The following is a 140,871-nucleotide window of genomic DNA, read 5'->3' on the forward strand; positions in this document are numbered from 1 at the left end:
TAAATGTGAACATTTTCAGAATGTGCTTTTTTTTGCGCTAAAACAAAGGAAAGATTTGGAGTTATGGTGATTTATAGGCTATTATGTTATGATTTTACTGGTCCAGCTCACTTGAGTTCAAATTGGGCTACATGGGGCCCCTGAACTAAAATGAATTTGACACCCCTGCTGTAAAATGATGAGTGAATAAATGAAAACGGTGCCTGTGGGGTCGCTGACAGCCGATAGGTGGCGCTGAACCGCAGCTCCTCTGGTGTGTTGCAGGAAGTGGTGCAGGTAGACTATCTGGCTACAATGGCGCCTCTGGATTTGGATAAATATGCGGAGATTGCAAAACAGTGTAAATACCTTCCAGAAAATGACCTCAAGGTAAATACGGCTTCATAGAAATATTTACGAGAAATTCAGACACTAAGTTCATAATGACAACGTTAGCTCATCGCTGTTTTAACGGCCTGATTAGCTTACGTTAGCTTCAGCTAGCTAGTGGTGCTATCCTGCTGACTTCATCTCTTCCCCAGAAGTCTAAAGCTTGAGATTAATAGTTTAGCTTAGCTGCTGCAGCACAACACAAGTCCAGCTGTCTTATCGAAGGATTTGGAAGAAGGGTTGAGAATCAATTGCTTTGAAAAGTTACGATCTGACGACGTCCAAACAGTAACCTGGTGATGCTAGCTGTTTGGTCCTGTTTGACAGTTGTTTGTTTGTTTGTTTGTAACCAGTGTGGCCCAAAAAAAGTGGTCATGAGGTCCCCGGTAGACCCTGTTGGGCCAAAAAGTGATCGTTTGTCAGAACCTGATTTCCATTCGTGAGTGCGGTTATCAATATGCATCTGCATTATTCTACCTGATATGTGTCCTACATTATCGTTTGTAACTGCTGTAGTTGCTTCTACAGCAGTTGTAAGGACCATTCAGCTCATATAAGTTATTTTTCACTTGTAAAAAAGTGATCACATGCCATTTATTGTGACTGAAATGTTGTTAGAGTTTCAAAATGTTTTGATCTCAGTTATAAGGGTTATGCTTTTATACAATTTGTAGCCCAAAGGACAATTGCAAAACAGGTTATTTCTTTATTTATGTATAAAAGCCATCCATATATCTGAGCAAGGGCATTGGACACACCTAGCACATATAACCTAAACCTTGTAAACAATACTGTAATAGTGTCTGTAATCATTCTAAATGTAATGCCTAGTTACATCATGAACTGGAAACCTTTCTTTCAATGTCAGTCACTTTTTTGCTCATCGCCTGCTAAATAAGGTCATTTTTAAATAACACAAAAAATGTATGGCTAGTACTGATTTATGAAGGCGAATCAATTTACTGATCACAGTTAAAAATTTTGCTCAGTTGTGGACTAATATTCTGTTTTTCTAGGTAAATGCTTCAGTTAATATATTTATTCTAGTCAGTAAGCTTTTGGTCTTGTTAATTTATTTAGACAAGTTTTTGCATAGAGTTTGGTGCTGTGTTTTCTCCTTGCAAGAGGCAATATTCAGAATTATTCAGCTGAATTTAAGATAAGAAAAGGTGCCTGTATTATCAGCATACATGAAAATAGTTGCAGGAACAGTCCAGCCACCATGGAGTCAGTGCTTGTTGTGAACCACTGTCCGATTAGAATATGTAACCAGATATCAAGAGGACTGTGATAAAGTTCATTTGGCGTAACTGCAACGATACACTGTGCATCGAAAGTGAGTAAGATGGAAGATGTCAGTTTCAGTTTGAGTAGTTTATGCTCATGTTGTTACACGGGCCACCATATGAGTCCTTCGTTTCATTTAAAAGCACTGAATGCTTAATTGCTGAAGCCCTTTCGCTTATGTCTCTGTGCTACTGTTTTAATCTATACAGAGGTTATGTGACTATGTCTGTGATCTTCTGCTGGAGGAGTCCAATGTTCAGCCTGTTTCTACTCCTGTAACAGTGTGTGGAGACATACATGGACAGGTAAAAGCAGTATCTAAAAACATCCTTATATTTCTAAGCAGTACCATTAATGTAACTGTCATCACGTCATTTAAGATCTTTATATGCAATTAGTTTTCAGTTGTACAAAAGAAAATATTTCTACACTAAATTTTTATCTCTTTGTGTTGTAGTTTTATGATCTTTGTGAACTCTTCCGAACTGGTGGGCAGGTTCCAGACACAAATTACATCTTCATGGTGAGTTTATTTATATGAGTGTGAACTTAGGAAGCATCCGTCTTGAAGGTCGCTTTTAATGCATTCTTTTGACACAGCATCTTTATCAACCCTCCATCATCTATAGGGCGACTTTGTTGACCGAGGATATTACAGCTTGGAGACCTTCACCTACCTGCTGGTTCTAAAAGCCAAATGGCCCGACCGCATCACACTTCTCCGTGGAAACCATGAGAGCAGGCAGATCACCCAAGTTTATGGCTTTTATGGTGAGGTGTGGTTTATATAATTTGATCATCTGCAGCTGCAAAACTCCCAGTTTCACTGATCTCCCTTTGTTGCTTTGTCTTACAGATGAGTGCCAGACCAAATATGGGAATGCAAATGCCTGGCGGTATTGCACAAAAGTGTTCGATATGTTAACAGTTGCTGCTGTAAGTAATTACAGTTATTTACTTTTAATTCAAATTATATGTCTTATAAGTGATAGCCACTTGTGATTTGAATGCCTGGAATAAGGCTGGTGTTTAGTTTTTGGTTTTGTTTTTTTAGTACAGACCACTGACTGCCCGTAAAGGGACACATGACAGCTTAAGTCATTGACTCTACTCCTTCCATTATAGCAGATAGGACATGAATTAAAAAAATAAAGTACATCTTCTAAATTTTTGCCTAAATATGCTTTCTGTCATATGAAGTGCATCCCATCATGTTGATGTTTGTTGCAGTGTTTTTTTTTCTGATACCATCATTATTGACTCACTTCACGGCATTACAGACATTTGTCTGATTACAACTAGCAAATCTTTCTTCACCAAAATTCTGCTTAAACACAACCAATTTGTTCTTGTATTGCAAACCACATCTGTATCTTAAAAATACAAATTTCATTCAACACAACAGGTTGCAGATTATGGTGTGAATGTTTCAGTCGTACAAATGAAGTTATCTTCAACATCATGTTTGTTGTCCCCCTAGATGACAGGTTGGACCCCACCACATCACGCTTTCCCAGCTTCCATCAAAAATGCAATGTGTGTGTGATTTACTAACAGTTGTGTTTTTTGTTGTCTTCTGTCAGCTGATGGATGAGCAGATCTTGTGTGTCCACGGAGGCCTCTCTCCAGACATAAAGACCCTAGACCAAATCCGAACCATTGAGCGCAACCAAGAGATCCCCCACAAAGGAGCGTTTTGTGACCTGGTGTGGTCAGACCCTGAAGACGTGGATACCTGGGCCATAAGCCCCAGAGGAGCTGGCTGGCTCTTTGGTGCAAAAGTCACCAATGAGGTAATTCTAAATTAAATTTTTTTTTTGCTTACTTACTTTATAACGTTTACTCGTGTACATTAAAATTACATTTGTTAGATCATAGGATTGTAAAGACACCCTTGCATTGTATTTATAATCTTTTGTGATGGAAACATGATGCACAAAAGAAAGTATCCAGCACTTCAAAATATTTCTGGGAATCTGCATAGATAAAAACAAAAAACATGGTATGTAATACATAATCATATGAAATAATTGTGAAAATACATAACTGAAACAGTAATTTGTGAGTTTAAAATGTCTTTTGGAGTTCCATATTACTGAGTGCAATGTTGCTTTACTTAAGCATTAAAAAAATATATACTATTTGCACTTTGCACCCGGTTAGCAGTAAACTAAAATAAAAGAGTAGATGTTTAGAGGCTACAAAGCACCACAGACCACCCTTGGTTTATGTCTGCTTTCACAAAGAAAACAAAAAACAGTCATTGATTTGCTGCAGCCTTTGTCTCAAGATTTCAAAAAATGTTTCTACACCTAGTTGTGCAATAATCAAAGCAAAATGTGGCGTACTGCAGTGGAGAAAGAATTGGTAGATCCATTCAGACGTACATGAAGCTTGTGACTCAGTCACTGAAGATTCCACTCCACCACAGAGACGAAACAGAGTGGCTGATGAATCTGTTTGATCTGAGCGAAGTAATGAGGAAAATCTAACCTTCCACATACTTAGACATGAAACACAGAAAAGTCACATTTCCATCAACGTGAGGTTTGACTGGAGAGTTGTTCAATTGCATATTTTTTCTCATCTTCTCTTTTGGTTTTTTTGTACCAACCAGGAGAAAAAAAAACAGCGGTTGTTAAATTTTCTAATGTTTGAAAAGTAGTGGAGAGAAATATGCACTTTCACTTTTTTTGTTGTTGATTTTTGGTAAAAATAGTCAATACCCACTTTATGATTGTAGACTACATTAATTCTAGCACTCAGCCTGGATTAATTCCCTTCCTGTTCAATGTGTTACTAAAATTATTAAAACCTCATTTCTGTGTCCTACTCCAATAACTCTACACTGGTGCTTCTAGAATGTACAGATCTATGAAGTCCCTGTCTTACTAAAACACTCTCTAGTATTTCTCTACCTCAAGTTATTGTTTGATTTGTTTGTCCAACTACTGCCGTATCTTTAATATTTGTTTATTGTTAATTCAGGGTCAGCCAAAGTGTCATTCTTGTTGTATGTGGTGTTTCAAAGCATGTCCCACTAGCCTGGTCTTACAATCACAACTCCATCTGGAGACAAATATGCCAGCATCCAGTGGCACTTCAGTGTAATCACTCAGTGTCTGTACATAATAAATGAGCAATATGTGCTGCATGCGGATGTCAATAATAATATTGAACATAAAAATCCATCTGTGATTTGTGAAGATAGTGTGCAAGTAAAAAGGGTGGATTCAGGCTATGGAGAAAAGCATGTGTGTTTTTATGCTGGGCGTGTTTTGGAGTCTTAACAGTTTTTCTCCTTCCTTTTTTTCCTCTCTGTCTTACGAAAACTGAAGTTTGTTCACATAAACAACCTGAAGTTGATCTGCAGGGCGCATCAACTCGTCCACGAAGGCTACAAGTTCATGTTTGACGAGAAGCTGGTCACCGTGTGGTCGGCCCCCAACTACTGCTACCGCTGTGGCAACATTGCCTCCATCATGGTGTTTAAAGATGCTAATACGAGAGAACCAAAGCTCTTCAGAGCAGTGCCTGACTCTGAAAGAGTCATTCCACCCCGAACAACAACACCTTATTTCCTGTAAGTACATTCAAGCTGAAGTAGCACAGCCATTTGTTCAGTGCACGGATAATGACTGGGACAGTGGCATCAGCACTTGTGAACCCATATATATTTTGTATAATACATTTAGAGTATATACAGTGCTTTTTTGGGTGCCAACTGTCAATTGCTGTTCCTGCTCTGTGCATTTAATGCCATTATTCTGAAGCTGAAATCATTATAGCAAAGTAAGTTTGCTGAGCATTGTCACCTTACTGTTGTATTTGAGGAAGGACGAAAATTGACTGACCCTTGTAAAATGTTCGTATTTATAAACTTCCATTTCACTTTATAGTGAAAAGTCACTGCTGAGCAAATTGCACATGCAGTGTTCTAGAGAATGTTCCATTTTAATTTGTTACGGTAATGTATTAAACTGTTTGTAAGTTAAGAAAAGCACTTGCACGAATGCAAAAATTACACCTATTCTGACAAGTTTCAATGAAGTTACACACTTGGTGTTATTATATGATCTTATGAATAAACATGTAAACCTGAGGGTTGATATGTAAAAATGTATTAGTAGTATTGTTAAGACTGTGGTACCGTAAACATTTTCTGTAACTTCCAGGTTTGGAATCAGCTCCTGTAATTATTATTTTTCTGTGTGTCGCCACTCTGTTTTTAAATAAAGAAATCTAAAAACCTGGGTGAGGGAGAAACAATGATTCCATGCTTGATCAGGAAACAACTGATGCTATTTCATAATAAAAATTATAATCTTCAAGCATCAGCCCATTCATGGCATAAAAAACAATATAGAAGTTTGCATTTCTGATATTCCAAACAGATCCTGTCACTTAATGTACTGTGTTGTCAGGGTTTGTTTTGTGATGTAACTGTCAGGATAGCTTTTGTATTGGAGTATCTGCATTTGTTTTGCATAAGTCTACTGTCACAGGGTATGTACAAGTTGAACAGCCTTTAAAAGCATTTAGTTCATTTTCCCTAAATTTCTTCATTAAGTCTTCAATTGCAGTCCATATTTGCTTTAAAATTACAATAATTATCTTGCCGTAGGCTGTGTGGTAACTGTTTATTTAAGTAAAAAGTGGATTTTGAGTTGTTTGCAGCACTAATGAAAATTTGTTTCATTATCTAGCCAGTGTATTAATACAACCCATAGGTCGTTTTAGGAGAAATGAACAGGAATCTGACCCTGTGGTTAATATTAAAGGATTCATTGTAAAATTTTAAAAGTAAATATTTCAAAAATATCGCCACAGTTGTTGACAGGCTGTATATTTCTTATCTGCCACTATTTCCAGAATAGTGGACATTGACATCCTTTTGACAGATCTAAATGGAGTGCATTTCAGTTTCCGGTTTTGAAATTCTCCAAATAAAATCCTCCAAATCATTGATGTGCCAAGTAGGTGTGCTTTCAGGTGTGGTGCTAGAACCGCCTTGAATGTATAAGGAAGTATTTTAAGTCCACAGAAGTCTGTGCTTATTTAAACACAGTTTCAGTTTGTTGTCAAGTCAGAGGAAATATTTAAATGTATCAATGAGTTTAAAGCATTATTTTAACAAGAAAACTGACTTCTTGACAAAGTCAGTTAATATATTTCCTTTTAAAACGGAGGCAGTTTAATCAGTCAAACATGATTGGACCGTAATTGAACATTTAGGGGGAAGTCAAACTAAATTATCTTGTTTAATATTTTGTAGAAAGGGTTTTACAATCTGTGACACTCTGATGTCTTGAAACCACAGACACCTGCAGACTCTTTGTGTCTTCCCTGGTGATGCTTTCCCAGCCTTTACTCTGCTTGCTGTGGGTTTTTCTGGTTTTCTTTAGCTGCTGTCAGCAGATGGAAGGCAGCTCAGCTGAGCGTACGTCAGCTGACTGACTCAGCCAGTTGAGAATATTCTACCCTTTATCCCTAAAACACTTCTTTGGTTGCTGTATGTTTAGGACCATTGTTTTGTGAAATGATAGCATGTATTTTTGATGCATCTATTTGATTGCACAGAGAATTCTCCTGTAAACCTCGTAATTCATTTTCTTTTTTGCTGACATTAGCAGTAAAATTGTCAATAAATGGCAGTAGATCAGTTGCATTAGCAGCCACACATGCCCAAAACATGACAAGCACCACCATATTTCACAGATATACTGGTGTCTGGGTCAGACACCAGTATATCTTCTGGAATATGTATAAATTTTCTTCTTTCCATCATTTTGACAGAGTTTTTGTGGTTTCAGTCCACATTAGTCTACTGTTCTACTGATTTTAAGGCTGATCATGGGTTTTCACCTTGTTGGAAATGCTCTTTTGAATTGGTCCTTCACATACAAAAACATCCAAGAATTATCCACCAAACAACTGATTTTCTGCAAATTCACTAGATATGTGCTACTTGGCCTAGATTTGTTGTCAGTTACTAAATTGCATCATGTTAGTTCAAGTCATCCGAGCTCCTCAAACTACACTGAAATGACCACTGTTGGAAATACTGCTTCATAAGCATAGCTTTGCAAGCCACCAGTTACTTCTTACTAGAAGAAGTAACAATGCTACCCGAGATGTTTTACTTTGCTAAAGCTCCACATAAGTAGTTCAATCTGTTTTGTAAAAAACTAGCAAACTGACAATGTACATATGACATGAAAAAAAATACATTATAGATATACATTATATACAAAAACTGATGGTTTTTGTAACTGCACTTGGGGATACATTCAAAATTTTTGCAATTTTTCAGACTGACTGACCTCCAGTTCTTAAAGTAATGATGGACTGTCGTTTCTCTTAACTGATTGGTTCTTGCCATAATACCGATTCTAACAGTCGTCAAATAGGGCTGTCAACTGTGTACAAACCTGACTTCTGCACAACACAGCTAATGGTCCCAACCCCATTAAGAAGACAAGAAATTCCACAAATGAACCTTGACAAGGTACACCTGTGAAGTGGAAACCATTTCAGGAGACGACCTCATGAAGCTCATCCAGAAAATGCCAAGAGTGTTCAAAGCAGTAATCAAAGCAAAGAATCTAAAATATAAAACATATTTTGACTTATTTCACACTTTTTTGTTTACTCCATAATTCCATATGAGTTCATTCATAGTTTTGATGCCTTCAGCGAGAATCTTCAATACAAATAATCATGAAAATAAAGAAAAAGCATTAAACGAGAAGGTGTGTCCAAACTTGTGACTGGTAGTGTACGTCAGCTGATCTGACAGTCAAGCATGAGACATCGTGTCCTAACCTAAACTAGCCTACCTGGGCTTTTCACAAGGAAAAAATTGGGTAGCAACTTTAATGTGTTCTTAGGTTTGCATTTGACTTCTTTGCAAGAGAGTGCAATTATTCTGACTTTGCAGGTGGATGTATGGTCATGATGATTATTTCTGAGGCTGAGATGCAGGAAGGAAGGAAGGGAGGAAGGAAGGTAGGTCAAAGGACGTTCAATTACAGTAGAAAAGAAATGGTAAAATAACAATTGTGTGAGGAAGAAAATGAGATTGTAAACTGTGATTGAAAAGCAGGAAAAGCCACAAAGTCAAACTTGAGTTGTGATTATTTTGTCAGTTATTCATCCCCACTTCCAGAATGAATGTCCATGTGTAGTAAACTGTTAATGTTTCCACATATGTCACACGCTTATTATTAAAACACTCAGTGGACATGCATTCAGACACCGTGCTTATTTTTTTTTTTTTTTTATTTTGTAAAAATTATATTAGGCTCGCATCAATGGGCTTTTATTTCGGAAGTCTCGGTAACGGAAGTGTGATTGTTATTCCCGGGAAATTTACAGCAGTCGTGGTTCAGCTCAGTTTGGTGTAGTGCGGTGGACGCATACTGGAGGAATCATCATGGCACCAATGGGACTAAAAGCCATTGTTGGAGAAAGTAAGAACACCTTTTTTTCCACTCATGATTTTTTCCTTCTTTTCATAATGCAACTATATCAACCACATCTGATTAAATTATTATTTGCATTAGTCTACAGTCAGGCCAAGTACTACAGGCTTCAACTGCGATTATCTTATTATTAGATTTTTAGTAGGGCATTTGAGCAATATTGTTTTCTCTTTTTTTATTATTCCGTTTTCTTATTATTAGTGGCTACAAGTGACAAAGCTTCTCTTTCGGAACTTGAGACGCACATACTTACTGCAGGCGGCTCACCTGTTGGCTGTTACTACAGATTTTATTGCCATAATTTGTCAAGAAATGCATAAACAACTACAAAGTAATTTATCATCATTTTGTCCGACTCTGTCCTTGACGGAACCGTTATTGTGTGGTGTATAAAGCATGGAGTCCTGGGCCGTAAATCCCGTCTGCTAATCTTTGTGCGGATTAAGTGATTTGACATCATTCTCAGTGGAGACGTGCAGATGGAAAGATCCGACTCCCACAGCCTCAGCGACAGCGAAACAATCCGTTTTTTCTCTTCTGTTTAACAGGAAGAACCATCAGCCCAACATTTAACATTATTATTAGTAAGGAGACAGACTACAGATACTCAAGAAACGAGAACTTTACTTTGAAGGCGTCTAAAAAAATCCTGGAAGAGTCAGACCTGCGCACTAAAGTGAAAAACTCAGAAATTTTTTTACTTGGTAGTCTCAGTGTGAGATCAAATACCGCCTATTTCTACTAAACCACTCTTTTATTAAGATGGTCATTGGAGACTTAGAAGACATTTTATGTCCCGCCCATCAAATCTCCAATAATCCACATACAAAATATTAAAACATGCAGTTGTTACGGAAATTTTCTTGTCCTGAGATCAAATCTAAAAAAAAAAAACCTAGGAGAAAAGAATGTTTGAAAATATTTTTAAAATATCAAGTCTGGAGTTCCCCCTAAAATGTAATTTTTCTCTTGTCCCACCCCCCTGATGACCAAACTGAATCTCAAATAAAACAGTTAAAATGAAATTTAAATCTCCTTTTTGGTTTTATTTTTTTCATTGATGTCTCTTGTAATTGTGGAAACATTTTTTTTAGTAAGCCTAATATTTTCAATAATAATTATTACACATGGAACGTGTCCCACAACATGTTAATATAACCTGTTGATGACGTTTTTGTCGTTTACGCTTCGTTTTTTCTGTCTTGTTTTTGTCATTTTGGGTCTTGTTTTTGTTGTTTTATGTCTTGTTATTGTCATTTTGTGTCTCGTTTTATGTCTTTTGTGTTTTATTTCTCGTTTAATGTCTTTTTTGTCGTTTTGTGCCTTGCTTTTGTCTTTTGTGTCTTGCTTTCATCGTTTTGTGTCCTTTCTGTTGTTTTCTGTCTTGTTTTTATCATTTACATCATCAAACAGTTTTCCTAAAAAATGGGTAGAGCAAAGCTATGTCCTCTCTTCTATTTTTCATCTTTTCATAACATTGTCAGCCTTGATTGAATGTCTCATTCTACCTCATATTATCAGGATCAGACTAATTCTTTTGACTGTTTTCCATCAGTCAGTTTGTCCTCTTGGTCAGCAGTAACAGCAGCTAAATATCTAGCTTCTACTGCTGAGAAAAAGATCACATTAGCATGGATTAGCAACCCTGTTACTGTGATTAGAGTAGGGTTAGCAAACAACACATAAAACATGGAATAAAAATGCTACCATTGATGTGGAAGCTGAGCCAATCAATACCTATTATTGATCAATATGGAGCAGAAAACTGGAAAAGAGAAGGTTTATTTTTCAAACATTTTGAATCCCAAATGTCCTCCAATTCTGGAATGACCCAAGAGTTAATGTATTATAATAACGACTCATAAGGATTATTAAATCCAATACCTCAAACATCCATGCAACAAGTTTTATTATCGATGTTGTGAGCTGCATTAGCTTTCCTAAACAGCCACAGAACCCACTTGGTAAAAGAGACTTTTTGTAGTGTGGCAGCACAGCTTATGAGCTAATGGCTACACAGCTTCAATAAATGATTTATTAACTATGAATAAGGCTGGTTTCCCCTTTTAAGGCCCTGAAGATGATAGATGGTACAGTTTATGGAAACAAAAAAAAAAAACAATAGTGTTTTCCATCACATGGCAAGATGACAAACTAGATGTAGATTTTATTTCTGGGTCATTCCAGATTTGGATGCTAATGTGATCTTTTTCTCAGCAGTAGAAGCTAGATATTTAGCTGCTGTTACTGCTGAGCAAGAGGACAAACTGACTGATGGAAAACAGTCAAAAGAATTAGTCTGATCCTGATAATATGAGGTAGAGTGAGACATTCAATCAAGGCTGACAATGTTATGAAAATATTAAAAATAGAAGAGAGGACATAGCTTTTCTCAACCCATGCTTTAGAAAAAACTGCTTGATGATGTTAATTCCAGCATTTCATGTGATTCACTGTTTTCTTCTTCTTCTCTTAACTAAAAAGGTTATGCTAACGTGTTGTGGGATGCACGTTCCATGCATGATAATTATTATTTAAAATATTATGTTGATTAAAAAATGTTCCCATAATTCCAAGAGACCTCAATGAAAAAATAAAACCTGAGAAAGGAGATTTAGATTTCATTTTATTTGCGATTCAATTTGGTCATCAGTGGGGTGGGACAAGAAAAAAAATGACATTTTAGGGGGACTCTAGACTTATTTGGTATTTAAGAAAAATATTTTCACACCATTTTGTCTCCTAGTTTTTTTTTTTTATAGATTTGGTCTCAGGACAAGAACATTTACACAACAACAGCATGTTTTAGTATTTTGCACATGGATTATTGGAAATTTGATGGGTGGAGCATAAAATGTCCTCCGGTTCTGAAATGACCCTTCTACACTTGCCAAAATTATTTCAGGATAACAAGATCTCTCTACAGATGGTTTCTGATTTCAGTATTTGCTGGTTGAAATTTTATAAATGTAGATTAAAAAAATTACCTGTCATGTGAAAGTGATTAGTGTAATAATTTTTACAGTCCCATTTGTATGAAAAATCAAAACAATGCACGCAAGAATGTGAAGACTCAGAGTTTTGGTGTCTCAAAATAGTTAGTAGCATTATAAGATAGTTTTGCAAACTTAAATTTAAAGGTACAGTGGCATTCATCCAGCTGTTTATCTGGTAGTAAACTGTGACTGACAGCTACGCAGCTCTATATCATAGTTAGATAAAATGAAAGGTGTGCTTGGAGTATTTTTTAAGCTCATTTGCATCATTTGAGTGGTCTACAGTCAGTTAAACTTTCTCGGGCCCTCTGTCTGTGTGGTGTCATTTGGTTAAAGACAAGTGAAACATAGAACATGTAGGATCATGTACACTGTAACTATGTATAAAATTTTAAACTCCGGGACCCCAGGAATGTTGCCTATTTTGTCAGCAATTTATATTTGTTGCACATGGCATGTCAATTGAAAAAGCTGCTTGGCAGAAGCAGAAAATAGACAAATGTTTCACCTCCACTAAAGCATCTTGATGAGCTGATGATTTGTCAGATTTGTGTTTCCAGATGGTTTTGCTGCCCTCAAATGGCCCTATGATAAACCAGTGCAGTTTTCAGTCATTAAAAGTGATTCATTAAAAGGTCACCACTATATATAGCATTATGTTAAAGGAAAAACGTTAACATTAAAAAAATCAGCCAAACAGAGCTTTTTTTATAAACCATTTGGTGAATGAATTAAGTGAACGTAAGCAGCCCTGTGACACCACATCAGCGGACTGAGTGAACGCCTCTAAATGAGATGCTGATGTTCAAGTGAAAGCGCCCTTTTACCTGCAGTTACAGTGGCAGGCGTAAAGAAGGAATCAGGTCATGTAGTTGGAGAGCCGCAAACTTTGCATAATAGGAGGTCAGGGTGGTTGGATGGGTTGACGAAACACTGGACATTAAAATGGAAACAGCCTCTCATTCTTCATGTCAAACTGGTCTTTGATCCGAAACATGTGTATTAATGTACCCATGACAACGATGGTCCTCTAACCTTTTCACTAAGTTCTTGTTCTAACTAGGACCTTTATCTTTCCTTCAACCTAACCAAGTTATTAGAGTTAGTTAGTTAGTTTTCAGGGGTGATTTTTAGTAGTTTATATGTGGCATATCTGCCACCACAATTACAGACTGTCATTTAATCCATTGTCAATTTAAAATATTGATTGTTGCAGCATCAAATGATGATGTAAAATGGCCCTCTGACAAGAATTGTAGGTTTGACCTTAAAATGTTTAGTGGCATTTTGTTCTGCATGAAATGTGAGCTCCTGTCTTCATGAATTTAGTTTTCAGTAATTTAGTGTGTAAACTGTCTCGTTATATTGTCAAAGTGCAAATTATAGTGTCCACATTGCCTGTTATTAAGCCATGCACACATGGAAGCAGAAATGGCTGCTGTCAGTTTCATGCTAGTTGGTCTTTTTAATATAATGATTAATATCCCATTGACCTGACTTTAAGACTTACTTCTGTGTAGGACAAGTGGAGCATACCAATGGCAGTGAATTTGTACAATGTTAGAGTCACACTAGGACAGATGATGGTGCTCCTATGATATGAATATTATGATGCTATATGTATCTGAAAAATATTTACTTCTTATTTTTAAAAAAGGACCTTATTACATGTGTAGAGTTGGCCTAGAGTAACTGTACAATTCTCAGCAAACAGCTGATAGGGCTGAATAATTATTTAAAATATTATCAAAATTGCAGTATGGCCAAATCTAATATCCAAATCACTTAAGTAACAATTTTTGGATAAAGTTTAAATGTGTTACAGCATATTATTTTAGATGAAGCATTGTGATACCAAAGAGATGTCCTGGCTGATTGACTGATGTGCGTGTTTGTTATCACAGTGAAAATCACATTGATATATATATATATATACGCTACCGTTCAAAGTTTGGGGTCACCCAGACAACTTCATGTTTTCCATTTTCCATGTCTCCCACTTTTATCCATGTGCTAACAGAACTGCACAAGGGTTTTCTAATCATCAGTGAGCCTTTCAACACCATTAGCTAACACAATGTAGCATTAGAACACAGGAGTGATGGTTGCTGGAAATGTTCCTCTGTACCTCTATGGAGATATTCCATTAAAAATCAGCTGTTTCCAGCTAGAATAGTCATTTACCACAATAACAATGTCTACACTGCATTTATCATTCATTTAATGTTATCTTCACTGAAAAAATGATTTTCTTTCAAAAATAAGGACATAAGTGACCCTAAACTTTTGACTGGTATAATCTACATTACCAGTCAAAAGTTTGGACACACCTTCTCATTAAGTGCTTTTTATTTGTCTGTATTATTTTCTACATTGTAGATTAACACTGAAGAGTAACAATTTTTTGATTACAACATAATTCCATCTGTGTTCTTTAATAGTTTTGATGTCTTCAATAGAAACTTTTGAATGAGAAAGTGTGTCCAAACTTTTGACTGGTAGTGTATATATACTGGGTTTTTTTTTCAGTAGAAAGGTAATACTGGAATTACCATTCCCACAAAAATCAAGAATCCTATAGTAATGCGACTATCTGTCAAAATAATCTAAACAATAATAATAAGTCATGATTTTTTTTTTTTAGATCGTTTATCCATATTGCTGGTTGCACAGGATTTTACATATCTTGGATAGTTACAATATGCTAACTCAAAGCATCCTTCTATCCATTCTCTGTCTGGTGTCGGGGTTGTCGGGGTAACAGATTAAACTAAGTAGTCCAGACATCCATCTTATCAAAGAGTTTTCTAGTTCCTCTTGGGCCCAGATAAAATATCTCTGAAATCTGTCCAGTGTGTTCTGGGTCTTCTACCTCCAATAAATGGCACCGAATTGGTCTGCAATTATAAAGTGTTCTTCTAACTCAGTGTTACTCAGAGCTTTACAGTGTTCCTCATTCACACAACAACCAGCTGTAGCACCTGAGCCACCGCCACTTCTAGAGGGTTGTCTCAGCACCCTGTTGTTTGTCCTGTTGTCTTGTTTATCCCACGTGTGAAAGCTGCTTGTCAGGTACTATCCCATTCTTTCATGGACGCTTCCACCTAATCCTGTTAACTAACTGGATAAACAGGGCCATTCACTTACTTCACTGTACATTTACCACGATTAGTAGCTTTCCTCATGCAGCAGGGTGTAGCTCGCACAGGTGGAGAATATCGTCTTTCTATCTTTATAAAAACGTTTTCTGACAAATTATCTAAACTTTCTTTAAATATGTGACAAATTCAATGATTTATCCACAATGTCATAGAAGGCCATTCACAATTAATGGATTTAGCCACACAGTTTGCTCACAATTGTCACATGGCTTCAGTGATAATGATGATAATGATAATGTTCTCCTGACATTGTCAGAGCAGCTTTTCAATGGAAACGCCAATCTAGTTCTGTGTAGAAACAGGACGTTTTGGGGGATGAATGTTTCGGCGTGTGCGTGTGTGCGGTATTGCTTCATCGTGTTGTCATGTCCGCTGACACAGAAACAGCCCAGAAATAGCGGTTGAGAGTGGTGGATGGGGTAAGAGGATTGGGAGCAGATTAGAGCAGTGATTGCAGTGGGCCTGTCCCTCCCAGCATCTGACACACTGGACAGACGCTTAAAGCTCCAGTGAGGGAAACTGGGACGCTTCTCATCAAGACAAGTAACAGGATGTTGTGAAATATTGAATTCTGTGGAACAAACATCAGTTCTGTGTTATTCTGAGTATGTGGGGTCACTTTACCGCTGTGATTCTGAGGAGTGATGTTATTCCTCTGTCCCTCTGTTTCCCTGTTGTCTCGTTACGCTGCAGCTGTGCAAAGCTCACTCCTTCCCTCGTGGAAAAGGATTTGCACAATCACGGTGTCATGAGGTTGTTTGTGACATTTTTCTGTAAATTTGTTGTTATCAGGCAGTGACAGAGAGCTCATTATTTAGCTCTCAGATGCTATTGTTATAATACTGTATTTTACCAGCATACACATGTATCTTAGCAATATCATTTTGAAACAACACTGAAAGAAAAATACACTACTGTTCAAAAGTTTGGGGTCACTTAGAAATGTCCTTATTTTTGAAAGATAAGCAGTTTTTTTTCAATGAAGATAACAATAAATGAATGATGAATCCAGTCTAGACATTGTTAATGTGGTAAATGACTATTCTAGCTGGAAACAGCTGATTTTTAATGGAATATCTCCATAGAGGTACAGAGGAACATTTCCAGCAACCATCACTCCTGTGTTCTAATGCTACATTGTGTTAGCTAATGGTGTTGAAAGGCTCATTGATGATTAGAAAACCCTTGTGTATTTATGTTAGCACATGAATAAAAAATGTGAGAAAATGGAAAACATGAAATTGTCTGGGTGACCCCAAACTTTTGAACGGTATTGTATGTGATCTGCTTTAACCTTCTTGTTATCTTACTGGTTTAATTGATCCATTTTAAAGTTTAAAAAACTAAAAAAAACATTTTTTTAAAGTATATTTTTGAAATGTAACTTCTTCTGCTTGGGTTAATAAGTGTGTTCAACATTTAAAATGAAAATGGTTCATTTCACATATTTGCAACCCCAGAGTACCCAGAAAAAACTTGTGCACATGGAAAACATGCAAACTCCACACAGAAAGCAGCAGGTCAACTTGACCCTAAACAAAAGAGGTGTCATGTTTATTTATCAACATCGCTCCATAAAAAAAAAAAAACAAAAACTTTCAGAGTGTAAAATAAAATTTTTTAAAAAATCTATGTCATGTAAAACTATCATATATGTAGGTCTTTCCAATGTACATTAAAAAAGTTTGAATATGCATTTTATCTTTTATGAAAAACAAGTGAATTATCCCAACTGAACCATGATCTGTGAGAGGTAAAGAACACCATTGCACTAAATATTGCTAGAAGTGGTTTGTAATGGAGTTAACAATGAGATATAAACAATGTTTATTGGGATTTTTTGGTTTGTGACACTTTTGGACAATTAAATATGCCATTACATTCTGGATTTCACACTTAACTGCTTTATATGAATGTCTTGACAGAACTGTAATTACATTTCTTTTCTTCTTTACAGAGATAATGAACAATGTCATCAAGAAGGCAAGAGAAAAAGGAAAATGGAAGGTAATCCTTCTGCTATTCTGATCAGTTTTGCCATCATTTTTTATATTGACTTTCTTCCTGATTAAGAATATGAATGAAGTCACTAAGTATATCAAAATAAAATTCTTACATGTTCTCCTGCTGTGTGTAACTGTGTTGTAGGTGCTGGTGGTGGACAAACTCAGCATGAGGATGATTTCCTCCTGCTGTAAGATGACAGACATCATGTCAGAAGGAATCACCAGTAAGTACAACCACCCAGGTCTCTTCAGTTGTAGCTGTGAAGTAGGTTTAATCCAATTTAAACACTGCAACTTGAATTCAGTTCAGCTAAAATTATCTATTGACTCCCATAGCACATCAACAATCAGTCTTTGCTTCATGTAAACCTGGAAAACATCAGAACACCCTTTGTACAAAACGTCTCATTTCCTTGAGAAGTGCCCTTCAAGAGTGTAGCACTCATTTTTGAAAACATGCTCCATCCTTTAATTTGCAGCGTTGTCAATCTTAAAGCGTCATATCTTAAAGCTTTGAGCATTCTTCAGGAACTTGCTCCGCACTCGTATTTATAACTTGGTCAAGAAGAATTCATCCTGTAGAAGCAACACATCTCAGAATTTTGAAAGACTAATTGGAGGCCAAAGAGGACCAAGGAGTGTTGATTGTCATGGACTTTCCTCCACAGTCACCTAACCTCAACACCAATGAATATTTATAGAGGCATTTGACGACTATAGCCGGTGTCAGGGGATGATGATCAGGTAGATAAAATGCAGGTAAAGACACGCAGGTTCAGGCAAAAAAAAAAAAAAAAAACTTTTATCAAAACCTGTTAAATAAAAAAAAAATGACAGGTGGACAAACAAATAAAATTTTTTATACCAAACTACAAATAAATGTAAAATAAAATGGTCCTGGACTTTTGGATATTTTCTGTATGTAGTATGTTGCATTACTAGAGAACACACAGTAAAGACAAGGAGACCAGAGACTCGGTGAAGTCAGTTTGCATTAACAATAGTGAAGTACATGATAAAGATTATATAGCTTAGAGCTATAGAGCTATAGAGTAGAGCTATAGCTATAGAGCTTAGACACAGAGCCAAAAATCTATAGGATAGACACTAAATACTGGAGGAGCTACAGGACCGAGTCGGGGATAATAATAAATACATGAGGCTACACACAGAGCACAGAATCTGTAGGAAAACATGAGGCAAGAATTACCAGCAGAGCTAGAGGACAGAACTAGAGCAAACCAAAACCAGGAACTACAAGCCAAGGAGACCTGGAAGAAAAAAACTCTAAAGAGAACACAAGATCTGACTGAAAACCACACAATTCCAGGCTGAAACCAAGGCAAAACTTAGCTGGCAGATCGGGACTGGGACAGGTCTGACCTGAGTTTGCATGAAGGGAGGAATCCAGCAGTGTTGTCGACGATTAGAGCATGCAGGTGAACCAGAGTGGTAGCAGAGGGAGGCATCGGAATCCAGTGTATTTCCCAGGAGGTGACACAAACATACGCTACCATTCAAAAGTTTGGAGTCACTTAGAAATGTCCTTATTTTTGAAAGAAAAGCAGTTTTTTTCAATGAAGAAAAGAAAGTCTAGGCATTGTTAATGTGGTAAATGACTATTCCAGCTGGAAACAGCTGATTTTTAATGGAATATCTCCATAGAGGTACAGAGGAACATTTCCAGCAACCATCACTCCTGTGTTCTAATGCTACATTGTGTTAGCTAATGGTGTTGAAAGGCTCATTGATGATTAGAAAACCCTTGTGCAATTATGTTAGCACATGAAAAAAAGTGGGCGCTTTCATGGAAAACATGAGAATGTCTGGGTGACCCCAAAGTTTTGAACGGTAGTGTATGTATATATGTTTGTATGTCTGTAAATACTCATATACTAGTATGAAAGAGGACCAGAAGTCTCATAGTTGATAAAGATAAGGATAAGGATACACTTTATTGATCCCACAGTGGGGAAAGTTCACCGTTACAGCAGCTCCAAAGAAAAAGTATAAAGGCAGTGCAAGAATAAATAAGAAAAAAACACGGTGCAAAAATTGCAGATAACATTATATACAGATGATTTTTTATTTTTTTTGTTAAATACCATGCAGAAGACTATATACAGGAGGATGAGGTATCAGTGATTGCACATAAGTAGGTGGATGCAGGTGTAAATTGGGGGAAGAAAAATAGTGCAGCAGTAAACAGAACACAGTGGAGTTTATAATGCAGCAGTGTACAGTCTGACAGATGCTGGAATAAACGTTCCTTCTTACACTTAGGGTGTACCAGTCTGTTGCTGAAGGCGCTTCTTAAGGAGTTCAGTCTGATGCAGAGGGTGGGAGGAGTTTCCAAAGATAGACGACAGTTTGGCCAGAGTCCTCCAATCTCCCACCCCCTCAATGGAGTCCAGGGGGCAGGTTGCTGTAGAAAGCAGATTTATTCCTAAACTAAAGGCTGAGGAGGCAGTAGGAAGAGAAGTCTTACTCATCATTTGCTGCATGTCACTACTACTCTGACCTACTCTCGTCCACGTTTCCTGTCTCTCTACACTGTCCAATCTAATCAAGTAGAAATGTCTGAAAAATAAATGTTAAAATCTCAATTTGATATGACATTTGACAGGTAGAATGATTGTAGTCCTCCAGCATTCACTACTCTCAATCGTCCTAAATGCTGTGTTTTTGTCTTTTCACCATTGTTCAACAATGTTATAGTCTAATCAGGCTTGTAGATTAGTACTGAGCCCAGTTGTTTTCCTGTGTGCTCCAGTTGTAGAAGACATAAACAAGCGGCGTGAGCCTCTGCCCAGCATGGAGGCCATCTACCTGATCACACCATCAGATGAGGTAAACCATGCAGCTTCTACACAGGCTGCTTCTTTGTCTATGGTGATTCCCAGATCCTACAGCAGTTTGTCCAACAAATGGGAAATGCCACTTTTATGTCATTTAAACACTTCAAAGCATTAATTCATTTGGTGGGATGGTGAGTTTTTTGTGTTAGGGTCAATAAACACATCAGTTTTAGTTCTTTTAAATGTAATTGAAATAACTCTAGTAACTTTGGAATGCAGTCTTTAATTGTTCAGTTTTCCCACTAGTCCATTTGCTCAGACATTGTTCTCCACTGTTTCAGTCTGTTGAGGGTCTGATTGATGACTTCAGAGACCCACAGGCTCCAAGGTACCGAGGGGCCCACGTCTTCTTCACTGACAGTGAGTAAATCCAGTCGACATCGACACCATATTTAATTCAATTAATTTCAGTTTTCTAGAATTATATAGCAGCAAATCTCAGTGCACAAACAAACACATCTATCATTGAAGCAATGCAAGTTCAATAGTAACAGCTGGGCTTATAGATACCACCTCAGACTGAACCACAGCAGCAGCTACAGTTCAAACAATACCCATACATCCAGCCACAGTGGTACCATTAGAAGTATTTAGAAAACAAAATCAGAATCTGAAAGAGAAGGACAGTCCAACCTAAATAAGCCGAGTGTGACGGTTCGCATTCTGCCTCTAAAACCACATTCTTCTTCTGCCATGATAACAATGGACCACATACATAATCTGAGTCTATAGTGGCTCTGTCCATCTCTACCTATGTATAGTTCGCTTTCATTCTCACTTAAGTCCCACAGTTTCAACATTGAAACTACAGTGTACTGATGTCAGTCTCAAAGCAGAGATTTAGTCTTCCAGGTTTTTTTTTTTTAAACGATAAACTATATTAAAGTTCTGACATGTATGGCTAAATTACTCTAATATTGCAACATCCTGTTGTATAATGTAGAGAACTTTTCTCGTGTTTGAGTCAGAGTCCTAGTTGAGTGGGCAGTTTCAGCTGGTGGGAGACAGAAGCAGTAACTTCATACATGTACACATTTGAGAGGAAACAAAAGAGTTACATCGAATCTTTATAAGGCATGAATGGATTATTTAATGGAGAAATAAGTCCAGATATGTCACTTTAATCCACTTTGACACACAAAGTGGATTTTTTTTAGGGCTTTTAATCAATATCCAGGGAGGGAAAATAAAAATGTACCCCTCAGCCCAGTCATTCTCTATTCTCTATTTTCACTGCTTCTGCACTTTTAAATCAATCGTTACATGTAATTATTTCTCTTTAAGACTTTTCGCACCAGGCACCATTTAAGGCTGACATGACATGAATAATCTTTTATTAGTCAGTCACCATACTTTTCTGTGGTTCCCTGCAGCAATCCCAGACTCCTTGTTTGGATTGTTGACCAAATCCCGCGCCTCCAAAGCCATGAAGGCCTTGACTGAGATCCACATCGCCTTTCTGCCCTATGAATCTCAGGTAAGATCCTGTCTGGGCTGAGATCACACCATGGCAGGCTGCTCAGAGTTGACTTCAACAGGCATGATGGATGTGGTTTGGAGGGATTTTGGTCATGTGTGTAAAACCTGCAGAGTAGTTTTTAAAATAATGTTGAACTGGTTTGCAAAGATGTGACAAGAACAGACTTCTACTCACATTTTGTGTTTGCAGTGCATTCAGCAAACGGTGTACCACGCAGAAAAATAGAAGCTACATATGACTTTATTTAACAACAGATGAAGCAGCTGTGAATTATTGTGTGGCATGTGTGCTGCAAAAGGCTGACAATACTGTGTAGTTGTTAGGAACTATAGTCCCCGTCAAAGCAAGTCTCCATTGAATGAATAGAACCCATTGTAATGTTATGCTGTGTCACCCATTTTCAATTAATATACGGTATAAAAAAGGCAGACTGTTAGACCTGGATCACACCCAGAGCGTCCTGGCACACCTTCAGCAGCAGAGAAAACACTGTGGATATCATATTAATATCATCATTTTTGTTCGATATCCATTTATGTGACTATGATGGATTGGTATTAAGGAAAAATGAAAGTTTCGTACGACTTGAGTCATACAACCATAGTTCTAACCGTCATTCCTTAAAATTATCATAAAAAAAATAAGATGTAAATTTAGTATTTGTGTCCAACTGATGAATTTAAAGCTTCTGTCAGACACTGGACATTGATCATATCGGGGTTCATCAATCCATTAAAGAGACGGCGCTCTAGTCATTCAAGCCCCTTTAACACAGAGGTCACTTTCCCATTAATGTTCCTCACAGCTGCATTCTGCTGTCGGATCCTGGCTCAGACCGATACGCTCTCAATGCTCTCTAGAAAATCATTTATAATATATAAGAACTTAATTAAGCTGCTGTCACTGTTGTTCTGTATGCAAATGTGTGTAACTCTCTTTGGATCCTGCTGCTGTCTGATGCTGCAAGTATTACACAGACTCTGAAGCATTAATTCCAAACAGCTGGAAGAAAAAAAACATCAGCTGTTAGTGTCTGTTTTCATTGCAGTTTGCAGTTTTGCATTTCAATTTGCCTAATAAAAAAAAAATTGAAGAGCAAAGTACATGAAAAATGTGTATTATGAGTTTGACACTCAAACTGTGTATTCAGCGTGTCTGTGATATTTTCCCCTCTGTTGTTGAGGATGGAAAATACGACTGATGATTCTAAACTACTCCAGAAGAGACTGAGTTTTCATGAACTTGGTGACCGATCACAGAATCAGTTACATCAATAATGTAAATGACAGTGAATGGGTCTCAAAGCCAACACAACGATTCATAGCCTTGTAATAATCCATAGTCCAGTCTTTTAAGTTCTTGTCTTTGCACAGCGATTGCCTCCTCCATTTTCAGTTTAGACTTTTGTGTGGCCAGGTTCGCTGCACACTCTCTTACGAACCCGATCAGGTTGAGTAGTGGTTACCAACACTACATTTAGTCATTGTAGATTCAAATATTGACAGAGCATACTGATTACCAAATGAAGCCTTGTGCTTTCTCCTTGAGCATCAAATTCCTCTTGCCCTACTTCACTCATGCAAACCTTTATTAGCACCAGTAAAGCTCTGCAATGCAGGAATCCACCTTCCTTCTTATCTCAGTAGACGATATTTCCATGCTTTCACCTTTTACTTGTGTGGGCTAACTTTCTCTCCACTAAGGAACTCTGAGTTCTATCTAGGAGATGATGGGGGTAGGTTCAACCACTGTTGTTTAAGGTATTTCTATTTTAGCATGAAGCGTCTCTAAATTCTGCTTTTCAACATATTAGTTTGAGATTTTCATTGTTCAATTAACATGTTCCGTTCTTCTTGAAGGGACACAATTTGTTCAAGTAATGTACTACTTTGTAACTTTTCATCAACATCCATGCATGGTCACACTCACATCTATGGCCAATTTAGTATCACCAATTAACCCTGAATGTGATGTTTAATGTGTGTGTTGCCACAAAATTTAAATAAGACAAGTTTGGAATAAGCTGGAATCTCAAACCTCGTCTGAAGCGGCCACTGAAATCAGGGACCAAACTTGCCCTCCATCAAACTCCCAGACAGTAAACGAGCTGATTCCCATGTCAAAGTGATGGAGCGTTACTGGGATTTGTAGCGTGCAACAACTGTCCCCTATCTGTATATAAAAATATACAGGATATATCCCCTTTGCGCCCCACAAGTCGTATCATTTTCCACATTGTAAGCTGATCCGTTCTAACCCAACAGTGTTTGGAATAGCATCCTCATCTTCCAAGCGTGATATCCTGATTTTACTAACTGGAATTCTGAGTGGATGGCTGGTTTTATTCCTTTGGGAATTAAGAGAAAGAAAGACCTGACTGGCTCTACAGGCAGCCAAAAAATGCACTGCAACTGGTCAATGTTCACATCTGTCCTACATTTCTGCCCTCTGATTGGTTCCCTTGTCTCGACCGGCTGTATCCTCTTCTTCCTCCTCGTAATTCTCTTTCTCATTATTGTTCATGCCAAAAAATAAATAAATTATTGTTCATGCCATTTCTGTGATCTTTCTCCTTTCTTGGTCCTTTAAAAACTAAAATCTACTGTGTATCCTGTACCAGTATCATCTGGGATCAGTGCCTTTTAGAGGGTTGGCATACAGTGTTGTAATGAAAGGGCCTGCTTTTATACTGATGAGGAAAAAGCCACCCATTGCTTGTGCTGCTAAGTATCCTTTCCTAAGCAGCATGAGAAAATACATATTTTCCTTGAGTGTAATCCATTGAATGCTGAATATATAACAATATTGCTCTCACCTTGAACTTTAATGCTGATACAGTTCCTCTGAAGAGGGAGGAGCAGTGCTAAAGAGGACCAGACTGACTGGATCCGCTTTAGCCTGCAATCCTCTGCTATCCTGTAGGTTTAATCCTGGGAGGAGGGGACACACCATACTCTGTAGCCAATGGGAGCACAGATAAGAAGTGTGCCGAGAGAAAACACAGGGATTGTTATTATTTGATGGAGTCAGTAACAGATGGGTGCATGTGTTTCTGTGAGTGTGTGTGAAAAAGGGCTTAATTAGTGTCTACTGGTGTCCAATATTGTTTCATTTATTCTTCTACTTTTAATCATTTTCAAGCTAAAATAATTGTTTTCTCCAGAGTTCTTTCTGTGTCGTAGCTGAAAGCTATTGAAACACTATTAAAACACAAAAAGTCCTAATCATTGCTCAGTATAATGATGCATGTCAGCATCCATGCTTTGGATGAATTCACTTCCAGGTCTCCTCATAGGCAAGCATTAGCACTGATCACTGTAAATGTTGGGGACAGGAATAAAGTTGATGTTGGTCCTCATGGTGTGTCTCTGCCGTGTGTTTAGGTCTTCTCCCTAGATAAAGTGGATGCCTTTCAGGACTTCTACAGCCCCTTCAAGTCTGACGTCAAGAATAACATGCTGGAGCGCTGTGCTGAACAGATCGCCACCCTCTGTGCCACACTCAAAGAGTATCCTGGAGTCCGATACAGAGGGTAAGACCAACAAGAACAGCTCATTTCAATAGTCTTCTCTGCGATCATTTTGACTCCCATTACTTGCATTATTGGTGAGACAGAGGAAACCACTCATCGAGTTTTACAACACCATTTTGATTGGTTGCGCCAACTGAGAAATAAAGTAAAATAATATAAAATTTTATTGATTTTTTTTGTTTGTTTGTTACATTTTGACACTCATAATCCTGGTACAGGCTGTTTCTTACTGTAGATCCCATGTAGAGTAGTATACAATCTCAGAATGTGAATGTATGTGGGTGCTGGTTATTAACCTCACCTGCCACGTGATACAGGATTTATAGCGAACAGGCTTGTTTTAGAGTGTATTTAATAACTAATTTAACCTGTTACTTACTTCATTTAACCCTCAATAAGTTCAGCATTTTTTTCAGTGTTTCAGACAAATATAACAGATTATTGGGATATTGAGTCTTGTGTGTGTGTTGGTTCAGGGAGTACAAAGACTGTGCAGTTCTGGCCCAGATGCTTCAGGAGAAGCTGGACGGCTACAAGGCTGATGACCCCACCATGGGAGAGGTAAGGAAGTGAAGCTAGATGACAAATTTCAAATGGGAGCAGCCAGATGCATCATTGGATGTTCACCACACAGGGTTTTTTTGGATATTGGAGGTTTGGGAAGCCCTAAAATAGCAGAAATATACTAAATACTCCTTTCCACATACAGTATGGAAGGGGACACAATCTGGAAAACACATTAGCAATAGTTTCTGATGTGTTGTTCAAATAAATGTATTTCTATTAAAAACCATTAGTCCATTCTTTATGGAAATTCTTCAAACACGAGTACTGAACTCAGATAGATTGAATAAAGTATTAAAATAAATCTTATATAGTACAACTCCAGTTTTGTGGATTTCTGTGCCTTTACTTGAGCAAAATAAGGATTATATGCTACTGTATTGGTTTAATCTCATCTGCAGAGATGAAATGAAGAGTAGAAATGACGAAAGCTGTTAGCTGTTGCACCCTGGAAGTCCCTGCAATGGACTGCGCTGTATCTGTTGTTATTTATAGTATTTTATTTACCTTTATTTAAATCCCCCTATGATTAACAACCTCTTTTTTGAGGGAGTCTCGGCCAAGATAGACAGCAGCAAATACAAAACACAGTTACAAAAGTACACAGTTAAAACATAATTAAAACACATGCAAAAAAGCTAATATAAAGATTCCATTTACATGCAAGTTAAGAAAAACAAGTGCATGTTGTGGAGTTGGCCTCCAGAACTCGCAGTTTGGATTTAAAAGCGCTCAATGAGATGAACTCGGTTAGTTTCCAGTCTTTCTGCAACATGTTCCATGCTAAAGGTGAAGAGCAAACTAAAGCCTTTTTACCCAATTCAGTACGGGCCATATGGAACAGAAAGCAACAAATGATCTTGTGAATGGAGAGAGTGAAGATCAAAACTTTATCTGCTTTTTGAAACATAACCTGCTGCCATTCTTAAAGGTTGCTGAGAATGGTGCATTCAATAGACTGTCCTCATGGTACTATTATGGCTGCAGTGATTTAGCATTTAACTCAGTTTTTATTCAGTAGAGGTGTGGCCCGATTTAGGATTGTAAACTATATTTAAAAAAAGAAACTTGCTAAAATTCTGTATGATCAAGGGAGGAACCAAGAGAGGGAGTCCAGAAATGATGGACCCTTTCTGGTGAATGGCTGGTGAGGGAGTTCCATAGTGCATCATCTGAAGGCTGCTGTGTAGTTTGGTAGGTGGAGAAGCAGGTGCAGCAAAAGTGATGATTGTAACATTGGGTGCATTGAGCTGCAATCTGAAATCAGAATCTGTCTAATAACTAGTTGATCATTTAAATGTTGAAGATTTCATGTTTTCAGTTAACAGCTCTAAAAATATTTTGTTTCCAATATTGGTGAAAGTGTCGATAATGTTTTTAGCAAAGTGATGAGACTACATTTGACTGGATCCTGTGTAATGTAGCAAAATACCCGTCAGTATTCCACCATATGCACAGTGTTTATTGTCTGCTCTAACGCCTCCAGGGTCCAGACAAGTCTCGCACTCAGCTGCTCATCCTGGATCGAGGCTTTGATCCTGTGTCGCCTCTCCTGCACGAGCTCACACTGCAGGCCATGGCGTACGACCTGCTCGGCATCGAGAATGATGTCTACAGGTAAAGACAAAAGAGGTCTTGCAGCTGCCACGTGTTTTAAAATTTTTTTTTACTTTGTTGTTTTCAGTTTTGTAACTGACAGTTTGTCTTACATATTTAAATTTTCATTTCTCACTTGCATATCTTAAGATTTATTTGAACAAATAGAGTGCTGTTTCTTTCAGATGCTCACAGACAGATTGTAAACTTCTCTCACCCTCTTTGTCAGTTTTGAGACCAGTGGTATGGGTGAGACCAGGATGAAGGAAGTATTGCTGGATGAGGACGATGACCTGTGGCTTACTCTGAGACACAAACACATCGCTGAGGTGTCAACGTGAGTTGCTTTGACTTAATGCTTGCAATAGTACTATCATAAAACACTACTCCTCTTAGGGTTCAGGATACAAAGAACGTCTCAAATCACGTTCCCTGACTTTCCCTGACCTTGTCTTTGTTCTGTCTCTGTCTCACTGCACAGGGCTGTGACTCGTTCTCTGAAAGAATTCTCTGCCAGCAAAAAGATGAACACGGGTGAAAAGGTAGAGAACACACTATATTGTTCTCCTCCTTTCAGGATCTGCTGCTGTGTTTCTGCTCGCAACTGTCCTTCGCACAGAAACACAGAGATGGAAGAAACAACTGGGCCTGCAGGCCAGTTCTGGTCTGGGAAGTGTTTGCTACTAGACTACAAAGATGTGATCATGTGATCTGACAACAAAATAATAATTCATCCACTTCTCCACCACCTCCTGCCCGCATGAGCAGGGAAATCCTGATTTGGACTGAGAGTGCATGTAAATACGCATTCAGTTAAGCATCCTCTCATAGTTTCTGTAAGCATCAAAGCTCAACAATGTCAACTAGTCTGATTTGGATTTTCGTTTACAGCAGTGACTCTGCTTACAGCCATTAGAAGATCACAGATATCAATTGTGTCTGATGCTGCATACTGACAAACCACTGTTAGGTGTCAGTTCTGCAGCCATCATGGGAAACAGAGTTTCTAATGTGAAAATCATAGATCATTGTTACAAAACTCAGGTAAAAACTGAATATTTATTTTGGTTTCCCCTAAATCTCTGCAGTTTACACAACTGTTATGTGCAAGCCGGAGACCTCCTTTACTCAAACACAAAATAATACTTGTATGAACACTGAAGACTACAGAATTGTGTCTAAAATTAAGACCAGGCCTTTTAAACTAATGTAGACACATTGGTAATGGATTTGGGTTTTATACACTGAACAATGTGTCTGGTTTTATTAAATCATTTTATAATGTAAATCTGTGATAGAAAAGTACAATGATTACTTTTTAATATACGTTGATTAGAAGAATGAATAATATTACTGAAAAATATATGAAGCATATCATTTGCACCACGCTAATATATTATTATACTGCATCAACATAAGGAGGTAACTGATAGCTTTGACTGCCACTGAAGTGTATCACTGTCTCCTTCAGACCACCATGAAGGAACTGTCTCAGATGCTGAAGAAAATGCCTCAGTATCAGAAAGAACTCAGCAAGGTAGGAACTGAAGTATTACTGTCTGTCTATACAGTTAGACCAAGTCATGCTATGTACTGTATATATTATATATATATTTAGTACAAATTTCATCCCAACCACAGTTATTGATGCATCACTTCCAGTTAAACAGACCAACCTTGGCGAGGGCAGATTTAGCAGTGATGCCCTCACATCATGGTCATTGCCTTACAAGATGATCCCAAAGTGCAATTTCCATACTAAGCCAACAGATTCACATTATGGTCATCATAGACTGTTTATTTTATTTCTTTTATTTAAGACAAGAATATTACACTGTTGTTACATTGTGTGATCATTAACACGGCAGTAAACATGATGAACATGATCAACATGGCAGCAACATAAGGAAAAGTTCAGGAAAGCTATAAGTTGTTGACTTCATTCAGCTGATAGAAATGCATGGTATGTTTAGTATAGTTTGCAGCTGACTGTTTTCTGTAATAACCTCAGTAACAGCATCTCTCCTGTCTGAACTCAGTATTCAACCCATCTCCACCTAGCTGAGGACTGTATGAACCGCTACCAGGGCACTGTGGACAAACTCTGTCGTGTTGAACAGGTAAATGTCTCTATTGTTTTGTTGGACGTGTCTTTAGACCATTTTGTAATGTTCAACTACAGTTAAAGCAGTGGAATTACTTTGGTGTTCTAACATAAGCAAGCATTGGCAGGATTAACGTCTGTCTGGTGCTGGAAATGTGCACATTTGCACAGCAGGACAATTTCAGTCTCCTGCCTGTGTATTAAGTAGCACATTGTTGTTGTTTGTAGAGCACCATGACTGTTGCTGTAGGACCATCACTGAAACTGACCAGTCATGTTGTTGTAATCTCATCATGTAACACAAACCACAGTCTCCTTAATGAAAGTACTGTGCTTGAACTTTTCATCGACCTTAACCTGCTCCCCACCAGGACATGGTCTTTATCCGTCCTCTCCTGACTTAATAAACCCCGTCTGTGAGAAAGGCTTTTTCACAGAAAGCCCTGAACCAAACGTGTCCCACTACTGACTCACTCTTAAGATTTTTACCGTCTTTTCTTCCCCAAGTTACAAAGCTACGACGCCGCACCATGATTACTTGCATTTTATTTAAATAGCACCAATTCACAATTTATCACCTCAAGGCACTCAAAGGGAGAATCGTGGGATAGCAGATGGAAAACAGCTAAACAATACATAAGAAAATTATGAACATGAGTGAGGCCAGCAACTGCAGATCAGAGACGTGTAGCTCCAGATCCAGAGACATCTGCAGAGAGAACAAACACAAACAACAAGGAAGACATAAAGTCAGTGACATGTAATGGAGATGTGTAACTGTATAAAAAAGAGAGAGAGGAGATTAAGGGGCGAGGTAATCAGTGCATCATGAAAAATCCTCCATTGTTTCAGGGCTAGAACAGCATAACTAAGAAATGCGTGACCCTCAGCCATCCATAACTGTCAGCTTTATCAAGGAGAAAGTTCAGAGAGTGTCTCCCTCCTGAACCCAAACTGGGAGCTGATTCCATAACAGAGATGCTGATAAGTGAAGATCTGCCTCCCATTCTGCTTCTGGAAACTGAGAACCAGAAGTAAACCTGCAGTGTGAGAAGGAAGGACTCTATTAGAATAATATGGTTCAGTAAGGTCTTTAAGATACGATGGAGCTGGTCAGTAAGAGTTTTATATGTGAGAGGATAAGACAGGATATTAGAGGGAGCCAATGAAGAGAAGCTAATATGGGAGAAATATCATCTCTCTTACTGGTTCCTGTCAGCATTTTCTATCAGCTGGAGGTTTTTGGAAGAATTATTGGGACATCCCGATAATAGTCCAGCTTAGAAGTTACATATGCATGGACAGGTTTTTCAGCATCACTCTGCGACAGAAGGTTCATCATTTTTACAGTATTACGCAGGTGAAAGAAGGCCGTCCTACAGATGTGTTTTATGTGTAAATTAAATGACATATCCTGATGGAAACTGGGGGAGAACTGGAGGCCAACCCTGCCATCCAGAGGAACTCTTTGGTTAGATTCTGAGGTGCTTAGGGCCAAATACAATAACCTCATTTTTTTTCTGAGTTTAGGAGAAGAAAATTACAAGTCTTTAAGTCCGGAAGACATACCTGAAGTATAACTAGCTGATTGATTTCATCAGGATCTACAGACAGTCAGGTCCATTAATATTTGGACATTGGCACATTTTTCAGCATTTGACAATCAGGAGGGGCTTTAAGTGCAGACTGCTCCAGAATATTAATAATTTACATTAACATTAACAAATAATCCAGTGATAATTGTCTGTACTTTCTTGAGTACACTGAAAATAGGTACTGTTAATAGAATAAAACACAGTCATTATCCTCATTAATAGCTAATTTAGCATGTTTTAATGGTATAGTTTAGCTTCAGTATGAACAAATATAAGCTGAAAAAAGTTCCATTCACTGCATACACCACTGTCTAACTCTCAGAATTGCAGGTGTGTCCATTTTTTATTTCTACACAGGATGTTTCTATCTTGTTACAATAGAGCTTACGTGGAACTCAGGTTGACATTTGGACCCCTCTGCTCTTTGTTGTTGTTAAGGATCTGGCGATGAGCACAGATGCAGAGGGTGAGAAGATCAAGGATCCCATGAGGCTCATTGTTCCCATTTTACTGGATGCCAATGTCAGTGTGTCTGACAAGATCCGCATCATCCTGCTTTATATCTTCCTTAAAAATGGTGAGATATCCACTGTCCTGTTCCTGCTGTCTTTCATATCAGCTAATACAATCTGAAAGGAGAGAGATTCCTGCACTGTGATAAAAAAAAACAAAGCAGAAAAGAACCTGTTCTAGTATTCTGATGTCATGTCATCTGATGGCATTTTGTGTTGTTTTGTTAGCGCTAGCTGATTCTTAGTTTTGTTTTTTTTTAAATAAAAAAAATATTGTTAGTGCATATTTATATTTGCTCATACTTACATGCATGCGTGTGCTGTGTGTATTTTTTGTGTATTAATGTGTGTGTCAGGTGTGACAGAGGAGAATCTGTGTAAACTCCTTCAGCATGCCAGCATCCCACCAGAGGACAGTGACATCATTTCCAACATGGCCCACATGGGCATTCCCATTGTCTCTGAGGTGAGCGGTTCTAGCCTAGAACCTCAATCTCCCAGCATAACTTTAAACATAAGCAAAGAAGCCCCAAGTCCTTAATAATGTTGAAGGTGTCAACTTTGCTTTCATTCCAACTTCCTACTGTCCACAGTACAGCCCGATAGTTAGTTAAAGCCCTGGATATTTACTCCACCAAGGAAGGCGGCCGAGTTATGTGATGATCGGTGTACGGTTGTCTGTCTGTGCACAACATTACTCAAAAATGAAATAACAGATTTGGATGAAATTTTCAGGGAAGGTCAGAAATGACACAAGGACCAAGTGATTAGATTGTGGCTTATAGTCTGGATCCACAGATCTGTTAAGGATTTCTGTATCATTGTAAGATAGTGGCATGCTGTCACTGTAACTATGACAACAGGTGAACTTTACGTCAGCTGCCTGCTGATGATCACATGATTGTGATCCTACTACAAATCGACCGCTGCGGACTTATCGGGACTTATCCATCAGAAATGATACAACGACTGAGTAGCCTTGGCAGAGTACTGCACTCTCTGTGTCCATTTTTGAGTAATGCTGCTTACAGAAAGACAGACGGACAGACAGACAAACCAACACGGATCGTCACATAATAAGAAGCACTGTTTAGATGCTGGCAGAGGCTAAAGTTTCCCAGAAAAGATAAGAAATTATGCTTTCATTTTGTTTGTAAATGACTTTTACTGATTGCTATTTATACACAACAGATCATGTTTTGATGAGAGCGAGATCAAGCCAAAAAGAAAGCTGATGAACAGGAGAGATATAAACCTCTAGTTATTGATTTTGGTCATATGTTCATCTATTTGAAAAGATTTTGCGAATCTAAATTAAATGAGATAAAGTGAACTCACAATTTTGAATTTTAACCCCCATTAATCATGGCCTCTTTCAAGAGACAGGTGTAGTAGAGTTTAATAACTTAATTAAGTAAAGAGAGATTTGTTTTGCACCCGTGTGGTTCTTTGGTGCCAAGCCCAGAGTGCACAGTATTAAATGTAATCCTTGAGCAGAGAAGACCTAAAAATGCCCCACCCCACCCACCAAATGTTGCCTCCCCAGGTATGATGTTCCCTTATGGCAGATGACAGTGCAACACCTTAATTGGAAACAGTTTATTGTATTTGCATGTTTTTTTAAAGTAATTATTAACTTACTTGCACACATTCCTTTCTACATAGCTGATGCAGGTGTAATTATGCTTGGGGTCAGCATTTTTGCCTCAATATAGTAGCACAATATCGGCTTTTTGTCAGAAAATTTGGGATATTGTGCAAATCTAACAGTACTGACAGTACAGAGTCTTAAAAACATTACTCCGTTTACTGTCTGGTTGAGTGATAAAAACAGAACATTATTTCTTTTCAGGGCACTGTCAAGAAAGCCAAAAAGCCTGACCGTAAGGAGCGAGTCAGTGAACAGACCTACCAGCTCTCCAGGTGGACTCCTCTTGTCAAGGATCTCATTGAGGTACATCCCATATGCTGTAACTGCAACTGTTGCTGAGGTTGTGCAATTTAACTACAGGCTAATATTGGGGATTACCAAAGATACTAGACATTTATATTTAGTTCCTCCATACATGCTCTGGCTTTTGGTAAATGGAACGCTTCACTCTGACCACTGACAACTCCACTCATCACCTCACATCTGTAATCTGGGAATCCTTCTTGACAGCAGCCTCACCTTCAACAGCACATCAACCAGATCACCCGGACCGCCTTCTCTCACCTCAAAAACATCGCTAGTCTCCCAACTCACTCTCCTTTCCTGCTGCTGAAACCCTCATTCACACTTTCATCACATCCTCAGTTGATTACAGCAACAGCATTCCTTATGGTTCACCTTCAAAAGTCCTCAGTAAACTTCAGTATATCCAGAGCTCTGTTCCCCACCTCTTCACCGTGAACACCTCACCCCTGTCCTCCAAAACCTCCCTCCCTGTCCCACAACTGACCCACAAAGCCCTCAACAGCCAGGCCCCCCATACCTCAGAGACCTGCTCTACTGCCACACTTCCTCAGAACCAAGCACCGAACCTGGGGGGACAGAGCCTTCTCCATATCTGCCCCCAACCTCTGGTACTCCCTACCCCAACACATCCATGACTGCACTGACCTGACCACTTTCAGATCACTCATCAATTGGCCCACCTGTTCAGAACTGCTTTTAATATAATACAATTTTTTATGTTGTGTTTTATGTCTTGTTTCATGATGTTCCTGTTTTAATGTTTGCTGATTTTATAATGTAACTATGTAAAGTGTCTCTGCGTATTTTGAAATAAAATACAAATAAAATGTATTATTATTATTATTATTATTATTATTATTATTATTATTATTATTATTATTATTATTGTTATTATTATTATTATTATTATTATTATTATTTGTAACTTGTATGTGTTCCCACAGGACGCAATTGAGGACAAACTTGACCCCAAGCTGTACCCATATATTTCCCAGCGACAAGCATCTGCCAAAGCCAGTGCTCCATCAAGGTATGTAGCTTTCAAATCACACTTTAGGTACCACAAATAAAATTAAGTAGATCAGAATCATGACTGTTGTTTCAGTGGAAAAAAAATCTGCTTGGAGTGGAAATACCACCTTTTTGCCATAAATGCTTATCTCTATGTTGTCTCATCATACAGTAGTGCTCGCTATGGCAACTGGCACAAGAATAGGGGCCCAACAGAGATGAAGACTGGGCCCAGGATCATTGTTTTCATCATCGGAGGCATGACGCACAGCGAGATGCGCTGTGTGTATGAGGTCACACAGGCCAATGGCAAGTGGGAGGCCCTGATTGGTGAGTTCACTGGACAAACGGAGAGCTGACTGGGTTACTTAGTACCCAGTGGACCCTGAAGAAGCATTCCACTGATGTTATACTTGTAGATTGGTTTTCTCATCACAGGGTGTACTACTCAGCCAGTGAAAACGGTTGTGTTTTTACAGGCTCGGCAGTACTGTGTGGTTAAAATAGTGAGACTTTTATCAAGTTTGTGAAAATAACCTTTTTGAAATCAGGGATGTCATCAGCTTGGTTTTGCATGGATAAATGGTTGATAAATCCTTCTGAGGGTCTGGATCTTGCTGATGTGTCTTTTTAGAAATCTTAAATTTATGTTTTGTGTCCAGCTGATTCAGCAGAGCTTGGCCTCTGTGTAAAGGCATTAATCACACTATGTGAGAGCTGATATGTTGTTGAATCACAAGGAAAGGATGCTGGAGAAAGAGAACAAGTGAAACCACATTATCGACTGGAGTTCAGAGTTCATGAAAGCCTTTAGAAACCCTGATATCAAAACAGGCTTGATAAATGTGCAGGAAACCTCTGTGAATCATTTTTTAATTTGTTACTGCCAGTCTAGTGTGTATCTTACATAAATAACAATATTTCACCCAGGATTTAGTCCTTGCTGAGCTTTCAGGATTGTGTACCTGTAGGTTCCACCCACATTATCACGCCTCCTAAGTACCTAAAGGAACTACAGCACCCAGACTTCTTGGACCCCAACGCTCCACCAGAGGGCACAGAGGAGCCACCGGCAGAATGAAAAGACATTCGGAAGTAAATTTACAATTCGTGACGTGCGTTTGTGAATCCCCATGTTCCCTCATGTCAACCAGCCCACCCCTCGTCTTACCTGTACACCTTTCAAAGCAGTATTTGTTGGACGTGATTTTCACTGACACTCAGATGCTGCCTTTGTTTCTGTTTGTGGAGTCCTGGTCTTCATGTCGACTTTAGTGTTCCTGATACAGTGTCCTCTTGGAGAAGTGTACCAGTCTTGGGGTACAGTCACTGAAATCACCTCACTTCCTGGCTCCACTGTTTCATGCTAACTCTACATATATATATAGCATCATAAAGATAACTTGTAGGACATATATTTTAGCACATACTGCATTCCCAGTGTATGTGACACATGCAGTATGGTGAAGCTGCATTACATTCAGGTTGTGAATCCACTGGCAAGATTTCACAGCACATTTCACACCCTTTATTTTGAATTGGTAGGTCATCAACAGTTGATATTAAAATATGCAAAAGGTACAAACTATTTTCTCTGTATCTGCATAACAAATAATGACTTTTAAAGATTGGAAAGCAGAAAATGGAGTACAGGAGATGTGAGACATTTCAGGATTAAGAGTGCCAGAACTATTGATGATGATCCAGCAGGACAGTTGATCAGTTGTTTCAGAAGGTTTCAGGATCTCATTCCCCACACACTTTTCAGGCACTCAACTGGGGATTGTTGTGTCTGAGGATTCTGGTAACCTTCCAAAACCAAAAAAAGGGTGATGGGCTTTTCTTCCTCCTTTTCACTGTGGACGTGTTGTCCTACTGTTTAACTACAGTTGAACTAGTCGGTTCCAGACACACTGAACTCTAAACATACCCAGAATCCGCCACAGAGTGGAAGAACAGAACAGAAAACAGGAACGTATTTTGGCCACACAGACTATTTCATATCTGAAATCAGTCTATAAATGATTCCAAACCGCATACATGGATTATAGCGCAACATGCAGGAAAAGGATGCATGAAAGACCCACCACTTGTCCCACATAGGAATATCTTTGTTGTTGGGTTGTTTGTTGTGTCTTCATTTCACCTTCTTGTTGTGGTCATAATGCCTGGTTTGATTGTCATGTTACATCACTTAGAGGCCATTCTGTGAAATTTTATGGCAGTTTTGTAACTATTTTTGGTTGTTTTGCATGTGTTTGTCGCATTTGACATCCATTGGTGTTCTTTTTGCACCTTTATGTGTTTTGTATGCACCTTTGTGACTTAAGTGTGTCTTATTTTGTTAATCTGCCCATCCTTTCAGCCTTTGGCCCCAGGATCCGTTCAGTAATTAATTTGTGCAAGTAATGAAACTTATTGAGAACATTTCAGTATTTAGTAGTCCATCTCTCTGTCCTTCCAGTATCATATAATATTGATGCTAGATGAGGTTTGGAATTGCCAAATATGGATGTAATATGGACTAGGCTGGTTGAAAGTGAGACTGCTCAAGTGTCCTGCCCAGTCAGACATCTTCTGTGTTTTTGTTCCCAGCAGATTATTGGTTACTTAGTAGAGCCACATGTTTATGACACAAGTTTAAAGAAGATGAAATTCACTTTTCAATGAAATTAAATACATTTTTAAAAGGCTACTTTGAATAACAAAACAGCGTTGTTGATACATGAGGCATTTAGAGGCCAAGGATTTTTTACACTTAGCATAAGTCACTGTGTTCATGATAGTGAAACATGTTCATATATTTTCTTTGTCTTTCAGGATCAACTGAAATCTTCACCCCTTCTCGTCTTCTAAAGGTCCTCAAAGACTTGGAGAAAGAAGAGCAGACTAGTTAAGAAGCTCCTGTTGTGCTCCCTACTTAGTCGGCATTGAACAAAAACACCAAACCATGACTCATCCTGTTTCCTCCTCTCTCCTTTCCCACCCAGAATGGCACATCAAATATACATTTGGTGTTGTATACAATTCAGTTGCTGTTAACTCATGACCTACGCTGTGTTTTATTCACCATGTGTTGAGTTTTATGTGTGTTGATCAACATTTTTTGGAAGAGAGTGAATTTGTGTTGAACGTTGTCTACTGTATATCAACTGTGTTTTGTGGGATTTTATTTATTTTGGAAAGTAATGTGGAAAATAATTTAATTAGCTGGATGAGATTGAGGGATTATGGGCTAAAAATGCCTCCCTGTCATAAGAGAAAAAGGTTTTTTTCATGGAACACCTCTGGATTTGACACATCATCTGTGAGTTACTTTAATTGCAGTATCTCCCTACCAATATACAGCCTTCTCTTAATTAGCTGGAGGTTATGGTTATCTTTTATGTAGTGCTTTCCATAGAGTACCAACCATGCCATACTGTAAAAATCCTCTGATTTGCAACGTGTCTGACCTTGGAAATGCCAACATACATACACTCTGATGGTATATTCAGTCGAAGTTGAAGCATATAAAAGATAAATATACATGATAGTAGTTGGATTATTTCTTGTGCATTGTCTTATTGGCTCAGCATCAGCAGTTTTTCAGGCAGTGGAATTCTTCTCCTGTAGCAATTTAGTTTCCTTTTTGTTCCCTGTGTTTGACCATAATGCTGTCATTGGTTATTGTTGTATAGCGTTTCTATATAACTAGTAACTAGTCCACTGTGTATGAACAGAGACACCAGTATGATCAAAAGTCTGTGCTTTTATCTACACATCTATGAACTGTACTTGCTGCAGGATGTGTTCAGTGCATAAAGTGGCTTTCATTCAACTTCTGGTTTAGTTTTTCTTTATTTCTGCTCTCCTCTCTGTGGCGTTAGGTCATGAGCTCCCTGAAGTGAGAACTTTGAGCAAGCAGTATACTGATAATTGCAACTCTTTTTAGTTAAAAATGATTCAAATCTCTACTGAAGTAAATTATGTGATTTTTATTGCATATCCCTAAATTAGAGATTTGGCTTGAAGGACTTTGCAGTATGTTCAGCATGACACGTGCACGAAATAGCTGATGGGACTTAAGTAAAATGATAAAAATGAAAAGTAAAATTATTCATTATACATGACTGTATAACTGTGTTTTCAATCTTGCTAAATAAGCATCAGGGCAGATTGTAAATAGCCCCAAAGGCCTGAAACCTTTAGTGGCCCCTGTGGCAGTGCAACGATTCATCTCTCCATCCATCCCTTTTCTGCTACTAGTGTCCAGCATGTTCTGGCTTTCCCTGGAGTTGGACACAGCCAGATGACCATGAGAGGAAGGCATAGTTTCTAAGAGCTCCTTTCAAAGCAGAAGTTCTATACCAAGCCTATTTAAGATGTTAAAACTCCTCATCAAACCAAAGATTAGTAGGAAGTGGCTCATATTAAATCACAACCACTTGCCTATCAGACCTTCTGGCTTCAGGATTACTGCAGCAGTTTGACTGAGGCTTCAGAACAATAGGCCCATTTCAGATGAGCCAGACCTGTTAAGATTCGATCACTGGTGATTGTCACACAATGACAGCTGGTTAAATTTCTGTCTGACTTTGTCCCAAATTTTTCTGATACCATGCAAATCTGATACACAACTTGGAAGATAGCACCTTATGTTTGAACCCACCCATTTTTCAATATTCAATTAATTTTTCAATTCAATTTTATTTATATAGCACCAATTATAATTCAGATTGTCTCAACGCTTTACAGAACCCACATACCTGAACCCCCAGAGCAGCCCTAAGTGGCACGAAACACATTAGCATATATGCATGGTATGACAAACATAGATGATACATACAAAGTGATGCACAATGAACACAGAGTGACTGGGGATATACAGAACAAGCCAGCATGTAAACTGATTCACAAGTTTACTGTTATGGTGTAAGGCTCTGGCATCAAATATACTATATATATAGTTGGTAGTAAGGTGCTAACAGTGTGGAGATGAACATAACAAGTGACGCAGAGTAGACTGGTGGAAATGGGCAGCTGGAAGCAGTGGACTGGAGGAAGGTCAGCAGCAGCATCCCACAGTGGACATGATGGAGACTAGGCCAGTTGGTGGGAGAACAACCACAGATCTGAAGCATCCAGTTCTGGGACCAGGGACACTCAGAAAAAGGACACAGGGAGAAATAGAGTGAATGCAATGCAATAACAGTATATAAAGTAAATACATAGGTAGTTATAGAAGGGCTCAGTGCATGGAGAGAGGTCCCCCAGCAGCCTTACCTTCACATCTATTTTTTCTAATGGTTGCAAAGCAGTACCTTACCTGTAAGCTCCTAAGTCACAAAACACTACTGCTGTTCTTTTTTTTTTTCTTTTTTTTTTTAGTCATTGGGCAAGCTTTTGGAAAGACGGTTAGGTTAGCAGGGATGGTTCTTGATGCCATTGTGGGTCCAGTGCACTGGCAACAGATGTGTTTATTGTACCTTCCACACTCATGCATGCACGCATGCACACATGGCTGTAAAATATTCCTGCAATTGGTATCAAACAAAGTTATAGTCAACAGCGCCCTCTGCAGTCTAGGAGTAGATCTGTTGGTCATGTAGAGCAGTCGCTGTGTACAGGAAGTCCAGGTAAATGCTGAAAATCCAGCATATATATTAAAAATGAATATTACCAAACATCACTGTATATGTTTTCCCACAAACATGTTCAAAAGAGAAGAGAATACCTGTCAAATAATAAATGCCATGGTATGTCAATATTAATCAGCTTTATATTATTACTAAAATACAGAAATATACACAATCAGAGAAATTCTGAAATAAGTGTCAGGTCAGGTGCAGTTCACTGTTGGCCTGGACTTTAGCAAGTACTTCCAATTTGGTCAACATTTAATAGAGGCCTACAGACAGATTAAAGGGTTGGGATGATATTTTATTTGCAGGTATTTAGTCTGCTTCCATATTTTGCATTGTATAGAGAGTTAAAGGATACTGGATAAATTGATGACGCATTAATTAAAAAAAACTTGCATCCATTCATGTAACCATCCATCTCACCATCATCCTCTGTTAAAAAAACATAGAATGGCTTTCTCATACCTGTGTTTAATGCACTTTGCATCAGATATTCTGTGAGCAAATACCACTACCTACATTGTAATTTTTCCATGATCCTTCAAGCTGGAGTGGACATCTACTGTAGTGATCATAGATCCATAAGCTGCTCCACCACATAATGAATATCAGGAAAAAAGGCCTCAATCACACAGGATACCTCCACCATATCTTCAAGACTATAAAACTCTACTACATGGCAAGCCCCTCAAACAACCAAGAAAGAGTGTCGAACATGTGTCTGAAAAATCAGGCTGTTTTGTTAAGACAGGAAGTACAGCAGTTAAAGGGTGTGGTTAGAGAATTAATAAATAAAGAGTTGAACAAAATGAACAGTGTTATATATATATATATATATATATAACTATATAAGCGTGAAAAACAATAAAAAAAATCGGGATCAATTTTACTTGAAACAACATCTACTGTAAATGCTGGCAAAAACTTCCCAGCCTGTCCAAGTTTTTTTTCTTTACTTGTAGCCATAAGGCACACTGCCTTTGTGCCATTTGAGCATAAACGACCCGATCCTCCATACTTGATATGAGCCGGAGTCTCAGCTTCAGGAACCATCACCCTCATCAGCTTATGTTTCTGTCCCTTGCATACTTTAGAGTTTAGTTTTGCCATCACACAGACCTGGTTCTTGTCTACATCCAAGCTCCGTTTTGTCATCTGATATTCCTCACGCCCAAATGCCAGATACTCAGCTTCCCTTATCTCTATCAGCAAATCAAGCGCTTATTCAAATTCTACCAACTCATTGACCTTTGGACCAAGTAACACCAGTTTCCTGTTTTGTGATGACATACTAAGCATATTTTTCTGCATGGCTGGTGATAGGTAAATAAATATATATTTTTCTAATTTTGCCATATGTATAAACTGAAGATACAAAATGCATTTATTTATAAAATACACAACTAGGCAGCTTTTATACAAGTATAGACGTTAGAGTCAAGGCAGTGAGGTCCACAGGAGGGTCTACAAAAGAAGGCACAAGTAACCAGGAAAGTAGAAATCTCCACTGGCTAGAAGAAAAATACTCAGCTGAGTCACTTGAGAAGCCAAAGATTTGGTCTCAGGACAAGAACATTTACCCAACAACTGCATGTTTTAGTACTTCTGAAATTTGATGCGTGGGATGTAAAATGTCCTCCAACTCTGGAATGACCCAGGAGTTAAATTAACCAGTGTTTCATAGAAAACAGGCAGAGATTAGAGACAAATTGAATACAAATATGTGCAGCATCTCACACCCTCTTAGATTTGTGTATGACTGTGACCTTGTGCATGTTCTGCAACAATGTTTCGTAGGTGGTATGTGTCAAAGTAACATGCACATAGTTGCCAGAACATAATGTTTCCCAGCAGAATATTGCATTGTAATTACATGATCAATGTTTATTCACTTCATCTGTCCATGGGTTTAATGTTATGGGCTGATGTGCATGTCCCAGTCACTGGTATACACTTCAGTTACATTCAGTTTTATTTTTATAGCACCAATTCACAACATAGAACATCTCATAGAACTTCACACAGTAAGATAGAGACCTTACAAATTTTCAACATTCTCACTCTGCAATATACTGACAACAGACTGAAGTGAAGGGTAAATGAACAGAAATGAGTCTCCTTTTGTGTTTGAAACATTCAAAACATTTAAATAGTTGTTTTAAGATTTTACATTAGAATACTCTATTACAAGTATATGTTTTGAATGTACAATAACAGGATAGCTATGTTCATACATACCACTAGGCCCAATTTAATATAAAACACGATTTTATACAATGTATATGGTAGGTGGTAGTGATGGGAATGGCTGATCCATTCATGGGAAGCTGCAGGGTTCATATTCGGAGGATGGGAGTTGAGAGGTCCACGGAAAATTTGCTGCTTAGCTCCCAACAACAACTCAGTTCAGCCATGACAGGCTACTACTAGAGAACAAAAAACTATGAAAATAAGCCACAAAGGCTGGTAAGTTTAGCCAGTATATCTATATATTCGAAACAAAAAATATGAGCACTCTAAGAATTTGTTTCCAGCTGAACAGCTCAAAAAGCACATGAGAAGAATTGGTCAGATTTAACCCCTTTCCAACCAGAGCAACAGAAATGAGATTTTAAACTTTTTCTCTGGATCAGAAATGAAGACTAACTGCATGCTGCACCTGTATTTCTGTTCATTAGTCTGTGAGCAACATTACTCAAAAATGGATGAATGCATTTTGATGAAATTTTCAGGGAAGGTCAGAAGTGACACAAAGACCAAGTGATTAGATTTTGGAAGTGATGCGGCTTATAGTCTGGATCCACAGATTGGTTAAAGACTTCTGTATCATTGCGAGATCGTGGCATGGCATCACTGTAGCCATGACAACAAGCGAACACTATGTCAGCTGACTGTTGATGATCACATGATTGTGATCCTACAACAAATCCACAGCTGTGGACCACGAATTGTTTAAAGATTTCATCCGTTGGAAGTCATAGGACTGAGCAACCTTGGCGGAGTACTGCGCTCTCTGAGAGCTTTTCCAGTTTACAATTTCAACACTTGTAGGAAAACGGCATTTGTAAATTGTTCACATTCATCTAAAACCAACTTTTAAACAGTTTTCAGTGTCGTAGTGCCAGTAAAACCAGCTTGAAACACACTTGGATCTCGTGTTTGTGCCATAATGATGACCCTAATTATGAAGAGGTGGGTGACGTCACGGAAAAGGGCGGGGACAGGGAGCGGTAAAGGTGTGCGCTGTTGTTTGAGCGCTCAGGAGACCTTCGCTGTTGATCAGAGAGAGCATGGGGAAGCTGCAGGCGTTTGAGATTGCCTTTGACAAGAAAAAAGAGGTCTACAGTCCGGGAGACTCTATTACTGGAACCGTGACAATCAAAGTGAGCCAGCCGCTGCAGTGTAAAGGTAAGAGGCTCCAACCATAGCAGCTCACCTGCTGGGAACACCGCCGCTGCGTCGACAAACAAGGAAGTGAAGGACTCAACCAGAATAGCATGAGGTGTCATTTAATATCGTTTCTTGAAGGTGTTTTTACTTTCAAAATAAGACCTTATTGGAAAATGTCTTTGTGGTCGACCCGAGAGTTTGTGGCCCTGGACTTTTAATGGACCTGAGTGGTCAATTAAGGCAGGAGGACCAGAGGAGAACGTTCCTGTTGTGTTCCTGTTGTGTTCCTACAGTCACTCAGGAACACTTCTAATGGGAGATGAAGTTGTTGCTCGTTGGTGTGTTGTTACTGTAAACAGGGTTTTAGCTGTGAGGTGACAAGTGCTAGCCACCACCAACCCAATTCAAAGTATAAAACAACAAAAAACAATGAGTTCACTACAAGGAAAGAACAAGAAAAACAGCAAATGATCACAGCTGAAAATCTAGCTATGTTTGTCATTTTTGTTTGTTTCAATAACATGCCAGTTTGGTGTCACTTAGAAATGTCTTTATGTTTGAAAGAAAAGCATTTTTTAAAATAAATATGACATTAAATGAATGATAAACTAGTCTAGACATTGTTAATGTGGTAAGTGACTGTTCTAGCTGGAAACGGCTGATTTTTAATGGAATATTCTAATATATTATTGCTTTCAATATAGTTGATGGATTTTTGTATCATCATAGTTGACATTTTTGCTGTTTTTAGGCCTAAAATCAACATGGCCACCTATAACCAAATACGACATGGCATTTTTTAGAGAAAGATTTTTCTAAATATTATATATACAACTGAGTAAAATTGAATTTGAAAGTTATTTATAAAGATATTGTAGTAAACCTGTTGACATATCCACACTTGACTCACACACTACTTTATATTAAATAACTTAGAAAGTCTTTTCTTCAGGGGGAAATGACATCATGTGGAGCAGGTCATGTGATCTGAAATGAACACATTTCCTTGAGAGGTGTTTTTGTAATGGGGAACTTAGTTGAAAGTGATTTCTTAGACACAGACACAATTTGTTATTTTCCATATAGAATTTTATATATTACCAAAAAAGAAATATCTGTCATGATTATCCCAACTTAATAAAAAGAACACAATCAAAACCATTTTTGAATAAGCACATTTTATTATTGTTTAGCTAATTAGAAGGTGGCTGTTATTAAATTCGGACAGTTATTTAGTTGACATTTTAGTGATAACCAGTCATTTTTTTTTTATTAATAAATGATTGTTTTCTTAATAAATAATTATGGAATGTGTAAAGACATGATCATAATGAACATAAAATATTTTTTTTTACTTTTAATAAAAATGTATGCACAATATATCCCATGTACTTCAAAAGTCCCTCAATTATATATTGACCCATCTACATGGGGGTACAGAGGAACATTTCCAGCAACCATCACTCCTGTGTTCTAATGCTACATTGTGTTAGCTAATGGTGTTGAACGGCTCATTGATAATTAGAAAACCCTTGTGCAGTTATGTTAGCACATGAATAAAAGTGTGAGTTTTCATGGGAAGCATGGAATTGTCTGGGTAACTCTAAATTTTTGAATGGTAGTGTATGTCTGATGAGAACCCAGTTTTTCTCCGAGTTACCATGTCCTTCTTTTACATACTGGAAGATGAGTGAACTTAGTCGGCCTTGCCAGCAGCCATGGCTGAGCATTTGCACCTGGAATCTGGAGAGCTGGTGCTGCAGTTAGTCATTTTAGGGCAGGAAGGGGTCATTTTCATGAGCGAAATGTCTGAATATGTAATTTTTATATGCATAGATGAGTTTTTAGATGTTTGATAAATGACCAGAGAAGGACTTTAAAGATCTGTGTGTGACAGAGGTCTGATTGGTGCTGTTTAGGCTTGATTTCATCTATCTATCTGTGGAAATGGGAACTATTTATCAAGAACACAAACTGAAACTCAGCCTGGTCAAACTACAAAACCAGAACTTGGAACTCGACAAGTGAGTTCAACTTGTCCAGCTTTTCCTTCAGAGCAATTTATTGTGTAAATGTTCTTCTTTTGAAATTCAAGATCTCAAAGGCTTTACTGTGTCAACTGAAAGCGATAAGGGTCAAACGACAGGTAGCGTGACCGAATGCAAACACTGAAGGAGATGCCTACGGTACAGAATGTTGTTTTTTTTTATGTTTTGCGATATCATCACTCAGATCACCTCCTTACAATGGGAGAAAGGAAGGCTGAATAGGTTTTTAGAATGTTACAATGGATGTGCTGAAGCCCTAATACCCGTCTGTCATAGGCTTAACTCTCTGTCTCGGCTTGCTGAGAGCGGTCTCTGTGTTTGGGAGTGTCTGTTTCAGTGCTGGCAGGGCCTCCAGTCTGTTTACATTCCTCTTCAGGTAAAACCGGTCAGACTGTCAGCGTCTCTCTCACTCTCTCACTGAAACTGTTTGAATCACTTATAGAACCCATTGGGCCCTAGAAAAAGAGACAGATTACAGGGCAAATGTTGACATTTTCTTCACAATCGTTGATATTTGGTGCTGATGAGATGGATTCGCTGAGGTTACTCAAGGACTGTTGCAAACATGTACAAAAAGAATCAAAGAGGGAAAGGAGTGCTTGCTTTACTTTTGTGTTTAGACTGAATATAGATTAGCTATTATTGAATACATACTATAAAACTGAGTCTGTAATGGGATGTCTGTTTTTTTGCTCTACAAAACCAAAATGCAGCAACTACAGATTTGGTAGCGGCCAAAATCAAATTGATGGTTTTATAATTTTGGTAGAGAGATTATTTATTTTTTTTATAATTAATTCATCAGAAATGAGTAATTTTTAATAACCATACTATGTTTCAAACTGAAAACACTGTAGCATTCAGCCTTAGGCTTGTCGAAATACAGCTACAGGTAGTTAAATCTAATTTACTGAGAACTGTTTTTCTTGAACTGGACAATTTTAGTGTTCTGCAATCACAGAAAGTGAATTTGGTATAACACATATACTACTGTTCTTTGGGGTCACCCAGACAACTTCATGTTTTCCATGAAAACTCACACTTTTATTCATGTGTTAACATAACTGCACAAGGGTTTTCTAATCATCAATTAACCTTTCAACATCATTAGCTAACACAATGTAGCATTAGAACACAGGAGTGATGGTTGCTGGAAATGTTCCTCTGTACCTCTATGTAGATATTCCATTAAAAATCAGCTGTTTCCAGCTAGAATAGTCATTTACCACATTAACAATGTCTACACTGGATTTATCATTCATTTAATGTTACCTTCATTGAAAAAACCTGCTTTTCTTTCCAACATAAAGACATTTCTAAGTGACACCAAACTTCTGAACGTTAGTGTATATATATGCCTATATCTAAATCAGATCATCTCATAGAAAAGTTAGAGTTCTGCTAACTCGCTATCTTAGATGTCTTTCAGACTGTTTCAACATGAACGAAGTGTCTGATATTTGTCTAATGATTATTTACTTTTGGTTTGAGGAATAGTAATCTTAAATAGTCATTAAATCAAGCCTTTAAGACTCTTGGGAAAAGCAGCTTTTAGATGTTCTATACTGCAGTCTTTCTTTGTGTCCCAATGATGCTGGTCTTAGTTTTTACGGTGAAGGGAAGTCGTGATGCTACGTCAGTCAGCCACAGTGTGCTTTTCTTTTAACATCACAGTTAGCACAAATGCCTATAAAGACAAAGATCCGGCTACTGAAGTGCGATTTGTTTTTCTGTCAGTTACCAAGAATGAAAAATGGACTTACACCATATGACTTGCTGTCTCTTTTTGTTTTCAATTTAACGTCCTGTTTTTCATTTTCAGTGTTTGATGGGGCTTCGGATCATATTTTAGTACATAGACCAGAACGGTTGTCAGCTTTGTGTGAAACAGTTTGTCTAGCCCGCACACCGTCCTGACCTTAACTTTATTTATACCCCTCGTTCAATAAGGCGTTATTTTCTACAGCAAGACTAAAATGTGGTCAAAGTGTGGAAACAGAAGACTGAGAGCTGCTGGAGCAGTCCTGTGTTTTCTAATGAAATTACCCAGCCAGCTGAGCTACCTGGGTGCCCCTGACAGTGCTTTTAACACCATACGACCTGCACTGCTCAGGAATAAGGATCAGACGCTCCACTAGGGACCTGGATCTTTAATTTCCTCACAGGTCGCTGCAGTTCGTGAGGCTGCAGAGCACCGCGTCAAACACAATAGCGAGCAGTACAGTTGACCTCAGGGGAGGATCCTGTCTAACTTCCTGTTCAGATACTGAAACATCGGACTAAGATCTGAACAATCTCATCAATATCATTTGCATTATTATTTTTCTCAATAGTTCATGCAACATCAGTTTCAGTATCATGTAACATTTCATTTTCATGTGTGAGGTTTGATTTTATTGTGCAATATTTGAGTTTCATGTGTAATATTTCATCATCATGGGTGACCTTAATTATTACCTCAGTAAACTGCCAGCCTGGCTTACTGGTCTTATTTTAGTTTACATATTTTACTTCAGTAATGTATAATATTTTACATATTGCTTTTCTACGTTGCACTGCATTTCTTATGTGACGCCTCTTTGGTTTTTCTCAGCAATATCTGGAAGAAGAATTTCCTTCGCGATTAATCAAATTTGATCATATGTGAAATTAGTTGATTTTAACCGGCTCAAAAGAGGAAAGATGAGAAGAAAAAGGTGACTAGTTGAATAATTACAGCCCAGATTTCAAAGAGAATGTCACTGATGAGGAAGTCAAGTATAGAAATGCGCTGGCATCACAAAAGGATAAGTACTGTGGTGATCTCAAAGACTGCTGCTGAGTCATGCAGTAAGTCATGATCACGTTATGCAATCAGTAAGAAAACATTGGATTATACAATAAGTTTTTTCTCCCAGACTGACTTTATCAAATTAAGTGTAACCTTTTTCCAATCCAGTTTTACATGTGGCACTAATGGTTATTTCAAAGCAAACAGTTCTGTCTGCTGAATTCCTCTGCACTACTTCCCGGTACAGCTGAACATAGATAAGCACGAATATTGAGGCAGTTCTTTCTCCAGTCACACAGCTGTAAGAGTACAGGGTCATCACTGGGTAGCTCTTCTTTCTCTCTGTTTCTTGCTCATGAGAAATGCTTTAGACTGCAGCTTCTGACAATTGTCTCAGTGGCTCAAATCTCCAATATGTGTCTTTTCTTACTTGCAGCCATCAAAGTGAACTGCAACGGTTTCTGTGGCATCACCAGCAAGGTAAACGACACATCATGGACGATGGAGGAGCAGTACTTCAACAGTACCCTCTCTGTTGCAGACAAAGGTATGCTGCTGAATATTTGATATGCTAACTACAAAGCTGAGTTTGATATACGCAAATGTCCAGATTAGGCCCTTAAATACTTCCTTGTCACATGGTTTGGTCGTGGAAATTTAGACAAATCTTCCAACAGTGGAACAATGCTTTGCTCATGTACACCATAAAAATGAAGCTAGTGTGGTGAAAAGAACTGAATTGTAAAGACTGTAAAAATGACGTTCCTATTTTCCACTGCAGCCCTGAGGCGTATCTACCTGTTAGGAAACAGCAGGTGACGGTTAAAGTTTCCACTAAAAGGTGGTGCCTGTTCTCTCTCTGTCTCACACAGGAACTCTGAAGCAGGGAGAACACACTTTCCCCTTCAAGTTTCTCATACCAGGTAGGAGTGTGGAGAGATAGCATGAACATGTGTCACTGCTCATTCTTCACTGTGTTTGTGTTTGTATTTCCCAGCCTTAGACATGTCCTGCATGATAACGTTTGCCCTGACTGAGAATGGGACTGTTTCATTATTTGCATGAGGTTACGCCACTGATTTTCTTCTTCTTATACAAAGGAAATCATTTGACAATTATAGATTGTTGTTGGAAAGTCCCAGTCATGCAATGTGATTCATTCATGTATTAAGACATTTAAATGTACTCTGCTTTAAACAATAGATCCTGCTCATATTGTTTTCAACAAAGAGGTACTTTTTTTCTCTCACGGACACATTCACAACATTTGAATATGTAAATATCGATAAGATCTCCCATATTCTCCATACATTTTTCATGGTACACTCATCGACCATTTTGTTACTTACACCTTGCTTGTACAGAATTGGACCCCCTTTTACCTTTTGGAAGTACCTTAATTGTTCGTGGCGTAGACTTAGGAATGTTTCTAACACCTTGTTAAGAGTTTTGGTCCCTATTGACATGCAATGCAGCCTTATAATGGCTGCCACATGTTTCTGTGAAGTGCTCTTTGGCCTGATGTTCACCAACATGGGAGTTGACATTCTGATAAGATTTTATAAAAGAACATGAAAGCTCGGTCTTGTCTATGTCCTAATTATTAGTATAGGGATTTGTGCTGATATGTGGACATGTGTAAGGTTAAAACTTATATTGTTAACTGGCAAGTACATGACAGTGGACTTTCCATGATGTTTCAGAGGAACACAAAAGGGAGTAAGTGAGTAGAATAATGCATTACTTTTTAAACAAGAAAAGCACTCAGAGTGCAGTACTCCGCCAAGGCTGCTCAGTTGTTGTATGATTTCTGACGGACAAGTCTCAATAAGTCCTCAGTGGTGGATTTGTAGTAGGATCACAGTCATGTGATCGTCAGTAGGCAGGTGATGTAGTGTTCACTTGTTGTCATGGTTACAGTGCCACTGTGCCGCTATCTCACAATGATACAGAAATCTTTAACAAATCCATGGATCCAGACTATAAGCCGCATCACTGCCAAAATCTAATCACTTGGTCCTTGTGTCATTTCTGACCTTCCCTGAAAATTTCATCCAGATACGTTGGTCTGTTTTTGAGTAATGTTACTAACAGACAGACAGACAGACAGACAGACAAGTCAACGCATTCCTTGGCAGAGTAATAAGTAACTTTTCATGTGGAATACATACCTTTTAACACTGGTTATGAGTGTCTGGCACTAACTGTGCCACATTCAAAGTCGCTCAAATCGCCTTTCTCCTGATTTCTGTTGCTTGGTTTGAGTTGTGCTCCTGCTTCCATGTTTTCAAATTAATTTAAGCTCAGCTCAGGAAAAACTGTAGCTCTATCATCATTCTGACCAGTGTGCATTGAACAACACAGAAGTAAAATATCAGCAAAACATACTTTTAAATGGGGGGTGACTTTAATTTGCTGCAATTCATAACTCAAATCAATACTTGTATAATAATAATAGGTCCAGCTAAAATGAGAGTGAGCTTCTATTCATAAGGTGGACAGAAATAATAATGTTCAGGGAGAGAGATAACATGTTGTGTTGACAGTGTTTTGTACTCCCCCAAGTGGCAAAAATCCATCAATGTAGACTCTTTCTCTAAGCACCACATCATTGGTGCTTTCATCAAGAGTCTGTGTTCATACAGTTAATACTCTGGCTGGACAAAATAATGGAAAAACAAGCCTGCGTTTGGTTTATTACCACTTGGTTTTATTCTAATTGTTTTGGCAATCACTCCCAAATTCTATTCAGTAAAAGTATTTAAACACAAGCAGTTAGATGATAAGACAGATCATAAAAAGTTCTTGTCAAACTTACTTTACCTACCAATTACTGATATTCAGTGTGTTGCCTTTAAGTTGGACCACCAGTTGATAGGGTGAAGAGGACAAACTAAAGTTTTGTTCACCACTTGCCTGACTTGTGATGTCAGGATGTTTTCAGGTCTCAGGAGTGACTTCAGTGAATACAGGCGTATCATAACTGACCCAAGTTGAATCAAACCTGACATTACCTCTCAGGTTATAATTTCTTCTGGCCAGTTTTTTTTTTTTTTCTCGTTACCAGTTGTCAATTGTATCCTCGTGTTGAAGCTCTTGATAGAGGCACATGGTAACAATTTGACTGCCTGGATCTTTAATATTTCAGAGGATCTAAATGAGAACAATTCTTGAAAATGTTTTAGAAGATAATATTTAAATAATAGGAGATGGGTGTGTTTTGTATGCTGGGGATTCTCCTCAGGATTTCCATCTGTCACTACTACAGACTGACGTCAACAGCTGTAAATGTGTTCCACTTACTCATTACAATGCAATCTGCAAGAGCACTCCCTGATGACAGCTGTTCTTTGTAATGGACTCTTCTTAACCTCAGTTGCAGCAAGTCAAGGAAAATACTTGATGAGATTAAGTTTCTATTGATAGACATCAAACTTGTTTGTTTTTTTTATGATACATTTTTGGTACATTTGGGACTTGGAGGGAAGAACACCTTGTCCCTCACTTCCTCTCTACACATTGTTGCCATGGTTTGTTTTCATAGTTTGTCACACATGAGAGAACGCAGTCTACCCTTGTGTTTTACCTTTGTTAAGTCACTTCTCTGCTGGAGAGGTTATTTTTCCAGGTAAAACCCTCTCCGCAATGTGACGAGGATCACAGAGTCTAGAAACCAGCCCCACTGGTCTTTTCGCTGTAAACAATCTAAACATGTCATTCAGTATGTGTGACTTCAGCCCTAGAGGGTTTGCAGATGTACCAGAGGTCTTTTTCTTTCATGTTTATGTAAAAATTAACTTGTGATTTATGAGGTTTTGGAAATTTATGGAATATGCATAATGTACTGTGAGAAGTCATTTTGGCCGATGTCAGTGTATTATGGAAAAATTGTCTGCGATCAGATATCAGTCTCCTGAATGAACAGCAACAATGTTAAAAGATAAAATAGAACATGGAAACTGTGCTTTAACAACCTGTTTTTGTGAGCTGAAACTGCAGTCATACAGATCTGACTTCTTCTCCACAGCCACTGCTCCGACGTCTTTTGAAGGCAACTATGGTAAGATCATTTACAGAGTGAGGGCTTTTTTTGACACACCGCGATTTGCCAAGGACTACAGCACAGAGAAGCCTTTCTACCTGCTAAGCCTTCTAAACCTGAATGAAGTGCCAGATATATGGGTGAGACTTTACAGATGTATGTTCCTTCATTGACTGGTTAGATGAATACATCAGGCCAAAGCTGGTCTTCACAGTTCACAAACACGGCCACCAAATGTTTTCTTGTTCATTTAATCCAAAATTCACATTTTGTGGTAACTGGAATAATCTTGTGTCGGAACATCTTTTTTGTCAAACAGCAGTTTGTGGAGGTGCCCAGCACTTCAGGGCAGTATCTCCACCTACAGTGGGGTTTGTTAGAAGGGCTCAGTGAGTACAGAGTCTTGGACTGTGTACAGATACAGTACTGAAGACCTGGAAGGTCACTGCTGTTGATGCAACAAGTTCATTGTTCTGAAAACACAGAGAGTCCCAGACACTTGGGACTTGTTGGTTTTGACAAGAAATATGTTCAGCATACAACTACCAGCAAAACTGCAATATGTCATTTATGGATCAAATGAAACAGGAACTATATTAGTGTGTTTTTGAATGACAATCAATCTTTGTTTGTCTCCTTGAGTTGATGTAAAATAGACAAATCCAATCAATGCAGAGTATCTACTGTTGAACTGTTGAACAAACTTTAATAAACATGTGTACCATGTCTCTCTACCATTTTTCATGCAGGGTACCTGTTCATCTGCAGTGACCCAGCAGTTCACTTACATGCTGGTGAAAACGGGTACTGTGGTCCTGAAGGCCCACACCGACATGAAGGGCTACACAGCAGGCCAGATCATCCAGGTGACGGCCAACATACACAACCAGTCTGGGAAGACCACAGGCAACATGGCAGCCAGCCTGATGCAGGTCAGACCAAACTTTTTAATGCTCTGCTTTCTATTGCTGATTTGTCTTTGTTACTGATATGTTTTTATCTCTGTGCAACCCATTTTCATTTATTTTTTCATCCCTATCAGTAATAAAATAATCTCACGTTTTATCATCTATCAGTATTGCAGTTTCTTAACAAAATAAACCCCTGTCTGTTTTAGCTGGAAAGGTAAACCTAATAGAACCAGCTCATATGGGTAGACCCAAAAACCAAGCAAAGTACCTTATAGCAGGTGGTAGATGTAGCTGGTAGATGGGCTGATGTGAGCTTGTGGCTGAATGTAACAGGTTCAGTGTTACAAGACGTGGCTGGAAGTGTTCTATAGATTCTGTTATAGAGCCTATTTTTACATGTCATCAAATCTCAGAAAAATAGACCAGACTAAAGACATAAATCTTTAAAAAGGCGACAAGAGTATTAGGATACAATAATTTTGCTTTGGGTCTTTTAATGACAAACTTTTTAAAGGAGTTTTGAAGTTTTTCTTGTAACTACCCACACAGAATGCATTGTGTTATATTAGACCAGCTGATAGGTGGAAAAAAATGAACTCTTGTACAGTTTGGAGCCCTGAACATTTTTAAGAATGACAAACACCAAACACCTCATGGTGGCCATTTTACTTTATCACAACTAGCCTTGTAATTCACAAAACAGGTTGTCTGTCTATAGATTTTGATTGTCATGGATTATATTGATAACATTTACACCAGACACTGTTCAGCTGAAAAGTTTATGGTGAATTTAGAAGATGTTGTAACCTTAAACTTTGTAACATAATGTCTGTGGCATTTACGTTGTGTAGGATTTTAAAATCTGTATTCCTCTGTTTATTGACCCCACAATACAAATAAACAAAATGACCTTGTGCAAACAAAATGACCTTGTGCTGAGCACAGGTGTGTGTTATACATGTGTACGTTATGTACGGATACCAAATTGCGTGACCTAAATATGTAGTGAGCGGCGGGAATTGAGGGACTCAGAAACACCCCCACAATTTAATCAGTTGTTCCTTGAATGATTTCTGACGGATAAGTCCTGATAAGTCTGCAGCAGTCAATTAATAGTTGGATCACAATCATGTGATCGTCAGCAGGCAGCTGACGTAGTGTTCACTTGTTGTCATGGTTACAGTGCCACTATCTCACAATGATACAGAAATCTTTAACAGATCCATGGATCTAGACTATAAGCCGCATCACTGCCAAAATCTAATCACTTGGTCTTTGTATTATTTCTGACCTTCCCTGAAAATTTCATCTAATTCCATGAGTCCGTTTTTGAGTAATGTTGCTAACAGACAGACAAACAGACAGACAAACCAACGCTGATTGTCACAAAGCTCCGCCACATTCCTTAGCGGAGTAAAAAACCCTGTCTGTGTTACAGTAACTGTGGAAGCTCCTGACAAGCTGTATTGCCGTCACCACACACTGAGCCCAGGTTCTGAATGTCCATGTGTGTTTTCAGAGAGTGACCTATGAGACGAAGAAGCCCACCCATGATGTGAGGACGATAGCAGAGGTGGAGGGAGGCGTGGTGAAGGCCGGCAAGGAGGTGGAGTGGAAGGAGCAGATCATCGTTCCTCCTCTCCCTCAGTCCTCCCTCGCTGGTTGTGAGCTCATAAAGATTGAATATTTTGTCAAAGTACGTTAATATTCATCCTCTGTTACGTTATCAGCAGTATTTTCTCCTGTCTGAATAAGTGCTTGAGTTACATTTTAAAAATGCTGTCCAGACTGCAGTAGCACAAAGTTAAAGAAAAGGCCTCTTGTTTTCTTATTAAAAATGCAGTAACTGATTTATCTCTAGTTCAGCCAACAATACTTACTACAATCATAAGCAGAATAGCAAAAACAGACCAGACATTATGAAGAAAATAAAAGAAAGATACAGTAATAATAACGATAGTGGCAGCATAGTCCACAACAATAACAATAAAGTTTTAGAAGTTATATACAGTAACAAACTAGCATCATATCAAACATAACTGTTGATAATACCATGAATATCATTAGTACAATGATTAATAAGGAAAGAGATCTATTGAAAAGCAGTTAAAAGAGATTTGGTTATGAGAATAAACTCTGTGCTCCTCCAGTAAATGTAACCTCTGTTCTCTTTTTCTCTGATGAACCAGGTAAATCTGAAGTCTCCTGAAGTCCAGCTGACGTTACCAGTCCACATCGGTAATGTCTCACTTGACAAAAAACTCCATCCTTCCAAAAAAGCAGCCCCTCCCTCCACTGAAGATACACCAGCCTCCACTTCTACACCAGACACCTCCGCCTCTGCCTCCACACCCACCCTGCCCCCTCGCCCTGCCCCAAAGCCGGCTCCTCGTCCTGCCCCTCGCTCCAGGATGTCCTCCCACAACTCCCCCAGTGCTCCTTCAGCTGAGTACCACCCAGGGGCAGAGGGCGGGACCCCGATGAACGACGACTTCCCCAACAAGCGTCAGTCTCAGCTGGTGTCACCCAATGCTTTCAGCTATGCCCCAGGTCTGTTTTTCCCCCAGAGCCAGCTACCCAGCGGTCCTGCCGCTGTCCCCAGTGGACCTCCATTCAGCGGCTCTGCAGGAGCAACAGCACCGTACCCTGTCAACGGTGCCAGCTCCATGCCAACACCACTAATCGTGCCTCCAAACTACAGCACCTCAGCTTATCCACAAGGTTGGTGGCACAGCTTCCTAGCGTTCATGCCCTGGTTATGAATACAGTAGAGGAGGATGTTTTCTTTCGATTTTAACACAAACTTGATCTTGGTCTAACCCACAAAAATCCAGAGTTTTATACACACTACCAGACACACCTTCTCATTCAGTGCTTTATATTTATCTGTATTATTTTCTCCATTGTAGATTAATACTGAAGATTATCACTTTTTTGTTTACAACATAGTTCCATATGTATTCTTGTATAATTTTGATGTCTTCAGTATTAGTCTACAATGTATAAAATAATGAAATAAAAAGCATTGAATCAGAAGGTGTGTCCAAACTTTTGACTGGTAGCGTAGTTTTTGTATTATTTTTTGGTCAAGATTTTAATGTCAGAGTGGTCTAACCCACAACCCAAATATAGCCTTACTGTGGTGCTTTGAATGTTAGACCATTCTTCAAAACATATAACTTTAAACCCATTTTTCTCAAAGACTTAAGAAAGTGCGTTAGACCCCTCTGCTTGGAAACCCTTCATTTGTAACTTACCTGTTATACAACTTCAGTCCAGTGGTTGAGGGTGAATTCTGGTTCCTTATGACCTGACTTAATTATAAATTAATGTGATTATTGTGTTTCTATGGCTCATGCAACTTTTAACTTAAGTTCCCCAAATTACCTGAATTAGGACAAACAAGGAGTTGTGCAAAGTTGTGTATGTTGAAACATTGAGTGCAAACAAGTTTTTAGCTAAGTTGTTTTAAAAGTTTGTCTGGCTGAAAGTAAAAACCTTTTCTATTTTGAAAGCTACATGTCTCTGAGAAGTGTCCTCTGCCATAATCTGGCTTCTTTTTCCACCATCCTACTAAACCACTGAACATGTTGAAACTGCTGACTGTACTTGAAGGACAAACTTCATCCAGTCAGTTCCAACCATTTTACTAGTCACGTCTTCCATTTTTGGCTTTTCGCGCTTAAATCAACATGATCAACTGCAGTATCGACGTTTAAAATCCTCTGTTTTCATAGATGAAAGCCTGTGTAGATAGAGTCACTTGGTTTCAGTTTAGGTAAATCTGACATTAGAACAACCTGTTTCACTCTTTTTACAGTAATTTTTGAGCTACTGCAGTAACTGAGTGGAGACTCGAGGCTTCTCCGTACACAGCTGATTGGCAGCTTCTACTGCACTGGCAATAGCAGAAATGTTGCACAGCATGGAAGTGAAAGTAGTGCTCTGTTTATTTAAATGTGAACATGTAATTATTACTTCACCAAGGAACGATCGGCGTATGTTTGTCTGTTAGCAACATTACTCAAAAACGGACCAATGGATCTGGATGAAATTTTCAGGGAAGGTCAGAAATGACACAAGGACCAAGGGATTAGATTTTGGCAGAATAAGCTGTTTCATCACTTCACTAATTATCCAATGGAAGGATCTTAACTATTTGCTTAGTTAAATCCAAGTGGCCACTTTTTTTTTGCCAGGAAGTGTATTTTTGTTACACAAGGAGTGATGTTGACCAACAACAGCAGTATTTTGCCACTACATGAGACAGCATGACTAATTTGTTTGACCATTTTTATCAGCTCCACAAAAGTCAGGTCTGGATGCCAACCAAAGCAAAGAACTATTTTGGATGTCTTTGCCAGTTCCACACCCTGTGAGAAAGTTTCCAGTGTCGACGCCAGTTCCAGTTATGACTATTGCCCATCTGCAGGCTCATACAGTTGTCTTATGTTGTCTTCATGCGTTGAATGCGACATGTAACTGTGTTTAAGTGCTCAGTAGCTGGTCTGACTGGCTGATGCTGTCTGTCTGTCTGTCTGTGTTCCAGAGGCTCCTCCTTCTTATGATGAGAGTTGCAACACATGAAGTGGATGAAGAAGCAGAACCCACAACAACGATCAGTTCACTGATCTCCAAGAAGACGTTGACGTGACGTGAAACTACGATTTGTATATTAAGTTGCTGCATTTTAACAGTTTAAAGTAACGTATACAAAGTGACTGCAAAGACAGAGACCTAGTGTCACCTGGTGTGATAAGGTGGTGTTAGGCCTCCACTGTCACATTCTGTGTATGTTTCAGGCTTTTCCAAGTGTAAGAGAATCATGCGTTTTGATTGGAAATGAAAGTGAATTAACTTTGAGCTCTGCTGCCCATTGAACAAGTACCTTCACTCTCCTAACTGGGGGTCTTCTCTCCTCCAACCCAGCTGCAGCCAATCAGCAGTCTTTTTAAAATTATGTTCTGGTATGCGTGTTAGCACTTTAAATAAAACGAAAGAAAAACAGACTGTGATTTACCGTTCTTTTAGCAGCGAGCAGGAGTGAAGGTTTTAGTTGTGTGTTGTTTAAAAATCTCTTCAGTGGCATCTGTGATGTCGAGATTTAAAGTTTTAGGCATGAAAATCTGCGACACAAACAGCGTCATGCATGATTTACTGTGATGTAGTGTGATGTTGTGGTTTTAAGTTCTTGTTTAGAAAGATCTTTTAAAAATTTCTCCTGACTAGTTTTCAGTGTCATGATGTTCAAACAATCCAGATATTACTGTAGCGTGTTGCCTACATACAGCTTTAAGTGTGATCCAGGTAGCTTCTGATTTTTGCCGTGTTCGATCATTTGTTACTTTGACATTCTTTGTGAAACGACTGTAGGCTTTTTACAGAAATAGTGTTTTGTATTCCGTCACTTCCATCCCTGTATGTGTTGGTTTTGTACCTGCCGACTCCTTTCTGAGTCTAATGTCTTTAAATAGTTGTACAATAATGCAGCAGCATCCTGATTTGAGATTTAATTCAGCTAGACTGAATGGATTTCACATCATCATAATCATAGTTTGTGAATAACTGTTTATATTTCTTGATCAAGACATTATATTTATGCATTGTTTTCAGTGTCTTCCAGCTGCTGCCTGGATTTCAATAAATCTGTTAAAATCATAAACACTTTCATATTTGTCTCATGTTTGTGTTCAGAATTCTGCTCTCAGACCGTGTAGTTGAAGCTGAGACTGTCTCACTACCTTTGAGTTCTTATCTTAGGGCTAACGGTAGATTAGTGTTATGTTTGGTTGAACAGTCAAGGCTATTTAGATGTTCTATCATTTGCTATCATTATATTTGTAACTTTTTAATAGTCTTTATACCAATAAAAATGAAAAGAATCATATTAGGAAATTGTTGTTTTTCCATGTATCTCTTTTCAGAGCTGTATTGGGGAGTTGTCTGGAATGTGGCGCTATCAGAGATACTGTCTGATTGGAAAAATGCACATTTAGTAGATTAATGGAATAAATGTAATATTTTTTCATTTATACTCAGCATCTTAACAGAGGTGTAGGTCAGGAAAGGCAAGCCAGACAATTGTTTGGTGTAACTGATGTAAACTCAAAATTATTACTCTAAAGCAGGGGTATTCAACTAAAATTCAAAGTGGTCCAGTCAGAGAAAATGTATTAAAGCAAAGGTCCGGAACATCATAAAGTCTAACTTCAATTAGTGCGATATATGATGATGTAACCTAGAAGTTTTATCAGCGTGTCCATGTAATCAATAACTGACCGTAAAATCAAATAAATTCAGTACGGTTCAAAAACGTTTCGACAACATTTATTAACAAATAACTTTTGATATAACTGTACATCTTAAAATTAAGTGCAGAACTTGAAAAAGTAATGACTAAACAACCCGAACCAGCTTATATACATCTTTAACAATACCTAAATCTCAAAAAATGTAAACAATTGAACACTTTCACATTTTTTTTCCTGTCTTGTCACTCCCCTTATATCCCTGCTGCTTAATGGGAGAACTGAGCTGCAGTTTGCTCTGCCACTACTTTTTGAATTGTGTATTTTGAATTGTGGTCTGAATGGTGTCAGGGTCATTCTCAAACACATTTGGAGCTCATTGGTCAGTCTGGAACGATATTCAGTTTTGATTATGTTCATAGTTGAGAAAGGTGCCTCCAGCTGTATGTAGAGCCAAACATGGTCAGCATGTGCAGGACTATTTCCCTCTCGGTGTCGCTTTATTCATTCTCCTTTTTTGTCTGTCCCTCACCTCTCAACTGTTTTCTGAATGCAGAGCTGTGATGTTTAGCAGCTGCAATGCAGAGGCTTCTCTCCTCTGTTGTTGGAACTGTTCTTGTGATAGATAGATAGATAGATAGATAGATAGATAGATAGATAGATAGATAGATAGATAGATAGATAGATAGATAGATAGATAGATAGATAGATAGATAGATAGATAGATAGATAGATAGATAGATAGATAGATACTTTATTAATCCCGAGGGAAATTCAAGTGTTCAGCAGCTTACATACAACAACATAAATAAAAAGACAGGAGAGGCAGGTTAGTAACATTAACATTAAAGGTTAGTATATACGCTGACAAAAACTTGCTGTACAATTACATTAAAAGCACTTCTAATTTTAAAATCTATAGAACACCAAATGTAATAAAAATTCAATCAACAATATTTACACATTTCAAGGCACAGTGGTTTAAAGTGACTGACAGGTAGGAGGAAAACAGGTTTATCAAACCACTTAAGGTGCATAGACATTCTATAATAATCACATTGGTCCTAATGGACCAATCTGTGCAAAATAGATCAAATCTGCTCAATGTTAATACTTAAATATCAGTATTTATACTAATGAAAGAATGTGTAATATTGTCATCTGTACATCCAGGAGAATATGAACAATCTAGTACTAATCTAACCCTAATGCCAGTCTGGGATTAAAGATAGTGGACCAGCAAGCAGTGACTGTAAAATGTGGCTGTATTCAGATGACAAAAGAAAGATTCGCTTTGATTGAGCTGTTTGTGTGATGGATGCTGGCTGTCAGTTCAGGCTGTAGCCACACACTTGAATGTCCACAACTCCACCATTTAAATGGCTTCTAAGTGTTTCCGGCAGCTCTGGATGTCTGACAATTGCAATCTGGTAATTGCATTAAAGCAAAGAATGCAAAGCAACTTTATGTTCATCAGTGGATAATAAACAGATATGACAAATAAAAGTAGAAATGACACAAAAATGTTCAACATGAAAAACTTAATTTCATTTTGAAGAAATCTGGAGTAATTTCGGACCAGTTTCAAGTAATTACGGACAATTATTGGGTCATTATTTTTAACAACTTTCGTTGCATTTTGGACAAGTCTTTGTTACCTGAGACAAGTTTTAAGACGTGATTCATTTCAAACACATTTTGAGTCATTTTGGACAATTTTAAAACCATTTCATACAGTATTTGTTATGTTGCACCCTTTTTTTGCATCCTTCTGGGCAGGTTTATGTCATTTAGGAACATATTTGTCATTTTGAAAATGTTAAAATTCCAAGTCATTGTTCTTTTCTTTTCTTTTTTTTTTTTTTTTTTTTTTTTTTTAGGTTTTTATATTGAAGAGAGGGACAGAGAGAGTGGGAAGGATAGAAAGGAAAGATAGAGAGGGGTGAAAAGATAGAGAGGTGAAAAGATAGAGAGGGGTGAAAAGATAGGGAGGGGTGAGGGCAGAAGCAGGAGTGAGAGCAGTGGGGGAAAAAAGGGTGAGGAGAAGGGGGAGAAAGGAGGAGACATTATGGTGGCTGTCAGCTTATAACCAGCTGCCTCATTTCTTCCTGGTCCACCAGCTCCAGCCACCTTTCTTCCTTTCAGTCTTGTCATCTTTGTCTTTGTGTTCTTTGTTCTTTGTCTTGTCTTTCTGCTCTGCTCTCTGCTCTCCATCTTTGCTTGGGTTCTGCTCAATGGTTGGTCCAGGCTTCTTGGTCCTTCTCAGGAAGCTGAAGCATCCCGTCTTCCTTTTCATCAAGGACTCCTGCATGGCTTCATTCTCCTCCTGCAGCTCGTTTTGTTTGTTCAGGAGGTGGACCTTTTCTTGCTGCAGCGTGATCTTCTGCTGCTGTAGGTCCAGTCTCTCTGCAGCCTCTTTGCTATGTTCCTCCTGAAATGCACAGAGGAGCGCAGAGAGACCAGCCACCGAAGCCTGCAGTCGAAGGATTTCTTCTTGCTGCAGCTGGCTAGACTTGGCGTTGTTGTTGTTCTTTTCAGCTTCTAGTGCAGCTTCAACCTGGACTTTATCAGCCATGAGCAGTCTGAACTTTTTGTCCACTCCCTCTTTGGTCTTGAGCAGCACATCTCTTTCCAGCAAGAGGTCCTCCTTCTCCTCCATGATCTGGTTACTTTCTTGCTGCAGCTGTTGGTTTTCCTCCAGAAGGGCCTCCTTCTCTGACAGGAGTGTCTGATGATCCACCTGAAGGTTTGTTGTGTTTGTGTTTGTTTATGTGAATTACAACATCATTAGCTGCAACATCTGCCTGTTCTGTAAAACTGGTAGCTCAACGACAGCATCCTGAGGGCAATTAAGTGACAAATATTGTGCAAGAACAGCACTATTACAACCCTGACAATTTCCACTTCTTAGAATGTTTACTGCCAATTATCACACATAAAACAAGAAATAATATTCTGTACTAATACTTCTGTACTAGCCAATACACAGTGAATAAATATTATCTGAAAGTCAGGTTATTGTTGTTTATCAGCACAATACAAAAAGATTCATGTTAGACATATTCCAGTTAAGACTAGAATATCATGATTTATGTAAATTTACCTCAATAATATGAATGTTCAGGTTAAGATTGTACAGTGATATTTATTATGTAAGTTTAACTGAAAATTTAATTTAAATTTAATGACTGCACTACAATATTATTTATTATTTAGATTTACATCATTATTATAATATTTAGGGTCAGACTCTACAGTATTGAGATTAAGAAATCAAATATTCTATAAAATGAAAATACACTGAACTCATTTGGATATATTTAAGTGAGACTCTACAATATTCTTTGACACAAATCTATCTAAATCAAAATTTTAATCATTTTTACTCCAAACATTTACTGGACTGATTTAAACATTAAAATTACTCCTTTCTAATCCTCTGCTGTACGTTCAAACCTGAGGCCTTAAATAGAAACACACAAGTATCTGATGGAAGGAACTTCTGCAGAGTCCTGGTTCCAGAACATGATGATAGAATTATAGACAAACTTTAACAAAAGCTGTCTGAGAGTTTACAGGTTTTTATGTTAGATTTCTTCAGTAATTTAATGAGAGTTATCAGCAAAAATCAAGTGTTCATTTGATGAACTTCATTTCCTAAAACATCCAGAATTGGAGCTCATATCTTTGGCAGCTGTGAAGTTTCTGCTCCTTCAAAGTTCACAACACAATGAATGAATTCCTGAAACACTCTCAATGCTGGAGAGCAATGTTCCCTGTAATTTTTCCTGAGTGTGAGCAAACACACAAACTCCCTGAGCGTCCCTTGGACCACTGTGAGCAACATCAGACGTGTGCACTGTGGTCACACCAGCATCACATCCATTCAAGTTACATGGTTCATTAAAAGAATCAAATTACAGCATTTACATTTCTGTTAAAACACTTTGTCAACAGGAGCCAGTTGAAGGCTGCAGTGATTTTAGTGACACTACAATGTATAAGAGTGAAGTTATTGAATATTTGTCTCTCTTTACTGTTGCAGCGGTTTTGCAAATTGCAGACGGACCCTGTTCACTCCATAGACACCAATGTTATTCCTGTAGCTTGAAAGACAGCTACTTTTGATAAAACTGGGCTTGTAGCACATTGTCTGCCTTGCAACAATGGGAAAGAGGCACCGTTTATGTTTTGACAACCTATATCTAATGAGTTATTGATGCTGGAAGTCCGAATCTGTGAATATCTTTCCAACTTTACTGAACTTGGGGCCACTACCACCTAAGGAGTGATATATTTAATTTTGAAAAAAGCATTTAGCCATACTTAAAGCTTTAAGTGCTTTATTAACACGGACCTAAAAATTTTGTATTGTTTTATTATCACAGGTTCTGTCTGAAAAGAGGTGGCATCATTTTAAACAATGAAATCAAACTAATAAAATGTAATGACCAACCAGTGAGCAATACTGGATTCTGCAAAAACATAAACAACTTTTTTAAAAATCTAAATCTTATCTAAACACAGTTAATGTATTAACTTATTTTTGTGTGTATGCATGTATTTATTGATTTATTTAGTACTGTTAACATATCAGAGTTCTGAGTGAATTTTTCTTAAGATAGGCAAAGGCCATTTATTGATTACATATAGGCTGTTAAATGTTTATTAAAAACTAAAAAGCATTTTAAATAAAACAATTCAATTCAATTTTATTTATATAGCACCAATTACAGTCAAATTGTCTCGAGACGCTTTACAGAACCAATATGCCTGACCCCCAGAGCAAGCCAAAAGGTGACAGTGGCAGTAAAACACCCTTTTAACAGGGAAAAAAACCTCGAGCAGAACCCGGCTCTAATGTGGGGGAACCCATCTGCCTGCTGGCCGGGCGGGTTGACTTAGGCATTTATTGAGTCACTAAAATACTGTAGAGTACAGACCACATCAGCATGATTATAAGCATCCTCTGGTAAATGAACAACCAGATACTGATGTCTCTCACCATATGGACTTCAGGAGATGATTAGATGATGATAAACTGTGACCTACTGGTTGGGTTCTCTCTGTTCTCATGTTTCTTACATGTTTGTCCCCTGACAGCTGGGTCATAATGTTTTTTGAGCAACACACCATACTATGACGTTTTTACAATGATGGTTCTACTATGGAACCAGTTTGACATGTTCAGGTGTTCTTTGTGTGAAAACTCAGAGATTTCAGGGATCAGAAGGTGGTTTTCAACTTTCTTTATTAACTTTCTGCTTCAACTTTAAAATAAATTTCCTTCACTAACCCAGCCCTCTGGACTTCCAGTAAGCTGTGTTCCTATTGGCTGTCCAGGTGGCTGCTTGGTGTTATCAGGAACACCTGAGCAGCTCACTGTCTTCCTGCTTTATGTGGCTGCAGACAAACATTTCTTCTGCTTCCCTTCAGCACTGAACCGGGTTTGGCTCCATTGCTTTAGTTTGTTCTTTAGACGTTGACTTGCAGCTTCCAGCAGTAAAATCATCTTTAATGTGTTTCTTGGTGTGTTTTAGGGCTTTGTACTGGATAGTTGTCTTGGTAAATGTGGTTCTTTAGCCACAGTTACCACATGGTGCTAATGTGTGCAGTGATTAGTGGATTTGGTACAGCTGAGTTGTGTCTTTATCTTGGCTGTAGTGAGTCTTCAGAGGTTTTTGGTCAGACACATTCTGTATTCTTGTTTGAGAACCAGCGTTGGTTGTCCAGAAGGTAAGAGTTCCTGTCCTGATTCTCTGTTCTCAGAGGTTCTCTGGTAGGCTGCAGGAGACTTTAGCGTTTGGGTTGTGCTAGTTTGGTTTTTCTATGGTTTCATTTGGACGACTATCTTGAGGCCCCTCCATGTGGTTTAGTGAGGTTTTCTGCAACAGTTCTACAAAGCAACCTGCAGCAGAAGAGACTTTGAGAGTTTTTAGGAAGTTCTGGAGACCAGACTTTAGAGCAGCAGAAACATTTGTCAGCAGTTTGAGCAGGAGAAGGTGATCTTCAGAGCAGAAATGAGACAGAAACCTTCTTGACCCGTGTGGTGAGGTCCTGTACCAAGAGTTTGAGCAGGTTGTGAAGAGTCTGTAGTTCTTTGGTCTGAAAGCACAAGAAGAGTCAACTCATTAAAGGAGAAAACAGGAGATATTATTCTGTCACTCTGCAGTTTCCAGTTTCCTTAGACTGGATATAAAGTTTATGTTTTAAATGATTTACCATGTGAGCCCAAGAAGACTTCAATAAAGTCCCTCCATCCCCTGGACACAACAGATTTTATTACGATGTTAAATCTTTCTTTTAAATATGTTTTTTGTTTTAATCATAGTTTTAGCATAGTTTTTTTCTCTTTTTTCACAGTTTTGTCATCTGTGTAAAAGGTGCTGAACAAATAAAGCTCAATTGATAAACTGAATAATTGACTAACTCATGATTGTGACAACAGAAGTATTTTCGTTGTGATTTAAGGGTTCGTTTCATTTCTAAGGTTGAGGTTAAAATCTTGACAGAAAAAAAAGATGAAAGAAATAAACTACATTTTAAAAAAGCAATTAAATCAAAGGAAAAAAACATTTAATACAACAAAACTTTTAAAAAGAAAATTAAACATTAAATACAATTAAATTATATTAAACAGACAAAATAAATAAACAGAAGATACAAAACTTAATTATGAAATTAAACAAAATTTATTAAACAAAAATATGAAACATTGAAGATTAAATATTTTAGATAATTAAACATTTAAAAAATAAAATTAAACAAGAATATTACACATTTTTTAAAAAATACAAAACATTAAATTAGATTATTAAACCTTTAAAAATACAAAACATTGAATTAAAAATTAAATGTTTAATTGGAAAATTAAATCTTAAAGACAATAACACTTTAAATAGGAATTAAACAGAAAATACAATGAAGCATTTAAAAAGAAAATTAAACATTAAAAGGTGGTAAAACATTTACAAAGAAAAACCTTAAAGATTTAATCGAAAAATTAAACAAGCCGATAAAACATTTGAAAAAACAATTAAACATTAAAAAGACAAAACATTTGGAAATCAAATCAGACATTAGAAAAGAATAAAAGGTGAGAAAAGAGCAAAACTAAACATTTAAGAAGAATCAAACTAAAGACAAAACATTTGAAAAGACACCAGTTAAACTTTAGAAGATCAAATTAAACAGAAGAAACAATAAAATGATCAAAAGAGCAAAAACAGATAAAGGTCTGAAAGTGTTTTCTAGTCTGAGATGAAAACAAGTTGTTTCTTCAAACATTTCCTCTTTCTATGTTCTTGGTTTCATTGTGGACAGATTTACTAAGAATTCATTTCAGAAAACTGCTTTCCAGATAGTCTGCTCGTAGTTGAAGGCATTGATCAAACTAATGTTACCTTCTGATCTCCACAAACTTTACTCTTCAGTGAAGAGAATCAAAGTTTGTTGAGTATTTCTAAACAACCCACAGGTGAAGGTCTGAGAAGAACTCAGATGGATGATCTAAATGTGAAATCAAGACTCATGGTCACAAGTTTTAAGGCTTCTGTTAACCATAAAGTTCAAACTAACAGAGAAGTACTGAGAAACTTTTAAAATTTCAGTCCTCAGACTGTCTAAAGGTTCAAACTAACAGAGAACTACTCAGGAACTTAGAAGATATCAGTCCTTGGACTGTCTGAAAGTCAAATCTAACAGAGAACTACTGTGGGACTTAGAAGATATCAGTCCTTGGACTGTCTGAAAGTTCAATCTAACAGAGAACTACTGTGGGACTTCGAAAATTTCAGCCCTCAGACTGTGTGAAAGCTCAGGTCCTGAGGACTCGGGAGGTGTGGAGGCTTGGAAAGTCTTGGAACTGAGGGTTCCACCCTCCAGCACAAAGGCTAAAGTCCAGCCTCCTGAGGAAAAACGGTCGAGTCGAGACTCGAGTTAAAAAAAAAACCCGAAAATGACAAAAAATAGATGATAAATGCGCAAAAAAAAGAAGAATTAGTATCTGAGCGAGTAGCTCAGGGGGATAAGAGGAGAGACTACAGAGCGAGAGGTCGCAGGATCGAGACCCGCCAGTGGCAGTTTTCTTTCTTTGTCTTTGTCAGGATTTTGATAAAACTTAAGAAGTGTCTGGTCTTGAACCAGCGACCTGCAGCTCCATAGGCAAATCCTTAACTCACTGAGCTACAGATCAGATACAAAGAAATAAATTCGTCGTCCCTTTGGCATCGTAGTTCCTCAAGTGACCACATGGGTGGAGCCAAGGCGGAGTCTGGGTGGAGTCAGGGCGGAGAGTAGGCGGGGAGGTGGGAGGGGTAGAGGGGGGGAGTCTGCCACCCACCTCCCCGCCTACTCTCCGCCCTGACTCCACCCAGACTCCCCCACCACCCACCACACCTTCCCCCGCCCGACGAGTTTTTCGAGTCTCCACGAGTTCTTCGAGTCTCCACAGGTTTTCCTGAGTTTCTGGAGTTTCCACGAGGTCGGATGCAGAACAAGTTGTCATGAAGAGGTGTTGAAGTCGGCCAGGATGGACTGACTTTTTACAGCGACTAGAAGGACGATGACTAGAAGAGCAGGTCTTTAACCACCATCCATAAAATCCATGGAGTCGACTCCAGAGAAATGAAAGAAGGTCAACTTTTATCAACCTCGATCCACATGTTCAACTTCATATCTTTACTTTGACATTTTTAGTACCACAAACCTTTAGTATCACACTTTATTATCATTTATTAGGACTTTAATGGAATCCACCAGCAGATTTAGTTTTTCTTGACAAACTTTATTCTTGTCATCGTGGGACTGCAGTATTTAAAACTCTTCCTTCTATTTGACCTCATGTTTATTAGTTTTAGTGGAGAAACTTATTTTAATTGTCCATTAGTCTCTTAAAAACCAAATATAAATTGGATTAGTCAAGAGCTTTAAATTTCTTACTTTGTCATATTTTAAGTATGACAAAAAAATATAAAAATAAAGTGTCTTGAGACAATTTGACCTGTAATTGGCGTTATATAAATAAAATAGAATTTAAATTGTATGTATCTTGTAATGTTGGAGTAATTCAGCCATATATGTTGGAAAACACATTTTCTTTGTCCATTAATCTGTTGATTGTTTTCTCCACTAATTCATTTCTTGTTTTAGTTTATAAAATGTTAAACCCAAATATATTCAGTTTACTGTCATAAAAACCAAAAAGATTTACAATCATGATGCAGGAATCAGGCAGTTTTTCACTTTTTATCTTAGTTTAGTCAGAAAGATAGTTTGGGGGCCGAGTGTCAGAAGACATTTAGAAACCAACATCAACAAAACACTCAATAAAGATTTGAACATCATTAAAGGGAAATCCAACTTTTGCATGACAATGTCTAATTAAAGGACATTTATTTCCAGCGTAAATGTGTGATATTCATCCTCTGGAGCTTTCTCTTCACATCGTCTTCCACCTGGACTGGTTTGGTCGGGAGAATGTGCAACAAACATTTGAAAAACTGCACTTTAACATCAATGAATGACACTGAAGTTTAATCTCTACATAAATGAGACCGAGTCTGGATGTGCTGCTCTGTCATTAACTCCTAAGTTTAGGGAAAGTTCAAACAGTTCAGATAAGACTCGAGAATGAGCTTATTTGGAACAAACATCTCAGACTTTCTGAGCTTCAGCACCTCTAGCAAGATATTTTAACAACAAGCACCTCAAGAGATCCAGAAGTTGGAGAAAGTTAGCTTTAGCTGAGCCAAAGAACATGTGGGACGCTAACCTAGCAAACATTTCAGACTTTTCTCTGTGAATTCTGAGAAATAATTTCCTATTTAATGACAGAGCTACACATCTTAACTCAGTCTCAGTAAAACAGACTCTAATTCAGTATCATCCATCCATATTAAAGTGCAGTTACCCAAAATGTTTGTTGCATGAGCTCCAACAAAACCTGTCCAGGTAGAAGGCCACTTTGACAAACAGGAAGTGGAAGATTCCAAGCAGATTTATAGAAGGGAGAACTGGACTGTACTAAGTGTGGTGGAGTATAGAGGGGTGTTTTGTGGGTTTTTAAGGCTGATATTGATTATTAGTGAGATATTTGGAGTAGATATTCATTTGCAGTAAATTAAGGTATTTAAAATCTTGGAGTTAAACTTAGAAGAACACAAACTCTAACAGAATACTTTGTTGATACGTTTTTGTTTTGTTTACAGATGTTAAGTTAAAGGAGTTTTATTCGTTACGTATAACCAATCAAATCACTCCAGAAGACAGAGCGACCACAGGTAGATAAAGGTTCAGAGCCAAAGTAGCACCATTTTTAAATGTACTTATTACCATAAATCAGCAAAAACAATAAAATACTGATAATCAGTAAATCAGTCAGCCCACAATTACTACAATTCTACAATGTATGTCTCTTTCCTTTGACTTGTTATTTGTACAATATACGATATTTATGAAGGTGTTTTTTCATACCAAAGGCTCTACTATGATGTTTTCTAAGAGACATACGATGCTACTCTGCTTGTTCTGGCTCTGGACCGCTGCACTCCTCCTCTGTTGTTTTCTGGATTGTACTCAGCTTCATGCCTTCGTCCACCAGGCCTCCGTTGACTCGTCCCGCCTGCCGTCTCTGGAGCTGAAGCTGGATTGGAACAGACCAAAGTACAGTCCAATCATGATGCCAGCTGCCTCTCAAAAGGCTCCTTCATCTGCCAGGTGGCAGCACTTCTTCTGAAGGGAAGCTGAGCTGGACCGGCAGAACTTTGGAGATGTGTTCCAGTGGTTGGTGGATGTGTGGGGAGATAGAGAGGGACCTTTGAATTGTTCAGAAAGGAAAACAGGGAACCCATTGGTAGTTTTAGTTTAGGGTGCTACTGCGGTGTGTTTTGGGGTTTTAAGAGGTGAACAGGAAGAGTTTTTTTTAGTATTGATTATCTTTTACTTTGTTCCTGGTTGGAATGCCCATCAATGTCAACATGAAGTTCACTTTTAGTTCTGTTTATTTATTTTTATTTTACTAACACCCATTTGCTTTTAACCCCCTCACATGTTGTGTTGTTGTAAACTTAGTCTTTCAAATAAATACTCGTCAAACCCTCTGGAAACCAGCGTTTGTACTGTTTTTGTGTTGCTCCTCACCTACTTCAGACAGCCGGGACAAAACAGTGTTTTGTGGACTAAAGGCTTTTCTATGACGTTTTTAGAGCGACATGCTATATTATGATGTTTTTAGACCAAAGGCTATAATATGACGTTTGTTGGACGACATGTTATACGATGACGTTTTTAGACCAAAGGCTATACCATGACATTTGTTGGACGACATGCTATACTATGACATTTTTAGAGCGACATGCTACACTACGAGATTTTTAGAGCGACATGCTATACTATGACGTTTTCTGAACGACATGCTATACTATGACGTTTGTTGGACCAAAGACTATACTCTGACGTTTTTGGAGCAACATGCTATAGTATGACATTTTTAGACCAAAGGCTACACTCTGACATTTTTTGAGTGACATTCTATACTATGACGTTTGTTGGACGACATGCTATACTACGACGTTTTAAGAGCAACATGCTAAACTATGACAATTTTAGAGCAACATGCTGTACTATGGACATTTTCTGGACCAAAGGCCATACTATGACGTTTGTTGGGCAACATGCTATATTATAGGCTTTTTTAATCGACATATTACTATGATGTGTTTTTTGTTTTTTAGCAACATATAATAATTTGAAGTTTTAAAAATTACTATACTTTTACTTGTGCAATGAAATATTATTCTTTTTAGGCAAAGGCCATGTTTGATTACATATAGGCTATTAAATAAATGTTTATTAAAAACTAAAAAGCATTCAGAAAAAATAATAACCAACTTAGGCATTTACTGAGTCACTAAAATAGTGTAGAGTCTACGGCCACATCAGCATTATTATAAGCATCCTCTGGTAAATTCACAGCCATACACTGTAGGAAATCTAGCTGATCTCATCATGATGTCCACTTACCATATGGACTTCAGGAGATGATTAGATGATGATAAACTGTGACCTGCTGGTTGGGTTCTCTCTGTTCTCATATTTCCTCCATGTTTGTCTCCTGATGCTGCCTTACTTCAGACAGTCCATGAGCAACAGAAAACACAGTTTGCCTTGTATCCATTGCCAGGGGTTCCACTCTTCCCACTCCAGTCTGTACATTTGCAAACGTTTTTGCTTCTTTAGACATGGTGGAGTTTCAGGTGTAGACATTTTTAAACGTGCGGGTGCAGCAGCGTCTGTAACCAGGCAACCAGAGACAGGACCGGACAGGACCGGACACAGAGATGTCTGAAGTCTGTCCACTGGACCTGGCATCGGGTCCTCGCTACAAAGGTCCTACGAAGATGAAATTGGCTTCCCTTAATATTTCCTGTGTTTCATTTTATTTATTATACAATTTTGATGAGCGTGTGACAGACGTGTACGGGGCATTTACGAAAATACGGAACAACTTGCTTCCCGTATTGATTCAATACGGGACGCAACAATTAATTGTCAAATAAAGGACGTTTCCGTATTTTAAGGGACGGGTGGCAACCCTACAGAGCAGTGTAAAGAAACTGGTCACCTAGCAAACTGAATTAGTCTAGGTAACACTTTGTTTATTATGTGTGTTTTCTGCTCAAGTTAATGTCCTGGTTTGATTCATTTCAAATTACTCCTGATCTTGAAAGGTTTTAAACTGTGCAGTCAAAGTAGTTACAACTGTGAGCGAATAGCTTGAAATGAACTGCCCTAGACTCCTCTGTTCATAGCCCACCATTCTTTCACAGCTATATCAAGAGTTACTGTGCAATGATAGATAAATGCAGCCCGTTTTTCAACCGTTTCCTGTTAAGTATGTGTAACCTCCTCTTAATTTGTTCTAAAAGAAATGTCTAATGAGGCAGTCGAGTCTTTCAGTCAGGTTAAGTCATTTTTCCCATTGATGGTTTGCATTATATAGCTTTGTTTTTCTCTGTTCTAGGAACTATTGTTAAATCATCTTTATGTGAGACTTTGTTCTCGTTTGGAGCATATTCTCGGACACATGCCTCTGGATCTGGACTTCTTAGAGTTCACTTGCACACAAGAACTTGTGTTTTTAAATGCTTTATCTAACCAAGTAGAAGTTTGCCCAGCTATTTTAAATGCACTGACACAGCTACACCATCTCATCAGCTCAGAAAAAGAAAACAGGAATCAGTACATTGCAACTGTGCACTTAGAGAGAGGAGCAGCTGGGCGACAAAGAATGGTCACATCCCCAGAGCACCTTTACAACTTACTGGAACTTAATATGTCTGTCTCGTGTATAGATAATGGTATCTGTGAAATATTAGCTGAAATATTTTTAAGTGGACCATAGACCTAGTTTCAGTATTTTTTTTTCTCACATTCAAATTTGAGGCTATATATAATATATATATAATATCTCAAGAATAATTCAAGATAAAAGCCTGAAATTTTCATTTATTTGTCTTGCTAACATAAGCATATCCGACTGCGATTAAATACAGCGGTGGAAAAAAGTTTTTGGACACCTCATACATTTGTGAAATATTGCATTAAGAATCCCTCTGAGGTCTTCAAATGCAATTTCTATTAGTTCAGTCACAGCCATAATACGAAACAAATCCTAAAAAAAGTCAATAAAAACTTGAAATTCATTGGTTCCTTAAAAATAAGAAATTTTGAGGATTGGGTCATTTTGGAAGAATTTAGTTTTGTTAGTCATGTAAACAATAAACAAAAAAAGCATCATTTGTGTCTGTCTAATGCAGTCACACCTTTTGAAACACAAAAGACTTTCCAACAAATATTTCACGATAATATTTGAGATTGTGGAAAATTTTCAAGGTGCCTGAAAACTTTTTTCCACCACTGTATCTGTCAAAGCATGAAAATTTGCCATTGGAAAAATGCCACTATATTCAGAAGGATATATGTGGTCATGGTTCCATTATGCCAATGTCATGGTAATGACTGGATGCAGGGCTAATTTACAAAGAAATTACACAAAACAACATGTCAGGTTTCGAAGACTGGACTTTTCATAGACCACTTCATTTTTTTCATATTTCAACTCACCCATAATCTGAGATTATTGATCTACTTGTTCAGTATTATAGATTCTTCATCATTGTTCTGAGATAGTGTCATTCAAACAACCTCAAATTTCAATGTGCAAAAAAATGCCTGTTGAAGTAGGTTGACAGTGACAGCCAATTTAAAAATATTTTTTGCTCTGACAGTATTTGGCAGCCTATATATATATATATATATATATATATATATATATATATATATATAGGCTGCTGTTTTGTAATATTGCAACGGATTTTCATCCCATTCACCAGTGAGAAAATAAAGTCAGTACAGTCCAGTTCATTTTTAACTCCTGCTTTAATGCTGTGATTGCATGTATTGTTCACCAGAAATATTCTTAACTTCAGATACTTTAAATGTATGGCAGAAACACGCATACTTGAGCCAGATAACCTGTCAGGTGAGTTGGGAGAACAGGTAGGGGAGGGAATCCAAAAGTGCACTTAGTTTTGTCAGTCAAGTAAAACTAACTAGAGACCAACACCTAACATATCTTGACTGGCAAGTGCAAATACAGGCCAGGATGTCAGTCTTAAATGATGTGTAGTCCTTGCAATGTCCTGGGATGTGTAAGGTCTCATAGCAGGTGGAGGCTGTCAGGTATCTGCCATTCACTACTTCTGTAGAGAGAGTTCTTGGTAGAGTCTCCCATCCAGTCCAGAATTTCACCAGACTGGTCAGTTCAGACGGTGTTGCTATGGAGTGGATTAAAATTGATTAAATAAATGGCTACAACAAATGATCAAAACAATCTAGGGTACGCATACTAAACAGGAAACAGTTGAAAAAATGGGATGCATTTATCACTATCATTGGACAAAAACTCTTGATACAGCTGTGAAAGAATGGTGGGCTATGAACAGAGCAGTCTAGGGCAGTTCATTTCAAGCTATTCGCTCACAGTTGTAATTACTTTGACTGCACAGTTTAAAACCTTTCAAGATCAGGAATAATTTAAAATGAATCAAACCAGGACATTAACTTGAGCAGAAAACACACATAATAAACAAAGTGTTACCTAGACTAATTCAGTTTGCTAGGTGACCAGTTTCTTTGCACTGCTCTGTGACTTAACTGCATTTTTGGGCGCATAAATCACACTTCCACCCATTTGTACGTTTATAAAATTGCTACTCAACTACCCAGCTGCAGAACGTGCTGTCAGTGTGACCGTATTACTGTGCTAGCGCGGCTAGCGCTGTATTACCGCGGCTAGCGCGGCTAACGCTGTATTAGCGTCGCTACCTTTGTATTAGCGCGGCTAACGCTGTGCTAGCGCTGTATTAGCGCGGCTAACGCTGTGCTAGCGCAGCTAACGGCATGCATTACAGCTAACTGACTCTCACAAAAACAAACCACATACAGGACAAAAAGGATTAATACACTCACTGAAGCGCCGTCGTTCATGCTGGTAGCCCTGGTTGACCCCGGTCTTGTGAGGTGAACCGTCTGCGTCACATGACCGGAGGAGCGCCACGTGATTGGCTGGGCGTTGGTTCGATTTTGGCCAGGATCGGTTGGTTACGCCTGAGTCCCCCGGATGTGAACAGCGAATTTTTTGACAGCGAATTTTGAACATTGAATTTTTTGATGGCGAATTTTGAACATTGAATTTTTTGATGGTGAATTTTGAAGACATTGAATTTTTAACTGGTTTTTAGAATTTTGATGAGCTAAATTCAGGCATAAAAAATTCACACGTAATTTTGATGCAAAAAAAAATTCAAAGTAAGAAATTCAGCAGCTTTTAAACTTCAGAATCTGATGAGTCTGATTTGCTTCCATAGGCCAGAAATGACACAAAGACCAAGTGATTATATTTTGGCAGTGATGCGGTTAATAGTCTGGATCCACAGATTTGTTAAAGATTTCTGTAGCATTGCGAGATAGCAGCGCAGCCTCACTGTAACTATGACAAGTGAACACTACATCAGCTGCCTCACGTGGTCTTTGTGTCATTTCTGACCTTCCCTGAAAATTTCATGCAAATCCGTTAATCCATTTTTGAGTAATGTTGTGCAGACAAACATACGGCGGTCGTCAGGTAACTCCACCACGTTCCTTGGCAGAGTAAATAAATGTGGCATTTCCGACAATGCCATATGGGGGAATAAGCAGCCTTCTCCTGATCTCTCTGACAGATTTTCTTGCTTTTCTCTGCAACAGCTTGTCATGCAGACAAGCAACGGGCGTTGTTCAGTCATGTATTTTTATTTGATGTACAGTTTTTGGAGTAAATACTTTGTGAACTATTCAAGGAGAAGAAGGAATGGCAATTTTGAAGAAAAGCCTGTCAGATGGGTTTCCAGGGTTAAGACTGAAATAGAATGAAGAATTGTAACAAGCCCACCCCAGCATGTGAGCTCTACAGAGGTGACTGGTTTGTCTGTAAGGGGCTTCCACAGGTGACACCAGCTGCTGATGAATCCAGCGTAAAGAGTCTGAAGTAGTTGACCTGTATTTTGCACCTTAACACAAAGTGTTTCAAATATGTGGTTATCGGGGAAACAGCCCAGTGAGGTTTGCAGACACTGAACTTTTTTCTGTTACGTTCAAGTGTTTCTCATCAAATCAGTGTGTTCCTACAGTCCTGACTAATTTTGGAACACAGCACCACAACACAGTTTTAGTATATAATCCTATATTTACAGGATTCCTGCACTACTGGCACAGTTCACACCGACAGCCCAGTTATAGAAGAAAGACTGTATACCTAGACAGTAATGTCAGAAGATGCATTTTATAAAAACTTTTATTGACAAATACAGTTAGCTGATGGACTACACCGTCAGAGCCTGAAGACAAACATCTAAACAAACTAAACCTCCATGAAAAAAAAATCATACAACAAACTGTAAAATGCCCTGTCTGAACGATGGTGAGCTGGCCGGAGGCGGTCTTTACAGTCAGACACCGGATAAGAACTGTGGCTTTCTCTCTGTTTCTGTGGTGTCTCAGAGAGGTGTAGTTGGGGTGGAAGCAGTGGTCGGGACAGCGACCGGGTGCAGCCCCAGATCCAGGGATGGAGTTTCATCTGGAGGCGGAGGGCTCTTCTTCTGGGCCTCCAGCTTCTCCGTCAGCTGAGTGTACAGTTCCTTCATCGGCTCACTGCACTGTAGTCACAGCATCACACACAACATGCCGACATTAGTGTTTATCTCAGGTCTACATCTGAACTGTCTTAAAGAAACACTATCAAATGTAGAGAAGATAATTAATTGAAGTCTGTGCCGGTGTCTCTAATGACAACTCTATCTAGATTTCAACTAAATCTCCAAGATCAGAAAGTAAAATAGTCTGAATGCTACCTGAAGTGACCCTGTAGAGCAGAGGTGCCAAACATGCGGCCCGCAGGCCAAAACTGGCCCGCCAGAGAGTCCAATCTGGCCCGCGGGACAACTTTAGAAAGAGGACATTAACTGCAATTTGTAAATTTCTTAAAACTAATTTCCTGACCATGACAAGTTGCTTTGATCATGAAGTAAAATTTTAGACTGCTCATTGTTCCTTTGTCATTGTGTGTCTCATTTTTGAAATATTTTTTCTTGCTTTTGTTGGTTTTTGTCCTTTTTGTCTGACTTTTGTCGTTGTCTCATGTTTTTGTCGTTTAGTTTATCGTTTTGTGTTTCCTTTTTGTCTCACTTGTAATTATTGTGTATTTTTTGTCGTTTTGTTTCTTGCTTTTGTCATTTTTTTGTCTCGTTTGTGTTATTTGTGTAACTTTTTGTCGTTTGTGTCGTTTGTCCATTTTTTGTTTGCTTTGTATGTTTTTTGTCCCTTTTTTGTTTTGTTTCATGTCATTTGTGTAACTTTTTGTCTTCTTTGTGTCATTTGTCGATTTGTTTCGTTCAATTCGTATCTTTTTTTGTCTAATTTTTTTGTCCCTTTCTTGGTTTGTTTTTTGCCGTTTACCAAATTTTTTTGTAATTTTGTGTCTGATTTTTGTAATTTTTGTCTTGTTATTTATTTTTGTTTGTTTTGTAAAAAGATAGTTCTATAAATGTGACCATTTTCAGAATGTACCTTTCTTGCACTAAAGCAAAGGAAAAATTGGGAGTTGTGATTATTTCTAGGTTATTATGCTGTGATTTTACTGTTCCGGTCCACTGAAGATCAAATTGGGCTGAATGTGGAACCTGAACTCAAATGAGTTTAGACCCTTGCCGTAGAGCCATTTGAAAATCTGCTTTTTAATTGTGATGAGACTTTCAGAGATGCCATAGTGGTGTAGTGTAGAAGGAGACCTCTTCCTGATTCTACCCAGCTGAACAACTACTGTGTATTTTTCAAAGCACAAACTACCTATAGATAAAAATCAAACCAACCTGCTTTGGAGGTTCAAGGGTTTTCATCAAGGTTTCCATATATGATGGCAGCAACTTGTGATGAAGATGCACCAACAAACGAAGGGTGTGTCTGTGGACATTTTCTTTACTGGAAGACATTCAGACAGAAACAAACTGTCAAGAAACATCACAGAGATCTTCAATATAATAACTCTGTACTTTCCTATCAGCTAGGGGGTAATTAGACTAGTTTCTTTTTCAGTCCACTTTGTGTTTATGCTGACAATGCACTAAAATAGGGGTTTGAAAATGCAGTCACATTACCTAGAGAAAGATGTGAGGAGAAAGCCATCAAAGACCACTGAACAAAACTCTTCTGATCCAAACTCGTCGGAGAGCAGGGTGAGATGTCCAGTCAGCAGGTGCAGGAAGATGTCACCGAAGGCCATGTCATTGTAGGTCTCCACTGAGGGATAACGGCAGAAACACAGAGTTCAACACCTTCAAAGAGTCAAACTAAGCAAATGTAGGCTTTAAATCGAGTGTACATTAAAATCATTTCATCCTACAAGTCTCATTTAAAATTCATAAAAAAAAACAAAAACACTTGGACCAGATTCTGTAAAAAAAAAAAAAAAAAAAAAAAAAAGAACAAAAAAACCCCCTGCAGTTCTTGATGAAACTCAGCTGTGAGCAACATTCTAGGACTTTACACAGTGCAAAGAGGAGACAAATGTGGAAACAAATGAAAACTGTAAGTGGAGAAACATCTATAAGTTCAAAAGTTTGAGATCACCCAGACAATTTCATGTTTTCCATGAAAACTCACACTTTTATCCATGTGCTAACATAATTGCACAAGGGTTTTCTAATCATCAATGAGCCTTTCAACACCATTAGCTAACACAATGTAGCATTAGAACACAGGAGTGATGGTTGCTGGAAATGTTCCTCTGTATCTCTATGGAGATATTCCATTAAAAATCAGCCGTTTCCAGCTAGAATAGTCATTTACCACATTAACAATGTCTACACTGGATTTATCATTCATTTAATGTTATCTTCATTGAACAAAAACTGCTTTTCTTTCAAAAATAAGGACATTTCTGGGGCGCCTGGGAGCAGGCAACCCACAAACTGGTGCCATGCAGCAGTCATGGATTCGATTCCCACCCTTTGCTTCAGGGCATTGCCTCATTCTTCTCCCCACTTTCCTGTCTTCCTCTCACTATGACTGTCAAATAAAGCTGCAAAAAGCGAAAAAAAAATATTAAAAAAAATAAGAACCTTTCTAAGTGACCTCAGACTTTTCAACGGTAGTGTGCACTACCGTTCAAAAGTTTAGACACACCTTCTCATTCTATGCTTTTTATTCACCTGTAATATTTTCTACATTGTACATTCACACTGAGGATTCACACCTCTTTGTTTACAACATAATTCCATATGTATTCTTTTATAGTTTTAATGTTTTCAGTATTAATATACAATATAGAAAATTGTTAAATAAAAACCATTGAATGAGAAGGTGTGTCCAAACTTTTGACTGGTTGTGTATTTAGTGTCACCATGTTATCCACTACTGGTAACATCTGTAGGCAATGTTGGACATGCTGATCACTGAATTTAAGCATTTTTGTAAAATAAATAATCAAATCATTTTTTTTCTTTTGAATGATTTATGTCACTGTAACTGTATCATACTAAAGAGAAGACATTTCAGAGTCCTCTCATGGTTCTGCTGTTCTCATAGAGGTACATTACAACACAGTGCAGTGAAAAACAATGAGGCAAAACATGACGCTTGCAAACTGCTTGGAGTTCACAGGATTAGATATTTTATTATTAGATTTTTATATTTTAATGACAAATCAAAGATGAAATTTAGGTGGGAGCCTAGTGCAAGCATGGACAAGCATAAACCTCAATAAAAAGTAATAAATCAAGAAAAAAGCCACATCACAATAGTTTTCATAATAAAATCAATATCATAAAATGATGGAAACTGTGTGGAAACAAAGGCGTTACTTCTGCATTTTGGATCAGGGTTATGACCTTTATAAAGACTGCAGTTTTTGATTATATGGTTTCAGATCTCAAAATCTAATTGAGGACATCTTTAGGATGTATTTTACCCAAAATTCTGGAGAAGAGCAGCACTCACCCAGGGCAGGTAGTAACCTCTGTAAGGCATTCTTGTTCCTCTGTTTGGCAATGTGGAGGACATAGTAGAGCCCCATTTCACAAGCCACTCTGTTCTCCTGCAGGTATCTGATGGAAGCAACAAAGACTCAACTAAGGCACTTTTTGTAATGTAAATCAAAGAAACCATTACCAAGTAAAGACACATTACAAAACATGTTGAGTTGTTGTACTTGGATGCAGCTGTTAGTCTGTATTTGCACATAAAACTTCTCACATTTCACTTAGTATTAGTCTTCTATAATTTCTGAGTTGAAAAAGTTGGTTATAGTAGAGATAATTTAACAGTGTTTGTACTTTAAGCTCCCCCTGCAAATTGTTTGTAGTGTCTAAAAAAAAAAACAAACAAAAAAACTCAAGACAACTAAAAAACTGAAACTGAAAAACTACTCTGTATATAGTTCCTCCGCCAAGGAGCGTGGTGGAGTTATGTGATGATCGGTATACGTTCATCTGTCTGACAACTGCATATCTCTCTTCAATTTTGCCAAGTTATTTCCAAAGTAAAGACGGGACTCAAGCGAAGTGGCTGTTGTGCAGAAGAGTTATTTAGCAACGTTACTCAAAAATGGACGAACGGGTTTGGATGAAATTTTCAGTGAAGGTCGAAAATGACACAAGGACAAAGTGATTAGATTCTGGCAGCGATGCGGCTTGAAGTCTGGATCCATAGATTTGTTAAAGATTTCTGTGTCATTGTGAGATAGCAGCATGGTGTCACTGTAACCATGACAACAAGTGAACATTACGTCAGCTGCCTGCTGATGATCACATGACTGTGATCCTACTACAAATCCACCGCTGAGCACTTATCAGGACTTATCCGTTGGAAATGATACAATGACTGAGCGGCCCTGGTGGAGTACTGTGCTTGTGATGTGATATGTTGTCTTGTCATGTCATGCCTCTGTGTTCCCTTCACTTGGAATCCTTTGGGTCTGTTGGGCTTCCTCTATAATTGAATAAGGTCATCCTCACTATGTGAAGTGCCTTGAGATGACACATGTAAAATATAAATGGAACTGAACTGTGACTCTACCTGTTAAAAGCATCTGGCAGGGTGGTGGGGTACGACACTGAGCTCTTCTCCTCGCTGGGAAGCTTCTGTTCTACAGTGAAGGTATGATCATCAACAACCACTGACATCATTGCAGGCAGGAAGCGGGTCACCACCTCTAAATCCTGAAGGTGGGTGCACAGGGAAACAAATGAGCAACCACTGATGATCAGAACTGTAGTCCTGGTAATACTTGCATCAAATCAAGAGGACCAGTTTGTCTCTAATCAAAAATTCAGGTTTACTGTGGAGATTGTCTGCAGCTTTGTACATTAAACATGACTTAAAATGTTCTTAAATCAAAAGATAAGAACATTTTAATTTGCCTTGATGTGGAGCATGATTAAAAACTGCAATCCTTTTCACAAATCCTAAGCAACTGAAGCTAATCAGTTCACAATTATACAAAACAAGAAGGTGCCACTTAGTTGAGATGGAAATAAAACAAACCTATAGTGGGGTCCAAACCCTTGTGAAAAATGTTTAAATCCAAATTAAATGAGATTACCAATTTGAGTAAAAGGCTGAATCTATAAAAAAAAATGTTCACAAATCTAAGAATATCTCAGTATTTTTTTTCTCCACCGTTTAATGACAACACTCTAGCTACATGGACCCCACCAGTTTATTAAATCTGATAAGTCATGTTTTCTCAGCATGATCTGACAATGTTCCAAAGAGCCTCTTTAGAAAGAGCTTCTTGTCATAGTCAGGATTGTTTTTTTGTTCTCAGTCTTTAAGTGCTCAATAAATGTTCAGTGGGGCTGAGGTCAGATGACTGTGGTGGGAAGTCCATGAGAGCCAGCACTCTGGTCTGTACGTCTAAGCTGTGAGGGGTATTTAGCTCACTATCCTGCTACAGTATGAATCCTTCTTTACAAAATGCAAGCCAGACGATGGAGCATGTCTCCTAAGAATTAAGTGTTGCTTCTGCTTGGTCAGGATGGAGTTGCTCAGCTCACACTTGTGTTCTAGAGGTGCATCTCATACAATTAGAAAATGTCAGGAAAAGTTCATATTTATGTCATTACACATTGCTCAAAGTGAAAATTGCAGATATTCCAGACTCATTTGTCTTTATTTGTTTGAATTTTGCTGAGAATGGATTACAGCCCTCCTCCAAAATCAATCTCATAATATTTTACACAGAGATGTCAATCATGGACCCCTAGATATTCCCACACAGTCCTGACAAGACTAGCTTTTAAATCCCAAGTCTGGTTCAGTAGAAACAACTACAATCATGGCGAAGACTGCTGACTTGACAGTTGTCCAGAAGACAATCAAAGACAACCTCTACAATGAGGGTAAAACTCAGAAGTACATTTCCTCCAGGGCAGGCTGTTCACAGAGTGCTGTACTAAAGAATTTAATGGAAAGTTAACTGGAAGGAAAGAAGTGTGGCAGGAAAAGGTGCACAAGCAAAAGGAATGACCACAGACATGGGAGCCACCAAGATTTGTCCGGGAAATGAGCTAGAAGTGTCGAATTCCTATTGTCAAGACCTTCTAAACACCAAACAACGTCAGAAGCGGCTTACTTGGGCTAAGGAGAGAAAGAACTGGACTGTTGCTAAGTGGTCTAAAAATTTTGCAATTCTTTTGGAAATCAAGGTCCCAGAGTCTGGATGAAGAGTGGAGAGTGACAGAATCAAAGTTGCTGAAAGTCCAGAGTGAAGTTTCATGAGCTGTAAACTGCTATCATGAAAGTTAAAACAAATAAAGACTTGAAATATTTTAGTTTAAGTGTACTGAGTCTGAACTATATATTTTTTTTCACTTTGAGCATTGTCAGATGAATACTGCACTCTTCCGCCATATTCTCATTATATGAGATGCACTTGTATATTGATCTGTTTCTGATTTGGTAAAGAAGCTTCTTTTCTGTCGCTCAGTGAACAAAACTTCATATTTCCCCTTAGAAATCTTCAGTCTAACAATGCATCATTTACTGCTAAAAAAGCTCCTCTTTGCTCAAAATAAGTATTTGACTTCAGATACTTTTACTTAGTTCTGATGCGATCTTGTGTTTTTAAATGTTTAAAAATGCTGAAACAGACTTTAATGCGGTTTCTAACTGTTGGCCCACACTCTATATGTAACTAAAAATGGCTCCTATATTTAAAGTAGCTTTGAATGCAATCACCTTCATCTGACTTTTAACTAGAAAAGATTGAGTTAACCTTAACAATTTATATTGTTATCAGTGTCCATGATACTCGATACACAGATATGGCTGAGGTGACGGCGTGTACGCACCAAACGAGGCTCTTTGAAGACCTGGCTGTCGATCATGTCCCACGCTCCTTGACCCAGCGACAGCATCCTCAGCTGCAGCATCAGGTCTGGACTTTCCTGTTCAAACACAATTTGAAACTCTTTTGGTAAAAAAAACTTTATTTAAGACAGAGACCCTCTGTTTTTAAGACCAGGCTTAAAACCTTCCTTTTAGACAAATCTTAAAGTTAGGGCTGACTCTGGTGACCCTGAGGGGGTCAGTTGGAGTCCACATGTACATAACTGACTTCTTGGACGTCCCTTAGTTCTGCCCCTAGTCATGCTGCTATAGGCCTAGGCTGCTGGGGAACCTCTCTGGATGCACTGAGCCCTTCTCTAACTACCTATGTATTTACTATATATACCGTTATTGCACTACACTCACTCTGTTTCTCCCTGTGTCCTTTCTCTGAGTGTCCCTGGTCCCAGAGCTGGATGCTTCAGATCTGTGGTTGTTCTCCCACCAACTGGTCTAGTCTCCATCATGTCCACTGTGGGATGCTGCTGCTGACCTTCCTCCAGCCCACTGCTTCCAGCTGCCCATTTCCACCAGTCTACTCTGCATCACCCTCACTATACGTGATATGTTCATCCACACAGTGTTTGAATCTTACTACCAGATATAAATGTAGTGTATTTAATGTTACACCATAATAGTAAACTTATGAATCAGTTTCAATGTTGTGTAATTTAATCTTTATTCATTATGCATCGATTTGTATGTATCCTCTATGTTATTCTTATCATGCATGTATGCCAATGTGTGCTATATGTTTCCTTGTCCCCCACCCCCTCTACCTCTTCTCATATGGGTTCTGTGAAGCGTCTTGAGATAATCTGAACTGTAATTGGCACACTATAAATAAAATCGAATCAAACTGTATTTGAAGACGTGCAGAGCACTAACATGACCCCATTCTAACCATGAAATACCTGTCATGACCATGAAGGAGTCTTTATAAATGTTTGTGGCATAATTCATTACTATTTGTCAAAAATACCATTTTCAAAGCAAAGTTGAGATAGTTTGAGATGTTATTATGACAATTTAAACCCAAAAATTAGCTGCCTGGAATGCCCACGTTACTGGATCACTTCATCCTTGTTCATATTTGCACATGATACTGAAGGTTTCTTGCTTCACAGCAGTAATCTTCCTTTTTTTGATACATTGCTTGCTATGCTTTTTGCAGCATCACAGCCACTTGCTGTCAATCAGCAGAATATCACATGTGCATCATTGATCCTGTGTTCTGCGCTGTGCTTACTCTGGGTAAAGAGTCCTGACTCAGCAATTCCTGCAGGTTCCTCATGATACTCAAGACCAGGGTGTTGCAGGCAAACGGGTCACACAGGATCATAGACAGGTCCCTGGAAAGCACAGAAATTCACCATAGATTAATTCCTGCATACATCAGAGATCAACAACTCTGATGATAAGCTTAAACCGCTGCATTATCTCTTACCCAAGGACTTGCTCTTGTCCTTTCTTCACTCCATCCAGGAAACCTTGCAGTTCTCTGGCTCGCTTGCCGTCCACAAACTTTTCACGGATGCAGGCGTCTAAACACCAAGTGAACTGTCACAGCATACAGCAGAAAGACAAAGTGGGAAATCATGTAACACAAGCAGGAACACTGCAAATACAGGGTTTGGGGCTCTTTAGAAACCACCGCTGTCTGTATTCTCACCTTATGGCAGGGGTCCACGGAGCAGATCTCACTGATGTCCAGGTCATGAAGAGACATCAGCAGCTCTGCCCTCAGAGTGCAGTAGTGGACGTTTCGCGTCCGCAGGAAGAGCGTTCGTAAAAACTGCAGCACCATGTCGTACAGCTTCACGTTCTTCCCAATCATCTGGGTCAGCTTTAGAACCACCTGCAGCATACAGACAACAGAAACAGTAAACAACAGCAGCAACACGGCACCCACTAGGATCTCCTGAAGGCACCATCATCATTGAGCTGATGTCTACTGTGAACATAAATCCACAGAGGTGCTTGGAAACCACGGGAAAACGATGGCTTTTATAGCCTCCAGAACTTGACTAAGACTCATTTTTAAGTTTTTCTTTTAACTCCGAAAATAACCCAGTGACAGTTGTCTGGACATCCACAAGCATTTGGTCTACTCAATGTGAGGGCTGTCATCGACTATTCTATGGATTACTTAGTGAGAATATTCCCAATTACTCAATTAATCTAAAGAATTCATTCCTTGTAAAAAGGCAAAAAAACAAAACATTTAATAGAAATTAATCGTATTCCACCATTCTGTATGTCATTGGGCTGCACAGTGGATCGGTGTTTAGCACTGTCCTCTTGCAGCTAGAAGGTCCCTGGTTCGCGTCCCGGCCTGGGCCTGGATCTTTCTGCATGGAGTTTGCATGTTCTCCCTGTGCATGTGTGGTTTTCTCCGGGTTCTTCGGCTTCCTCCCACAGTCCAAAAACATGCTGAGATTAACTGATGATTCCCTTGCAGCTGACCAATGACTGACGTCATGACAGAAATTAGTGATACTGAAGCAAAACATTTGTTATCATGAACTGTAGCATTTGGAAAATATATACACTGAGAATTCTTCAGTGTCATTCATCACATTAACTAATTGCAGCAGCTTAACTTCATCAACAAATGCAGGTTAAAAAACAGATTGCAAAGGTGAATACTATTACTTGTAGCGCATGTAACAACACCCCATATGAAAAGCTTTTTCTCCTGATGTTTTCATATTTCCTGTCCTCAGACTGGTTCCCAGTAGGCCTGTACATTAGTGTTAGCATGTGGATCCTTGCACTGTTTTTGGAATCGCACTACCAGTGGATTTCTGACCATTTAAGCCCACTCCTGCCCATCCACGCCTGGCTGCACCTGCAAACATTTGGACCACTGATGTCTGCACTATATAGGGTTCCACTGACTTTGTGTCCTCTCCCATCCCATAGGATAAACCTGTCATATTACTGTGGAGTCTTAATACAGAAATGAATACCTGTCAAATTTAAATATGAATTCATTATTTGAGGGCAGTAAGTACACATTTCATACATTTATTGATAGTATCTTCTCTAAAGTGTGCAAAAAGAAATGCTTAATCTTTGAATATCATCTTACTTTGACCAGGGAGAAAGCAGCAAGTTTATCCTCAACCCAAAACTCCCAGACTTCATGAGCTCATCACTAAGGGCTGCTAAATGTACACTGATGAGCATAAACGATTATTTTATCTATTTAAAAGTAAATCTGCAACACAAAGTGTGCAAAAAGCGACAAGATCTGACGGCTCTCTGAAGTGTTTGTTTCATTGGAGGTTTTGCTGTCTCACCTCGCCTTGGCGTCTTGTTTTTGGAGAAGGGCTGAAGAAATTGTGTAGGATGGAGAGGTCACTACTGAACAGAGCTGCTTCTTTCTCCACGATGTACTGCTTCAGGAGGGGCGAGACTTCATCCCCAAACAGAGCCTGGTTGTCTTGCCAGATTTGCCTTTTCACCTCAACAGCACACACCTTGTACAGGTCCTTGTCAGCCATCACCATCTTCAACTTCTTCTCTGGCACCTGCAGGAAGGAGCAGGCCTCAGAGATTAACAGGATTTCTTCACCTATTTTCTCCTCATATTTATATCAGATTTTCCCATGTTCATTTTACAGCTCTTTCTGGGTAAAACTAAGCTGCTTCTTTTTTTTACCTTGTAAATATTTTCATATTGTGTATATACACTACTGTTCAAAAGTTTGGGGTCACCCAGAAAATTCCATGTTTTCCATGAAAACTCACACTTTTATTCATGTGCTAACATAATTGCACAAGGGTTTTCTAATCATCAATGAGCCTTTCAACACCATTAGCTAACACAATGTAGCATTAGAACACAGGAGTGATGGTTGCTGGAAATGTTCCTCTGTACTTCTATGGAGATATTCCATTAAAAGTTAGCTATTTACACCTAAATACAGTGGTCCCTCGTCTATCGTGGGGGTTAGGTTCCAGACCACCCGCGATAGACAAAAAATCCGTAGCAACCTTACATATATTTTATTATTTAAATAGATTTTAAGGCTTTATAAACCCTCACCAAACTGTCACTAACCTTCCCCACATTGTTATAAACACTATGCGCAGCGATCAGACTTTGATGTGAAATGGACAAGGTGAGATGCTGAAAGCTGCTCTACATGAGAGACACAGGAGACTGATGCTACCATCGCTGAGCCAATCAGTGCCCAGCGCTGTACGCTACGCATTTTACTTTGAGTTAATATTCTTTTAATAGGGTTTAATTATTATTTTTTTTGTATATTTTTATATTGTTTTCAATTTTCTAGGCTAGAAAATGCTTATTTTACCACAAAATAATAAAATAATAAACATATAAAAATACCTATATATGGCAAAATCCCACGATATAGTGAAAAATCCACGACACAACATTAGATATACACAATTTAAAAATCCGCGATACAGTGAGACCGCGAAACTAAAACATTAACCACGTCTAGACTGGATTTCTGATTCATTTAATGTTATTCTCAATGTAAGAAAAATGCTTTTCTTTCAAAAAAGAAGGACATTTGTAAGTTTTAAACAGTAGTGTACATGCTTGTAGGCAGGATGAGCAAAATAACCAACCCTGAACCTGCAGTGCAGCGGTGATCGGCACAAAAAGACACATTCAGACTACAATATATGCACATTTGAGGGAAATATTCAAAATGTTCTGTCAAGAAAGAAAACCAGCTACATCACTAATCACATTCATTCGTACTGATAAATAGTACAAGAATGTGGAAATGTTGCAGAACAACATGATGGTGAGTTTTCTGACAGGTCAGTTCTGCTGAATCTGTGCTTTCTGTGAAACCACCATGAGGGTTAGTTTAGCACACATCTCTGCAAAGACTTCAGGAAAGGGTACAGAGAAATGTGAGTGAAGACTTTTGCAGCAGCAGTAGCTGTAGGATGACATTTTCCATCTGGATTTGCACTTTGATGTCTTTCAGCAGTGACCGTCTGAAAATAACGGTCTCAATATTGAGTGGGATTTTCCCTGCATTCCATCGAGGGTATTCAGATCAGGTGTAACCCTTTGGACTTCCTACCTGATCTGGCAGCATGTTCATCTAAAAATTTCTTGTCAAGTAGATCGCCTGTGGCTGTAAACATGTTTACTCACTACAACCGCCGACGACATGTTTATTTATGGTTGAGTCTAACTTTCACCTGTTTTCAAAGCCATCCTGTCCTTTGAAATGGAGGAATAATAGGACAGAAAAAAAACTGAATGACTTGTAAAAATGTGAATTAAAAAGCATAAAATTAAAAAGCATAAACACCTGACACATTCTTATAATATTTCCATGTTTTCAGTAGCAGAAACAGTCAACACTTGCCTTGGGTAGATGCTTCAGCACCTGCATTACCACCGGCTGAATGGACGGCATTTTGACAAGTGGAAAGCTCTTCTCCAGTAGTTCTTCCAGCTTCCCGTATCTGTAAAAGACATGGAAAGAAAACAAAGAAAAGTCAAGCTAATTCCTTCAGAAAACATTACTCAAAGTTCACAATGAGCAACAGCGCACCTGTCCTCGTCCTTTCCCTCTGCAATGGTGGCGACTCGCTCCATCAGCTTGTCTCGAAGCTCGTCAAAGACGGACTGGTGGAACTCCAGCCGAGGCGTCCCGTGGAGGTCGAGGAAGGGAAGAGCAGACTGCAGCGTTGGCAGCAGGATGCCATTTTCCATCTGCAGTCATATAACAGAAGCACTTCTTAGATTCTCTGATAAACAAATCAACCCATTTTAAAACGTCTAATGTACTATTCGCATGGGACTAGTATTACCTGGGGATCTCTGGTAGTTTGTTAATTACCTCCATGTCTGTGTTTATTGCAGTGCATTCGTGTGGAATAAGCAAAGTCTGTATTTTACTCGAATTTACTGACATTACAGCCCGGATATGATGTCAAACCTGTACATGTCGCAACATCCGCTGTTGTGAAGCTGTCAAGTGGTATGTAGTCGTCATAGCAACAGTAAATATGTCAAAGCAGCAACGGGACTTGAGAACAGCGGGCAGCGTTGTTGGGATAACGGGCCGTCAGGGCGTTTCTATTAAGCCTGTTGGAAGATAGGCCTAGAAAAATGTTTCTTACCGCATGCTGCTACGCATGTCATCCATCTCTATATCCTCTCAAATTTCCCTCTTCTTGTTGATCTGATTTTGCCGTTTCTGGGAATGGTCCATAGGCCTGTTGTGTATCAGCCTACTGCTGCATTTGCAGCTAAAATGTTGTCAATAATTTCCACCACAGCCTCCAGAATTCAACCGGGAAAGACGTAGAAAAAGGCACACAATAAAAAAAAACACAACTAAAATACCTTCCAATCACTGAGATGCAGATTCGCACAGGACTAGTATTATCACAGGACATCTGTGCTGGTGAAATATGGTCGGTAATTTACAGTAAAATTTTTACTTTACAAATTACAGACATGTTGCATTCGCACAGGATTAAGATCACAGACATCCTCCACAATTATTACAAATTATCATTGGTCCCGAGGTAATACTAATCCCGTGCAAATAGGGCTTATAAAATTAAAAAAAATATACATGCTTGTAAGTTTCATGACTAAATATGGATATAAACCAATTATGCACAACACTGAAACTACCTAAAGGTGAAGTGAACAACTCTGATCTTCTCAATACAGCAGCACCTGTCAGCTGATGTCTGAGCCTCAGCCTCGGGCCTGATTGGGAGACTTGACAACGATGGAAAAGGATACAAGAAGATCAGTGGAGACAACTTTGCAGCCGTAATCAGGAGGAATAGAATGAGACATAATACCACTAATCAGAGCTGCAGTGACTATCCTCCTAAACTCACACCACCGACCGTGCACTATGGAATAGGAATACGATGCAGAGACGCTGGTGTTTTTCCTTCTGTAGTTTTACAGAACAACAACTGACCTGGTGATTACATCTGGACGTCAGCCACTGATGTGCTGCTTTTACTGCTCACCTGTGTGGGCCTGTTGCGTTCAAGTGCTGTCAGCACTGTTGTCCAGCATTCACCAAACTAAATAACTCCCCTCCACGACCATCTTATTACTGCTGCTATCACCTGGACAAATATGTCGCCCAACTTGAATCCAAAAGAGCAACTTTGGGGTATTTTTTAAGGAGAAGGTAGAACACACAATCCCTCCAGCAGAGAGCAGTGGAAAAAAATATCTCTGAAGAAAGGCAGAGCATCTAGTATACGAGAGGCGAAATGAGTCCAAAATAAAAGATTTCAATCTCAGTGATGAAATGTGTGCTGACTTTTGCTGCATTGACTTCCTACTTGGGGCCTGTAGTTTGACTAAACTGTTTTAACTACACAGAGGAGCAAACCCCCTACTGTCAAACTGACTAATGATGTCATCATGTATCATTTGAGTGCTATTGCACAGCATTCATCTGTCGTACACTGCATATAGTTCCACTGTGTTCTCCTGTTTCCATGCAGCTGGGTGGCAGACCTGCTCCGGGATGCAACAGGTCGTTTAACTACCAGTCTCCTGCATTTTGTTCCGGACTAACATCATGTCATCCACTGCTACAGTTCATCCAGACTGAGAGTTTCTGCACCGGTGAAGCATCACATTTGCTCCAAACTAATTCGCCAGGACGACTGCGTACAACTACTACGAAGGGAATTAGCTCGAAAAGGCAGAATTTAAATATCATGATAATTTCAGTGATTCAACCGTCTTTAAAGACGACTAAACAGCTCGTAGCTTCCATAACTGAATGTTGACTTTCATTCCAACGGTGCTACAGCTAGCTCGGTAACACAGCTAGCTAACGCGGTTTAAAGCGCTTAGGTTTTTAGTATCATGGCCAACACTCGTAGGTGACCATCTGATGTAGGAACTGTGTACAGACAGTTTATAACTGACAGCTACATGCTGTTGAACAAAGACACCTTTCCATGTAATGTTACCTGGAACTGATCGATGGCTTTCAGAGGCTCTGTGCAGTTGGTGAGAGTTTCTTTGAGGTCCTCGCCGTTGGATATGCCGAGCTCGGGCAACCCCGCGAACATCCTGGCTCCTGTTTGATCATCAATTTAAGGATTTATGTATGAATAAAATGTTCACAGGAGGATTTTGCAGCCGTTAAGGTAAGCACTGGCTGCAAAACGCGTCTTCTGCTCTTCTTCTCTCAGTCTAATGGCGGTTAGCAAACCAGCTTATAGATGCATTACCGCCACCTGCTGGACGGAAACGGGACGCTGAAGAGTTTGACGCTCTGCAGGACACGTGATATAAAACTGTGTATATGTCTCTGAAACTATGTCTTTCTTTTTCATGGTTGTAGTGTAATATTTTTATTATTAAGTTATGGTGAATGCTATTGGACTGAAGAATAGAGTTAAAACATGTGTGTGAAATACATAATGCTGAATATTCTAGTAATGACTGATGTTTTGATGGTGTGTGTGTGTCTGTGGAGGACACTCCAAACATAACGGTGTAAACATATAGCAATATAACGTTTAAAAGAGGTGCATCAGAAATATAACAGCACATAATGATGATTTTTTGAATGATAAACTGATATCTTGTGTAGGTTGTGACCTAGCTGTGAAATAGGATAGCCTGACGTCATGATCTGACGAATTGATTTGGAAAAGCATAATGGTGTCTTCTGGTGATTTTCTGACGATCTTTAATGAAGTTTTTTGGACATTTGAACATGGCCAAGTCTTAGGCTCTGGCCTATGATTTGGGACTTAGTTTCTATGTCATGGTCTGTTACAAATATTGTAAAATTGTGAACTGGAGAGTGTCACTCATTAAGCCTATTAGTGTGGATGGATGATACTTAAATGTGTTTATAAATAATACAAACAGAATAGCACCATTTTTAAAAATTATTTTATTGTTGTTTGGTAGTTTAAAGTGACTCTCAGGTTGAGTAGTCAGTGCTACAAAATTATGGATGCAATTTGACAGCAGAATTGTATTTTGTCATAAGCACCAAGTGAATAAAGCTAGAATAAAATCAACTTAAAGCTCAGAAAAATCATCTGCCACTAAAATGTTGTAATTATACCCTATCAGGAGGTACATGAGACTTAAATGTCATTGGAATGTAAATAATTCTGTCATAAGTTGTAGGAAACTGTAACCGCTAACGTTGCCTTGAGTGTCTTCTAAAACACGTGTTCTGTTTCTGTCACCAGGAAAAAAAACATAGGAAATGATTCTACAATGTGGTTGTTGCAAGTGGATGTAGTCTTACATAATAAATCCAGAACATTTACCGAAAACTATGGCTTATTCTTTCATTTTATTAAACAGGCTGAAGGGCTGGGAATTTGCAAAGACAACTACAGAGGACATGTTTTGCTATGATTTCACCTACACACAGTCACATGAACTGAAATAAAAAACAGTAAAAAAAAATAAATCTTAAAATGGTCTTGCAATTTGTTGAGACTTTTAGATGGCTATACTTAGAGAATATGAACTGGCCTAGAACGTGTGTCACCCTCGCTCTTACACCATGTCTTCTTTAGTTCTTGTGTTTCTGTAGATCATCAGTAGGTATCCCAGCCCGATGACTAGAAGGGCGACGAAGAGGAAGAGGATGCCAGCCCAGGGTCCTGAAGGCAGAGCCTTCATCAGTCCAAGACTCTCTGCTGGCACTAAATTGCTCAGACTCAGCATGTATCCCAGAGCCCAGCCTACAGATGCTCCTCCTGCCTGCAGGAGCACAAGAGGAAGCCCAGTGAAGCCTGAGCACATCGCTGACAACCGTCCTCATTTCAGTGCAGCAGACAGTGCTGGTGTCAGCAATGTTGGTAGTTTGCACACAAATGTTGTGTTTATTACCTTTTTCTGAAAAGAGATGGAACGAAGGGAAACTTCATCAAAATGGTAGCCCTGTATTAAGAGGACCTGGACAAAATTGGAGACGGCACAGACATTCTTCATGTATCTCTCTGGCTGCTTTGCCTTTTCCACCATCTGTAAGAAGAAATACAGTGGGTTAAAGATTTTATTATCTTATTCAGTCCTTTATGATTTCCATCTTGTCTGTGAAGAATATTTAGTAGCAAATGAGCTGGCTTAGGCTTACTGCCTTATTTGTTGGATTTAAACATGGGCGTTTTGGAGGATCTTTATTTTTTAGGAGCTACTGGGGACTACCTCATCCATGGTCATGTTGCAGATGAGCTGCACTGCCTCCGCCATTTCATCAGGAGATGTGATGGTTTTGCTGGTGAGGCGGGTTATGTAGCTGTGAGTGAAGTAGAAAGCAGAGAAAGCCTGTAGAGAAGAGGGAACACTGCAATAAATGGAAGCTGAGCAGAAAGACTGAAATTCATTTGAACAAGAAGTCACAGGACACAAAGCAATGGAATGAAAAACATGACATCTGTGTAGATCCTCAGTCCTCCAGGTCATAATGATCTTAAGAACTTTAGTAGAAGGCAACTGGACTTCACTTTTTTTTGTTGTTGAAGTTGTTTACCTCTTATTAAAGAGGCTTCAAATGACTTCTTGAGTTCTGCACTGTTTGTTTTAGAGCTGCACAACATGTCGTTTCAGCTTTGACATTAAAATGTGTGCATACACAATAGTTACATAGCAGGAGGTGAGATGTAAAGGTAAATTAACTCAAACACATAATGTAATAGCCATAATGCTCCCCAGGATCTTTCTGCATGGAGTTTGCATGTTCTCCCTGTGGTTTCTCCGCTCTCCTCCCACAGTCTAAAAACATGCTGAGGTTAACTGGTAATTCTAAATTGTCTGTAGGTGTGAATGTGAGTGTGATCATCTCTATATGTAGCCCTGTGATAGACTGTTACCTGCTGGGATAGACTCCAGCTCCCCACAATCCTAATGAGGATTAAACGGTGTATAGATAATCAATGAATGGACATAATGTAACTTTTTTTTTTGCTGCGTGATACTTCCACAGTTTTTGTTTTCCATAACAAATCAAAAGGAGACATATGTCCGATGCAATTTAGTCAGATTCAGGGTTTCCTAGATACATACAGTTACATTTTTTTAAAACTTCATTCACAAGACCAAGGTTTTGTTGGTATGCAGGTTCCACTTGTGCAAAGCAAAATTAACAGGAAACAGGGGAGATACACTGAAAAGGAAGATTTGGGTGCAAAAAAAGAAATGTGTTATCAGTTGTAGAGCTGCAAACTCAAAAGAACTTTAGTCACAGTCCTGATTTTCACTTTTTATAATGCTGTTAACAGAAAACAGCCCATATAGATTGAATCACTTGGTTTCAGGAAAATCTAATATTAGAATGCCTTATTTCACTCTGTTTGATGTAACATCTGTCTGAGCTGCTGCAGTAAGTGGAAACTACAGGCTTCTCTGTGCACAGATACCTGGCCAGTATCTAATGCTGCCTACATGTGAGGAGTTTAGGCATCATCAATGAATTATAAGCAGGGGTTTCGCAAGTAGGACGTTTTGGGGGCGCAGTTTTATTACTAAGGAACACAGCGGAGTTATGTGACGATCGATGTAAGTTTGTCTGTTTTGGGATTTGGATGAAGTTTTCAGGGAAGGTCAGAAATGACACAAGGACCAATTGATTAGACTCTGGCAGAGATGCGGCTTATAGTCTGGATCCATGGATTTGTTAAAGATTTCTGTATCATTGCGAGATAGAAGCACAGCATCACTGTAACTATGGCAATAAGTGAATGCTACGTCAGCTGCCTGCTGATGATCACATGATTGTGATCCTACTACAAATCCACCGCTGAGGACTTATCAGGACTTATCCGTCAGAAATGATATAAGGAACAACTGATTAAATTGTGGGGGTGTTTCTGAGTCCCATCAATTCCCGCCGCCCGCTACATGTTTACATCACCCGATTCGGAATCCGTACATAACGTACACATGCATAACACACGCCTGTGCTCTGAGCAAGGTCATTTTTTATTAAAGATTTCATCCGTCATCAATGATCCAAAGACTGAACAGCCCTGGCTGAGATACTGCGCTCTCTGAATGCTTTTCTTGTTTATATTTTGTCTCTAGGAGATCATCTGAATTCATGTGAAGAAAAACTCTATATTAGTTTATTCTGAGGCAGATTTGTGCATTAACAGGGATCTCGACCAGCATGGACGTGAAAGCAAAAAGTTTTGTCCTTAAAATCAGTGAGTAATCATGATTGAAATATTGATGATAATAATTGTGATATTCATTTTAACCAAATCATATAACTCTAGTCTTCACAATAAAGAGCCATTTTTTAAAGCTTTTTTCCCAGTATTGTGCAGCCCTACTTTGCTTTAAACTTGGTTCTTGCTACATGTATCTAAATCTCTCACCATGAAGCTTCCTCTCAGGCTGGGCTGGAAGACTCCATCAAAGGAGCACTTGGAGTACGGGCAGCTACCAAACGAGAACATCTGCATTACACTGTCCAGGCAGCTTCTGTAATCTCCTGTGCCCACCACTGTTACAGTCATATGAGGGTCAAACTGGGCTGGTCTGTAGTCCTTAGTACACACGGAATCAAAGACATCCTGTCCCAGCCTAACAGACACGTTGAACTGTTGTGGATAGCAGGGGTGGAACACCTGAGGCTTTACACCTTGAGTCTGAAAAAGACAAAATTGCTAAACGTTAAGCATTCTTCTGGTAAATATTGGAGGAAATGCAACATACAACATCAAATCGTTTATTTACAGAAGACATTGTAGCATGTCATGGTAGGAAAGCAGTAAATAGTCAATGAATCACTGAACTTAGTTTGAAGTTTTTTGTTGTTTACATCGGCTCACTAGCACACTGTCGTGGTTTACTGGGATGCTTGAATTCAACAATCATTTTGAATGCTACAGAGCCACTTGAAAGTTTGTGAGGCCTTTTGAATTTTCTAAATTTCTGCATTAATAATACACACCAGATTTTAAGTCCTAAAACAGATGAAGAGAACCCACTTAAACAAATGAGACCTGAATGAAAAGGTATACTTGATCATTTCTTTGCTGAAAAAAAATAAAATATATAAAATATTTATGGAATTTTGGGAAAGTATTTATGGATTCATGCCACTGAATGAAAATAGGAACTTAGGAGAAATAACACTCATTCAAGCAAAAAGTAAACAAAAAATGCCATCTCCACACTAAAACCTATAACATTTTTAAAAAATATATTTTTCTTTTGTGATAGTAGGTCCCCCTTTGCTTAAAGTTTCCTCTTCTTCTGTCTCATAGATCAAACTTTTGTGTTGACATTTTGCTTCAAGGAAGATTTGTTCTCTCTCAAATTCTTGTGTTTGATATTTAAGACACTTGATCACATTGTGGCAAATTAGATTCAATACAGACCGACTTTAGCTTCAGCTTAGAACCAAAACTAATAATCCAAGTACAAATGATTTCTCAGTCTATTCAGGTTCAGTTCATTTTTATGAGGAAGGGTTTGACATTTTGGGAAGACAGTTAGAAGACTGAAGATTGAACACTGATATCTCTCTTAGGTCTGCAAACTAAAAAAAAAATGACAGCCAGCTGGTTAGCTTAGCTCAGATTGACAGCTACCATTCAAAAGTTTGGGATCACTTAGAAATGTCCTTACTTTTGAAAGAAAAGCAACTTTTTTTCAATGAAGATGACATTAAATGAATCACAAATCCAGTGTAGACATTGTTAATGTGGTAAATGACTATTGTAGCTGGAAACAGCTGATTTTTAATGGAATATCTCCATAGGGGTACAGAGGAACATTTCCAGCAACCATCACTCCTGTGTTCTAATGCTACATTGTGTTAGCTAATGGTGTTGAAAGGCTCACTGATGATTAGAAAACCCTTTTGCAATTATGCTAGCATATGAATAAAGTGTAAGTTTTCATGGAAAACATGAAATTGCCTGGGTGACCCCAAACTTTTGGATGATAGTGTAGACACTGGGAAGCAGCTAGCTGGTCTCTGCCAGTCAGTACAATCTACGAGCCACTCCAGCGTTGAGCAATTTACATTTCAGATCCTGTTTGTTAAACCTGCACTTGTAGAATTGCTGTTTTCTGCTGTTTCATGGTCAGGAGCACTGAGTTCCTAGAGTTCCTATTTAGACCATTTCAGGCACATGTGACCCATGTTAGGGTGGTTTTTATCTGTGCTCTACCCACAAGATCTGTCCTTGTTTTTTGAGAATAAAGGAACCTAATCTGGGGCAGGTACTTCAGAAAAAATCAAAACTGCTGTGCAGGTGTTGACATGGATTTATTAAACTTGTAGAAGATAAATGCTGATTGACTAAAGATTTTTCTGCCCTCTCAATGTTATCCTTGAGAAGCAGTCTTCTTGTATCTAACATCCCATCAACAACATACCCTACATAGACTAACACAGCAAACCCTCATGATTCTGCGTCCACTGTGCATATACAGCTGGAGTTATGTAAATATTTGTTGTTGTATCTCAGGCTTTACGTGGGGGTCAAACCAGAGGCTGTACTACAAAGTCAGATATGTGGAGCTCTGAGGTCTGTTGAGCCTAAAGTCAGTGTTCAGTGTCACAAAGGTGGCTCTCTTTTAACCTGCTGGATCACCCTGGTAACAGGTTGTGTTCCCATGTTCCCTCAGCTAAGAATCTAATTTGGTTAAAGGGAGAAGCTTCTTCCAGCCGATTTAAATGTAAAACTCTGAACATAACTTGTTCTGAACCAGGTTAGCTCTGCAGCCTCAGTTACCATGGTGACCTAGCAGGATAAAAGACAACCACATATTTGACACTGAAAACTTGAAGCTGACTATACCTTGCTAACTCTTTACCTTGGACAGGACAAGTCAAGATGTTTCCTGCTGTTCTCTAGTAAATGACACTAAAAGCCTCCAGATTAACGTCCACACTATGAATATCAGAATACTGAATATTTCATCTAACTCTCAGCAAGAAAGCAACTATAAACCTATTTCCAAAAATGTAATACTTATCCTTTTTAATAGTTGGTGCAACTTATGTTCAAGCATCCTTTCTGCAAATGAACTGCACCGGAACAATGAAATTCAATGATGCCCAGGAGTCTGATATTTGTCTGATCTTACCTTCTGAACTCTGAGGGAGTCCAGAAGATATAGAATCAGTTGGACAGATTCAAAAAAATCTGGATGTTTTCCAGCAACACTCATAGTTTTTACACTTTTCAACAGTACCTTGATCAGATGAGCCAGCAGTTTCCTCAGAAACTGGTCTTGTCCGTAGCACAGGAAGCTCTGCGTGTATAATCTGTAGATTTGTCCATAAAGCTTCAGCTCCATCACGTTACTCTCATTCTCCACCTTTTCAGAGGTCTCAAAGGTAATCTGAGTGGAGGCTCCACCCAAATCCAAAGCTCCAATTGTCTCTCTGCCTGGATTCAGCCATTGTCCCACAAAACCGAACTGGACATCAATACAGAACATGTCAAGACATGAAAACTGTTGAAGGACAACAGAGAAAATTCACTGAACACTGAACCGTGTTTGACCATAACAGCCATAAGCACTGGGTGATCCACTGTCTCCTTTTAAAACAACTCACCTGTATGATGTGCATTAAATTATCTGCACCTTTAGGAGCCCATTAAACAGTGGCATCTTCATGTGCATGAATACATCAAACTTTGTTCATAGCTCAAATTGTACTGATTAGAGTTAGCATTTCAAAGAGCTTGACATGTGACTCAGAGGCTGATAATAAAATATACAGATAAAATAACATATGTATAATGCAAAACAATTTGGATTTTAAGGGACACTAAAGAGAGAAAAGGTACAAAAGTATTATTTAAAGCAATATATTTTAATGGCAGTTCCAAAATAGATCAATAAAATACAGGAAAACTCCATAAAAGAAAATGACAAATCATTGAGAGGATACAGACATTTTAAAACATGAATATAATAAAAATTAATAATGAAAAATGGCTATAAAACAGTCATAGTGGTGTTTAAAGTTTGTGTTTAAAGATATAGTCACTCAGCTGTTCCCAGATCCTCATTCTGTTTCAGCTGCTCCATACTTGCATTGTAAAACCTAGAAGCCTTCACCAGTTTGCATCATGGCTTGATGAGTCAGGATACACCACTCTACTGTTTTCTCACCAAAAAAGCAGAAATGTCATCACCTTTGTTGTGACCCTCATGGTTTACTGTCCATCAGCCTGTTTGGATTTTTCTACCGTTAGATAACAGATAGAAAATTACATGTCCAGCGTACAGGGTGCTGGCTGTAGCAGAGCTAAAGTGCTTTAGATTAGATTTGTTTCCTCAGAATGGGACTGTGTTCAAAAACAGAAAAAAGTCAGAGCTCACCTTGACAAAGTTTTCAAGTAAGTAGTTGACTGTGACCCATCCATACGCCCCCTCCGCCTGCCCGCTCAGGATGACGGCCTCTTTGAACTGGAAAGGGTAGGATTTCAGTTTGTTCTCCACTTCCTTCAGTATCCGCTGGGACTCCGTGCCATTGACTATGCTATTAAAGTGTGGTAAGAGGTAGATGAAACAATATTAAACCAAGATCACATTGTAATGCACACATGTATAAGTGATTAGTTGCATGCTATGGTATTATTATTAGTATAATATCCTCTGCTGAGGGAAACCTCGACTAACTTCAGGAGCCTCATGCCTGCAGTAGCTCCCAGGCAGAGTGGAGTTTGGTGGTGCCTGGATTTGGGGATGACCTTCACAGCTTGTTCCAGGCAGGCCTCTAGACTCTTTGCTGCACCACCACGAATGCCTGCATAGCTGGATATCCCTCCACCTGGACAGACAGAACAAGTACTTCCGCTCAGCTTGACCTCAAAAACTGGACTTCCTTGTCTTTAATGATGAATGACCCACTGTGATAAAGACTGCCTGGAGTTGCCGGGGAAACTCTGAAAACAAACTCATGAAAAAAGGAGAACATCTGGTGATGACTAAGGTGTCTGACAAACTAGCTGGTAAGGAAGTGAACCACTTAGGAGCAAAAATCTTGCACAAAACTTGCAGTGTTTCATTTTGACTAGGGCACATGGTGGAAGTGAAAGTGAATGAAAGTGAGCACGGCACCAGGACTGGGGTTAAATGTTCAGGCAAATTGCTGAAGTTTTCCGCCAAGTTCTGGTGACATTCCTGTAAATAGTTTTACTTAACACGGATGTAAGAAACATTTCTTTCAGATTTGTAAATGCTTGTTTGTCATTGCTACAATCAACACAAATTAATTAATAAAAGAGAATTTCTTCATGGATTTGGCTAAACTGACCTTTTGCTGCAATAGAGACTGGCATCATCAGAGTTTTAGTGTTGGCATGCTGTTCCCACCTCAAGGCTGTGTAACTAGTTTAAATATCCCAGTGCTTCAGGATTGTTCTGAGCTTTCTCATCAAATTCTCTTAGTGGCATGGCTTCTTGTCTCTTGTGAGTGATTTCAGTTGACTACAGCTGCTTCTCTCAGGGCTCAGCCACAAACATTACAGTGGAAAAGGCTAAGGAGCTGAGTACAGATCTGTAGAAGCAAATCATTGACTTGAACAAGTCAGGAAAGTCATTTGGAGCCATTTGATAGATGCTTTAGATCCCAGAATCATCTGTAAAGTATAAAGTGCATGATACAGTTGCATCACTCCCACGATCAGGAATAATATGCAAATGTCACCTGTTGCTTAGAGACAATTGGCCAGGACGGTCAAGAGTCATCTAAGAATCAAAAGCAGGTCTGCAGTTAATTAGAAGGTGCTGAAACACAGATGCAAGTGTCTACAGTCCAGCATGTTTTACATCAGGATGAACTGAGAGGCTGCCATGCAAGAAGGAAGGACTTCCTTTAGAAACAGCACCTAAAAGCTTGACTGAAATTTGCTGCTGTTCACATGCACAAAAAAGGCCTTCTGTAGGAAAGTTCTGTGGTCAGATGGAACCAAAATGGAGCTATTTGGCCACAATGCAAACCTATGTCCATGACTATATACCAATTAAACCTTATTTAAGATGCTGATGCAGAGTTCCTGTGATCAGCATTGTCTCAAACAGTGTTAAAGCTCACCTTTTACGTGACACTCATCGTGCTGGGTAACGATACCCGTGTCATTCTGCTTGTCAGCCGGCCATTTGTAAATGTACACGGAGGTGTGGGATGAGCCTGCATCCAGGACGATTCCATACTGAAAAAGAGAGAGCATTTTATGTCACAGATATGGTCCCAGAGCTATAAACTCCCTTGCAGACACTCACACTGACAGTTGTGAACCAGTGGTATCTTCAGGTGGGGTGGTGTGGGGGGCATGACCACCACTCAGATCTGACTGGCCACCCCTGAGGCTACCCTAGGATCTGATTGGTGAAATTCATTCATTGAAATTTTGATGTTAAAGTTTGTACAGGTATATAGAACTGTAACATCCAACAGGTAACAGGTAGCTGAGTCACTATGAAAACACGTTGATTGAACCTCAAGTTGCTGTAATGATGTAATTTGTAATAAGACATGGACAGAGTTTTTCAGTGTTGAAATCATGAATAAACTAAGGATTTCATGCTCATGGGCGGAAGTTTCCCCTCAAATACTAAGCAGCATCTCTTCTCCTGGGTTGTTGTGAATGGCGGTCACCTAAATCACCAACATATTAACTGTACGTATGTCAGTCTATGCATATCAGACAACAACAACGTTAACTTTAAAGTAAGAAACTAAGCTACTTAGCTCTTATTTTGACATCATTTTTCATTATCTATTCTACAACAACATAACATTCCTGGAATGCATGTATAGTTTGTTTTTTGCTTTTTTTTGTGAGGCACCCCAAAGTTTTCAGAGACTCCCTCTGATCATCTCTTTGAAAAAATTCTGCAGGAGCCTTTGTTGCTCCCAATAAGTTGCTTTGCTTCTGCAAATATAGAAAATTGAAATGTTCTTTCCTGTGAACATTTTATTCACTAACCTGTTTGATGTGGCAGTTAAAACCGCTCTTTGTTGTCTAACTTGTGTAAGTTCATTCCATTTAGTTATCACTCAGATGTGGTAAATGAAGATGAAGATGAAGCTTAAAGTTCCTGTAAATCATATTTTTCCCATGACAAGTTGGCAGCACATGCTGACTGTTGCTTTTTGTGACTGAATCAAATTTCTCTCATGAAACTGACAACAATATAGATTCTGTGTGCCTTTTTAACTCAGCGTTTACTTTGTCTTCCTTTTGTGCACTCTTTTGAAATGACTCTTTAGAGAGTCTGTCAGATGAACAAAGGGAAGAGCACATGAGCAAAGACCTCAGAAAGAGTGTCATATAAAACACACAAACCGCTTCTTTTATCTCGCACTTCGTATTTACTCTGTATCACATCGTTCTGCAAAGCCCTGCCCAGCCTTTGAGGTTGCGTGTCAGCCGTTGCACTAAGAACTGCATGTTTCATAATGGACATCCAGCTGACACACAGACAATGACTGAGCGGGTTTCGGACAAACTGTAAGCATTTCATTATGTACAGGTCACTCTTCCATCACACATCTCACAGCAGCTACTGCGAATTTCAATGCATTTTTTGTCTGCATGCATGGAGTGATATAGAGTATGTAAACCCTACCATTTAGCACTTATCATTTAGGGACTGCTTGAAAATAATTAGGCTGCAAATTAAAATGCAATTTGAATGGAAGGACTTGTTGAACCACAAATGACACCTCAGGGGAACTTCTACTGTACAACTGTGCACAAGTTACAAAACACCGGTTTCAGAGACAGAACTTGCGACTTCTGGATATGGCAAAGTGCACATGTATGAGCATGGGTGCAAGTGAAATGTTAGTCTTCTTCTGTGCAACTATTAATTATGTTGCAAAAGAAGGTTTCAATGAAATATAAATTCAGTGCAAGAAAAAAAGACAAATTTCACAACACCATCTTTATCTTCTACTCTCCCAATGAACGTGTAGCTTATAGACGCTAATACAACAGAATATGTTGAAATATAGCAATAATAATAATAATAATAATAGAAAACTATACGTCCCATGACCCCTGTGGCCACCACAAAACACATAACACACTCCTGAACCTGAAAACATCCAACCAATGCACCTTTTTTGTAACAGGAGACGCCTAAGAAACTCAGTCACCCAAAGTCATCCACTATCCCAAGCCAAAGGACCAAAACACAAGTTCAGGAAGACTCCGTCAAAACATGAACTCCAACAAAGGAGCCTTCCCTCTTCCACTATCTTGTGTTAACAAATGTGTCAGGTAGAAAACATCCGGTGGGCCTGAGGTGGGATCATTTTATCACTTGCTCAAAACATCTTCACATTCTTTAGTGGAAGAAAAGCAAGCTACAAAAGTTTTTAGTTTTTTTTTTTTTTTTTTTAAGGTAAATTTTTCCAGATTCAGAAATTTTATTTGTCCTCAGGAGACAATTAAAAAGGCCCTTAGAGCAGACAGTGCAACAATGAAAAAAAAGACATTACAGATATATATGTATACACACACACACACACACACGCACGCACACACACACACACACACACACGCACGCACACACACGTAGAACGAAGAAGTAAGATAAGAATAAAAAATAGAATGAAGAGAAAAAACACAAACAGTAACATCCTAGTGCAAATACGACATATCAGGACAATTTATGTAGGTGTGTGTGTAAATTCTAAACCGCTTTTTATCAAGAATAACAAAATATAAGTAAAAATATATAATATAGCAGTGCTTGGAAGAGTATACCTACCCTTATAACAACAACAACAACAACAACAACAACAACAACAATAATAATAATAATAATAATAATAATAATAATAATAATAATAATAATAATAATGTCATATTTATTCACACTCAGTTATCCTTTTGTTCGCGCCAGTTGAGATGATCAGTCAGTAATTACCATGTTTTGAGGAGGCTGTTTCATCTCTTCGGTCGGAAGGACCACAAGCAGAATCCCGACTATCGCCAGAACCAGCAGCACCACGGCGGGGATGTACTGGGAGCACTGGACAGCCATGCCTGCAGATCGTGCGTAAAAACCCGCTTGGCATTGCGCACCGCAGAGCGCGCATTAAGTAGCTGACCGCTGTGGGTTTGGTCTGAGCTGCTGACGTTTCGTTTGCATGACGAGATGAACCGCTTCCTATCACTGCTGCCCACACACACCCAGACACATGCTGGTGGACGCACGCCATCATCTTCAGTCAGTCCAAGCAGAGTCAGACAAGCACAGCAATGCATGAAGTGATTAAGCGGGAGTCTTAGAGGACACTAAAAGTCACTCTAAAAGTCCATATGGATTTACAGTGTCAGACTGACTTCAGCCTCTTCATTTAATCTCATACAAACACACACATATATACAAATTAGTGTCACAGCTAAGGGTCATTCCAGAACGGGAGGACATTTTACATCCCACCTCCAAATTTCAAATAATCCATGTATGAAATACTAAAACATGCAGTTCTTGTGTAAATGTTTGTGTCCTGAGACTGAATCTTTAAAAAAAAAAAAAAAAAAGAACTAGGGGAAGAGAGTGTTTGAAAATGTTATTTAAAAATACCAAATAAATCAGGAGTTCCCCCTAAAATGCCATTTTTCTCTTGTCCCACCCCCCTGATGACCAAATTGAATCAATTCAATTAAAACAGTTAAAATTAAATTTAAATCTCCTGTTTTTGGTTTTATTTTTTTCATTGATGTCTCTTGTAATTGTGGGAATTTTTTTTTTAAATCAACATAATATTTTAAATAATAATTATTATGCATGGAACGTGTCCCACAACATGTCAGCATAACCTTTTATCTGGTAGAAGAAGAAAACAGTGAATCACATGACACTGAGCTAATCAAAACTTTGATAGTTTATTTCCTATTATTGATCAATATGGAGCAGAAAATTGGAAAAGAAGAGAGTTTATTTTTCAAAAATTTGGAAATGTCCTCCGGTTCTGGAATGACCCAAAAATAAAATCCAACATAAAGTATAATGAGCTGCCACATCTCACCAAAACAACTCCACTGTAGCTTGACTTTGATTCTCCAAGTCTCTGGACTCTAAAGGAGGGATGAACACCATTCTACCAAAATACACTTCCTCTTTTGGTGTTGTGATGAAGGTGGTGGAGACACTGTCCAGCATACTGATTCCAGATCTTCCATAGGCGTTCATCTGGGTTGAGGTGTGGTGATCAAAGTCCTTTTTATCAAACCATTCAGTGACCACTTGTGTCCTGATGGGGGCGTTGTCATCCTGGAAGACAGCACTATCAGGATAGAAATGCTTTATCATAGGTTAAAGGTCATCACTCAGAACAACATTATATTGATCTGCAATTTGATATAACCCAGAATGATAAAGTGAAAACATCTAACCATCCATTAGACACTTGAGCCACTTCATCCTGCACATGGTTGCAGGTCACTGGACCTTTACCAACTCACATTTAGCAAGAGGGATGCAGAGAGATGGCCAGCCATGCACCCACAGCCAGTTAAGAATCATCTGCTAGCCTTCCATTCATGTCTTTGAACTGTGGGAAAGGAAGCCCACACAGGCCGAGGAAGAACATCAAGAATCCATACAGGGAGGCCCCAGCTGAAAGCAGATTCATACTGAGAACCTTTGTGCTATCCAGTGACAGAGCTAATCACTGCACCAGAATGCACAGCAAAAATATATTTTAAAAAACCTCTATTGACAAAAGTAATTCAGACTCTTCTTTATTATTGAGTAGAACGCCCTGTGGCAGCAGTTACAGCCTGGAGTCATCTGGGGTAAGTTTCATTGCACACCTAAAGTTGGGCAGATTATCCCATTCTTTTGGCAGACTCATTCAGTCGTTGTTGGATTGGATGGAAAGTACCTGTGAAGTGCCACGTTCAGGTCTGTCCACAGATTCTCTATGTGCATTGGACTGTGCTGTTACCGTGCTCTGGTCGCACGCATGATAAGTTCAGTTTTTGTCCCATCAGGCCAAGAATCATTTCCTCATGTGCTTCACCCTCCTGACCAGGACCCTCATGCTAACATAGTTCCAGACTTCCTCCATTTCACAGTTTCACAGTCTGAAGCCATTGGGCTCCCGTGAACAATCGGTTATTTAGAAATTGCTTTACAGAGTGATCTTTGAATTTTCAGTTTTTGTTTTGACTGTATCTGACATGTTATGGCCTTCACTCTACATTTCCAGCAGAGGGTGCTACACTGCAATTTCTGAAAGGCAGTTTCAATACAGGGCTATTCATTCATTACTCAGTATTTTAACAAGGAAAAGCAGGTGGTGTCCACATTGAACACTTGAAAGACAGGAAATAAAAGTGGATTGTGGGTAGAATAGTTGTGACTTGGCTGGAGTTGAAATCAGTTCATTCTTTTTGAATAACCCTGTATTTATACATACATATTTATATGTAGTTTTCTTCAACAGCAAATCGCAGATATCACAACTGTTGATGCATTTACCTAGTAAGCAGAACCCACTGTGGAGAAGAATGAACCATTACACAGTAACACATACACACTACTGTTCAAAAGTTTGGGGTCACCCAGACAATTTCATGTTTTCCATAAAAACTCACACTTTTATTCATGTGCTAACATAACTGCACAAAGGTTTTCTAATCATCAATTAGCCTTTCAACACCATTAGCTAACACAATGTAGCATTAGAACACAGGAGTGATGGTTGCTGGAAATGTTCCTCTGTACCCCTATGGAGATATTCCATTAAAAATCAGCTGTTTCCAGCTACAATAGTCATTTACCACATGAACAATGTCTACACTGGATTTATCATTCATTTCCTGTTATCTTCATTAAAAAAAAATCTGATCATCTCATTACAATGCAGCTGTCTTCCGGGAAACTCTGGGTCCTGACACTTGTGTGGATTGGTGCACTCCAGATCCCCATCCGATTCAGCATCCAAGGGACGCAAAAGCACAAGCAAGATCCATGGGAGCCTCATCCTGTACCCCACAGGAACCAACAGATCCTCAGCCAGCGTTTCGTTGCTAGACACCACAGAACGCCCCCAGAGGCCCCACAGGTTGGTAGTTTTAATGATGTGTCTAATCAGTGAGGTGTATGTGCATACAAGAGATTCAAGAGGTTTTTTTTGTGCCATGCATGAAATGCAAAGTGAATGTTTGTGAAGGCTGTGCAATAACAAGGAGAAGACATTATAAAGAATGAAACAGTAGAAAAATAGAAGAAGTCACATCATAAAGCGTTGGGGCTTGTTTGCGTGTGTGTGTGTGTGTGTGTGTGTGCATGTGTATGTGTTACCTATTTACATGACCCAGTTTTCTGTAAATGACAGATGAGGCTCTATGATTTCGACTTTGGCCTGAAGTCAGAGTTCACAGTCCTGACAGCATGAGGAGAGAAGCTCTATCATGGTCGCCTTGATGTTGTGGAAGCCCTGGCCACAGCGTAGCCACTCAGACAGTCCATTGGTGGGGTGGTGGGGCTTCTCCATGGTCTTGTTTGTCCTGACCACGCTCCGGCTGGTGTAAATGTCTTTGATGATGGCGAGTGCTATACCCGTGGTACACTCTGCTGACCTCAGCACCCTCTGCAGGGCTCTCCGGTCACGGGCACTGCTGTTCCCGTACCACTGGGTGATGTTCCCAATCCAAAAAATGTCTTCAGGACCTTCAGAGAGACTCTGAATTTCCTCAGCTGTCCGAGGTGATGAAAGCTCTGCCTCGCCTTCTTCACCTGATTGTCTGTGTGTTTGGACCATGATGGATCCTCACAGATATACGCTCCCGGTACTTAAAGCTGCACACCCTCTCCACAGGTGATCCGTTAATCCTCAGTGGCCTGTAATTCCTCTGCTGGCTTTTCCCGAAGTCCACAATCAGCTCCTTGGTACAACTGTGTCATCTGTAAATTTCATAGTAATGTTGGAGTTGTTTGTATCCACACAGTCATGGTGTACAGGGAGAAGAGCTGAGGTCACACCCCTGGAGGTCTCCGGTGTTCAGGGTGCAGGGGCTGGAAATGCATCTGCCCACCCAGACCACCTGGGTTCTAGAAGACAGGAAATCCAGAATCCAGTCACACAGCAACAATATTACACATTCAAGATACTTTCATTTTTATCCAACATTCAATAATCACTTGATAAGCTTTAGAAAAACCTAAACTCTATTCAGTGAACTTGTGAGTCATTTATGTCAAGCGGCACTGTGTTGTTCTCTTTTATCAACACAAAACTAAATGGAGGAAAATCAATGCTCGACTGTCGCTTTGATCACGTGTGTCTGTGTGTGTACCGAACTGTAAAAGACGCAGCAGCTTGTAGTGGGGGGTGTTCTCTGTGGTTGGTAGTGTTTGGGGGTGGGGGTGATCGCCTGAACAGAACTTGTGGGGGTGACACAAATGGCACTGAGGTGAAGAGGTCGTGAACATAATTCTGAAATGCACAGAAGTCAGAAGTATCCAGACTCAGTGGTCCAACCAACCACCTGATCACGTAATGGATTTAAACTGTGACTCCAAACGTGAACTGGACTGCATGGCTGGTAGCTCTGTCTTAGCTGGGGTGCACACTCTCTCTGCTCACGGTCAGATGTAGTTCATTCAGATTGTAAAGGCAACAGCTAGTCTGAATCAACGTTTTTTGCGGCGTACCACAGGTCCTGAGAACCTCCGCAAGCTTCCCCTGCATGCTGGAGAGCCGGGGCACACAGAGGGCATTCACACCTTGTTAAGTTTTACAACTGGTGCATTTGTCGGTCCCAGGCTTCTATTGCCCCTGTGACTGGGTCTCCGCTTTGAAGTGACCTTCTCTGTCAACTGAGGTGATGGAGTCATTTAGGGTTTTCTCTAAACAATGTGAATGCAGCACATCTTAGGGTGCATATGACTAGCTGACAAACACACTGTAAACTACGATGAGATTATTGTTGGAGATGAGGGTAAATGCATACAATAGGGCTAGTAATTTCAGATTTCAGTTTACTACAACTTGAGTCATATATCTTTGTAGTTGTATTATTGATTCCTATCTGAAATAGAGGCCTAAAATTGTTCTTATCACAGTATTAGTTGGAAACAGTGACATTATTACAACAGATACAGCATGTTGAATCATTATAAAGATTTTTGTATGTTAACACAGCAGAAGTTTAAAACATTTTAATGAGACAGGAGTAAGTCTATACACTCAGACTCTTGATGTCTCTTGATATCAAATTCAGAAGATCCGACTGCACTGTCAAAGGATTCTTCAGCTTGGGTTTTATGTCTTCCAAAGAGCTGACTACATAAGTATAACGCTTTATGTTAGTGAGTGCAAACACACAGGTCAGTGGTGATGTTGGGGCAGGAGGATGGACCAAACCATCTGCTTGCTTGGTGTAGAGATCTTCATAATGTGTAGTTGAAGTTCTCTAAGTAGATTCACAGAGATCTGATGGATCTGCATGTTTCTGAGTCTTACTTGTCCCTCACATGCTTTGACAATTAGCCCAATTTCTGCCTGATTCAGGAAATCTCACTGCAGCAACCTGCAAACAAGAGCCGTCATTTTTAAAAATCTGTAACTTGGAAAAAAAAGCAAAAAAAGGTTTCAATTTGAAATTAAAGGCATCTCCTGTGGAGGTCTGACCACTAGTGACCTCCGAAGCTCAGAATTCCTTTTGTTTGTTTTTACTTTTGTTTTTCTGTCTGGCACAAACACATATAGCAAAGAGCCAGAAAAGGAAAGCAAGCAGAAGACTGCACGCTAGTAAACATGGACAAGAAATACAAAATCAAAAATAAAATTCATTTAATGTGTTTGTTAGCTCCTGGACATTTTGTTCTTTTACAGCTAAACTGCAACATCAAACACATTTGATGCGACTCTTTTGGTTTTATTCTGCTTGTATTTGGTACCTGGATGGAGAAGCCCAAAAATGCTGGTAATAAATGTGTGTAACATCCTCAGAAGGAAACTGTCTGCTCACAGCTGTATTAACTGGCAGTAGAAGCAGGGAAGCATTAAGTCGGTCTGTAAACTGTGATGGATTGTAATAATTGTGCCACTCACAGCCACGTAAAACTGCGCTGAGAAAGTAGTGAGAAAGAAGTAATTCTTATCATTATTGTACAAAACTACAAAAATACGATACAAACCATATGAAACCTTAATTATCCTTAAGCTGAAACATGCATGAGTGGTTGAGCCAACTGTTTATGTCACAGCTAGATATGAATACTTTTCTTGGTCTGCTCATGCACGAGTGTCACGCGTGTTTGAAGTGAAGTTTTTCTCTCGTCCAGCGTTCCTAAGATGTGGTTGCAGTTACAGCTTGCATGGATTGCTTCACTTTTGTTTTGAAAGATTCCCCCCCTCTAATACCTGTGCATGACAGACTGCTGTAAACTGCATGAAGGAATGCCTATTGTGGTGATTAAAGGAGCAGAAAGCAGGTGATATTTAAGAGCAGGGGGGGATTTGGTATGTGAGGACGGGCTCCTGAAACAGAAGGGAAGAGGGGTGGGGGGTGAAATCCCAGCCGCCTTAGGAGGTGAAAGTATGAGGCTCAAACCACTATGGATGAGGTTCCTGTAATCCTGTAGGACAGTGCCATCCTTTTACATGCATGACCTACTGTTATTTGTGTCACCCACTCATCACTCACACACTGCAGTCAGGAATGGTATCCTGGTCAATCTGGCTTCTGAAAAAGTGAGTCCATTGAGAAGAGCTCCAGTGAAGGATTCAGAGGTGATCCCGGCGAGGATCAGGTTCCCCCTCTACCTTGTTCATGTGTACAAGAAAAAACTGTAATATACTATAGTACTGTTTTTTTTCTTTTTTTTTTGAGGATGGGGTGGGGCTAGGAGGGAGACAGGAGGCACCTGAAACAGTGTTGTACCCACCTTTTCAATATGAATGACTTTTCTTGTCAAGTCTGAATGTGGGATTAAATCTTTTGAGCACACCCACTTTGCAGAGGCTGGATGTGAAATAAAGGCTGCTATTGTGTGACAGCGACTCTCCCCTAGGGCCCTCACAGCTTCCCAGCCTTCCCAGCCTCACCTCACACACTCTCTCAACCCTGAACCGGCAATTAGATGGTCAAATTAAAACCCTGGCGCTCAGGACTAATTGTTTCTAACAGGCCTTTGTAAAGTGCCATGGTGTTTCTCATTGAGGGCAGCTTCCCTGCCTCCTTGTGTGTCAGATAGGGGAGGGCATCGTTCCAGCCGGGAGATAAGCCACAGGCTTTTTTTAATGTCCCAAAGTAGACTTAATTTTCACCTTCCTTTCACGGTTCAGGTGCACTTGTGTATTGAGGCGGTCAGAATTTGCAGTGGGTGGGTTGGCCTGGCGGATACAGTACCTCACAGAATGTCATTCATCGGCGGCTTCCGGAATGTCTTAAAAAGGGTGTGTATATATGTGGGGGGATTTCACCACTGTCCTGCATTTTTCCTCCTTTTCTGCACTTTTTTTTCCAGAAGAGGCTTAAACAACTGTCAGGGCATGAAATGCATGACTTTTCTAAATACAGTGTGGCTGTCAGATGTGTGTAATGACGGAGCGGCACCATTCGCTTTGTTTTTGTCCTTTCAAGGCCTACACTGTTACAGTGCTGCTGTGGAGACTAGTGTTAACCTCTGCTATCAAACACCAGTTATCCAGTTATTTTGTAATACTTCTTTCACTTAAAGGCAATGAATTATAATGTTTTCCAGTGTTTCTCACTTCTGTTGATACCAATATGTAAATGCTTTCAGGTAACTTTCAGGAAGCTGCTTTATGTATTTTCACACACACCACTGTTCAAATGTTTGGGGTCACTTAGAAATGTCCTTATTTTTGAAAGAAAAACTGTTTTTTTCAATGAAGAAAATAAAGTCTAGGCATTTTTAATGTGGTAAATGACTATTCTCGATGGAAATGGCTGATTTTTAATGGAATATCTCCATAGGGGTACAGAGGAACATTTCCAGCAACCATCACTCCTGTGTTCTAATGCTACATTGTGTTAGCTAATGGTGTTGAAAGGCTCATTGATGATTAGAAAATCCCTTGTGCTATTATGTTAGCACATGAATAAAAGTGTGAGTTTTTATGGAAAACATGAAATTGTCTGGGTGACCCCAAACAGTAACCCCCCAAAACAAACAACAACTGAAAGAGGCTGCAGTGAAAGTCTGGAAAAGCATCACAAAAGAAGAATGCAAAAGTTTGGTGATGTCAGTGGGTCATAGGCTTGATGAAGTTATTGCAACTAAATATTAAATCTTATTCACTTTAATCTATTTCAAGTCTATCTGTTACAATACTTTTGCTGACCTAAAAATTAGGTGTTCCTTTACAAATAATGCTATCTTTTAACCTGTGTATCAGATCCAGATGTAAATAGCTGGAAATAAAACCTGAAAGATTGATCTCTTGTCTCATATTCATGGTCTGATGTCAAACCCAAATGTTTTCAGTCTACAGCAAAAATAAAGCTCGTTGTTCCAACACTTTTGGAGGGGAGTGTACATTAAATGTTTTGTTATTTAGGCAAACATATGTGCATGTTGGAACACAAGACCAAACTAGAAGAATATTTTGATGTAGTCAAGTCAAATCAAACAAAGGACATGCGTTATACTTAATAGTGGCTAGTGTACTCCTTATTAACAGCCTTCACACTGTAAAATTACCAAAATTAAAAGTCAACAGCCTCCTCGTACATCTTCTGTGGTCTAAAAGACAAACAGTGCCAGCACTGGCTGCCTGATTCTTTCTGGGACTGACCTGCTGTCTGCACCTAGCCAGCCCTAGAAGCAGGGAGCTGCTCCTGTTTTAATTGGAGTGTGACTGGAAGGGTACTGGGAGCTATGTGGAGGAGGGGAATGCTTGTTCCTCACACACACACACACACACACACACACACACACACACACACACACACACACACACCCTGCTGTGAACCCGTGTCTGCTGCCCAGCTTGTCAACCTGAGAGAGGAGAGGAGGGAGAGGGGTCCGGGGCGCTGAAGTCAGGTACAGGCAGACATTTTCCCTGGAATGCTGAGAGGTATCAGAAGTGACATGTAACCGTATCCAATGTCAGATCTCATGCTTTATCTCTGCTCTGCTGTTGACTGCTCCTACAGTCTGCTGATGTCTCCTGTCTAAACCTGAGAGCCTCGCTGGGAGCCGGTCCTCGTGCCTGAATCCCTGCTGGAACATTTTGATCAGGACAGTTGGTTGGATAAACAGTTGTAAGAACCCCTGTGGTTTTACTGTTAAGGCCCTGGGGCACTCAAGAGACTTCCAAGGGGCACTAAGCTAATGTTTATTTTCATTATCAATTACCCTCCTGATTAATCGATAAGTGGTTCGGTCTAAAATTGATCACAAATGGTCAAACTTGAACTTATGGATAAATTATAAAATTAATTCTAAAACACACAGTTGTTTGTAGACCAAAATTAAATAAATAAATTCACAGGAATACAAAAGCAGAAAACCCTTCATCTGAACTGAAACATCTCAACAACTAGTGAGATTTTCTAGAGACACTCATGATGACTATAATGATCACCGTGGGGATTTTCCTCTAGTGGGACAGTGAGGCTGACTTTTTCATATTTATGTCCTCAATTCTTAGATTAAATTGGAAATCATAATGTTGGAGCGCTGTGTAGTTTCAGGATGTGTATGCTCATCAACACTGGCAGGTAAAATATTTATATATACAAGGTCTAGACTGGAATGTTTACGACCGTTTAAATCAGCCAGCAGAAGAGATGCTGCAGTGAGTTGTGAATAGAAATAGTTCAAACAGTTCACCTATTAAATCCCTTAACACAATATCACTCCAAATGAATTCCTTAAAACCCAGATTACATTCATGATTGGTAAATCTTACTTATCTCTCCTAATCACAGAGACTGTAACAGTCCCTGTCTTTGGAAGATTTTTTACAGACATTTCAGTTCTTCATAGGATAAAGTAAGGGAGGTAAATCTCACAGTAATAGAGTTTCATATGTGTGCCATCAGCTAAAAACAAACCAACAGTGTAACAAAATGGATTTTCTATTATTGGACTAATTATGTCATTAAGAATATCCAGTTCTTTTCCCCTCCAAAAAGTTCAATACCTCTTTTGTCTTGCCAGATATGTGGTGCTTAATGCCACCCACTGCCATCACCATGTTAGTTCATGCACTTGTGACCAAACCTCAGCAGTGTTTGCTTTCCACTCAACCAAACAAAATCAAACATTCTTATCAGAGCACCCACAGATAGAGACGACTGGCCTCAGGCAAGAAGTGAGATCCAACCTTCTGAGAGCAGTAATGCTGCCCGATTAGAGCCTAGTGAAGACAATTCATGGATGATATGGGAGGGCAGGTTACACACTAACCATCAATACTGCTGTGTTTAAGTCACTTCTGTGCTTCCAGCCGCAGCCAAGGGTCCTGTAGCAACTTGCTTGAGGCTCAGTGCAGGGGCTTCGCAGGTGAACAGAAACAAGGGACATTGTTGTGTGTTTTTTTTAAGTGTTTAACTGCTGTCTTTGAAAGTGTCTTGTTACACTGCTCCCCCCATGACCACCTGACCCCATCCCCTCCTCCTGCACAGGTAAAACACAATTTGAACCAGGAAAGCCCTCAGAGAGCGCAGTACTCCGCCAAAGCTGCTCAGTCCCCCATATGGCATTGTCTGAAATGCAGCATTTGTTATTTTTAGAAATGCAGCATTTGTTTATTAGTTACTGATGATCAGAAATCATCAAACATAGAATGTGGCCATTTAATTTAGATGTACAGGCAGCTGATGTAGTGTTCACTTGTTGTCATAGTTACAGTGACGCCATGCCGCTATCTCACAACGATACAGAAATGTTTAACAACTACGTGGATCCAGACTATAAGCCACATCTCTACCAAAATCTAATAACTTGGTCCTTGTGTCATTTCTGACCTTCCCTGAAAATTTCATCCAAATCCATTAGTCCATTTCTGAGTAATGTTGCTAAAAACCAGACAAACAGACGGACAAAACGCTGCGTTCATTGGTGGAGTAATCAGTCTGGACAGATCTAGATTTGCTTAGCTATGTTTCATATTTTCCATAGAGAAGATATTAGATAGGTTTACCCAAAATGTATTTAATATAGTTTCATCCTTTGTTGTTCTGAATTCAGCTTTTTTCCCTGAAGATTATGGTATGACAAAAAGAAGAAGAATATAAGATATTTGCTTCCCTTGAGCCACACATTACCACTACCGGCCAGCAGCAGATGGGTCCCTCCATATGAGCTGGGTTCTGCTCAAAGTTTCTTCATGCTTAAAGGCAGTTTTTTCATGCCGTTGTCTCCTCAGATCTTGCTCTTGGGGTTCAGATTATTTGGGTTCTGTAAAGCATCTTGAGACAATCTGAACTGTAATTGGCGCTATCTAAATAAAATTGAATTGAACTACCACCAAGTGATGGCAGTGTCCCTCCTCTCGGTTATCACCACGCCATGTTTGCTCAGGTCTTAATGTGTGTGAAACTTGTGACTAATGACTTTCTAAATGGCTCTATGCATTTGTCTATGGCAGCAGAGTTAGCAAGCCCACTGAGCCTGAGCCCTCATCTGGCTGTGAACGAGCCACTGAGGAAACAGGAGTCAGTGGAAGTCCTCTGGAGGCCACAGGTAGGAGGGCAGCATTTTTTCAATGAGAACATTTAACTTGGTTTTTGAGAAACAGTTATCTTACTTTGTAGTCCTCCATATTGTATTGTAAATAATAATAACACAATAAACATAAACATAATCTTGTCCTAAGAAGCCAGACACTGGAATCCTGTAACTGTTGAACAGATTTTCCTGCATTACTTCTCCTGTAACACACCAGACACCAACACAACTTTATAAACAATAAAATAGCTGTTTTCATCAATAGAAAGATTAGAATCAATCTAAACTTTTAGGAGAAAACAAAATTCAGACAGTAGTTTGAAGCGAATACCAGTCACCTTTCAACATCACCCCCTAGTGCTGGCAGGGTGTTGTGTTGCCTGAATAGAAGTTGATTTGGACCTCTAGATTCTATACATGAAATAAATTAAGTGGGTAGTGGGTCGCTGTGACTTAATCTTCTTGCACAGAACTAAAGTCAATTTATCGCTCTGACTTACCGTTTAGGATTGTTGTGCTTCCATTTGGTTTGGTAACGAGATGTAGTAGATGGGGAAACTAGACCCTTTGTTAGTGTCCACCTTTACACTACAAGCATGTTTCCTGGAGACTGAATGTACCAGCAAAGACCTGAAGTGAACTTGCAAACGTATCAGTAGAAAAGAATTGTTCATTTGTTTTAGCCCGGCACTGATCACACTACATCCCTCTTTGTTTCTGACAGAGGACATTCATTATTTGTGCAAACACAAGAGGATTCCTGTCACAGAAAGAAAGCATAGACTATGCTTATGGATGGTACATTGACTTTAAATTGTGCATGGCAAAAATGAAAAAACAGTCAAAAGCCTTTTCATTGAAACATAACCTTCAGACGTGTAATATGTAAAGTGTATAAAAATCTTCAAATGCTACAAGTTGTTATTGACTGTATTTGTTTTAGACGTCAAGCACGGGTTAATAGCAGTGCTTGCTAGCATATAGTAACCACTGACTGACTAATTTCAAACCTCTTCATAGTTTTAAGTCAGAACTGTTCCAAAAGCAAACAAACGCCGGACATAGGTCCAAAGTGGCACACAGTTTCTTCAGTGATGTTATCTGTGTCTCTGAAAAAGGGACGCAGCAGAGTTATGTGATGATTGACGTACGTTTGTCTATCTGTTAGCAACATTATTCAAAAATGGACTAATGGATCTGGATGAAATTTTCAGGGAAGGTCAGAAATGACACAAGGACCAATTGATTAGACTTTGGCTGTGATGCGGCATATAGTCTGGATCCACGGATTTGTTAAAGATTTCTGTATTATTGTGAGACACAGGGTCACTGTAATCATGACAACAAGTGAACACTACGTCAGATGCCTGCTAACAATCACATGATTGCGATCCTACTACAAATCCACCACTTACTGGGACTTATCTGTCAGAAATAAGATACAAGGAACAATTGATTAAATTGTGGGGGTGTTTCCAAGTCCCATCAATTCCCGCCGCTTGCTACATATTCAGGTCACGCGATTTAGTATCCATACATATCATACACATGCATAACAAACGCCTGTGCTCGGCGTAAGGTCATTTTTTATTAAAGATTTCATCTGTTGGAAATGATACAACAACTGAGCAGTCTTGGTGGAGTACTCCTCTCTCTAACTGCTTATCTTGTTTGAAGTACTTTATCATAAAACTTCAGTCACTGCTTAGCAACTACCCCCATCCTTCCCTACCAGCAGGCTGGCCAGGTCACAGTTTCTTGATTGTTGACATCATTCAGCTGCTTTTCCAGTAAGACTGACAGCCTCCAACTCTGCCCTCTTGGACTGTAGCTGATGACAGTAGTCTGCTGCCTCATCACAGGTGAACTTTATGTCATCCTTGTTCCACTCTGCAGACTCCGTGGCATAGTGGCACATAAACCAGTTCTCAACCTGCTGCAGGTTCTGGTCCTTTAGCATGAAGGAAGTCTCCTGGAGAGCAGAACAAGGACTTCTGTTGCCAGCTGCAGTCCAGGGTAATGGAGTTGAGTTCCATCTGCTATGCTGGATGAGAGGCTCACTGAGAGGCTGCTTCATGACATCAATGACTGTCCCTACAGCCACACAGTCAGACTGCAGGTTGGGAAACATGAGATGGGACAGGACAGGGCAAAGTGGTTGCAGGTGGCTGAACTTTCAAATTAAAAGTCTTGCACCTTTAAGGTAAATATACTTGTGTCCAAAGGGAATGTGACAATGATGTGGTGATGCTGGCAAGGTAATCATAGCAACTTTAGTGTTATCCTTTAGCTGCCTATGCTACCAGTTCATTCCAGCCTTATAGTTTCGCTGTCTTTCATCAGTGAAAGACAGCAACTGGGTCATGAGAGTGGGCCTGAAATACCAGGCATGCAGTTGTGTCACTGGCTGGTGTGGGTGTCGCTGTCGCCAGCTCCCAATATGTAGGGCACCACTTGTCTTGCCGTTGATCTGGTGGCTGTTGTGCGGTAGTGATGGGGGAGGGGTGGGCAACACAAGGTGACAGAAAATAGAAAATGGAAAATTCCTGTGTGAAATGCAGTCGTTGTTGATCAGGTGTGAACTGCAGAGCAGAGATCAGAGCAGGAAGGGGCAAGAGAGCAGACAGCTGCTGCAGCCCCATATCAAGCCCTGCAGCACACCATCGGGGCCTGGGCGCAGATGATTGGTGAATGCTGCCGTACAAAACAGTTTTATGGTAAAACAGCTTAATCGAATGATACAAGGTTTTGCCATTCCCCATTCAGCACAGCCTTTTAGATTAGAAAATAATTACAAGATAGGCTAAAATAACAAGCGCTCAAGGCATCTTTATGGAAATATACAGTTGCTTCAGCGAGTATTCAGTCTCCTTTACTTCCAAAATTGTCTTGGAGTATGCCATTTGTCAGTCACTGCATTTTGGGGCAAATTTTTTTCAAGGACATCTCTGCATATAGTTGCTGGCCAGTCTCCCTGTACTTGCTGCTGGAAAGCCCCGACATAACATGATGCTACTACCACCATTCTTCTCTATGGTGGAGGCAGCATCTTACGCTGTAGGGATGGTAGAAGCAGGTGATGTTATCAGGTGTTTGCCAGGCATAGTTCATGGAGTTCTGCCAAGAGACTTACTTTTTTGTGTCATTAGTTCAGAGAATCTTTTTCATTGTTCTTTCAAAGTCCTTTACGTGCCAAATGGAAAACTCTAAGTGGGCAGCCAATACATTTATTCAGACTGACTTCTTTTTTAGCAAGGAGTAGTGGATCATTTCAGGTCTTGGTGCTCTTTGTGCTTGATGCTCGATGTTGAATGTCTCCCTTTGTAAAGATGGCTGGTTCATGTTGTAGGAGGTTGCCATTCTGGTATTGCTCAGCCTCAGCCCTAATTGTTGTGCCATTCATTTAATTTTAAGTTGACATGTAGAATATTTCCTCTTATGAATAATTTTTAAAAAAACACTTTAGAAAGACTTAATTTGAAAATACAGGTCCCGAGTACAAACTCAGTGCAAGAAAAGTCGATGTATCTTTGTCACTGACACAAGCTAAAAAATACTTTGTGATCAGTGAAATAAAAGGGAGTACACCTGGGCTTTTCAATTCATCCAACTGCATGAACATGGTTTTAAAATGAGCAGCAAATACCACAACTTTTTCAAGTTTGGACCTATGCGTTTGTCTATTTGCATGTCTGCATCATGGGTCCACATGAAAAAAGAATTACCAGACAAACTTTAAGAAAAAAAAAAAACAAGTCATGAGACTTTACAAAGATGGAAAGGATACAGGAGGATCAGTGACAAATTAAAAATCAGTGGAAATATAGCTGTAGCGACAATCAGGAAGTAGAAAATTAGCCATACTGTTGCTAGTTAGAGCCACAGTGGTGTCTTCTTAAACAATGCCCCTGACAGTGCCTTGCATGCAATAATTTAACTCTGAAGAACAGAAGGTCAGGTGCTTCGGAAGTGCCACAGGCATTTTCGCTGGAAATCTGAGTTTCTGTAAAAGCCAGACAGTGTGGATGACATTGCATAGCATCAGCCTCTATTTAGGCATCCATGAAAAAACTTGTTTCTTCTTTGGTACAAAACTACCAAATGAAACTTTGCTAGAAAAAATGGAAAGAAATCTAAAGAATATTGGGATATGATTTTTTTGGTCACATAAGACCAAAGAGAGATGTAATAAACCACTTCTTGTCAAATTTTGACAGGTCCCAATCAGAAGCTGCTACGTCACAACCGGAAGTCCCGCCCACCACGCCCCAACAGATGTTTTTACCGGAAGTCCCACCTTCCCGTACTCTAATCTGCCTAGCAACCCAAATCTGCGTAGCAACCCCTAACCCCAACTAACCGGAAGTCCCTCCCTCTTTAAACAACTTCCATTTCAACTGTTCTTGTTTGTCAGTGACACAGAATAGAGGTTATCAGGCAAGTTTCATGGATACATGAACACATCTTGATGTCAAATTTTTATACATTTATTCAAGAAACAAATATAAATAAATTCAATTCAATTCAATCCAGTTTTATTTATATAGTGCCAATTAAAATTCAGATTGTGTCAAAATGCTTTACAGAACCCATATGGCCTGAACCCCCACAGAGCAAGCCTTAAGGCGACAGTGGCAAGGAGAAAACTCCCTTTTAACAGGAAGAAACCTTGAGCAGAACCTGACTCATATGGGGGAACCCATCTGCTGCTGGCCGGCCGGGTTGAGAGAGAGAGAGAGAGAGAGAGAGAGAGAGAGAGAGAGAGAGAGAGAGAGAGAGAGAGAGAGAGAGAGAGAGAGAGAGAGAGAGAGAGAGAGAGAGAGAGAGAGAGAGAGAGAGAGAGAGAGAGAAAGAGAGAGAGAGAGAGAGAAAGAGAGAGAGAGGGAGAGAGAGAGAGAGAGACAGAGAGAGAGGGAGAGAGAGAGAGAGAGACAGAGAGAGAGGGAGAGAGAGAGAGAGAGACAGAGAGAGAGAGGGAGAGAGAGAGAGAGAGATAGAGAAAGAGAGAGAGAGAGAGAGAGAGAGAGAGAGAGAGAGAGACAGACAGACAGACAGACACGGAGATGTTCCAGCTTCTTGTTCTGAGGGCTGGTCTCCATGTTTCCTCACTGGTGGTAAACAGAGTTACATGGTTAGAAGGAGGCCACCACTTTAACATCACAACTTTAAATTGCTTATTTGCACAATAACATGAGTGTTTGATGTGTAGCAGCACTTTCTGAGGGAGGAAGAGCTGCTCTCTTACCTGCTTTTCATAAAACAGAAGGTATGCTGATGCCTGCCTCAGGTGACACACGGATTCACCCGTTGTCATGGTGACGTGCTCATCGTTGTAAGTGAGCCAACGGTCTGATGTGTCACCTGGTTCTTGAGGCCGGTGAGCACCGTCACAGATGTAGTGTCCTAAGAGGAGAGGAGACACTCAAGTTAATGGGATGTCTGAAAACATGCAGGATTCTTAAACCTTAAAAATCTGACTTCAACAAATGCAAAACACAAGCAAACACTTACCACTGTGAGCTGTGGAGCCCAAATGACTCACGATGCTCACCAAAGAGTAGCGAGTCTCAGTCTGGAAAAGAGCACAGACAACAACAATTAGCTGCACATGTAGAAACATTTCATCTGACTGCAGATACATCTGAAGGGTTTCTCTGTATCCAGAAAACTATACTAGTCAAAGTAACAGGGTTCATTTGTGTATAAAATGAAGTGTAGTTCTAAACATCAGTCTTACCTGTGCAGTGAGGGAGTGTTCAGGGTTCACCACAAGCTCCCTGGTCAGTTGAACAGGAGTGTTGACCTTCTCCAGCCTGAAGGTCGAGGTGAACTTGAATCTTTTGAGCTGGAGAATTAGAACACTGTTGACAGAAAAGACAGAAAAAGGAGATACAGAGGAGAGGGTCACATATCACCACGACAAAGGAAATGAAATGAAAGAAAACTGCTGGTGGTTTTAGTGTGTTTGTGATGATATCATGTTACTCACTTTGGCATCGTCAAAAACGAGAGACGTTCTGTCGACTGTCCAGCTCCACAGGGACACTGGAAGTCCAACTTGCCCTCCTGCAACAGGGAACAGCACAAAGAAATATGTTTTAGTTGTAGTTATTCACAGATTATATCAGATTCACAGAGACATACATGTTCATGCACACGCTTTGTTGGAGTGTGAGAATAAAGCAGAAAGCAGCTCTTACTTTCAGGTACTCCTGCAGACACTGGCTCACTGAACCTGCAGGTACTGGATCTAAAGAGAGGTTCAGGAACTCCTCCTCTCTCACGGATTCACACCCACAACTGCAGAAGAAAGAAAAAGTTCAGATGAAAACAAACTCACACATTTCCTGACACACATTCTGATTGTGAAATGTTCACAATAGCAAAAAACATTTAGCTTAGCATGACTGCCTTTGAAATAATGTCATGTGCACAGTCAATGATGTCAAAAGACTCTGATCTCCAACATCAATCACAGAGAAGAAAACTAAATGTGAGGAACAGTGTATACGTACCCCTGGCAGGTCCTGGTGCTCAACATTTCAAATGAAATGTGAGCACCAACAGGGCAGGTGTAGGTGACACCCATGATCGCTGCTTCTGCCTGCAGATCAAAGGACAGCTCCTTGATCATATTCAGCACACAGCTGAGGAACTCATGGGCATCCTGCACAGAAACATACAGAAAAAACAGGTTGAGAAGGTGAACATTCAACAAAAACAGTAAAACTACATCAGCAAAGACAAATGTGGTACCATGCTGCTCCTTGTATACAAAAAGTGTACTCACTTTTTGACTGTCGTCCAGGAACTCAGAGTTAAACTGAGCGACAGTCATTTTAAGGTCAGTCAACACCACTTTTTTCTCCTCCCTGCTGTTGGAGAATCGACTGATTCCAGTGTTCCCAAACCCTCTGGAAAGAACAAAAGTAAAGAGGTGAGAGTGCTGTTTAGTTGTTGTCACTTCAGGTAAAGCTGCAAATTAGTGAAGAAACCAAAGAGAGACAGTGTGTGTGTTAGTGTGTGCAATGCTGTACCTGATAACCTGGGATCTCCAGTGAGAAGACCACAACTGCTCCTGGTTGTAGACCTCCTGCATGAAACCAGTCAGTGTCAGGAGGCCTTGCAGCGTGGAATTCATGTAACACGTCTGCGCCAGGTTGGGTAACCTTGAATCAAACCAGAAACAGGACAAAAGTCAGTATAGGACTCATTTTCTTCCCTTTAGACACATTTTAGCTGTACTTCAAACATGAACATTCATAGACTTTGTGTGGCATATAAATGTGTTCAGTTTCCAAATACTTGGATGTATATGAGTGTTGAGTGTGTCCATGACTGTCTTTGCTTACCCGAGGCAGACTAGCTCCTCACTGCAGAGGGTTCTGGTGCTGGTGGGATTGGCTTGAACCTGCAGGCTCCCACCAAGTCCCAATGGAATGGACAGACTTGAAATCAGTGAATCGATTTCTGGAGTGACATCAGCGACGGACTCCACGTCACTGTCGCTGTCATCATCGCAGAAAAGACTGCCGATTTCAAATACGTCTGAATAGCCATCGGTCAACTCGTCTACCAAGTCGACCGTGGCAGCCTCAGACAGAGTGCTGTTGTTGGCTCCGTCATCATCTACTGGAGGCTTCACCTGTTTCTGTTAGGACCAGACAGAATAACACAGTTAAATACAGCAAACATCAAGCACAAAGTCTGGGTTTCTGCATGATGCATGACATTCAGACTCCATGTGTTACTTTAACAGTTGTTCAGTGGTAATACTTGCAACATTTAGCTCTGTGAAACATACTTTACGGAAAAACGATAAACACCGGCGCCACCATGGTGTCTTTTTCGTAATCGTGTCCTTCGTCTCCGTCGTCCACGGAGTATTGGAGGCGAGTGAAACCTCCTGGTCCCTTTTGTTGACACTGGTGATAAAGGGAAACACAGCTGTAATTCTATCAACAACATGAAAATAACATCAATATAAGGTGTTCAATCAATGTAAAAAGGAGGAGAAAGTAAAAGAGTTTCATACGTCTCGTCCGTGTCTTTGTTCGTTGGAATCAGTTGATTCCTGGTTTTCTGCTGAATACAAATACAAAAAATAACTGTTAAACAGAGCTGAGACAGACAACATACTGCATTGTTTTTTCACTGGTTGTTATTTGATATATTTAGCTTTGTTAAGCTTAAATTATATAAAAAATGCAATTGGCAAAAATCTGGCAGCAAAGATGCCACATTTTAAAAATGAGTTTAAAAAATGATAAAATATTGCAACATTCTAAAACTAACATGTCAATATTGTTTTTTTTCTATGATTTTAACAATTATCTGTACTAACAAAACAGGGAAATGTGGAAAATAACAGTAAATTGTTCAAAAATTAAATGAAGTGTACCTTGACTCGACGGACCCATCTGCAGCACCACCAAGCCTTTTTCTCAGGTGAACCTGAGACTGTGGTGGCTGGAGTATCAGGGACATCCTGATTACTCACTTTTTCCTGTTAAACATATAGAAAATCACATGAGGAGATGTGACAGGCTCATAACTAACTGACTTACAGAAAAATAGCAACAAAAAACATGAAGACTGACAAAATTCTGTACAAATCCTGTCAATACATGAAATTAACTAAATGAACAATTTAGAGAGAATCAGATACTAACCTTTCTGCGTTTTCCTATGCAGCTGAACATCTTGTAGTTGGTTTTGGTCTCTCAATATCACGCTGTGATCTTCTTCTCAACAACTCCTGGTCGAAGTGAAGTGATTAGTGAAGTGAAGAGATTTTCACTGTGTTGAAGATTCTAGAATGTTTCCTTATGACATCAAAGATTTGAAAAACAACAAACTTGGTTCATTTTATTGTTGCTTTCAAAATGTGCTTACAGTGAATTATTTTATTTGACTTGATGTTCCACAAGCAGTTGTTTGATATTATTTTAATATACTCAAGATTTATGAAGAATCAATACATATATTTATTTTATTTTGTGTTTTTTAATTTATTTTAACTAACGGTAGGAGTTTAAAGCTCCAGAAGGCTCAACTTTGTCAGTTCCTTTGTGAGTCCTGAAAATAAATGTGTAAAATACAACCATTTAATGGTGGCTGGTGTCTGAGGTGACCACAGATTTAATATTGTAACATAATACAGACATGTAAAAACTTTCATGTGAACAGTTTGAATGAACTGAAGTGGTGGACTCACCTGTTCAGATGTTTCACATCCGGTTGCAGCCCGATGAACTCCTCAACTGGTTTATCTCAGCTTTGTTCATTAATGTTTCATTTTCTCAAATACAACAGACAGTTTTGTTTACAAAAAGTTGGACTTGTCAGGAATTACATTTATATTTTATTTTCCAGTACTAGTTCCACCTGTGTTCAGGTACTTCAATTTCAGCTCAGTTTTATATTCATACAGCAACAAGCATTTATGAGGAACTTTTCAAATCCAGGTTACAAAATGCTTCACAAGGGAGCAAAATAAAACAGACAAGTCATAAAATCAGCAGAAATTAAAAGACAGATACAAACAATCTAGTGTTTATAAAACAAGATATGAAATCATTATTCAACAAAATAAAGGACAACTGAAAGATAATAAAAACTCAAATATAGTCAATAAGGTGCTAATAAGCCTTTATCTTAAGAAGAGGCATATGATACTAAAAGGTTAGATATATAACGAGGAAAGAGGCCATTAAGTGCCTTAAAAGTGACCAATAAATCTTAATATCTTTCCCTGAATATACTGGGAGCCAGTGTAACGAGGCTTCTTGGTTCTTGTTAAAAGTCTGGCAGCTGAATTCTAAAGTGTCAAAGACTGTTACGGTAATAAAAGCGAGAAGAAATAAAAACAAGTAAAATGGTCTCAGTGTCTTTCCAAGTTAAAATACGCTGCGTTTTTAACATTTTTTTCTGAAACAGTGAAAACGTGATTCCACAATCAAAGCGTCTGCTCTAGTTTGATTACATGTAAAATCTGAAGGAACAACTTTGCGTTTTATAGACGGATGCACTTGTGTTGTGAGACAAATCTTTAAGAGTCCACCAGAACATTGTTGTCCACAGGAATCAGTTTCTCAAACCATGAGCAAGTGAAGATCACTGGTCTCCACTTTCAAGTAGGTTGAAAGGTCCAATATGAAGAGTCTGATTATAAAGTGTTTTGTAGAAACAAGTAACCACGGTCCAGTGTGTTCTTTATTAGTACATGTTGGTGCTTCCTCCAGGAGCAGCTGAGGCTCAACATCCCAGAAAGCCTCAGGAACAGATTGTTGGATGTGATATTAGCTAGATTGTTTTACAACACATTTCCATATCTGAGGAGTGAAGATACATAATCCCAGATAATCCAACAGAACAGCAAACCAAAATACAACAGAGTATCTAACCTCCCTGTCTAACAAACAGCAGAACCAGTGCGTCTGGTTAGTAGGTGAGGTAGAAGTGGGATTTCTGTTTAGCTACAACGACAACAGTGTGACTCTTTCTGTTGTGACCTTATAGGAGCCAATCATCTGCAAGCCACTGACTCGTACCGGCACACTTTCATCAGAATGCAAACACATATTAACACCTGATGCACATGATTCATATGCTGTGACGTGAAAACCAAATGTAATATTTTGGAATTGAATTTGTTGAATTGAAACCAGATTTGATCCTCCCTGAACATTCAATTCTTTACATTCAGTTTTCATAAATGGTCAAATGCAGATTCTTCTACTCTGTGCCACACATCTGGGTCACTGAGGAAGAGGAAGGCAGAAGACAAGTATTTTTTAAATTTTCTTTTAACTCAGATGATAATAAGGATCTGAATTAAGTTCATCGGTTTACAGAATTTGTTCTGCTGTGTTGGTGTGGAATTAAAAAGCAGGACTGTAGTACTGACATTAGTTCTGCATCACTGACTGAAGGATTTTAACCCTTGTGTTGTCCTGCGAGTCAAAATTGACCCACTTTAAAGTTTGAAATGTGGGGGAAAAATATATATATTTTCACAGTGAAACTTCTGATGTCCACATTTTCAACATTTTTGGGGAAATCTTTGAACATTTTTTTGGTGGAAAAAAAGAAATGTTAAAAATGTTCCTTAAGAACATTCACAAAAAATCAACCAAAATCCAGCGATTTTCACTGGATTTTGGTTGATTTTTATGTGAATGTTCTTAAAGAAAATATTAGAAGTTTTACTGATATAGCATTTTGTTCACATGGACACCTCTGGTTCTGGTTAGAGGTGTTGGGGAGAAACACTGATCCAGAAGTTTTGGTTCAAATTTCCCAGGTTTGTCTCTCAAAGATTGTTAAAAAAACTCTGTCATGGGATGAACAACGGAAGAGTCTATAAGAATGCAGAGAGGGGAGAGTGAGGGGGGACATGTCTGGTTCTGCTTAGACAAACCTCTGTCAGTTAAGGAGGGACTTCCGGTGGGAGGAAGAGAGTTCTTGTGTTTACATGGACACCTCTGGTCCTGGTGAGAGGTGTGGGGAGAAATACTGGACAGTAGCATTTGGTTCAGAGGATGCAGGATGGAGAGAGAGAGGAGAAAAAGCTAGAGAAATAGCTGGAGATAATGCTAGACAGAACTTTTTTTGTTCAAATTTCCCGGGCTTCTCTCAAAGACTGTTAAAAAGCTCTGTCATAGGACGAAAGGGAGGCGTAGGGGGACACGTCTGGTTCCGTTTAGATAAACTTCTGTCAGTTAAAGAGGGAGGGACTTCCGGTTAGTTAGGGTTAGGGGTTGCTACGCAGATTTGGGTTGCTAGGCAGAGTAGAGTATGGGAAGGCGGGACTTCCGGTAAAAACATCTGTTGGGGCGTGGTGGGCGGGACTTCCGGTTGTGACGTGGCAGCTTCTGATTGGGACCTGTCAATATTTGACAAGAAGTGGTTTGTTACATCTCTGACCAAAATAAAGCTCAGATAGAATCCAGTATGTTTGACCTGAACCTGACCAGGATTACCTCAGTGAATGCATAGTCCTGACAGTGAAGCACAGAGATGGGAAAGGGATGGTATGGAGCTGCAGGAGTCCAAAAAGTTCTGAGGTGATGACATTTACAGTTGGCACCTTAAAAGCCTATGGATAAAAGGCAAGGCAAGTTTATTTGTATAGCACCCTTCATGTCCAAGACAATTCAAAGTGCTTTACATAAAACATTGAGGGCATTACAGTGAGGTGCAGATAGTTAAACGATTTTGTGCAGATTTCATGCATAGGCGCATGAGAAAAAAATTGTTTTTAGCTTTAATTTAAAAGTGACTACATTTGGTGAAAGTTTATCTCCACTGGCAGTTTGTTCCACTTGTTTGCAGCATAACAGCTAAATGCTGTTTCTCCATATTTAGTCCAGACTCTGGCCTGGACCAGCTGACCTGAGTCCTCAGATCTAAGAGCCCTGCTAGGTTTGTATTCTCTGAAAAGATCACAGATGTATTCTAGGCCTAAACCGTTCTGGGATTTGTAAACGATCAGTAGGGTTTTAAAATCTGTTCTGTGACTGACTGGAAACCTGTCTAGAGATTTTAGAAGTGGTGTGATGTGTTCAGATCTCTTAGTCCTGGTTAAAACTCTAGCAGCAGCATTCTGGATGAGCTGCAGCAGTTAAATGCTTATTTTGGGAAGTTCTGTTGAAATACCATTACAGTAATCCAGTCTACTAGAGATGAACGCATGGATGAGTTACACCAGAATACTGGATAACAAGATGTCTCCCATTTTGCAGAAGCTTGGCAGGAGAGGAATACTCCACTATCCAAAGCCCAATGTCAAAATCACAAGAGTTTGTAACAACGAAAAACATCCAAATTATGGCTGACTTGAATCCACTAGGGCACCTTTGGGTTATTTTAAAGAGAACAGTACTGCAACACAACCCCTTCAGCCTAAGACAACAAACAGTGCTTGAAGTATTAGTCTTCTGTTGGTGTGTTGACTTTAAGTTTGTCTGATCCTGCTTTGGAAACAGCTGATCCATTTCCCACAAAGTGTTGCAAATTGCCATGCACTGCCCTTCAGTCTTCAGTCAAGCCCTGACTTCATGAAAGTCCTTCTTTGCCTAGAATAACAATCTGACTCCTGATGCTATGTTTTTTACTATCATGGGGCCACTTAATAGGCAGTGATCTGATGGAAACTTGAGGCATAGTCATATCTGAAGCAGGTGAAGAGTAGCTGCAGGTTAATTTGCTTGGACAAATGTCTGTCATCTGAATACTGCTTCTTAACTTTGTACAAAATGTTAAAATGGTCACTGCCACTGATCTGCTTAAATTTGAGTGATGACTTAAAATAGGGGGCAGCACAGTGTCTTGATGGTTAGCACTTTTGCCATGCAGCTAGAAGATCCCCGGTTCACGTCCCGGACTTGTTGGGATCTTTCTGCATGCAGTTTCCATGTTCTCCATGTGCATGTGTCAGTTTTCTCCAGGTTCTCCATGCTGAGGTTAATTGATGATTCTAAATAGTCCGTAGGTGTGAATGTGAGTGTGATTGTTTGTCTCTATGTGTAGCCCTGTGATAGACTGTTACCTGTCCAGGTGTCCCCTGCCTTCACCCTCAATCAGCTGGGATAGACTCCAGCCCCCATGATTCTGATGATGGATTAGGCAGTGTATAGATAATGGATGGATGGAATAGGGCAGAAGCGGAAATATTTCTTATTCATTTTACATGTAGGAGATTCTTGCATTTTTAAATGCAAGAATCTCATAAATATGACTGGTTTTCAAATGGGTCTTCAATTTTTAGTTTGCAAATCCCTAACATTGCAAAAATATAACTTTTTATTTAAGGGATGTTGTAGGTGGTTCTCTTTAGGCAAGAATTACATCACATATGTGCTCCAAGGAATACACAGAGGTACATGTGAACATTGTAGGTATCACTATACAGAATATCACTGCTCTACTGTTGATGGGGACTATAAATACTAGTTTTAGAGAAGCTTTGGAGGCTTCACATTTGAATAGTACAGAATTTAAGAAAAAGAAAACAAAGTGTGCAAATCTGCACCCAGAAGTGGGATATTTGCCTTTTCACCCAATGCCATGCTGTAATAAAAATCTGTGACTTTTACTCTTGCAACATTACAGTGACAAAGCTAAAATGAATGGATTTTTCTTTCGCTTCAATGCCAAAATATTCCAAGTTCTCTCAGCTGCTTCAGCATATTTTCTTAAAGTATGGCTCATTTTCACACAAAACACACCTAAACTCTTTGAATAATACACAAAAAATATTAGGTGAATTTACATCACTAAAAACAATTAAACACAGTGGTAAACAGTGTACATACAGTGGTCTATTGTAAACAGTTTGAAATAATCTATGCATTTCAGCAAACACAGTTTAACTGGTAAAAAATCCTGTCCTCAAAACAAGCAACAGAACAAGAAAATAAACCTTGGGCTTGACCATCATTCTCATGTAGTGTGTCCAGGAGAGTGATGTGATGGGTATTATTGTAGGGTTGATGGAGGAGCTCTTGATGATTTATAGCTGTGCATGTGGTCCTTACTAGACAGGATGATATGCTGGCTGCTGATGTTCCCTCCTGTTGCCGCCTTTTGACAAGGTTGAAATACACTTCATCAGTTCATTTTTATAGGAACCTGGATCTGCATCCAGCTCAGCAAATCTTTCAATCAGACAATGCAGCAATATCAGGTCTAACACAGTCAATCTCGTGGAGTAACAGACATTATATCGCAACACAGTAAAATGTCTGCACTGCAATCAGTTACAGGACTGGAATGCACAGGAATTACTTGCACATGTATTTGGCTATTTCTGAGTTTCTCTTGAGTAGCACCCAGCAATGTGTCATTTGTAGTTGGTTTTTGCTGTAGGGCATGATTGATTTTGGCAAATGTAACCAGTCAGAATGTTGGATTACTTCTTGGTCTTCAGTGATGTGAGTTTCTAGCTGTGCTTCCACTGGTAGAGTGAGTTGTCTACTTATCACAAGGGTGGCAGTTTGATCCCCAATCCACGTATCATTGTAAAACACTTTGATGGACCTTTTAGTTTTTTGTTTTTTTTTAAACCATCATTTACCATTTCCAGTCCTTACTACAGTAAGTTTAGTAGACTTCTTACCTATTCTCATTTCTGTATGTCCAGATGATTTAAGCCACCATTAAGTGGCTCAAGTTTCACTGTTCCAATGCCCTGTTTGCAGGTGACTTGTAATACCAGGGGACCTGGTGTAATGATGAAGATAATATGTCTGTGTAGTGCACTGGAAAAGCAAAATCTGTGTTTTGTTCATATTTACTATTAAGAGGTGGGATGATTAGCTGTGTAATAACACAAGCCTCTTGAATTCATACCTAAAATGCTCCAAACTTTAATGTATAATTACTAACACAGTATCCATAGTTCCCCATTGGAAAGAGGCAAAACAAAGGTATAGAGAAAGCAAAAAAAAAAATTGCCAAAGAAATCCAACAACACCCCAAATAACTGCTGATTCACACAGGACCACTATTAGATTAGAGATAGATGCGTCATTCCTCCCCATGGGGAAATTCACAGGTTCCAGCAGCATCTACACAGGAACAGATAAAATGCTTGCAAAGTACAATGAAAAGAATATAGTTGAAGTCTGGTATAGTGCACGATGTTCTACTATTATCGCAGGGCCTCTGGGTTTGGTAAAACAATTAAAAACTGCAATATAGAACTAAAAGTATGTAGGTTATAACTAGATGAACTGAAGTGATACGAGAAATACACTGCAGTTGTAATTTTTAGATAGCCTTAATGTCTCTTGCTCTACATAGGATTATCATGCCTGTTTGGCTGTTGACTGCCCCTGTGGGGTAAAAAAAATGTCCCTCCTGGTTTCAGCCGATTTTTGCTCCTATTTTGAAAGGATTCTTCTGATAATTCTTGGGAGGCCCAGCCACATCAGTGACATACAGTTGCAAACAAAAGATTACATATACTTTATAATGACCACATATAATATGACAGTCTTGAGTTTTCAATAATTCCGACAATTCTGAATTTTCTGTACTGGAATCTTTGTCACAAAAAACAATCATGCATTTTGTTTTTTTTCATAGATTTATTTTGAAAAGCAAATCATAGGCTTGAATAAGCCAGGAAAGTCACTTGGAGCCATTTCAAAGCATTTACAGATGACAAAATCATCTCTGCAAACAACTGTTCAACACAAACTATCACCTGCCGCTCAGAGACAATTAGTCAGGATGGTCAAGAGTCAACCAAGAATCACCAAAAATCACATCTGGAGTTATTAAATTAGGAGCTGCTTGAACAAAGGTATCCACAGTCAAGTGTGTTTTACATCACCATGAGCTGAGAAGCTGCCATGACAGAACGAATACCTTCCTCTAGAAGCAGGGCCTTGAGACTCAATTGAAGCTAAGGCTAAAGAAAAGGCCTTTGCGAGGAAAGTTCTGTGTTTAGATGAAACAAAAATAGAGCTATTTGTCCACAATGACTAGTAATGTGTTTGGAGGAAAGATGAGGCCTTTAACCCCAAGAACACTCTCATCAAGCACGGTGGTAGCAGTATAATGCTTTATTGGCCTTTCTGCAGCCAGTGGAACTGGTGCTTTCCACAAAGTAAATGAAATAATGAAGAAGGGTGATTACATCCACGATCTTCAGGACAACCTAAAATTATCAGTTGGAAAATTGGATCTTGGATGTAGTTTCCAACAAGACACCGACCCCAAACACACATCAAAAGTTGTAAAGAAACAGTTAAATCATGCTTGGATTAAGGTTTTAGATGGGCCACCCTATAGTCCGGAATTCAACCCCATCAAGAACCTGTAGACTGTGAAGAAGCAACAAGTTTGTGTCAGAAATCCAACATATTTAGTTTAACTGTACCAACTTTGTTAAGAACAATGGTCAAAGATACAACCAGAAGCTCACTAGAAGCTTGTAGTAAACTACCAAAAGCACCCAGCTGAGGTAAAAATGGCCAAGGGATGTTTAATCAAATATTAGCATTACAATATATACACTACTGGACACACCTTCTCATTCAATGCATTTTATTTATTTGTATTATTTTTTACATTGTAGATTAATACTGGAGATTAACACTTTTTGTTTACAACATAATTTCATATGTATTATTTTTTAGCTTTGATGTCTTCAGTATTAATCTACAATGTAGAAAATAACAAGTATATTTTAACCCAGCAAATTTGCTGTATTTCCAGAAGCCCTATAATAAATCTATGAAAGAAACAGAATGCATGATTATTTGTCCTTGTTTGTTTGTTGTTTTTTGGTGACTAAGATGTATGTGTTACAATGATTACTTCACAGAAAACCCAGAGTTATGGGATGAATGGAAACTCAAGACTGTCTTGACATACATGGTCTTTACAAGTACGTACACTTTTGTTCACGACCGTATGTCTGATGACAGAATAAATCTTGAAAATGACTCTCAATGAATTCTTGAAATCCCAAACCAGTCAAATGTAATGGGCTGATTTGTGCGGAGCAGGAGGTCACATGTTTTTCCATCCATAACTAATTCCTAATAAATGGCCGGTTTTCCAACGCTGGTGTTCAGAGGTCAAATTGTTTGCATGCTTTTTTTTCTCTGTTGTCACAGATTCTGCAGAGCACTTTCTGGTTTTTGTGATAAAGTTACAGGTTTAAGCTAATACATGTCATAAGCCAGATGGCAAAATATTGAAACTTTATAGCGCTACCTCAATATCTTATTGTTTACATATTGTGCAGCAAATACACCTACATGACTGCCTTAATAAATGAGGCCAACTGCAAATTTAATGACAGAGAAAAACACCAAAATGTACATACATCTTCAAAACATAGTTAATACACTGTTATTTTTTAAAAAATAATAAGGATCATACATTTAAAAATATATTTATAGAGCACTTTTCAAAAAAGTGCTTCACATCAGCAGCAAATGAATCATCAAGTTTAAAGACAGGACAATATGATTCATGTAAAACCCAATGCAGGGTGAGAAAGGTAAAAAGATATAATAAATACATCCAAACTGACCTCGTGGCTGTGAAACGTTTACTGACTGAATTATTCCCCTGAACTCTCAGATCCCCTTTTTTCACTACTGCACCACAGAGCACAACATTTTTATTTTCTGACAGAATCTGGTTAAATTATTTTCGACAAATTTTTAAGACATGCATAAAAAAGTGACTTTGATGAAATTTTAAGGCAGCTTTAAATTTAGATTTTCCAATGGAACCATAAGTCGCACATGTTCCGCTCAAGGGCAGCTGCAAAATTGAAAATCTAATGATTCTTTATGTTTTTACATTTTTTGCCTCTGGTGAATGACGTCATCTTGGTGTTTTTGTTTTGTTTTGTTTTTTCATTTTTAGGTTAACATACCTTTCAAACTCACCAGTGGGTTTTTGGGGTTCAGATGACTGAGATGTTAAACATGTAACATCGGTCCAATGGTGTTAGGGAAGGAGATCCAGGGCTATGGAGCCGCGACTGAAACGGCTTGCTCACCTTTAGTCTGAATCTAGATCTTAGGAACGTCCACAAAAGTTCTGCCTGAGGATTTGAAGCTGCTCTCTGGCCTGTAAGGCTGCAGCAATCCAGCAAATTAGCTTATTCAGCTATTAGGTGCTTCAGACATTATAATCAGTTCTTAAGGAAACTGGTTACCAGAAAAGGGACTTCAGTCATTTCCTGAGTATCAATAGAAATAGTTAACTGAGAGCTCTTACATGTATACATGCTGGTACAAGCTTTTAAAAGCTAACAGTGAATTTTTCAGGAGCTTCAGTTACGACTTCAAAGCAGCAGCATGTGTGTCACTACCATTTACAACAGTGTCTGTCTTCAGAAAGCGATCTGGCTTTGGCGTGACCTTGCATCTAACCCTGTTAGATATGCGCTTTGAGCATGTTCATTGCTCAGTGACATTTTGCTCCTTAAAAATAACACAGATGCTGGACCCCATCTGACTCTCTAGCCTCAGCGTAGTTGGACAGCGTCCGCCTATTTTCATTGCCACCACCCCTCGATCCCCCACCCCCAAAATGCACACACATGGCCCCCTTTCACTCTTAGTGTCTGTGGTTCTGAGAATCGCAGTTGTGTTAGTCTCTTTATTAGTTTTGAAGTGTTCCCAGCTTCTTGGCCTGCAGATGAAGCGGTCACAGACTGTCTGCAACTGGCGAGTGTTAATTATGGATCAGCAACTTGGGTTTCACCTGTTGGACAGCGCAGCGCTCAGGGGCTCAGGAGGATTTGCACAGTCTGGTCACCCTGACAATGTTGTCTGTCACCTTTTAGTCCTCACGTGTCCTCCTTGGTTATTCGCCCACATCGGTCTGACCTGCAGAAGTTACATTTTTAGATATTATTCTACATTTTCACACCTCTTCAGATCCCTGATTTTGTAGATTGCTTGTGTCTCTCACTGAATGCAGCTTTATCTCATGATTATCACATTAGCGGTGCTGGCATGTGTGCATGAGTAAGTGTGTGTGTTCAAAGGCTTTGCAGGGCAGCACTCATTATGGATAAAGGGGGTAGGGAAACTAGTTCAAATTTATTGCCCGCGTCAGCTGTGTCAAATTTGGCAAGCTCAAATGGTCAGCTTGCAAATGGCAGGGCGATACCTAAGGGTCAGTCAGCAGCCTTTGTAATAAGCATAGAGTTGTACATGTTCACCTCACTGTGTATAACTTGCGTTTTTATTGAAGTAAAAAAGTGAACAAAGTGCTGTCACAGATGACTGTTATGTTCACATTTTAGTGTAACATTCCCAGGCTGCTGAATCAGTCAACTGAGAGCAGTGAAGACTGAGCTGATTGTGGGTTCGGCTGCTGTGAAGGGCAAGAAGAGCCCCACTGCTGCTGATGAAGAGCAGGCTGCTTGTCCAAGTGAATCCTTCCCTCTTTTTTTTCTCCCCTTTTTTTTCTATGCTTTTTCACTTCTTTTGATCATTCATAAAGAAGACCACCCACTTTCTGAACCCTTGCCTCTATTTTTGCAGGGTCAGAAAGAGTGGCCAGTTGCTCTTTATGGTGGAGATTTTTACGATGTGGTCAGAGCTGTTTGGAGACCACCAGTCCTCCTTTCACTTGTCACTGGAGCTACAGTAGCCGCGAGGAAGGCCCAAGCTGCATGGGAATTGAGCTTCAATGTTCTGAAGTCTTGGATCTAAATGTGGCAAATAGTACAGGTTTCTCTTCTGTTATTGACAGGCTATGAAAGGGACTTATTTGTATCCATCGTGCATTTTAATTTCTCAAACAGAGCCACTTATTAGTGCAAGTGCTTACCCATTTAAAACACTGCTGTAAATATTTTCGCGTATCTTTGGATGCCTCCCAGTTTGATGACCAATATGAAGACCAATCAATCCTTACAATGAATATGAACAAAAAAATTACTTGAGTGTTACATCTTTCCCAGAGGGTTGTTCTCACACATCCTTCAAATGTACATGAACTCAGAAGAAGTAGTGGAATTCATCCTGGAATAGTCTGCAACAAAGCAGTAAAGCAAAAATGAGTTGTAAATTAGTCAATTAACCATAAAGTTATATCCTCAAAGACAAACTTGTACCTTCAGAAGCAGCTTCTCGCTTTGTTTGCTTGGTCATCTGTCTCTGCCTTTGTCAAAATCCTTTTTTCAAAAACGCATCTCTATAATAATGCATTGATATCCAAGAAATTTCTGTGTTTTAGGTTCTGCAGCCATTATAGAAACACTGTAAGGCTTTATTTCCGCACAGCATTTCTTGAAACTAAATTCTAACAATGCCATGCTAACATGCAGATGTTCAGTATGGATACCAGAAGTGGAAGAAATACTCAGATCCTATAGTCAAGTAAAACTAAAAATAAAACAATGTAAAATTATTAAAACTATCAGTTAGTAAAAGTCTCCCATTTAGAAATGAAATTAGAATCTTTGTGTGTACGGCTGCAACTAACAATTATCTTCATTGTCAATTAACTAGTCCATGACTTTCTTAACTAACCAATTAGTTGTTTCAAAAAAATGGTGAAAAATGTCAGTCTGTGTTTCCCAAAGCTCAAAATGACATCCTTAAATGTCCTGTTGGGTCCACAACCCAAAAATATTCCCTTTACTGTCATAGAGGAGCAAAGAAACCAGAACGTTTAAGGAACTTAAGAAGCTGCAATCTGTTATTTTCTTTAAAAATGATTCAAACTGATTGATCGATTATCAGAATAGTTGACAAATAATTTGAGCATTGACAAGTAATCTACAAACTATAACTCTAGTTATAATCAAAATGTACTTATAGTATGTGGCATTATTACTCTGCCAAGGAACACTGTGGAGTAATAATAATGGTTTGCCTGTTAATAATAATAATAATGTTTTTTCTGTTTGTCTGTCTGTTTGTCTGTCTGTTTCTCTGTTAGCAACATTACTCAAAAATGGTCTAACGGATTTGGATGAAATGTTCAGGGAAGGTCAGAAATGATGCAAGGACCAAGTGATTAGATTTTGGCAGTGATACGGCTTATAGTCTGGATCCATGGATTTGTTAAAGATTTCCGTATCATTGTAAGATAGTGGCAAAGCGTCACTGTTACCATGACAACTAGTGAACATTACGTCAGCTGCCTGCTGACAATTACATGATTGTGATCCTACTACAAATGAAATGATACAAGGAACAATTGATTAAATTGTGGGGGTGTTTCTGAGTCCCATCAATTCCCACCGCCTGCTACATATTTAGGTCACGCGATTTGGTATCCGTACATAATGTATACATGCAGAACACACACCTGTACTCAGCGCAAGGTTATTTTGTTTGTGGGTACATATAATCCATCTAATCAATTCATCTATCTATTAAATGGCCACATTCTATAGTGCTGTGATTACCGCCACAAATTTTTTCAAGATTTCAGCCTTGAACGACTGAGCAGCCTTGGCGGAGTACTGCACTCTTAGTGCTTTTCTTGTCTTGTTACTTTGGTAATGCTGGCCTCAGTGTGTATGAAACTATTTGCTGTTGTAACTGATGGAAAATAAACTACTTTGAACTGTTTTATAGACTGTTTGATAGTTCGGCCAAAAAAAAACATGGCCAGGCTTGCGCTGGAAACTAATGTTAAAATGCATTGCCACCAGAAGAAAGGCTAACAGATGTACAGTTTCCCACAGCAACACAATGTTAAACTGAAAACCAGTGAAAAGGCAAGAAGAGAAGTCTGGCACTTCTGCTGCTAAATGAGTAACTCGACACAATACACTTAGTGATTAGCATTTAATTTAATTTAGCACACAAGGTAAGTTAAGCCCTCACGAGACAGACGATGTCCTGTAGAACGCTGTAGCTTCATCAGTCTGTGAAAGTAACAGTGTTCTGCCATTCAGACAGAAGTCACTTTTATGTAAGCATTCCTCACAGCTTCATTCAGTCGTACCCACCACAGTGACAGAGACACTACACTTGCCCTATTTGCCTTATACATAAGATCGTGTGATGATAATCTAACTACTACTTTACCAGCAGCAAAAGAAAAATACCTCGACGGCTGTGATGGAGCTCAGGACTGAGGACGGCTGCTATGTAACGAATAATTTAACTGCAGCTGATAAACTATAACTGTGTGTGACAGCTCACTAGTAGCCATTAGATCCTGTCTAATTATATGGAATTATTGAAGCTACTGCTGTTATTCTGCACAGCTCTCTCAAGTGCAGGTGTTTAATAAACTCCTACAAAGAGCTGGAAGCAACAAACTAAACTTCAGTTCCTATTACCATTTTGTAAAAATCTGGATTACATTCATTATTAATGAATTAATAATTAGCCACTGTTTTGTCACAGTAAAGTTTTATTGTAAGGCTATTTCAGTCTGTAATAAATGTGAAAGTGTTTTGTGATTTTGGTGACCAACTGGTTTTTGCTCATGTGGAAATGTGGAAAACACCTTCCCTAAATCCCTTTACACAACTCAAACTGCATCATGATCTTGTGTGTGTGGTTTGCATCTTGGTCTCCAGGAAGTAGACTTATACCTGAGGATCTCAAGCTACACGCTGCCTCATCCGGAGCTAAAAGGGCAGTAAAAAAAACCTGGGAGACAGTCCATGAAGAGCTTTAAAGCCTCTCCCTTCTCACTAATTGAACCCCTAAAAAAATCAACGCTGTTTTTTTTTCTTCCTTAGGGTTAGGTGCCTTAGGTTGACAAACCGTTTCTGCATTATTGTAAGTAAGTATTTGGTCTTTGTCTTCTACTGAGCACCATATTACATTTCTCCATGAAACAGTTTTCAATGCTCCCACAATAAACTCTTTGCTAATTTTTGAATTCAGTAACTTCAGTGTCTGGTTAATTTTGGTTTCTTGATGTCTAAATACCGGAAGATGCTGGTAGCTGCTTCTGGGCATTGAAAAGAATTATTAAGGACCCTGAAATACTTGCTGGCCAGCTGCAAATGGGTCCCCTCAAATGAGCCGGGTTCTACTCAAGGTTTCTTCCTGTTAAAAGGGAGTTTTTTTATTGCCACTGTCGCCTCAGGGCAGCTCTAGGGGTTCAGGCATATGAGTTGTGTAAAGTGTCTTGGGGCAATATGAATTGTAATGGGTGCTATGTAAATAAAATTGGATTGAACTGAATTAAATACATATTAGCACACACCATGGATGCATTCAGAGAGCTGGATTCAATGTTGCCACTCAGCTTTGTTGCCATATTTACAGTGCAGAGGACAATGACATGCCTCATGACAATGGTTTACAACGCAAAGCCAGAACAATATTTGGTGCGACCATCCTTTGCCTCTACTTGCACACAGTTTTCAAGGTAATTGACGGGTTCATTGTTCCAATCTACAGTTCTTCTGTGGATTCAGACTGTCTCTTCATGTAATCCCAGACTGATGGCTGACTTCATGAAGTGCAGATCAGGCCTCTGTGGGGGTCACACCATCTGTTGCAGGACTCCTTGTTCTCCTTTGGGCTGAAGATAGTTCTTTATGACTCTGGTTAGATGTTGGAGCTCGTTATCCTGCTGTGGAATGAATTTGGGAAGACCAGACGCCTCTCTGATAGTACTGCAACAGATGAGAGATTTGGTTACCCATTTTTTTTTTTTGTCTTTTGTCTGTTTATTTGACTGAACGGACAGGTTACAGAGAATCCCACATGCTCGTCACATTCCTTGGTATAGTAGGTCCTGTAGGTGTTCCAGCTGATGTTCCAGCTGATCATTTACTGCTATAGAGCTAATGATAACCAACTACGTGTCGATCATGCAAAGAGACACACAGACTTGCTGTTAAATCATCACTCACAATGCTAAGTGTCTGTTTAGGTTTCTGACTGGAACAATGTTGACCGTTGTTCCACAACATGAGAGCTGACTGATGGGTTGATTAGCTGACGTTGTCACGTAGCGAGACGTGACATCAACAAGTGGAATCATAGCTGCTGGCTCCTGTCAGCCAGTTAAAAGCAGATCAACATGTCAGAGATGCCTAACTGCTGCATTTTACTACTTTATTGCCCTCGACAGGGGTGACGGTGGTGGTGGGGTCAAGAGAACGTGAGAAGGGCAAGACGTGAAGGCACTTGAAGCTTCATGTTACACTGTTGTTCACAAACTTTGCCTCATCTGGACCCAGCAGCTACCAAAATACACAGACATTTTTGTCATATCATTCTCCTCTATTCTT

At 39.1% G+C, this 140,871-nt stretch overlaps 5 protein-coding genes across 6 annotated transcripts; 3 read left to right on the top strand and 2 right to left on the bottom strand.

Moving 5' to 3' along the window:
* The first annotated feature begins 210 nt into the window (after positions 1-210).
* Positions 211-5,909, top strand: LOC111578449 (serine/threonine-protein phosphatase 6 catalytic subunit). Its single transcript, XM_023285269.3, has 7 exons — positions 211-369; positions 1,866-1,961; positions 2,114-2,179; positions 2,286-2,427; positions 2,513-2,592; positions 3,240-3,449; positions 4,995-5,909. The coding sequence occupies exons 1-7, from the start codon at positions 295-297 to the stop codon at positions 5,241-5,243; spliced, it is 918 nt and encodes a 305-aa protein (XP_023141037.1). The 5' UTR covers positions 211-294; the 3' UTR covers positions 5,244-5,909.
* A 3,118-nt stretch (positions 5,910-9,027) lies between these two features.
* On the top strand, positions 9,028-38,332 carry stxbp1b (syntaxin binding protein 1b). 2 transcript variants are annotated; one of them, XM_023285270.3, is made up of 20 exons: positions 9,028-9,128; positions 17,255-17,304; positions 17,446-17,527; positions 20,077-20,153; positions 20,443-20,521; positions 21,535-21,638; positions 25,025-25,173; positions 25,650-25,734; positions 27,224-27,354; positions 27,563-27,670; positions 27,815-27,875; positions 28,805-28,870; positions 29,373-29,453; positions 31,471-31,609; positions 31,901-32,010; positions 33,397-33,498; positions 34,446-34,531; positions 34,685-34,842; positions 35,484-35,607; positions 37,333-38,332. In XM_023285270.3, exons 1-19 carry the CDS (start codon positions 9,092-9,094, stop codon positions 35,591-35,593), a joined length of 1,815 nt encoding a protein of 604 aa, XP_023141038.2. In that variant the 5' UTR covers positions 9,028-9,091; the 3' UTR covers positions 35,594-35,607; positions 37,333-38,332. The 2 variants fall into 2 exon arrangements, with proteins under 2 accessions (XP_023141038.2, XP_035810983.2); XM_035955090.2 differs by lacking the exon at positions 35,484-35,607.
* A 5,027-nt stretch (positions 38,333-43,359) lies between these two features.
* On the top strand, positions 43,360-58,959 carry arrdc1a (arrestin domain containing 1a). The gene is made up of 8 exons (XM_023294603.3): positions 43,360-43,544; positions 48,781-48,891; positions 49,217-49,267; positions 52,372-52,526; positions 53,136-53,318; positions 54,817-54,993; positions 55,487-56,018; positions 57,847-58,959. Exons 1-8 carry the CDS (start codon positions 43,427-43,429, stop codon positions 57,882-57,884), a joined length of 1,365 nt encoding a protein of 454 aa, XP_023150371.2. The 5' UTR covers positions 43,360-43,426; the 3' UTR covers positions 57,885-58,959.
* A 17,462-nt stretch (positions 58,960-76,421) lies between these two features.
* nelfb (negative elongation factor complex member B) lies at positions 76,422-91,736 on the bottom strand. Its single transcript, XM_023267129.3, has 13 exons — positions 91,499-91,736; positions 89,086-89,246; positions 88,897-88,996; positions 86,833-87,063; positions 85,200-85,385; positions 84,975-85,087; positions 84,777-84,879; positions 83,491-83,586; positions 81,215-81,357; positions 80,138-80,244; positions 78,298-78,439; positions 78,013-78,121; positions 76,422-76,800 (listed from the first exon to the last, which is right to left on the bottom strand). Exons 1-13 carry the CDS (start codon positions 91,598-91,600, stop codon positions 76,642-76,644), a joined length of 1,752 nt encoding a protein of 583 aa, XP_023122897.1. The 5' UTR covers positions 91,601-91,736; the 3' UTR covers positions 76,422-76,641.
* A 680-nt stretch (positions 91,737-92,416) lies between these two features.
* On the bottom strand, positions 92,417-104,584 carry LOC111566507 (ectonucleoside triphosphate diphosphohydrolase 2-like). Its single transcript, XM_055011127.1, has 9 exons — positions 104,424-104,584; positions 101,578-101,695; positions 100,161-100,311; positions 99,861-100,020; positions 98,721-98,948; positions 95,885-96,157; positions 93,714-93,833; positions 93,396-93,530; positions 92,417-93,266 (listed from the first exon to the last, which is right to left on the bottom strand). The coding sequence occupies exons 1-9, from the start codon at positions 104,538-104,540 to the stop codon at positions 93,060-93,062; spliced, it is 1,509 nt and encodes a 502-aa protein (XP_054867102.1). The 5' UTR covers positions 104,541-104,584; the 3' UTR covers positions 92,417-93,059.
* Positions 104,585-140,871: the final 36,287 nt, after the last annotated feature.

The sequence above is a fragment of the Amphiprion ocellaris genome, chromosome 6 (genome assembly GCF_022539595.1).
Source record: "Amphiprion ocellaris isolate individual 3 ecotype Okinawa chromosome 6, ASM2253959v1, whole genome shotgun sequence".
NCBI classification, from domain to species: Eukaryota; Metazoa; Chordata; class Actinopteri; family Pomacentridae; genus Amphiprion; species Amphiprion ocellaris.

Bases quoted from the DNA above. Each gene is read 5' to 3' on its own strand.
- arrdc1a (XM_023294603.3), top strand. From the start codon at position 43,427: ATGGGGAAGCTGCAGGCGTTTGAGATTGCCTTTGACAAGAAAAAAGAG. The intron at 43,545-48,780 runs GTAAGAGGCTCC...TCTTACTTGCAG, and splicing joins CCAGCCGCTGCAGTGTAAAG to CCATCAAAGTGAACTGCAAC. The intron at 56,019-57,846 runs GTTGGTGGCACA...TCTGTGTTCCAG, and splicing joins CACCTCAGCTTATCCACAAG to AGGCTCCTCCTTCTTATGAT.
- stxbp1b (XM_023285270.3), top strand. From the start codon at position 9,092: ATGGCACCAATGGGACTAAAAGCCATTGTTGGAGAAA. The intron at 17,305-17,445 runs GTAATCCTTCTG...ACTGTGTTGTAG, and splicing joins GAGAAAAAGGAAAATGGAAG to GTGCTGGTGGTGGACAAACT. The intron at 20,154-20,442 runs GTAAACCATGCA...CCACTGTTTCAG, and splicing joins TGATCACACCATCAGATGAG to TCTGTTGAGGGTCTGATTGA.
- LOC111566507 (XM_055011127.1), bottom strand. From the start codon at position 104,540: ATGGCTGTCCAGTGCTCCCAGTACATCCCCGCCGTGGTGCTGCTGGTT. The intron at 96,158-98,720 runs GTACTGTTGAAA...TGTCTTTTTCAG, and splicing joins TGCTGGCTCATCTGATCAAG to ACTCAAGGTGTAAAGCCTCA. The intron at 93,267-93,395 runs GTAATAAACACA...GTGCTCCTGCAG, and splicing joins CCATCTCTTTTCAGAAAAAG to GCAGGAGGAGCATCTGTAGG.
- LOC111578449 (XM_023285269.3), top strand. From the start codon at position 295: ATGGCGCCTCTGGATTTGGATAAATATGCGGAGATTGCAAAACAGTGT. The intron at 370-1,865 runs GTAAATACGGCT...TAATCTATACAG, and splicing joins TTCCAGAAAATGACCTCAAG to AGGTTATGTGACTATGTCTG. The intron at 2,428-2,512 runs GTGAGGTGTGGT...TTTGTCTTACAG, and splicing joins CCAAGTTTATGGCTTTTATG to ATGAGTGCCAGACCAAATAT.
- nelfb (XM_023267129.3), bottom strand. From the start codon at position 91,600: ATGTTCGCGGGGTTGCCCGAGCTCGGCATATCCAACGGCGAGGACCTC. The intron at 85,088-85,199 runs GTGAGAATACAG...ATGCTGTGACAG, and splicing joins CCGTGGACCCCTGCCATAAG to TTCACTTGGTGTTTAGACGC. The intron at 84,880-84,974 runs GTAAGAGATAAT...TGTGCTTTCCAG, and splicing joins GGACAAGAGCAAGTCCTTGG to GGACCTGTCTATGATCCTGT.